General features: G+C 36.6%; 10 protein-coding genes across 14 annotated transcripts; 5 read left to right on the top strand and 5 right to left on the bottom strand.

The window, feature by feature from the left end:
* Positions 1 to 1,257: 1,257 nt before the first annotated feature.
* On the top strand, positions 1,258 to 3,329 carry LOC137739841 (formin-like protein 14). The gene has a single exon (XM_068479563.1). It carries the CDS (start codon positions 1,313 to 1,315, stop codon positions 3,095 to 3,097), a length of 1,785 nt encoding a protein of 594 aa, XP_068335664.1. The 5' UTR covers positions 1,258 to 1,312; the 3' UTR covers positions 3,098 to 3,329.
* Positions 3,330 to 6,513: 3,184 nt separating this feature from the next.
* LOC137739840 (aminopeptidase M1-like) lies at positions 6,514 to 11,908 on the bottom strand. Its single transcript, XM_068479562.1, has 19 exons — positions 11,567 to 11,908; positions 11,342 to 11,487; positions 11,146 to 11,248; positions 10,878 to 11,064; positions 10,710 to 10,803; positions 10,482 to 10,635; positions 10,268 to 10,371; positions 10,047 to 10,164; positions 9,456 to 9,569; positions 8,872 to 9,054; positions 8,498 to 8,804; positions 8,277 to 8,398; positions 8,087 to 8,184; positions 7,659 to 7,836; positions 7,459 to 7,573; positions 7,287 to 7,354; positions 7,120 to 7,197; positions 6,925 to 7,002; positions 6,514 to 6,809 (listed from the first exon to the last, which is right to left on the bottom strand). Exons 1-19 carry the CDS (start codon positions 11,792 to 11,794, stop codon positions 6,627 to 6,629), a joined length of 2,658 nt encoding a protein of 885 aa, XP_068335663.1. The 5' UTR covers positions 11,795 to 11,908; the 3' UTR covers positions 6,514 to 6,626.
* Positions 11,909 to 14,059: 2,151 nt separating this feature from the next.
* On the bottom strand, positions 14,060 to 15,769 carry LOC137740178 (threonine synthase, chloroplastic-like). Its single transcript, XM_068480000.1, has one exon. The coding sequence runs from the start codon at positions 15,709 to 15,711 to the stop codon at positions 14,146 to 14,148; it is 1,566 nt and encodes a 521-aa protein (XP_068336101.1). The 5' UTR covers positions 15,712 to 15,769; the 3' UTR covers positions 14,060 to 14,145.
* Positions 15,770 to 20,699: 4,930 nt separating this feature from the next.
* Positions 20,700 to 22,493, top strand: LOC137739710 (uncharacterized). Its single transcript, XM_068479391.1, has one exon. It carries the CDS (start codon positions 21,278 to 21,280, stop codon positions 22,322 to 22,324), a length of 1,047 nt encoding a protein of 348 aa, XP_068335492.1. The 5' UTR covers positions 20,700 to 21,277; the 3' UTR covers positions 22,325 to 22,493.
* A 4,539-nt stretch (positions 22,494 to 27,032) lies between these two features.
* LOC137739898 (PHD finger protein ALFIN-LIKE 4-like) lies at positions 27,033 to 31,863 on the bottom strand. 2 transcript variants are annotated; one of them, XM_068479639.1, is made up of 5 exons: positions 31,700 to 31,863; positions 29,537 to 29,569; positions 28,343 to 28,571; positions 27,817 to 27,949; positions 27,033 to 27,527 (listed from the first exon to the last, which is right to left on the bottom strand). In XM_068479639.1, the coding sequence occupies exons 1-5, from the start codon at positions 31,800 to 31,802 to the stop codon at positions 27,252 to 27,254; spliced, it is 774 nt and encodes a 257-aa protein (XP_068335740.1). In that variant the 5' UTR covers positions 31,803 to 31,863; the 3' UTR covers positions 27,033 to 27,251. The 2 variants fall into 2 exon arrangements, with proteins under 2 accessions (XP_068335740.1, XP_068335741.1); XM_068479640.1 differs by having other exon boundaries at positions 27,033 to 27,524.
* Positions 31,864 to 36,011: 4,148 nt separating this feature from the next.
* Positions 36,012 to 40,997, bottom strand: LOC137739479 (nuclear transcription factor Y subunit A-3-like). Of its 3 annotated transcripts, none has more exons than XM_068479055.1 (7): positions 40,664 to 40,997; positions 39,443 to 39,502; positions 39,056 to 39,362; positions 38,471 to 38,580; positions 38,320 to 38,394; positions 37,085 to 37,255; positions 36,012 to 36,963 (listed from the first exon to the last, which is right to left on the bottom strand). In XM_068479055.1, exons 3-7 carry the CDS (start codon positions 39,357 to 39,359, stop codon positions 36,586 to 36,588), a joined length of 1,038 nt encoding a protein of 345 aa, XP_068335156.1. In that variant the 5' UTR covers positions 39,360 to 39,362; positions 39,443 to 39,502; positions 40,664 to 40,997; the 3' UTR covers positions 36,012 to 36,585. The 3 variants fall into 3 exon arrangements, with proteins under 3 accessions (XP_068335156.1, XP_068335157.1, XP_068335155.1); XM_068479056.1 differs by having other exon boundaries at positions 39,056 to 39,353; positions 40,664 to 40,996; XM_068479054.1 differs by having other exon boundaries at positions 39,056 to 39,502.
* An 8,024-nt stretch (positions 40,998 to 49,021) lies between these two features.
* On the bottom strand, positions 49,022 to 56,613 carry LOC137739993 (polyadenylate-binding protein-interacting protein 3-like). 2 transcript variants are annotated; one of them, XM_068479769.1, is made up of 15 exons: positions 56,323 to 56,613; positions 55,228 to 55,380; positions 54,999 to 55,148; positions 54,457 to 54,593; positions 53,902 to 54,092; positions 52,806 to 52,983; positions 52,490 to 52,717; positions 51,795 to 51,922; positions 51,646 to 51,694; positions 51,501 to 51,534; positions 50,951 to 51,261; positions 50,588 to 50,734; positions 49,899 to 49,982; positions 49,728 to 49,787; positions 49,022 to 49,468 (listed from the first exon to the last, which is right to left on the bottom strand). In XM_068479769.1, the coding sequence occupies exons 2-15, from the start codon at positions 55,358 to 55,360 to the stop codon at positions 49,439 to 49,441; spliced, it is 1,860 nt and encodes a 619-aa protein (XP_068335870.1). In that variant the 5' UTR covers positions 55,361 to 55,380; positions 56,323 to 56,613; the 3' UTR covers positions 49,022 to 49,438. The 2 variants fall into 2 exon arrangements, with proteins under 2 accessions (XP_068335870.1, XP_068335871.1); XM_068479770.1 differs by having other exon boundaries at positions 51,652 to 51,694.
* A 12,265-nt stretch (positions 56,614 to 68,878) lies between these two features.
* Positions 68,879 to 72,600, top strand: LOC137740143 (protein Brevis radix-like 3). Its single transcript, XM_068479956.1, has 5 exons — positions 68,879 to 69,256; positions 69,624 to 70,000; positions 71,138 to 71,273; positions 71,731 to 72,119; positions 72,236 to 72,600. The coding sequence occupies exons 1-5, from the start codon at positions 69,131 to 69,133 to the stop codon at positions 72,312 to 72,314; spliced, it is 1,107 nt and encodes a 368-aa protein (XP_068336057.1). The 5' UTR covers positions 68,879 to 69,130; the 3' UTR covers positions 72,315 to 72,600.
* Positions 72,601 to 73,430: 830 nt separating this feature from the next.
* On the top strand, positions 73,431 to 82,138 carry LOC137739444 (uncharacterized). Its single transcript, XM_068479013.1, has 10 exons — positions 73,431 to 73,885; positions 74,573 to 74,628; positions 75,396 to 75,672; positions 77,468 to 77,603; positions 78,255 to 78,829; positions 79,363 to 79,699; positions 79,838 to 80,105; positions 80,346 to 80,435; positions 80,955 to 81,404; positions 81,635 to 82,138. Exons 1-10 carry the CDS (start codon positions 73,711 to 73,713, stop codon positions 81,971 to 81,973), a joined length of 2,703 nt encoding a protein of 900 aa, XP_068335114.1. The 5' UTR covers positions 73,431 to 73,710; the 3' UTR covers positions 81,974 to 82,138.
* Positions 82,139 to 109,059: 26,921 nt separating this feature from the next.
* On the top strand, positions 109,060 to 111,144 carry LOC137739470 (protein BIG GRAIN 1-like A). Its single transcript, XM_068479044.1, has one exon. It carries the CDS (start codon positions 109,499 to 109,501, stop codon positions 110,861 to 110,863), a length of 1,365 nt encoding a protein of 454 aa, XP_068335145.1. The 5' UTR covers positions 109,060 to 109,498; the 3' UTR covers positions 110,864 to 111,144.
* The last annotated feature ends 5,496 nt before the right edge of the window (positions 111,145 to 116,640 follow it).

Below are 116,640 nucleotides of genomic sequence, written 5' to 3'. Positions count from 1 at the left end.
TACCTCCTATACTAAATTGCAATAAGCACATGTATCATGGCGAGCGTTCATTATTCAAAATATATGGTATTTATTGAGACAAAACTGTAATATTTGGTTTCGACGTACTTTTAAGGAAGCAAACATGACAATAGACACTTTCGCAAACTTATGACATAAGTATTATCACCCTTGTATTTGATTTTGGGGTGAATTGTCAATTTAGTTTTTGGATTTTTTTTTGAACGTTTTTATGTTTTTAGAAAAGAAAAAAGAAAGGTGAAGCAAATGGCACCAATGACATTCTTTTGTGTGACAGTTTACACCAGTGGCAAATTTAGTAAAAATTATTTTTGGGTGGTTGGAGGGGGAGGGGGCTCAGTAAAATAGCACGCATCGTGCAAAATATTATGGACAAAATAGCATGCAAATTTTTCAATGAGCCATTTTATAAAGCACTTGGTGGGCATGAGGTCATTTTTCCAAGAAATATTGCAAACGCTGTTAGCAAATGTTAACAATTTCCAAGCAAGTATGTCGATTGATGTTAATAGATTTTGAAAGGCATGTCAACATATGCCGACATATGAAGAGTGAGTCTATCGACAAATGGCCGTAGCAACGCATGCAAGATGAGGACGGTGGTTACGTTCAAAAAAACTTTAGTTTTAATGAAAAATGACAAATAAATGTGTAGTGAATAATCCAGGAAAAGGTAAAAATATGGTTTTTCATTAAAAGTCAACAGTACCAGAAGTGTTTCGTTAAAACTCTTTTTTTATTTTTGGGGGGGGGGGGGGGGTGAGGGTTCATCTGACCATAGCTACGCGATGTTACTAACTAACATGTTAAAACATAAATGAACAGCATGATCAATATTTTATAAACGTGATGTATACTATTTATATATCGATACAGGTCTTATAATTTAGAACATCAATTGATTAGTAATACCATCGCGTAAACGCCAGACTGAAAACTTCTCAGCTTCAACAACTAAAGCGTACAAATTAGTACACGTCTGTTTTTTTATGTAGGTTTCATTAAAATAGAATTATATATGTGAATATGATTATCATACGCGGATTGTGTGAGTATGACCATGACCAATTTGAAAGAAAAATGCCTAAAAGCACATGGTTTACTCTCAAATTTTTAATCATCATCTAACACTCATTTAGCTGTCAAATGACAGCCAACACTGCAACACGACACTATATCAATGTGCTTTCCTTCTGGTTCTACCCCTTATATAAGCAAAAGCACCCACCAAAAAGCACAAGCAAAAACCAAAAGCCAAAACAAAAGCAAAAGTTTCCCACCCCTAAACACAATGGATGAAGAGGAAAACGTGTCGCCGCCCTTTTGGCTCCAAGCCTCCGACTCTTTCCGGCAATCCAACCATCGCCGCCGCCTCGGCCGCTCCTCCTCGTCTGTCTTCTTCAGCTCCGGCGCTTTCATTTTCGCCTTGCTTGCTGTAGCTGTTGTGTTTATTTTCTTCATAATCCCATCAATTTTGTCCTTCACTTCTCAAATTTTCAGACCGCATTTGGTGAAAAAAAGTTGGGATTCTCTCAATCTCGTCCTCGTACTCTTCGCAATTGTTTGCGGATTTCTGAGCAGAGGCATCGGCAACGACAACAACGTTAGCAGTCCCACGTCGTACGATGCTTCTTCTTCACAAAAATTTGAGAAGTTAAACCCATCAACCCCACGTCAGTGGTACGATCAGTATTCCGATCGGATGGCCTATAGTGAAACCACTGGTGCTAGTACGATGAACAGACGAGTGAGGACCAGCAGCTCGTACCCGGATCTACGCCAACAGGAATCTTCGTGGAATGTGGTTAGGGATGAACGGTGGCGATCCTACGACGATACCCATGTGGCCGGTTATCGGGTTTCGGATTCAGATCAGCAGCATCAGGTCCACCGCCGTCACCGGTCGTGGCATGAAGAACCGGCACAGTTTCTAGCACAAGAACAAGTAGGACGTGTACCACGGACCAAGAACATACCAGTGGACACTTTTGTGATCCGTACAGAGCAAGTTAGTTCTTCACACGCACAAATTCCGGCTAATCAATCCGATCCTCAGCCGCCATCTCCGCCGCGGACACAATCTCCGCCCCCTCCTCTGCTGCCGCGCAAGACAAAGAGGACGTACCAGGCTATTGGAGAGAGAGAAAAATCGAATGCTAGTGACAATTTGGAAGTGAAGAAAAATTTGCCCCCACCGCCTGCTCCGCCGTTACCTCCACCATCACCACCGCTGTGGATGTCGAAGGAGGTTGAGAACAAGAAAACGTCAGCCGGGAAATATTCGAAGAAGAAGGGAGTTGCTACCACTAAAGAATTCTTGATCACGTCATTAAGGAGGAATAAGAAGAAGCAGAGACAAAAGAGCGTCGAAAATTTTGAGACTCTCCTCGCTGCTGCTTCTTTGGCTCCTTTGTCCTTACTTCCGGCGCCCTCACCGCCTCCTCCTCCGCCACCGCTACCGCCGCCTTCTGTTTTTCACAACTTGTTTTCTTCAAAGAAATCCAACAAACCCAAGAAAATTATTCAATCAATTCCACAACCGCCATCGCCACCGCCGCTGCGGCGGATCACTTCCACCGCGCGTTTATCGAAAACCAAAGCCCAAGTTTGGCCCACGACGACGACCCAAAAACCACCACAGCCAGTCAAGGTTAGTAGGTTCAGCAATGCGGATGATGAAAATGGTAATAGTGGTGGGGAGTCGCCATTGATTGGAATACCACCGCCGCCGCCGCTACCGCCATTTAGAATGCCGGTTACGAAATACAAGGTGCACGGGGACTTTATTATGATCAAAAGCAACGGCAGTTCACGCAGCGGCTCGCCGGATTTGGACGATAGTGATCAGGATTCAGTTCCATCACCGACCACGGAAGCTGCTAGTAGAACTCCACTGGAGAGCGGAGAGTCGCCGACGAAAGCTATGTTCTGTCCGAGCCCGGACGTAAACACCAAAGCTGATACCTTCATTGCAAGGTTCAGAGCTGGTTTGAAGTTGGAGAAGATGAATTCTGTGAGGGCAAGGTCCAATCTAGGCCCACATTCAAGTGAAGGAGAAGAAGGCCCAAGTTACTAAAACTGATTGCATGCAATTGGGATGTCAGGTGATGTGAAAGTCATGCGAAAAAGTTAAAATACATACAAGTTGGAATTGGTTAAGTATACTGTGATGTAGCAGTAACCTAAACCAATCATCTATAGACGTTACTTACGAACGCGTGAGAAAGTTAAAATACAAAACAATGTGAGATTGGCCGAAGACGTTGTGGTTGAGGATTGTAGAGATAGAAACGTTGATTTGAGTTGTTTATGAGTTTTTTTCTGACATATACATTGAGGAATTATACAGAGGTGTATAGGATTTATTTATAATGGTTGGTGGTTAGAAATTTTCTTTTATTTAATTTTCTTAATTAATACGTAGTAGGGGACTAAGTGGAGTGCGTTGTTCATCAGATCAGGGTGTGTGTGTGTGAGTATTGGAATTTGGATTTCATGTAATTGCCAGAATTTTAATGGGATTCAAGATTTGATACCAATTTTTATACTATTTTTTTTTTCTGAATTAATTCGCTGTTTCCCATACAATTTGTGTGGTTTTGTCGTGTACGTGCATGCCTGTACGTTTGTAACTCTGAAGTTGCCAACCTCATCTAATTAGATACAAATATTGATTCTTAATTTTGAGAAAAACTTGCATACAATAGGGTATTGTTGATCTTAAAAACTATTAAGTTTAAGTGCCGCACATATCAAGTAATTAAGAGCTAATTACGTCTTTTTGGATGAGGATTCTTTCCGGATCCTCTTTGTGAGGATCCTCACATCCTGTTCACTGTATATCGTCTGGTTAGTTTTCGTTAGGTACTATTTGTGTTTAATTTATAAAAAAATTCAAATGATTTCTAGTCGCACAATATACAATGAACAGATAAAATGTGAGGATCCCTAGAATCTTCACAAATTAAATCCAGATGAGATCCAAATCCATCTGTTTATTGGTGGATGCAGGTGTGCATGGATGGAGCCAAAAACGATTTCAGTGGGGGCAATTTTAAATGATGAAATTAAAAATTGAAATTCGATACAATGTTATGAACTTATTATCTAACTACGTACATGTTTTGCGTAACTGGTGTTTAGAACATTAATGAAAAAAGTTATATGACTAGAAATGGTGAAAGAGTAGAAAAAGTATAGAACGTGAGAGTGTAATTTATATTTTTAGTTGGAGTCATTTTTCATCGCAAAAGAAGTTGATTGGGAGCAATTGCCCCGAGTAGGCATATGCTGCATCCGTCCATGCAGGCGCGTCAACTTGCCACTCAGGTAAATCGGGCGAATCGAAACGATTGATTAGTTAAACCATAACTGATAGTGAAATCAATCCAAATCGGGCCACGTATTTTCTCTAAGTTGAATTCGACATATTGTGTTCGATCTAATATACTTCGTAATAGTTTAAACTCGTAGAACTAATGGAATTTGGAAATTGGAAATTGGAAACCAACAAACTTCATATGGATTCCATTGGCACTGGACATCTGGATGACAAAACTAATTGTGGATGCTTTCTGAATGAGGACTAACGCTCCCATGATTTGAGGCGTAGTTTAGGAAAAAAAAATAGTATACATTATTGAATAGATAACCAGTTTACGTGTTATACATAACAGACGACAAATTTATATAATAAAAAAATATCAAATTCATATTGTAACATTGGTTATACCACGTGATACCGCATTCTACAACAATTTTACGGGTTTTAAATATAAAATTAAGTACACTAAGAAATGTTCAAGCATATGCACTATGAATATGCTATTGATGTACAGATTTGATGTCAATGACGAAGATGGTAACTTGCAGAGGTGGTTTGTAGGGAGGGCGGCTATAAGTCATCTATTTCCTAGTTTTCAGTATAATTTTCTTGCTTTTTAAAGAAGAAACAATGCAAATTGTGGTTTTTAAAGCAAGAAAAATTACCACCGAAATTAGACACATATTTTGTTCTAGAGAAAATTGGTCAACAAATGCATGCATAGCAAGTTGCATCTATATGTACATACGTATGTATATTATTTTTATATGTATATATAATTATAAAAAAGTAGTAAGCTCCAAGTGAAAGAAAGTTAGAAATTCAACAACAAAATCTTTTGTTTTTTGGTTTGATTGCAATATCTTAGTCTTGACCCAAAAAAGAGGAACCTGTTCAAGGTATTACATAGCAAGTTGACATTTTCCTTTTTATACAACGATATTGGAGGTGAGGATTTGGGCTAACCACAAAATGGCTTATTATAATTTAGTATTGAATTAATCATTCTTGAGAGTCGGATTCAAGACTTCACATTAACAAGTAGAAGGAAATGTCACTAGACTGTAGTGCTAGTCAGTGACGGATCACGGATCTAGGAAATAATATTAGGGGGGTAGAAATAGCATGCATATCGTCATTTTATCGAGTCTTGGTAGGCCTGAAGTCATTTGGAAATGTATATTGCACACTTGTTAATGCCTCATTTGCGTGGGTTACTAACATGTTCCAAGGCTGCTTCCATATGAATGCTTAACAAACAAACACACTTATCTTGAACACATTTACAATGTTTGATATCATTTCATCCCATTAATATGTTTGTCCAAGAATGATATTCACCGAGATCACCATTTCATTCACTCTTCTTTCAGACATTTTATCAAATAGTTAGAGGGTATGTATGAAGCTAATTCTAATATTCAAAAGGGTAGCACCCACGGTATCTATGGACATTCACTAAAATTCGAAGGGTCAGCTAACCCCCTGCCCCTCAATGCATCTGCCACTGGTGCTAGTTGCTAACAAGTTTGTAAAAGGGGCAAGGAGTTAGTCGAGCTGCAAGTAAGGGCCTAGTGCCTATGCATCTAAGAGGGGCCTAGGCGGTTTTTTAAATTCTAATTTGATTTATTATATAAACACATAAATAAATGCCAACATATAAAACAAGGGAACTGTTATTAGCACTCCACAAATCTCATACACTCCTCAAATGTATTTTTCTTTCTAATTATAGAAAATTTAGAGTGCAAAAATGAGATTTTTGGAGTGCCACTAACAATTCCCTAAAACAAATACATAATTGTATTGTGATAGATAAATTGGAAAACAGAATGACACATAGATTATAAAGTATTTGAATATATTGAAAACATGGGGAACAAACATATAATGATTAATGAATGTTTATCTAAGTATTCCAGTCTCTTATAATTCATTAAAAAAATAAAATGTAAAATGAAAGTTATTGTTTCTATCTAAGTAAGAGTCACAACCTAGACAAGTGCCTAGGTGGGTAGGCAGGCACCTAGGTAGGTTTATGCACTCTTTCTTAATTTTCAAATGCTTGGAGTTTAATCAGAGTGATGGTCGGCCGCCTAGAGCCTAAGCAGCGTTAGGCGCGAATTTTAGAACAGTGGTTGCTAACGAGTTAGCAACTTTAAAGGCAATTAAATTCTCAAGCAGTGCATATTATTGTTAAACAAGTTGTACCAATATCTGATCAAAAGAAATGTTTCCAATTTGACATATTTAAGATACAAATTACACAAGTGACAAACAATCATTTCTTGCCTGCTAGTTCTCCGACTTGCCCTTTAAGGGATTGCTCCTGCCTCGTGTGTTCAACCCACCTCGCCTTGATTCGGACTTGCGCAATGCTTTGCTCCAAAGTCAAGGAAATTGCAGGATGCGCCCTGCTAGCGAAAAATTCTTCGACCTCATCAGCCTTTTCGTTGCTGCAAAGCTGTCAACGAAGATTTGATAAGTAACACAAAGCGGTCGTTAAAAGCAGCAAGTGTACCGTGTTCTACAAGGCATAATTGCCTACCAGTTTTAAGGACAGAAATCATTCTATTTACCGGTGTCACAATGTCTCTTACGAAATGGGTGAGCAGCATCCCAGCGCCATATTTGGTCAGGATCAGGTCCCAATTCTCCTGCATTCATAACCAAAAAGAGTTAAACTCTCCAATTCCACGTGACTTTCACAATGCCAATTATACCGATTCCATGTTCACCTAAATCGTGTTTCCGAGAATTAATGGAACCCGTACCTTTAACCACTTCCACGCTGTTTTGCAGCATTCTAAACTTATACCAAAAAGTCCATATATAATGTCTTGATCTCGAACCTGAAAATAAAATTTGAGATGAAGTAGGTGTAAACTGGCAATGGAAGTGCAGCTGCTGTAGACCACAATTTAGTACTGCGAATAAATACCTCTTCGGATAAAAAAAAGTTCAGAACCTCCACAACCGTATCTGGGTCTGGAGAAGATGCAAAAAAACCTGTACAGGGTTAAATTGTAAAGGAAAGATTCCAAGTTACTTTCGCTTAGACAATAGACGGAAAATAGGAGAATGCCAGAAAATGAAACGCATTTCAATCTTACGTAGAATCCTTTCCTTCTCTTGCACTGTATTTGCTTCTCTGTAAACATTTAGCAGGGACTCAAAACCTTCTCTATTGGAGCTGCTAGCATTCCTCATCACGGCAATGTAAGCAGCCTGCAGGACAGTGTTCACACTTCTGCCTGTAAGCTTTGAAACTTAATAAGGATGAGGAAGCGATACACATGGTAAGATTTATTACCCCTCTCGTATCAGCTGAAAGAAGTGGAGTGTTTCTATCGTTCAATAATGTCTGAAATCGGTCTAATGCTTCTTTTTGAGTTTTGTCATGGCCAAACGTAACCAAAGCTTGCAAGATTTCTGCTCTCAGAAGTGCACTGAAGTGACTCTCTCCTGGTACCGAATCCCAACCAAGTTTTCTGTATGAATATATTCAAATATATTATGTTAGCGTTAAACTCTTCTTTGCAATCCTAAGTAAAGTATTACTGCATGATCGCGAGGAGACTGCAAAACATCACAACATACAATGTTCCTTTTAGGAAAGGAAAAAAGAGAGAGAAACCAATTTTATTGGTATCGGAATCACAATCGCAGGCCAAAGTACAACTCATTCAATAAGGTAAAAGGAAAAAAATGTATTCCCATACTAATAATGAGTGTTCTTACTCTGCTGGAAACAGGAGGAGACTAATGAAAAACTTTTTCAACTCATTTGCCGAATCTGGGATGGCCTCACTTGAAATATTAACGACATTATAACAAACCTGCAGTTGCATATACAACGCAAAAGGTAGTGCCACGATAAATAGTTGGTGGTGCTACTGATATTCACCAAGACAAAAGTTTATGTGCTTACATCTATCAATTTTGTTACGACAATATACTCTTCTTCTTTGCTGTATGCATCCATCAAGGAAAGCAAAGATGAAAGTGATTGTTCACAAGCTTCACAAAGAGCATATGCATCGTCCAGAATGCCTGAAATATGAGACTTGGAGTTATATATCGTTGAATTATGAGTGGTTTATAATGGCCCAAAATCAAGTAAACAATCTGAAAGTGATAAATGGAACACACCGAATTTGTCTGTTGCTTCTAAGCTCTTATGCTTAATAGCCTTCCTAAGCCGAGCTGCAAGCTTATCTTCATAATTGACCCTATAGAAACCGCTCTGCTCGATGTTAATCTTGATCCACAGTTGTTCATCATATTTCTCTTTATTCTTTAAATCATTATCAGAGGAATCGACAAGATCTGATATGTTCAATTCTCTGGACTTTGTTTCCAAAAGGAAATTCTCGCGCCTCTCATACGAACCAACTGAAAAAGTTATTGGAACGATCCATTTCCCACCACCATGCAAACCGGATGACAGGAACTGTGTCTGCAAAACAAAAACTTCATTAGATTTCTGCAGATAACATGATTTTGGCGTTGAGTATTAGTAGTACCTGCTCAAATTCCAAAATATTCTCTTTGGATTTTACTGAGATAACAGGATATCCTTTTTTCTTTGTCCAACCATCCATCATTTCACTGACTTTGACACCAGATTCCTCCGAAAGAACACTCCATAAATCTTCTGTCTTCGCATTTTTGCCAGAATATCTTTTCATGTAGGAACTTAATGATTTCTGATTGGATAATGAAGCGCCACAGTACATAAACAAACTGAAATATGTTAACAAATTCGCTGATTGCAGAGAGTAAATTGAAAATGAACTGCAAACTAGAATGTCTTCATAACAAGAACTATTCCATTTCTTGTCTTTGCCTTTCAGTCTTTTTTGTTCAAAACACTATATATTGTAGTTTTCATATGTTTATTTTTATCTTGAGAGAACAAAATTGTTTGGTACTGGGATTTGGATTGCGCATGGAATTGCAGAAAACCATCTAGGATTGCAAGGCTTAATTTCAAGCGGTGCATTTGGTGATAAGATTAAGAAGAGTACTTCCGCATATGGTATTGACTGTGAAAACTTGGGGTACAGTATGAAAGGTAATCTCACTGGGGGGGACATCAGTTTTGTACCTGGAATATGTCATCCCCGAGATAAACCTGCAGCATTCGGATAACAGCAGATCCCTTTTTATAGCTGATATCATCAAAGACTTCAAGAATTGAGCGAGCATGTCCTATCTCCACCTGAAATTATGCCAACCAGCAGATAAATATGCTGCATAGAGCAGTTTATGTGATCTCTCCCCCACCATCCACTCCACCCCCCCCCCCCCCCCCCCCCCCCAACAAAAACAAAAATCAGAATTGTTAAAATGTATATTGATTTTGCTCCTTGAGCGAGCATGTTCTGTAGCTGATATCATTGCTCATTGACTTCCTTGGTTCCTCCTGCTCCATATACATTGACACACATGTTTGAACTTCACTTGACGGAGTCCAGTGCATTTTTCACAAACTCTAACCACATTATTGTTTATACTTTTGTTCAGTTGTCACACTACTGATTTAATTATCTCAGGTGCCTGCAAAGATGCTCCGTTCTTTGGTTGATGCTACAGATGATACAGGAGAAAGCTTTTTATGGCGGTTCTTACTTTTAATGACCGCCATATCTCTGATTAAGCAGTTTTCACCTGAGCAATAGTATCAAATGATGTTTACCTGAATTGGATGTGACTGCTCCAGTGCATCCTTAACTAGGCCGCCAGTAGTTTGTTGAAGAAATTGAGCCCATATTTTCCACTCGGGAAATAAAATATCTGTGGCCATATAACTTACCTGGAAATATAAGAACAAACAGGCACACAAAAATCAGATAATTATCTCTGGTGTAATGCCACCATGTTGGAAAGGTATAGAGAGCTGAATGGCCGGAAATTATCCATGTCGCAAAACCCTCATTAAGCCACAAATCGGACCACCATTCCATTGTCACCAGGTTGCCAAACCACTGATGTGCTACTTCGTGCGCTACAACAATTGCCATCTAACAGAATAAGAAAAGGGTTACAGATATTTCATCAGACTTTTCAGAGGAGCATTTTACAACTGCAAAAGTGAGACAAAGCTTAAAGCAGAACTAGAAATTAGACTTACACTCTGCTTCCTTGCTGTTGTGGAATGCAAAGGATCGTAAAGCAGTTCATTTTCACGGTACGTGATCAAACCATAATTCTCCATTGCCCCACCAGAAAATTCAGGAACTGCAACCATATCGAGTTTGGGGAGAGGGTACGGCGTTGAAAAGTATCTAGATGTAACGATCACAAGGTTAAATAAAATTAGCACAACAGAAAAACAGAAAAAAAATAATACACAACTTACTTGGAGAAAAGATCGAGCGTCTTAACAGCGACATTTAGAGCAAACTCTCCTTTGTCACTCTTCCCAACAGGGCAATATGCACGAACCAGTACCCCTGCAGACGAAATTTAAGTAATCTCTAAAACGAATTCTGTTGCATAATCGAACAAAGTCTTCGCCTTTGCATACCATCGGATGTTGTGTCTTCAATATAATCGAATACGCCAACAACAACAGCCACTAAATAAGTTGACATGATAGGAGACTCCTCAAAATAAACAGTCTTAACATTTGCATCAAGCTTCTCATTGATAATTGGCATATTGGACAAAGCTGTCAGCTCCGGCGGTACATCTACTGCTATCTTGAAGGTGGCCTGACTCAAAACAACAAAGAAGAGTTTTCGGGTTTAAGCAAAATGTATACGTGACTGTTTTATCAAGGAGTTTATGCGTACCTTGAGGGCAGGTTCGTCCCAACAAGGAAAGCACCGCCGTGCATCCACAGGTTCGAATTGAGTAACTGCCATATTCTTCTTCTCTCCTCCATCCATATAAGTGCTGGGAAAAGTGTCAGATTCTTCATTAAAATCCTTGTTTGGTGACAATGAAAAGTTCTTATAAGTTATCTACAACTGATTTAAATTTTCTTACCATTTATAGAACCCTTTCAAGTGCACGTTAAGGACTGCAGAAAACTCAATCCCCAAAACTCCTTCACCAACACCAAGTGCTTGATCAAACACCAGAACAAGAGATTCATCATCACCGTCCAAAACAACATCACACGGGCGGTAAAGCTGCAAATGAAGATACTAAAAAACCCAACAAAACGAAAATCCAATAAAATCAGATCATTGTCGATCAAGAATTAGTTACTTGGCCATGAGAGCTGGTGAACAGAACTTCATGAACATCAAGTTCAAGAGCGTTCAAGAGAAGAAACTTGGTCTCCTCCACTATGCTAACGTGAATCTCCACAACGCCGGAGAAGGCGCATGCTGACGAGAGATCAAGCTTGAGATGAAGATCGTAGCGTTTCGGAATTGCAAAATTTGGCAACCTTGCGTGGCCCTTGAATCCTTGAATGCTTTGCTTCTGCTCCATCTCAGTGCGTAGTGAAGTGAAGTGTTTACCAAGGGAGGAGTTGGAGATATACTTCGAGTGGTGATCGGAGAAAAACGTTCAGTACACGTTTCCTTGCATTTGTCTTGAATCCAGCCGATAATGAAAGGTACTTGCTGTGCTGATCCTCTTTGTGGAATCCGAATGATCAATTATAATAATATGTTCGTTCTATGATCAGAAATCATTCAAAATTTAAAATTAAATATAAATAGTACCTAAAAAACTGATCATACAATATACAATAAACGAACATAATTGATTGATCTTCCAGATCTAGGATCCAGAGAAAATCATTTTCCCTTTTAGCCAACTCCTTGTCATGAATGGGCTAAAGTGACGGACATTATTGTCTTCTTGTATATAATATGATAGTCTAAGGAAAAAAAGCCATTATTTAAATAATAAGAGTTGTTATTCCCACCTCAATTTATCTTTCCATTCATTTTTTAATGAATTTTTTAATTACAAATTTATCTATTTGTAAAATGACTAATAAGGATCTTAGTTATCCTGTTTTGTGTTTTTTTTTTTTTTTTTTTGTGAAAAAAGAAAAGTTTGGGTTAAATAACTCTCGTGTTCTATTTAGACGATTTGTCTCTCTTAAACCCTAACTTCTCATCTCATCTCCTTTCATTCAGAGAAAGCAAAAAGAATGAACTTAGAAGATGACGTGTCTATGGCAGAAGTATAGGATTATGTTTCCATCAAAAATGTAGAAGAATAATTTTATGTGTGAGTAATTTTAATTTGTCGCCATCGTACAATTGAATTTGCATAGCTCTGTGGTTTTTTATTTGAATTTTCATACCTTTATTGCTATGATTTTATATTTAACTTTTGCGTACATTATTATGATTAGTATTAGGGTAGGGTGCAATTTGTTTCACGTTTCATATGCGTATTCTTAGATATGGTTTTCTTGAGTAAGCTCGATTTTCAATCCTGACCAAACCTGTTTTTATTGGATTGCTTACAACTTACAAGGGTTCTAAGAAATTAAAAGATAATAGGTAAACCATCTTATAAACGGCTCAATCTAAATCTAGCATTTTCCAAGTGGTTGGCAGCTCAAGGTTGATCAAATTACACACCACCAGAACATAGGTAGGCCACATTTGCGGAGGCCAAGGGTTCGGGTTCGAGAGAGAGCTCCAGAGTTTTGGAAGCAAATGGAAGACTCCGATTTTTCCCTTCCCATGGTGAACAACAGGTGTACATCAGGCTGAAGATTGGAAGACTCCGGTTTTTTATTTCTGCTGGCTTTTAGAAGAGTAATATTATTTGTTTATATTCTTTTTTTAAGAGATAAGTTATAATTATATATATATATATATATATAATTATTAAGAGTACCCTCCTTGTCAAAATTTTGCCACTTTTTTTCCAATTTTGCCCTCACTTTTGATACACAATACTTACATAAAGAGGGCAAAATAGTAATTTTGTATCTTTGGCCCATTTTCCCTATTTTGCCCTCACTTTTGATACACAATACTTACATAAGGAGGGTAAAATAGTAATTTTATATATTTTGAAAAAATAACAATCATATTCTTATTTTTCCTATTTTACCCTCATTTTTTATACACAATATTTACATAAGGAGGACAAAACAGTAATTATGTAATATTAAGATAAAATATGCATTTATTAAGATAAATTGTCCCACAATATTTTTTTCATACTCTTTTTAAAATTTTAAAAACTAATCACACTCCTTAATAAATAAATAAAATGAAATTGTTCACACACACACAGAGTGTATGCTCATCAGCTAGTATGTATATGTATATGTGTGTGTGTTATTTTAGGAATAATAATGGGTGGGGAAATAAGATAACGAGGTGGGTCTAGCAGCTCTCTAAATAATCCATATAACATTTATATATAACATAATATATAGATATATATTTATTTATTTATCTCCCCAACTGACTTACAACCATTGAGACACAGCAAAAAAATGTTTATTTATTTATTTATTAATGGAATTATTAACCATTAGATTTCGTTCACCCTTCGTTTAAAATCAACTCTCTGAGACTCTCTCTTCTTCTTGTTTTTTTTCTTTTTTTTTTTCTTTTTTTTGAAAAACACCATGCCAAAACATGGTCAAACATTTATTGCAACAGCACAAACTTACAACCAAGGCCCAAAACAAATACACAAAGCAAAACGGGGGCCAACCAAACACACCAAAATAGTTGCTCAACCTAAAACCGTTGAGGAACCGAACAAAAAAAGTGAACACAAAGACTCAACCAACTCCTATTAACCAAATAACAATAACATAAGACTACATGATTACTTGAGCAGATCACACTCAGCAACTAATTCTTCGGCGCCTTGCTCAACAAGTACTTCTTCAAAACATCCATCACAGACCCAAAATCCGCCTTCACTTGCACCGGCGGGTTAGCATACTTGCAAGCCAAATCCTTGATATCATTTGAATGATAATCAATCTTCGACTGCGTGAATTTCAGCCCGTGAGCCGTGCTCACCACCACAGTCCGGTCGTTAGTGCCTATGATCCCTTGGTTCCGAAGCTTAATCAATGCAGCCAATGCCACACCAGTGTGAGGGCATATGAACATGCCAGTGGAGTCTGCTTGAGCCATGGCATCCATCAACTCCTGCTCAGTGGCTTCCTCCACAATCCCATTCGACTTCTTCAGCGCATACACGGCTCTGTCTATCGAAACAGGATCGCCTATTTGAATTGCGGATGCAAACGTGGTGTTCGCTTTCACGGGCTTGAACTCTTGATCCCACCCTGACTTGTAATGCAAGTACAGCGGGTTCGCATTTGCAGCTTGGGCACAAACGAGCCTAGGAATCCTATCGACTAGTCCCAACTCTTTGCACATATGAAATCCCTTGTAGAAAGCATATATGTTACCCAAATTTCCCCCCGGAACTATGACCCAATCCGGCACTTCCCAATCAAACTGCTGTAAAATCTCAATTGCAGCGGTTTTCTGACCCTCTAATCTCAAACTGTTCAAAGAATTAGCCAAATAAATCGGCAGCTCCGCTGTGACTTCTCGAATCAACTGCATACACCCATCGAAATCAGTATCTATGCTCAGCACAAAGGCCCCATTGGCAATGGGCTGAACCAGCTGAGCCAGAGATATCCGATTCGCTGGTAGAAACACAATCGATGGTATCCCAGCTGCGGCGCAGTAGGCTGATAAGGCGGCGGATGTGTCTCCAGTGGAGGCACAGCCCACGCCGACCACTGGGCGGTTCATTTTCCTCAGCCGGTTCACTTGGCTGACCAAAACAGTCATACCCAAGTCCTTAAAACTTCCAGTGTGGCTGTTTCCACAGTGTTTGACCCACAAATCGTTCATGGCCAGAATCTGTTTGCCATAACGCTCAGCCCAGAAGAGATTGGAGTTACCTTCAAAAGCGGAGACAATGTCGTCGCTGTCGATCTCGGGTAGGACCCACTCCTTCTTGCTCCAAACGCCGGAGCCGTAGGGCCAGGTGGTCTTGCCGACACGGGAGTCGAAGAGGTCGCGCCAGTACTTGCCGTCGTAGTTTTTGAGGGCGGCCATGTCGTGCTGGACGTCAAGGAGGCCGCCGGAGTTGGATCGGTAGACGATCTCGTCGAGGGAGTAGGACTCGGCGGCGGCGGCGGAAGATGGGTCGGCGTTGAAGGGAACGTAACGGGCGGAGAAGTGGTGGGAGTGGGTGGTGTTGTGGCGGCGAGCCTCGTCGCGAATGTTGTGGTGAGGGTGCTCGGAGGAGGAGGAGGGAGGAGGGGTGGAGGTGGAGACGCATTTGATGGTGGTGGCGAAATGGGGTTTGGTTGGAGGGTGGCGGGAAGCGGGGTTTTGGGGTTTGAGGGAGAGAGGGGGAGATTGGAAGAGAGAGGAAGATGCCATTGTTGAAGAATGTGAGAGAGAGTATGTGTGGAAATGGGAGTGGGGGCTTCGGTGGCTGGTTGGTTTGTTTTATATAACTGGGTCAGGACTCGGGACTCGGGACTCGGGACTCGGGACTCGGGACTCGGGAGATTATCGTTTTAAATGGGGAAGGTTTAAAAGAAAGAAAAAAAATCTAACTACATTTTGCAGAAATTAATACAAATGTTATCATACTCCTTATGATTTGAATTTCATGGCAATGTTTATCATACTCCTTAAATTAGAAAATATAATTTGAATTTCACCCAAAAAGAAAGTATGATTTAAATAACTTTTTTCTTTCTAAAAAGCTCCTCCCAAGTCAAATCTCAAGTAGAATGTCATGCAATTTCAAAGATGGAGAAACTTCAATCGATGTCTCAATTCTACGTGGATAGACATGAACTTTTTGCTGTCAAATTTGACATATGAGAAAAGATGTTATCATGCTCCGACCTTGAGATACATCCAGAATCAACACATGATGTCGAGACGTAGCAGACAAGTACCAACAATCAATTAGATTCCGTACTTCAATAATATACATATATAAGCACTTGTAAACCAATTCAGTAGTCTCACAAAGTGAAGTAGCAGTAACAACCTATAGTCCAATAGCATAGTATCTTTTCGTTTACTTTATGGCTGCATCTAATCTTTGTGTTAGACTGTCTATGTATCCTATCACAAAATCAAACCATCCATAGTTCACCTTTTTGTTAAACTCCGACATTTCTCATAAACTTACAGCCGAAAAACAAAGGTTCCAAAATCACTCAATGGACTTTACGAGCAAGACTCACTAGATTTTATACTACTTAACGAACCATATAATAACTAAGACTGTCATTTTGTTTTTCACATCTCACAATGTTTTCCAACCACAGTTTCACATTCACAACAAGTAATCGATTCCATGAATCAAAGATGCATCATATTAACATTTAACTACATTAATTAACTGACAAGATCAATTATCACTTCACTAATTTTAAGAAAGACAACCTCCATAAAGTTTGTCATATTTCCTTATCTGAAATCCAAAGCAATAACATTGTAACCCTAAGTTACAAACACAAACATAAACTTAAGCAACTTCTATGCACAATAATCTATGGTTCTGGATCTCTTAACGAAACTGAAATAGGAAAGGAATTTCGGACCACTCAACGGAATCTGACGAAGATAAGGTTCAGACCACTCAACGGAATCTAACAAAGTTAAGGTTTCAGACCACTCAACCGAATGAAATAGAGATAGTTCTAGACCACTCAACAGAATCCATCTCTAGAATGCTGATTAACCAGGCAGGACCACGTATAACATAATTTGACCAAGTAGGCAGTGACCCGCCAATGTAGATTAACTAGGCAGAGTCACCCTAGAATGTGTATGGTCCCCCAATGCAGATTAACCAGACATAACCACCTATGGAAGTAAGTAACTGAGTAGGTAGTGATCCCCAATGCGGATTAACCAGGCGTAGTCCTAGAATGTGTATTGGTAGGCATGCCTCCAATAGTGTGGTTCCCCAATGAGGATTAATTAGGCGAAACTATCTATGAAAATAATGTAACCAACTAGAGAGGTAGTGACCCCCAATGTGGATTAACCAGGCAAAGTCACCCCTAAAATGCATATAATCCCCAAGGATTAACCAGGCAGAGTCACCCCTAAAATGCATATAGTCCACAATCGGGATTAACCAGGCAAAGCCATAAGCATGCACCTATATAATAGTATTGTCCCCCGATGCAAATTAACCAGGCAGGACCATCCATAAAAAGAGGATTAAATGACCATTTTGCCCTTAAGTTTAGTGCCTCGTAAAACGCTTGTTACAACTCCATTTCTCAACCAACTTTTGCCTACATGTTCGTGATGTCGAGCTCTATCTAAACATACTTGGTGTGATTCCAAAAGGTCTACCGACCCTTAATGACTAATTACATGAAATCAAACTTTGTAACTAGTCAACTAAGATTCTAAAATTACGAAAAATAATAACAATTTCCCGAAAATACGAAGTACCAAAAATTGAACAGTGAAATTCAACAATAGTATTTCATAGGTGCTATCAATTATTTTATTGGGTGGGTCCAATTAATGCACCAATTATAAATCTTGAAGAAATTTTTTTTTTTAAAAGGGCTTTTTTTACTAGCACCCCACATAATGTGAGTGCCTTAACCTCGCACACACCTTCAAGGTAATAGGAATGGTGAAATTATAAGACTTTTCATTATTGCCTCTTGACTCAGATAACATGTTATACAAGGTATCTTCCCATCGATTATCTCTACAATAGCTACAAAGCGTGTCATTTGAGAGAGAGAGACAGTTAAGTGAGGTGTTTCGTCAAACACCTTGTAGGTATGACTGAGTGACTCATATGATTTATAAGTGTGCCTATTGATCTCTATTCCTCACTCAACATTACATTAAAATACCTCTTAGTAATCGTATACTGGCTATGACGCATAATGACCTTATATAGAGCCTCTAAAACTTGAAACTTCTCTGCACACCCAATTAGTTAATATTGTCAAATAACCTAATAGACTCTTGAACAATGACAGCCTTACCGTAGCCCTCCTTAACGACTATGTTCTATGTTTTTTTATCCTAGGACCAAAACAATGTCGTTTCGGTCTAGTTATTTTAAGAATAAAACATAGAAGAAGTAGTGAAGCATAAAACACAGAAGCAGCAGAGTAGCGCAGCAGAATTCGACGACAGTTTAAAGGACCATAGAGGCGAAATCCTCACTCTCAGTGACGATTTTTGACGACTGAAGGGGTGGCCATCCTTCCTTGTCCCCATATAACTACGCCCATGTTAACATGAGGTAAGAGTTCATATTTTTCATTGTTTTAGTGATTTCAACGATATTGGCATGCTTATAGATGCATTATAAGTGATATCCCTTAAAAAATATGGTTGATGATGAGGATCACACACGTACTAAACCCTTGGCATATTTATTTAAAGAAGAGAAACAGATTTCTCTTCTTTAAAAGTGAGAAATCCAAAGCCTTGATAATGTATCTTGTTCTCCATTTGAGCTAAAATGACTATGGCATCTTTCACCGGCCTAAATTCTTTTTCGAAAAACTTGCCCAACGAATATGCTTCACAAAGTAACATATGAAAATTACGTCATCTAGAGAAATAGAGTTAAACATATATGTAAACAAATCGTTGTAAATTCTTGAGTATTCATAATTCATACAACTTAAATCCTTTTGTATGAAAGTTTCTTAGAGTGGTGAGATTAACCAGAGTCCACTGAAGGAGGAAGTCCTCCCACGAAGATGCGGTTGAGTGCTAATGCTTTAGCAACAGGAGAATGATTCTGGGCTGCTCCCTGCTTCACTTTCAAATGCTCATCCACACACTGTGCATAAAACACTTATATTGCATGGTTAGAAGTGCTTCGCAGGTGCTTGAGAAAGCCTTATTGAACTCTTCAACAAGCATGGCATTCATGTTGATCGGTGTCTGTAATATCGGATTGTAGTTCCTTTCGGTTGATCTAATAATTCAAAACCCAGCATCATCCTCTTCTGAGCAAAAATCATATTCCTCATCTACTGACGCCGAATACTCACAGCGTTCCATCTCTTTCCATGGAACAAATAGGATCAAACAATTGAAGGGATGGAGAAATATAATGTGATGGAGAAATATGATGGGATAAACACATGCAAATAGGAACAAACAATTGTTGGCATCACATCGTCCAGATATTGAGTGATGTAGGACGGTAGCATTTAGGACAATATGCAAGGATAGAGGAATAGAAGAGATCCAGACTCACTCCGGCCTTTGGCATCCATCAGACCAAAGTTGTATTAGAATCACTCCAATAGAGAAATTAGAAAAATTCTGCACCGAAGGTGCCTTGGATGACTTTATGTATTTGCACACATAAGTGTGAAGAGTGTGAAGTGTTTGTAGAAAATGTGGTGTGTATTAGAAAATGTAAGGTGTACGGTGAGAGTGTGTTGTATGAGGGTATTATGAGAAAGTATGTAAAAAATGCGGAATGTAATTAGAAATTGTAACTAAGGTGTATGGTGAGAACGTGTAATATGAAAGTATTATTGAAAATTACGTGGGGGTGTCCCTTTGTCAAAATGGCCCCGACTGATAAGGTGAACTCCTCGACAACGGAAGCGTCGAATTCAGTAAGCTTGGCTGCCCTTCTCATACTTGGCCTTTGCCCCTTGGGATGAACACGTGAATAGCCTAACATGTAAATAGCCTACTCTGAGACTATCATAGTGGTAGCACGGCTAAACTTCTCCGACTAGCATTTTTTACCTAAGAAAACACTTCTACAAGTGGTAAATAAATTGTCGGCTAGCATTTTTTTTTTAACCAAAGAAAACACTTACACATGGACCATATCTTACTAGAGTTTTGTAATCCCGCCTACTATTTTTACATAAAGAGACATGAGATAGACGAGCATTATCATCCTTATGAGCCGCAGGCCTTGCTTGGTATGTCAGTATGAGGCCATGGATTGTCATTTTCTAGTTGGATAAATTCATAAATTAGCAAATATTCATCTTTCATATCGTTAAAATATATTACGAAATAAGTTTTATAAAAATTTGTGTCAAAAGTTGGGTAGAAAAAGTGATGTGATGAATCTGACTTCATTCACAGATGATCTAGACCGTTGAAATTTGATTCAACGGCTACAAACAAAGGGTCACTCTAAAAATTATAATAATTGTAGTCATTAGATCAAATTTTAACGATTCGGATTATTTGATTCTTAAACGTAGATTTTTTTAGATTCGGAGAGGATCTGGATTCAAGAAAAAGCTAACCGCCAAACTTTAATTTAAGCTAATAAATATTAGGGGAGTGTGGGAGGGGGACCCACCAACGCTCATAAAATAGGTTTTTCTTCTTTTGTTCTTTTCTTTTTCTGAAACGGATAGGATCGCACAAATTACCGATTCTTAACCCTCCGCCTAAAATAAAACCCGCCATATTACCGGTCACCAATTCTCTATTTCTCCATTTCTCTTTCTCTCTGTTTTCTCTCACTGACTGCCTCTCCTCTTCTGTTTGGTGCCCATCGGAACCCTAGCTTGCTCCGGCGAGCTTCTCCGGCTACCGATGATCTCTCTTCCGGTAAGGTTCTCCGATAAGCTTCGCTCTTTTTTTATCTGAAAATGTTGGATGCATTCGGAGCGGTTCTTGTCCGATCCAAGACCTGGTTTCACAGGAGGAAAAAAACCCTGATCCGTTGAAATTCGATCCACCTTTTCATCATGAAATTTATCGAATCTGTATCATATTTGAAGGCTTCGTCTTTGTAAAGCTCGCAAAATTAGTTTTTTTTTTTTTTTTTTTTTTTGGTTTCGATTTGTAAATTTGTGTACATATAGGGTTTGTAGTTGAAACTGAGGAACTTCGTGCGAGATTGGAGGAGATTAGGGATTTGAGTGGTGAAATTTGGGGGTGATTGGGGTCTGGGTTTGATCAATTTTGGGGAATTTGAGTCGTAGAGAAGGTGGCTAAGATGAATTTGAGCTCCGCCGAGGAAGAATCGGCGCATGAAGTTCGTATTCCTGCAGAAATTGATTGGCAGATGCTTGATAAATCCAAGTTCTTCGTCCTTGGCGCCGCGCTGTTTTCCGGCGTTTCAGCGTCTCTTTACCCTGTTGTGGTGTTGAAAACCCGGCAACAAGTAGCTCAATCCCAAGTCTCGTGCATCAAGACCGCTCTTTCAATTGTTAGGCATGATGGAATTAGGGCGTTGTATAGAGGATTTGGGACATCTTTGATGGGTACAATACCTGCCCGGGCGCTTTACATGGCGGCGCTTGAGGTCACTAAGAGTAAAGTCGGAACTGCCACAATTAGGTTAGGGTTCTCGGAGTCCGCTGCTGCCACCATTGCCAATGCCACTGCAGGGTTGAGTGCATCAATGGCTTCACAGCTTGTGTGGACTCCAATTGATGTTGTGAGTCAGAGATTGATGGTGCAAGGTGGTGTGAAGTCAAATCCCAAAGTTCCTAGTGCATCTGATTGTAAATATGTTAACGGGATCGATGCATTTAGGAAAATCATGAAGACGGATGGGCCAAGGGGACTGTATAGAGGGTTTGGGCTATCGATTGTGACATATGCACCGTCAAGTGCAATTTGGTGGGCATCTTACTCTGTTGCTCAAAGAACAGTTTGGGATGGAGTTGGGTATTACCTTTGTAAAAAAGGTGATTTGAGCAATGAGAATGGAGTCAACACATATACACCAGGTTCGAAAACAGTCATGGCAGTTCAGGGAGTCAGTGCAGCCATGGCGGGTGGCATGTCAGCCCTGATCACAATGCCCTTCGATACAGTTAAGACAAGGCTGCAAGTTTTGGATGGGGAGGAAAACGGGCGCCGTGGACCAACAATTGGACAGACTATTCGGAATCTGGTTAAGGAGGGTGGGTGGACGGCTTGTTACAGAGGATTGGGGCCGCGTTGGGCTTCAATGTCAATCTCTGCAACAACAATGATCACCACCTACGAGTTTCTGAAACGGTTCTCCACGAAGAATCAAGAGGTATTGACATGATAAAATCAGCAGAGAAACAGATGTTTGATCGATCATAGGTCTAATTCTATTTAATTTTATCTTAAGTTGTTTCTGTTTTTCCTTTATATTATTAACCTGCACACTTGGTTGATCAAATGTAATACAATGCAGGCTTTCCTGTATACGTTAAATATCTTATTTCAATCAATAGTGTGTCGTTCACCAGCGAAAATATGGATGCTAATGTGCCTTATTGATCTCTTAATTTATGCTATGAGATTCAACGCTTAGTCAAGTTGGTTAGGGCTAAGCTGGTTAGTACCCTTATCTAAGTTTGAATCTCTTCGTTCTTATAAAAAAAATTTAAAAAAAAAAAATTATACGTATGGTGTTTTCAAGATTGCTTGGATTCAAAAATTGAGTAGAAGTCATCAACTAATTTATTATTTCCGGTTGAGATTAGAAGATTAGGTAAAGTAGGAGCCAATCCGCGAATTTGGATCCTCCTAAGCTTAACGGCCATGAAACTCGAGCTTTTGTTTTATCTAAAGAGAGATCAGAATCTTTGATTTGTGTGAGATGTGTTAGTGAAATGAGTTAATGAGGATTGTCGAATTTAATTTGATTGGTTTGGATTGCTAATCTTTAGATTCTGAAAAGTGAGATCTGAAGAATATCTCTGTACAGAATCCGCACCCTTATGTTAATAATTGTTCGATTGATGTTATATCTCGACCATATCCCCCTAGCGATCTCTGTTTTCTTTTCTTAATATTTGTAAATAATTAAAAGCACATGCTAGTTAGTGGAGGAAAGTAGAGACACTAATTTTGGAATTTTGGATGTGATTAGTTTTGGATAAAGGCTAAATATATAAAATGATGGGGCTACACACCTAACTTTTGAATTGATGTGGGATCATGGGGGAGTACAATTCAAGGTTTTAACTAATCTGTGGACCCTTGTATCTATAATCCCTTTTTACTTAAGCACAACGATACATATACAATAAGAGTGAAATTTAAACAATTATTATCGACTTGTCATAACTTTTATATTTATTGATTTGAGACACTACTTAACTTCTTACTTTTAACAAGCAATTCCTCTTTACGTAACGATGTGATATCATTTTGCTGAACAAACGTCAAAATTCAAACATTCATTCTCTTCATCATCATCTAATGTTCACTTTTAAAAAATCTCTTTGAATTTTGAGATTGCTTAGTTCTTTATATGAGTGAAACGATTTGATGACTAATCATTAACCTCAATAACTCCTTACACTGTTATTGTAAATGTCTATTTGTTCGACAATATGAATTGTTAAGCGGCCTCTTTGAATTAACAATTTTTTTTTTCTAGAGAATTAAATATGATATTTGAACAAAATTAAAGAAAATAAATAATTCTAATTATAATAATTATATGCTGAAGTAATATCACGTGAATATAAAAAGAAATGACTCCTCACATTGTAAAATGTAAACGTATTATTATCACTTAGTAGGAAGAGATTTTGACATGAGCACAAACAAAGTGAGACGGCCAACTTGGTTTTAGCCTTGTTTATATCAACATTCGGATTTGGACGGATCTTTTCAAACGTGGACCAACTTGGTTTAACCTGTAACCTAATTTTAAATCAATATCCGGATTCGAATGGTTATGCGGACCCACGTGGCTGCTGGATTTCCTAGTTGTTGAGGTTTATGATTTCATTTGGAGATTTATGCTTTTGGCAAGTGGTAGTTTTATATATATCACAAATCAAACATCATTATAGTTGGGACGCCTTTGTGTAAGGGGGTACTATTACATATCTTTTTTTATTTTTTTATTTTTTACATTTTTTTTTTAATTTTATGTCGTCAGATCGGATAAATTGAAAATAATTAAATGACATAAATTAACATAGGGGGTGTGGATAGCATCATCCTTGTACAATGTTCATAATCTATTTTGCATGATATGTAAAGAATTCTATTGGTAGTTTGAGTGAGCTATATATAGGATCAAGCAGCCTGAATCTAGTAACTATATATAACATGATTTGATAAAATGTGTAGAGTATGAGTAATATGATTGATTGGTTCGTTTGAGACCAAGATTTTAAAAACGTTAGATGCTAGTCGGGTAATAAGCTGGGGTCTAAGCGGGATTTAAATAAATATATTTTATAATTAAATCATATAAATAAATGCATATTTACAAATTACGTATATATTTGTATTGAGAATAAAATAAAGATAAAATGCAATAAAAGCCAATAAGCTCAGTAAGAAAAATTAACAAATTACAAATATAAAAACAATATTAACAACTGATTTAATTTAACAAATTCCTTAGGGTAGGCAATGCGTTACCCAATTTTACTTACTTACTTAATTAAAAAAAAAAATTGAACCATCTAGGTCACCTAGATTGCCTTAACCCCTTCCTGCATTTAGTGATCATTTTGCCTAAAATCACCACGCCACTCAGTGTCAAGACGCGGCCTAGGCTGATTTTTAGAATACGGGGACCCTTTGCTTGATTTTGAGTACTTATATTTATGGAGTTCGTATAAGCCATGTCAAACTCTGCTCATTGATTGTTGTTTTTCTTTGTGAAAGTATTGTCAAACTTTCTTTGATATTACAATAAAATATCTCTATAATGATATCTATATAGGAATAACCTTCTTCTGGTCTGCTTTCAAAATATTTCATCTAGTCGTAAAAAATTTCAGTCCCAACTTGGGCCAATTATATAGAGGAATAAATATCACATTGTAATTAGTTATAATTTTTCTAGTTCTCGTCTTAAGAAATTTGTCTCCATACAATAATAATTGTCAATAAATTCAAAATTATGCAATGTCACAAATAAAAATTGAAGACAAAATAAAACATTTCTCTAAAATTTAAGACAAAATAAATCATTATCTAGGATAATGATTTATTCTTTGAAGTTGATATTATGTCTTTGAGCATGTAGGTACATAATAATCATCAACATGACATTGTGTTCTTAAACCTAAAATGTTTGTAACTTCTCAACCATGTTTACAGCTTATTAGCATATTTTAGGCATTAAATTGTTTGTAACAACACCTCTATTAAGTAATAGACTTCTTGTTATGGCTTATTTAATTTGACAAGAAAGAGAGGAGAGGCGCAACATGTGTTATTCCTCTTACGCAGTGTATTTATTTATAGTCACCAATAAATACAAGTCCTAGTATGGAAGAATAACTAGTATAAAATCTAATCTAAGATTTACATAACGCCACTTTAATACAATGTTTATAACACTCCCCTTTTAGTGTGTAAATACTCAAGTAGATTCAACATCATGTAGAGTTGAGGAAGTTGACTTGTCGGCACTGATTCTGGGAACACGCTAGTCTCAACAAAGAAGGAACTTGCATATGGAACTAAGTCTCACAAACAACCCAATGACTATGGTAAAACCCAAGTAGGGACAAAACCCATAGTCTAAGGAAAAGTACATGAGAAATACAAAGTCAAATAAAATGTCTACGGGACATCATCAGAGATATGATCAACCCAAGGTGGGTGTCTCGTTAAAACCTCGTTAGGTAGCAAAAACCCAAAGGAAAAAAAATGCTCCTAATCGTAGGAAAAAAGAAGACATTAAGATCAAGCAAGTATACTTCAGGATACTCCCCTTAAGTTTGACATAATTCCAAAGAGAACTAACAATGTTACAACTTAGAAAGTTTACGAATACCTATTACTTGAACAAGTTTCTGAAACATCACATTCGGTAGTGATTTGGTGAAAAGGTCTGCCAGGTTGTCTTGTGAACGAATTTGCGTGACTTCAATCTTCTAATGCTCATTTTGTAGATGTGACAAGAACTTCGGCGTAATGTTCTTGGTGTTGTTTCCTTTGATGTGACCGTTCTTGAGCTGTTTGATGTATGTTGCGTTATCTTCATAGATCGTCGTGAGGATATCAACGACGGGGTAAAGATTGCAAGAGCTTTGAATATGGCCCACAACTGCTCTTAGCCAGAAGCATTCCCGAGTAATTTCACGTAAAACGAGTATTTCAGTTAGACGAAGCGGCAACTAAGGTATTTTTGGTTAACCTCCAAGATATTACAGTGCCTCCAACGGTAAAGACGTAACCCGTTTGTGAGCACACTTTGTGCGGGTCAGATAAGTAACCTGCGTTGGCATAACCAACAAGGCAGGAATCAACTCAAGAACCAAAGGAGTTGATGCATCACTTGAGGATCCGTAGGGATAGAACATGCACAGATCTGTCTTACTCTTAAGATAACGAAAGATGTCTTTAACATTAGTCCAGTGTTTGTGTGTCGGTATATTATTGTATCTTACCAAAAGATTAACAGTGAAGGAGATTATGATTGCTTTTAACACTCCATTCCAGCCAACAATTTTTCTGAAGTAATGTATAACCATATTGAAGCATCCATAGTCTCTTCTCACACTATAACCACATCCAAGGCCATACACTACAAGAGCAAGTACGAGTACATTGACATCATAACGCCTCCATAACGCCTCATGTCAATAGTGTAACGTCATATAAGGAAAAACTTACAAGTGTCGATCATTGGCAAAGGATCTGTGTATCTTTGCCATGAAAATCCTCCATACACCGGACTTGCTGAGATTCACATCAGGACGTGATGCTCCCCTCGATTCCGTACTACATGTGGATTAATAACACACTTGCGACGTAACGTAATGCAGTAAGTGATGTAAATAAAGTATTCAAAACACTAAAATTACTTGGATAAATATATGAAAAGAGTGACAAATGTTTCATAGCAACAAACAAATCAAAAATCTATCGCTAAAGTAGTAGCCTGGAATGGAAAGCACGTTTAGGAAGAGAGCCAGTAGCAGCAAACTATGACAGCAGCGTTACAACAAACAGTCTTAAACAGATCGGATTTTCGAGAATAAAACCATCGGGAGCGTTTAAAATTAATCAGGCCGGGCTCTCTTGTTGCTGCATGAAGGGCATTTGTACTGCTTAATCTGTTTTGCCCTTGCGGGGGTCATCTTCACGCACTTCATGTGGAACCACGTCTCACAAAAATCACAGAAAATCCAGGGTTCGTCCAGTGAGGACGGTCCTCCTCCACCACATGCCCCACATGTCTCTTCACGTTCATCTTCCTCCTCTTCGTCCAAGCCCTCATCTTCGTCCTTTGGCTGCACTACTTCTGAATGTCTTCCGTGCAATTCTGATCCTCGCTGCTTGTTTGCCACAAAAATAAATAATATAATTGTTTCATGTCCGTTAACTATGCTTAAAGTGTGACAACGGAGAATCTATAAAAAAAGGCCAATTACATAAACTACATCATCATCTCATATGAAAACCACGGTGACTGATCACGCCACTGATCACATAGTTAACGTGACCTACCCTAAGGGGCACGCCAACATATAGACAGTAGCCATAAATCTAAACTCCACGTAAATATAGCACCCATTATATGTAATTTTCTTGAAACAGAAGTACACATGGAATGTAACTTTTTACCGCTTTGGAGCTTGACTTGGATTTGTTGCTGCCATGATTTGAAGATGACTTCTCCTTTACTTGTTTTTTGGCTGTACCAGTCACAACTTCAAATATAGTTGGCAGTTCATTAATCATATTAAAAAGTCGCTTCCTGCAGCGAAAACCAAGATACAATACATTGAATAGAAGCTCAGAACCACAAAAAAGCATTGAAAAGAATCAACTTTGACAAAAAAACAAAAAACAAAAACAAAAAGTTAAAGCAAACATAAGGAGTTTGGTTGTGTACCTAGATTATTATTTATCACATGACTAATACTTATTAGTTATTAGCAGCCACCGTCAACCAAACAAAAAAATAATAAATAAATAAATTTAACTGAAAACTACCAATTTAGCGTTCAATGCACTAAAAAAGATACACCGATGTTTATCTATCAATACTTCTACCAGAAAAAAACATTTACTTACAAAAAATGAACTTTATTCACAATCATGCAGCGTCTGATCAAGAGAAATTGTATACAGAGTGGTTGCAACTTACCTGTCAGCCTTATCGAACCCAAATCTGGCACCAAAGTAGAACGCAACAGAAACTAGCCAGGCATCACTATGAACAGCAACCAAAGATAGCCAGTCTTTTTCTGCCATACCATCTCGTGCAAAGTTGATACCCAGTGCAGGCTCTGGCAGCTCTGGAGGCACTTCTTCAGCAGGTAGGTTGACTTCCCACTGCTCACTAGGATATCCATATAAGGAAAGATTCTCCTTCTCTGTAAGTAGAAAATATTTCATAAAGATGGTTGAAACAGACAGCATAAACATAGCCACAAATAGGAAGTAACAACCAAAAATGATAATTGATGAGGAAACCCAATTAAATACGGCTTTAATTTCCAAAAAAAAATCTGAACATAAAGTATCACAGACCAAATTTCACAAGGCCTTGAACATATCTGAAGGTACAACAGTGCAAGGCAACGAAATACCAGTGATTCATGGAAACCATACAAAACCATTAAAACAATAATGCACAGAGACCGACAAAAATTACAGGAACGCTATATCATAACAAAAATAATCATCACTGCCATCTCTATATCACAAAAGCCTTGTCCAGGATGCAACATATTTAAAACACTGTAAACGGCAGTTAATTCTCCTTGGACTACAGCTCTTAAGAAAATTAAATATAACTCATAACACAACACAAGCATGCATGTCACAAATTTCAATTGAATCGATCCCTTGGACAAAGCACAGCATGTACATTGTACATATACGTGCACACAAAGAAAAGAAAGGAGTTTCTTCCTAATTCTCTCTAAAATCTTTAATTAGCTGTTTCCCTTTAGACATTATTTACCTATTAGAATGGAACAACATGAATCAATCGTATATTCCAAAATTCAAATTATTGACCAAAAATGTTCCTGCAATATGCTAAACTCAGTTGAACTTTTTCCAATGAGTAACAGCCTGAGCATTGAGCAACTCCATTAACTTGTTTGAACAAAGGTTTCCATGTAGAGCTTTGTTGCAAACAGCTAATTAGATGACCAATACAATAGATTCCTGAAAGTAACGGGAAAGATGTAATGACAACCTACTTAAGTTCCAAATTTGTTACAGATATCCATTTACAACTCCAAGAAACAAAGGAACAGTTCATACATAGCTCACATGTTAAATAGATGCCACATTTATGCTATAAATTTATAAAGCATAGAAAACTTACCAGGATCACACATCTGAAAGAATTTTTCAACATCTGCAACAAAGAATCGAAATCATATATATCAATCTACAGTCAAACAACAAAAAAACAAAGTTCTTAACGCAAACTACTACAGGTCCAACAAAATTTTCAAAATCCTTTAAAACATAAAACTGTAATGGTCCATTACGATGAAAAAAATTACATAATTCAAAACAAACAAAACTCATGCAAAACGGGATTTTCTTTTGTCATGGCTCTCCATTCAACAAATCACAAGATGTTCATCTGATACGATAGTACTCAAATCTAGTTTCTCACATTTTGGTTTTTTGTATCCCTATGTTTCTTCACTTCCAAATAGAGGTTCATTTCTATAAATAAAAACAAACAAAAAATATTCATTCACTGGTTCATGAGTTCTTTATTGAAGCCCGTAAAGGCGAAGTCATCCTCCAACAAATTAAGGAACAAATAAATGCTCCAGTTAAGAAAGCTTCCAGCGTAAAGCGTAGTGTGGGAAATTTCCCCATGCAATCTCACGCTATGTAGTGGTTTCGTGTAAGCTATTCAAGACTTGCATAGCGCAAATTAGTATTGAATAAACATATAATAAACTTGCACCAAAAAATATATATAATTTAAGATAAGTTACAATTTGCACCCTCAAGTTTGGAGCAAATACAATCTCAACTCATTTTTTTATACATTGTCATATCATAAACAAAATTGTGTTTCAGTAGCAATGTCATACATCCTTATCAAATTTAAACTATCCAATAGAACAGGTTTAAATATTTAACAATGTAAAAAGTCAGAATAATCATTATAAAATATCCAAATCCATTATTAATCAATTTAAAAACTTCATAAAATAATCTCATCTTCTTTTCCTAGAACCATTTCCCGCAACTTCTCCTTCCCACACATCCCAGCAACTCCTCCTTCCCACAAATCCCAGCAACTCCTCCCACCAATCGCAACTACCTGGCTATCTTCCACCCCCACCCCAACCTGCGTCTACCCGACCAGCCTTCCACCTCCACCCCACAACCCCACACCTACCACCAACCATAACCCTTGACTGTGACCCCACCACAACTCTGGTTCTTGAAGAATCGCCATAAATGGCGTCGGCCAATAGTAGATCTCGGTTCAGAATCGAAAATACTGGCCATATCTGGCTGTTTTGAAATATATAGTCCACAGAATTCGGGGTTGGTGCGGGCAAAAGAGAAATCTCGTTATATTTTTGCGCTACATCACAAAAACCACTCCGCAACAAGAGATATATTGTGCAATATCACCCGTTTTTTCAAACCTTAGTTTCTAATCCGTTATCTGCTTTCTCACAGAAGCTAAACATTTTTCCCCTTTACAAGACAAAGTAAAACGTCAAATTCAGAAACTTATTCTTCCAGTATCCCTCTCTTCACTCCCAATACAAAAAACACTAAATACACTGTAGAGACAAATGTGTTAAGAGGAGAAAACGTAAAATACGAACTAAAAGCATACATGAAATCACGTTTTAGCTTCTCTCAAGCACTAAAGCCAAAAAACAAAGTAGAATTCCAAAATCAAAATAATTGATTTTACCATCCTCAATGAGCTTGAAACCTAAAAGCACATAGCAGAAATGAAAGCAAAGGGAATAACTTCAACCATAAATGAACTTAAAGCAGTCAATTCAGTGAATTCATCAATCTTCTATCCTTTCATTTCCTCGATTTTCTTGGAAACTGAACAGAATTTGAGAAATGAGCTAAACCCTATTCAGAAGGGGGGAAATGAGAATTCCCTATCACTCAAATTCTAATTTGAAACAAAACAAATTAATCCAAACCCAAAACTACATTAAATGTAAATATTCAAAATTTACTTCCATTTAGTTTTCTGGATTTATTCTCAAACCAAACACAGAAGCTAAACACAGTAGAAAAATATCCATTTTTTAAACCCACTTGTCAAGTCAACAGAAAAAAACAAGGAGACGACGAAACAGAAGACTAATTTCCAAATCCCAAATCAAATAATCTCACTAATCAGTGAAAAAAACACCAATTTCCCTTCTGGGTTTCCTCCAAAACCAATACAACTTCAATTAGTAACTTAAAAAGTTCAAAAAAAAAAAAAAAAAAAATGAAAGATTCGAAGCAAAGTTAAAAACAAAGACGAAATTACCTGAAGTGAGAGCCTTGATCATTCCAGTTCTGCGGCCCTTGAAATCTCTGAAAACCTCCTCGACCGTTCGAGGGTTGTAGAGCGCGGCATCAGCTCCCTTCATTGCTCTCTCTCTCTCTCTCCCTCTCTTTTTCTCTCTCTCTCAGAAAAACCAAGTCAAAAACTTATGAGAGAGAGGGAGAGTTTGCCAATGGTGTTAACGCGGGAGGAATTGCAATTTTGGGCCTAGAGTTTGTGTTAATTTCAACTTTAGTGCTTGATATTTGCAGTTACATCCTTTAGGGTTAAAAACTTCATTTTCACTCGTTTGTGTCACTATTATTTACAATTTGGTCTTTGTGTTTTCAAATTTGAAATTTGAACTTGCTTTAATGAATAAGATTTCAACCTCGAACTTATTTTAAAGTTTGGAAGACAGTATCACTAAATTAAGATGTAGTTGCAATTGATACTAAAAGAGAAACTTGAATCAGAACCAAAATAGTAGGATAAATTACATTTTACCCCCTCAGGTTTCGGTGTAATTATAACCTCATACAACATCTTTAAAACATTTCAATATCATACATTTAGTATTATTTTTTTTCAATTTCATACAACCGTTAAAAAATTTATTAAGTTAACCGTTAAGTGATGATGTTGACAAATATAGGATTTCCATTTGTAATGACGTGATTGCTACATTTATGCCACGTCGCTAAACATTTAATAAAAATTTTAAAATATTAAAATAATGAATTAAAGAAAAGTAAAAATAAAAAACATAAAAAATAAATTAAAAAACCCAAATTCCCCTTCGTCTTAGAGCAGAGGGAGGAGATTGCGAACCAATTCGAGGAGGCGGTGAAGGAGAGGGACAGTTTGAGGGCTGAGATTGGGAATTCGACTCATATGCTCATGTCCGGAATGGACAAGATATCGGGGAAGTTAGCAATTTCAAGAATTTTGGGGGTAGGGGATTGCCAAGGTCGCAGAAGTACACCAGATTTTTGGCGCTACGGAGTGATTAATGGGGGAAAGGTTGGGTGATGGTGGATGGGAGAGGAGGAGGAGGAGGAGGGGGGGGGGCGGGGGGGGGCTCGGGTGGGGAAGATGAAGGGGATTTTGGGTTTTTCAAATTTTTTTTTTTTTTTAACTTTTCTTTAATTAGTTTTTTTAATTTTTTTTTATTAAGTATTTACCTACGCGGCACAAATGTGGCATCCACGTTAGTACAAATGGAGACCTCATATTTGCCACATCATCACTTAACGGTTAACCTAATAGATTTTTTAACGGTTGTATGAAATTAAAAAAATAATAATAATATTTAATGTATGAGATTGAAATGTTTTTAAAATATTGTATAAGGTTGTAATTGCATCGAAATCTAAAAAGGTAAAATGTGATTTACCCAAAATATTATCTTGGACAAAAATTAGATTTGGAACATGAACCGATGATAAAACTCGTACAAATCTGGATACTAATACCAAACAAGTAATGAAATTGGTATATGATATGATACTAAATTGATACAAATGCGAGAAATGAAATGGAATCACAACTTAGATATGAAAACAGTGAGTGGTGACCGACCATGATGATCTACTATAATGGGCGGGTCAAATGATGTTGGCTCTAAATTTGTACTTAGGCTCTACACCAGCAAATTATAAAGTTACGACTAGTTAGTCCAAATGATCATTTACTTATTTGTCTATGTATATACAAAAGAATATTGTGATTGCGGTCAAAATATTATTTTCTGCTTCAATGAGAGCTCAATCAGCGAAGAGAAAATTTATCAATCTCAAGTGATATTCAAGAGAGAGGGAATCGAATTCTAGACCTCAAGTACAAGGTTGAATGCTCTTAACTAAAACCATCTCCAACCAAAGGGTCCAAAAAGTGAGAGGGCTGAAAAACGCTCGAAAATCATCTCCAACCGAGGGCTAGGCCAGATGGCTCGTGGGTCCCACGAAATCTAAAAGTGCCAAAGGGTTGGCCCGAAATGTGAACATTCCTGTCGGATATAACCGACAGGAATATACAGGAATGCTAGGCCAAAATTTCAAATGCAACGGCTAGCTGACATCAGCTAGCAGTTATTTTGTAATTTTGTTTTTTATAGTTTTTTTTTTTATTTAGAAATTTTTTTTCATATAACTTCTATTTTTAAATTCTATTTTTTTCCATAACTTCCTATAACTTCTATTTTACAAAATTTGTTTCATATTTTTTTTAAATTTTAATTTTTTCCTATAACTTCCTAAGCCATTATACAACATTAAATTAAATTAAGTAACATTAAATAACATTAAATTTAAATAATAAATTAGGTTTGGCCCTATGGCCCTTGGTTGGAGATGGTTTTTTGTGACAGGGCTAAAACGAGTCTTATGGCCCTTTGGCTCTCGGTTGGAGATGGAGGCAAATATGGTCATGTACTATTTATTAAAATATTAATATCTTGGAGGCCAAAGGGCTAAAACGAGCTATGTAGCCAGCCCTCGGTTGAAGATGGCCTAAGTCGAGCTATAAGCCACCTTAATTGAAGATGAAAATTATTTCCATTGACCTCTGTCAAAAATGAAGTTTTCATCAACCTATTGCTGAAATGTTAAGTTTTCGAAATAACCCATACTTAAAAAAAATTAAATAAATAAATAAATAAAATAAAAATAAAAATTCAATACACCAACTTCAAAATGTAGGGACGAATATGCAAAACAAAGAATTTAAATCTTTAAGAAAACCATATTATTGCTAGTCCATTGTGAGACTATGTTCACCCCTTCCCCTTAGACCAACTCCAACCCTTGGAGTAAGTCCTATAATTTCCTTTCTATTCCTTCCACCCCCCCCCCCCCCCCAAAAAAAAAAAATTCATTCCAATCCTAGTTCTAATTTGAAGTTAAGTGCTAAAACCGAAAAGAAGGCCAAATTCCGGCCAAGAAATAGGCCAAAGAAACATGTGGGGCCCACCAATGAGAGTGGAAGTGGGCGCATGAAGGCCAGACACCTCTAACAAACGAGCCCACGCGAGCGACGCGCCAAGCTCAGACAACGGCATGGCCCCACCCACTTAGGCATGTCGGCCACTTGTGTCCGATATTAATAAGCCATAATGGCTAGTTTTATGATCCAATGGCTTAAATCAACTAGGCCGTTGGTTGATCCAACAGCCTACATTCAATTTTTTATTTTTTATTTTTATATTTATATATTTATTGAATCTAATAGCTGAGATCGAATATAATCAAATATAACGGTAAAATATATATATATATATATATATATCTAACGGCCCAAATTTAAATCCAACGGCTAAAATAATTAAAAAAAAATATTTAACTCAAAAACACTATGGCTAGTGGAAGGAGCTCCACATAAGTTGTGATTGGTGAATATGTTGTGTGATGTTGAGGAAACAAAAACACTATGAAAGTTGGATGATTGGTGAATATGTTGTGTGATGGTTAGATATTCATCCTATGCTTATATAGAGGATGATTGAAGGTTTGCGTTTCATGTGTGTAGGTTTGTGTTTCATGCGTTTCATGTGTTTTGTATGTATTTGGTATGTGTTTTGTGTGTGTCATGCGTTTCACATGTTTGGTGTGTTATACATCTTTATCATGTGTTTTGTATGTGCCTTATATGTGTTTTGTGTCTTGTGTGTTTCATGTACTTTGTGTTTATACATCTCTATCATGTATTTCATATTCTTCCATAGTGTTTCATGTGTCGATTTAGTGATTTTTCAATATTTATCGGAATTTGAATCTTTTTAGGTTAAAATGTTCATAAAATTAATTTAGGATAGTCTACATATTAAAAAAAAAAAAAAAAAAAAAAAAAAAAAAAAAAAAAAAAAAAAAAAAAGCCTAAATTCATTCTTTAATAATCTGGGCCTAAAATTTTAGGTCAGAAGGGTTTGAACACAAAAACTGTTTCTGAGTTAAAATCTAAACTATCGTTTGTTCAAAAAAAAAAAAAAAAAAAGCACTAAAGAAAATAAAAGCCTGAACTTATACATAGAACAATTTTGTCAGTGTAGCTTAGGTTGTTTTTTCTTTTGGTCCCAAATTCATTGCACTTGCATTTTCAAAAAGTCATGATAGTGCAATGAGTCCACAATATTTACTTTCCATGACCAAATTTGACCATGGCAAGACCATAACTTGGTTTTCCATAAACGCTTTTAACTACTTGAACTACAAGTTCCTTAACTTAGTATTGTGTTTCTGGTTGACCATAACGGCGGCCGCAACCAGTACACGGAATGGCAAGAGATCTATAGTAGTGATCAAGAAAGTAAAACTGGGTGTGCTTTTACCATTTGTATTGGTAATTTAATAGAAAACCTCTGGTTTTGGCCAAAAGATGGATAGAAAAGAGAACACAAATTTACAAACCTGTATGCTCTTTCAACAGAACTTCTAAAACCAACAGGTCAATGCACACACACTTTATTTTTCATAAAATGCAGAAGACCTTCAAAGCCAAAGGTCAGCTGTCTGCACAAATACGCAGATTATTCATCACACACGAGAATTATGTTCTTTTCGCCAACCATGTGTACCAATTTAATCATACTTCATCCGGCATGCTTTGTATTTGCCCGAAAACTAAATGGGAAATAGACGGATTAAGGTTAACTGCAGGATGTAAGGGTTAACAATGACGATAGAGGAACACCAGGAAAGGAAACTGCGCCGAGGATGACTTCCCAAAGGAATTAAAGCCGAGAATGACTTCCAAAAGGAATTAGAAAGGTAACTTTAACAATGCCGAAGGAATTCGAAAGGAAACTTCAACTAAGCCAAGGATGACTTCCCGAGGGAACGGTAGCAGCTGTGTTCTCCAACAGAACCCTGAACACAGACTGCTATGATGATTGTTCACCGGAGGATGGAATGATGGTGCTGGTTCCCACCGCCACGCACATCAACAAAGGGAACTTGCATGGTCCCACCAATGTGAGAGGGGTAGGAAGAGAGCCTCAAATCTTGCCGCGGAAATACGTCATCACTGTTGGAAGTGCTTGTGACTTCATAGCAAGAGGTAGTGGAAGCACCATCTCTATAGTTGTCAGGTTCGTGAACTTCAGATTCTGACATATTTCCGATCAAATGTAGCTGAGCAGTGCCTGAAGCATTCACTCTGAGGTGTGTAGTATTTGGCTTGGAATCTTGGACCTTCTTCACGTTGAGAAAGCGCCCACCAGTTCCTCTAGCCCTCTTCAATGCATGAACATGCCGAGATTCATGAAGATACGGCTGCACATATTTCAGAAAGGTCTTCCTTAGCAAAACCAGTGAAAAAAAAAAAAAAAGTACAAATCTCCATGGCAAAAATCAGAGACGGGCATTTACAAATCAAATTCAAACCTTCCCACACCTTACGAACTTTGACGAGTTTGTTCTGAGCTTCAAGCTTAGAACGAAATTGCCTCCTCCGGAGAATTGCACGGTACTGTTTCGCGTTTACATAAATAGGTTCATCTTCTGTAAGATCGAGAGGCAAGGGAACCCTACCAGGAGTTATCCCCACCACCTGAGGATGATGAATCTGGAGACATTGAAATAGTAAATACCTCATAATATCGCAACAAAAGAGGAACATTCTTATGCAAAAACAGCCACAAGTGGTGTATTTTATAGAACTTCAAGTCATGGTTTGACACTAAAGGAAAAAAAGAATCAGAATCTATATCAAAACCACTAAGCTGTATATTATATCTTCTAACTTTTGTATTTTGACCCTCACAAGAATATATCTTCAAGATTAACCCCACTTATTTTTTGCATCTATGCCTTGAAGGTTCAACTTCATAAAGATATATTCTAGGGTTAACAGGTAAGCAAGAGGAAACTTTAGGTACTATAAAGAGATCAGAATAAAGAATAAGAGCAAAGGAGATAAAGAGAAACAGAGAATCCTGAAATTTATAAGATACATTGGAACCCCACTTTAAGAATATCAAACTAGCTGTTACGTTGGCTTTAAACAATTTGCACGACAGGATGCTACATGGCTAAAGCCTAAAAAGATTGTATAGGTCCAACCATCGATAACATTTCTGATGAGTTTATATGGATCAGTTCTCCTACCCAAAAAAAAGACATATATAGCCAACTCACTGTGAAAAGAGAAACAAGAGTTTGAAGTGCAATGTGCACGAACATTGTCGAACATAACATTCCAAAGTGTCTTTTGTGTTCATTTTGGCAGTATTGAGGTTGCATTGGTCATAGTGAAAGAAGAGTTCATTATTAATTTATCCTCAAAGTTGGTTAAAAGAACCTACAGTTATAGCATCTGCAGCATAATTGGAAAGCTCTTGAAAAATTGAAGTAATCTATTATATGTGCTTTCCGGTTAAAGGCACGCCCTTTGTGATTACTTCTATTAGTTACCTTAAATAAATAGTATAATGCTAAAAGCACCATTTAGTGTTCATCATATTGTGCAATCACATTGAAAGAAATAAACAAGCCTTATGTCACTACTCACAGGATTAGCAGGTTCTACAAACCAACCAACCTCAAGGGGCTCTACTGCTATAATTAAGTTGGCAAAACAAAAACACCTGAGAAAAGAGGACCTATTGGTATTTACTTTGAAGCACTTACCGTAGCTTGTGGCCCACAAGCAGTAGCCAGTAAGCTTCCAAAGTATGGTTCAGCATAGTGGAAAGGAATATGACCCTGAATTAGTAACCAGAAAATTATAAGATTCCCACATCCATTGTGACCAGAAAAAACACAGGCGGGTAAAACTTACAATTGAACGGTTAAAATCAATTTGTGAAGGGAAGATAAAGCTCTGATTTTCCATTGGTGATAGTGATTTCATGTGGGCCCCAACAGGCTTCCCTTGTGTTTCATTATATCCTGTACCAAGAACAAGGGTAAACCAAATTAGATATACGGATCTGGCCTGGTAACAAAGAAATCAATGTGAAGAACCAAATACTTAATAGGGGAAGTTCTCCTAGTGGTATTGTGGTATGCGAAGGGAGATGTATACAAGTTTTGGCAAATTGATAAGGAGCATAATATTAACTTATAACGAGGAGTGCAATGACCAATCACGGGTAAGAGGCATGTGCAATTCCTGACCGTAGCGAAGGCCTACTAGTGTTGTCCAACCGTCCAAATCATAATTGACGAACATTACTCCAAGTGGTAACTTAAAATCAATTTATCCTTTTACAGATATTTTGTTTCTTATTAGAGAATAAAAACAAACATTGATAGAATAACGCCAACATGCAGAATTAAGAAGCAAAAAGTTCCGTTGAAACATCAATTGAAGGTGAAAGAAACAAGGGAACAAAAATATGGGGCGACAAACAAATACATCAACCTGATTGTGCTGAAACTATGCCTTGCCCAAAGGGGTTGCCTTCTTTCATACTATCAACTTCAGAGAGAGATTGACCTGTCGACAGAGTTGAGGATGAATCCTGATCTTGAAAGTTAATTCGAGATTGCTTGCTGTTATGATAATTATGTAGTGGCACACCCATGTTCAAGATTAAGCTATTGGAGGAAGATGAGTGTTGGACATGTGTCTCAGTAGAATTCTCCCATGATGAAGATCCAACAACGAATGGAAATGTTAGGTGGGCAGAACCAAAACCAGAGTTTTTCCTATCCAAATTCTGCATTTTCTAAAACAACTATTCAGGCTCGTCTACAAAAATATGGCGTTGAAACTTTATAGATCTTCAAATATGTTCAATAGAAAAACCTGAAGGTTCACTTAAATCACCGACTCATCAGCAACCAAGAAGTGCAACCAGTCGAAATGCTGCCCAAATAAAAAAGAACAGCACCAAACTTTAGTAACTATTTTACTTCATACGCACTGAACAAACTATAATGAAATCAATTCAAGAGGAACGAAGGACAACATAAAACTAGTTGAGTGAACAAAGGTACTGATAGTAAGCATATGCATAACTAAAGACATATCACTTTCACTGTACCGAAAGGGGCACACCGACAAGAATTGATGCAGCACATATTATTACACAGAATGCACCAACTAAAAGTGTCCACGATCCTAAGTGCCGGATATAAAACTCCAGTAAGAATCATGAATGGAAATAGAGGAAAATTATCTAGGGGACGATATAAACGTATAGGGAAAGGCAACGCCCTCGACCACTGTAGTCACATTCATCATCTAGTTTCAAACCAACTGATCCTCAGCATTGCATATCAGCTAGGAAAACCTCAGTTCATCAATTAGAACTCGCTACAAGGGCCAAATAGTTATCACGCCTACTGATTCTGCGGTGTATGAATATCTCTAAACCACAGTACTAATTCGGATCAACACAGAAACTCAAAATACATGCGGCAATCAAATCACTACTTAATCAGACTTCTGTTGATTCTATAAATTAAATAATCCAATCACACAATTACATTAACTATGAAATGAAAAGCACCACAAAGATGGAAAAGGCCGGGCCGAAAATGTTGAGTTCCATGATTTTTTGAACATCCCATCCTCAAATTGGAAACAATTAAACCCAGAACAGGAATTGTTTAAACTTTTTATTTTTATATATATCCAAGAACAGGAATAAGTCTAAAATCAGCAAAACATGACTAAAATTATTACCCAAAATAATTATCAAAAGAAAAAAGATTTAAAAGATAAGTGTTACCCAAATAAGAAATCAATCACCTCAACCCAATAAAACCACTACAAGATCAACCTCACCATCTTAATCTCCACATGCAACCAAACCAGAGGCTTACTACCATACAGTAAAATTTACCATTGGAATTCCCTTTTATTTTGTTATGAAAAAAAAAAAAAAAAAAAACAGAAACATAATAAATTGTAAAAAGAAGTTCAGACAAAATAAAGGAAAATAAAACAAACCCATTTCAAGAAACTACAAAAGGCATGAAATTTACAGCAGAAAGAGTGAAAGAGTGAGTGAAAAGGAAACACCTTTGAGATTAAGTATGGTGAAGGTGATTGGAAACTAATAAATGGGTTTTGCTGTAAGCTTTGAATTCTGCATGCCTTCTTCTTCTTTTCCTTCCTTTAACCCACAGAACTCTCTCTCCCTCTCTCTCTCTCTCTCTCTCTACTCAAAAACTTACTCTCAATTGGATCGGCTTATTTGGTGCAAAGGCTCCATCTTTCTTCGTCGCCTTAAACGACAAATTTCCTTGCATTAAACGCACTCACAATTCAATCTCTCTCTTCTTTCACACCACCTTCCCACCATCCTCACTTCCCTGCTCTCTCCCTCTCCCTCTCTCTCTCCTCTCTCTCTCTCCCCCCATCCCTCCCCCACTTCTCCTCTGAAATAAAGTAAAATGTTCCACGTGTCCATTAATTAATTAAACTTGTAATAATAATTTATTGCCTTAAAGGTTTCTTTATTGTTTGGATAATATATTTTTTGTGGTTTGGTACTTCGTCTGTTTCCTTAGCAGGTCGCTGCTTTTTGTCGTCTTCTGCTGGTGCTAGTGTTTTTCTTGTTTTGAAAATGACATTTCAAAATTTTTTTTTTTTAAATTAGTGTTCAGCTAGTCAATAATATTGGTATGTTGGAAATTGGTACTATCAAATTCGAGTTGGAAATAGGTGAATGGGGTGTTGACCTAAGACCCTCTCCAAATAAAACGTTAAATTATATAACTTTCAAATTACAATTGATTGAAGTAACATTTTGAAGTTTTACGTCAAATTGTATACTTCTTCAATCGAATTGTCAAATGTTATTTTGCTAATTAATATAGAGCTTTAAATGATTGTATTTATTTCAAAAAATTTAATTATTAAAACAAAATTTTTATTGATTGAAATGTTAATAGAGTAAGGGACCTACCATTAAAATTATTATAAATGAATTTAACGTTAATGTCAAATTTGACTCTATTCACAAAGGCTTCAAATCCAATCAGCAAACAACACTTCAGTTGAAATGATTTTCTATGTCAAATATGCACAGCATCTCCACCTAGGATTTGACATCTCATTTGGAAATGTTCTAAGTTGACGATAAGTCATTCTACATGCAGAAAGATTTTTTTTGTACGACTAAGCACAGGGCGAACACCACATGTTATTATACAATTTGCGGAAATGATTTTTTTCAAGTGTCCGAACAATGCTAACATTTCCAACCAACAGACCACGGAGTTCATATGCCATTTGAATGAATAGTAGGCGTCATTTCGTCCAATTGTATAATGACATATGTATTCCGTCCTGTGTCCAATAACATTGAAAATTTTCTCGTACATTTGGTTATGCTTCAAAATTTAATTGTCTACTTCTTGTAAGATTATTTTTCTTTTTAATTATATTAATTTGGATTGGACAATTAAATTTTTAAAAAGTCAATAATAATTCTCTTTATATATATAGGATCGTTTTTATACAAGTGTAAGGCTATTAGTTTTGTAGTTAAAAGTTACATTTAACTCTAAACCGACTTAATACCTCTCCAATGCGTCAAAAAAGTAGGAGTCATATATGACGCTATATACAAAATCATGTCCGACCTTAGATAAATCTACAGTTAAAAGTAGGACCCTTTAACTTTAGAAGATACAAAAAAGCTATATTTAAAATTACTTAATCCTTTTGTGATGCATAAAAGTTAAAAAAAAAAAAAATTAACTCTACCTGCATTGGAGATATTATAACTTACACCACCGCATTTAGAGTCAAATATGACTATATGACTTTCTGACTTTTCCGTTTTGGATTAGAGAAAGCCAAAAGAACTATACATGTCACATCCTAGCCCGGGTCCTTACCACATCCCGAGCTCGACTCTACCGTAGTACGATATTGTCCGCTTTGAGCCCCGACCACGCTCTCACGGTTTTGTTTCTAGGAACTCACACGAGTGCAGAAGGTGAACGATCACGTGAAGGCTAGCCTTGACCTCGGGCGGAGCACTAACACTGGGGCACAGGATAGTGAGTATCAATTGCATCCAAGCATATCCATATACATCATAACCACTAACATCATAATGTACTCAACTGTAGCTTACCTAGGCTCTGCAGCATCATGCAACATTATGCAAAGCTATACTAATGCATAGGCTAAAATGTAAAGTAACCATGACATGGCATTTTAAATGAAATTCCACTTAAAACCATTTCTAGGAAAAATGCAAAACATATATACGTATATATAGAAAACCGAAAAGCCCACTCACCCTTGTTTTTGTTCCCTTCCAGATTTTAGCTGTTGGATGTTCGTATCGACGAGGATTTGTGACGAATCTCAGTATAGGTGGCTACCTCTAAGGGTATGATCCTCACCCCACACTATTGTACTTTACTTATGCTCTGACGTTGCGTGTGAAACGGGCGCGTTCCTGCTCGCAGTGCACTCTGGTCCTTAGGCACTTTAAGGTTTAAATTTAACCATATTTTCCACATCACCATACTTTATGGCTTCGTCATCTTTCAGGTGTCGCCTAGCACAGCTCGATTCGGAGTCCTAGTGGATATTCCGAATCAGGGTATGTCAATACTTATAAGAATCAACGCGAAATTCGTATATTAAAATCAACTATTAGACTTGTAAATGTGGAACTCAAATTTTTCAGCCTAGTATGTGAGCTAAGTGTCTAGGAATCGAGCTCAAAATTTCGGGATTGTGAAAGGTTTGGGATAACATGTTTAGGCTATGTTGAAAAGTAAATATCTAAATAAACCCGGGTGATAAGAAAATAATTATCGACCTACTCAAATGCTCAAAATAAATCAATAAAAATAAAATACATGAATACGTAGACATTCACTACTTGGGCATGCAGATGATTAGCTAGTAGCCACCCTTGGTTGGATCTGCATTTGCTTTTCCCACGCACCGTTGGTGCTCGTGAAATATAGACCAGAGTTATTTTGTCCAATTGTATAATGGCATGTGTATTCCGTCCTAGTGGATATTCCGAATCAGGGTATGTCAATACTTATAAGAATCAACGCGAAATTCGTATATTAAAATCAACTATTAGACTTGTAAATGTGGAACTCAAATTTTTCAGCCTAGTATGTGAGCTAAGTGTCTAGGAATCGAGCTCAAAATTTCGGGATTGTGAAAGGTTTGGGATAACATGTTTAGGCTATGTTGAAAAGTAAATATCTAAATAAACCCGGGTGATAAGAAAATAATTATCGACCTACTCAAATGCTCAAAATAAATCAATAAAAATAAAATACATGAATACGTAGACATTCACTACTTGGGCATGCAGATGATTAGCTAGTAGCCACCCTTGGTTGGATCTGCATTTGCTTTTCCCACGCACCGTTGGTGCTCGTGAAATATAGACCAGAGTTATTTTGTCCAATTGTATAATGGCATGTGTATTCCGTCATGTGCCTAAGCACACTGAAAAACCTCTCATACATTTGATTCTATGTCAAAATTTAATTGTCTACCTCTTGTAAGATTATTTTTCATTTTAATCATAATAAGTTTGGAAAACACAACTAAAGTTTTAAGGAGCCAATAATAATTCTCTTTACATGCATAGAAATCGTTTTTATAGTGGCGTAAGGCTATTAGTTTTGTAGCTAAAAGTTATATTTAACTCTAAATTGACTTAATACCTCGCCAATGCGTAAGAAAAGTAGGAGTCATGTATGTCACTATATACAAAATCATATTTAACTTTGGATAAATCTATAGTTAAAAGTAGGAACCTTAACTGTAGAAGCTATAAAAGTTATATTAAATATAAAATTACTTAATCCTGTTGTGATGCATAAAAGTTAAAAATCAAATTAACTCTACCTGAATTGGAGATAATATAATTTATAGCAGCACATTTAGAGTTAAATATGACTTTATACTTTTTGACATTTTTGCTTTGGATTAGAGATAGACAAAGGAACTATACTTCAAAAAATCAAAACGATATTCGCAATTAGACTTGTAAATGTAGAACTCAAATTTATATGTCTACAATGTGAGTCGAGCGTCAACAAATCGAGCTCAAAACTACGGATTGTGAAAGATTTGGGACAACATATTTAAGCTACGTTGAAAATTAAATGTCTAAATACACCGGGGTGATATAAAAATAATTATCGACCTACTCAATTGTTCTAAATAAATAAATAAAAACATAATACATCAAAACGTAGACATTCACCACGTGGCCAGGCAGCGACTAGCCACCCTTGGTTGGATCTGCAGCTGCTTTTCCCACGCGCTGCTGGTGCGCGTAAAATGTAGACCAGATTCCTGGTCAACGGCTGGATTTTCCTCGGCTGTCCGACTGTCCGAGTGCTCCGGCTATCAAGGAGCCGTTTGTTGTCCACACCATCCAACGGTCATATCTTCCTCATATGTACCACGTGTCAGAATCCATTGCCGTCTTTGTATGACATGTTTCCTAGGCTAAATCTACCACGTCCTGTGTTACGGAATAGGGAACATTTTCTCAATAATCTTAGGACGTGAGAATGGTGGTAATGAATCATCATATGAGGGGCCAAAATCGTAATATTATATGTTTTTATTTCTTTTCTACAATGGGATTCTAGTATTTTTTTTCTCTAGGAAAAAACCTTTATTAGCACGTGATATTTTCTTGAAAATCATTTTAAAAATAGTTCTAGTTCTATGGCATTCTTAAATTAGATCTTCGTAATCCAGATATCGAAGCTCGTTTCAATCAATTCAAGACTTGAAACTCCGAGCCTCATACTCTGAACTCAATAATACAAAACTCGAGGCTCGTTTCATAGTTAAATTAAAGGGTTAAATATCAAAATGGTCCATGCGTTCTAATCATATGGCCAATTTAGTCGCCGTGTTTTCAATTTGGCTAATTTAGTCATTGTGTTTGTCTCTGTTAACCAATTAAGGACATTTCATTCAATCTCTTTTAAAAGATTCATAAGAAAAATCATATGAGAAATAATTACCCTTTCTCTTTACAAAAAAATACAAATTAATGAGAAATAACATATTTAAGAAATATAACTTCCAATCTGAAAAACGATTAAGGTTGTGACATAAAAAGGAGAGGGGGTAATGTTAAGGAGGAGGTCAAAGAGTTGGAGGAGAATAATTTTTATTTTAATTTTTAATTTGATTTCCTTTTAAATATTTTGATTTAAAATAAATTTATACTTCTATAAATTCTTATTTATAAAATTATAAAAAAATTTACAGAAATTAGATGGAAATGTCCTTAATTGGCTAACGGAGATAAACATAAGGATCAAATCAGCCAAATTGAAAACATAGGTACTAAATTGACCTAATGACTAAGGGATCGTTTGAATGTGCTTTTAAAAAGACTGAAAGTGTTTTTAGAGAAAATATTTTTAAGTTTTAAAAGCACTTTAAGTGATTTCTGCGAGAAACACTTTAAGTGTTTTTTCAAGGATTTCCTTGCATCTTTACTAATGATTGGTTTTAAAAACATTATCACCATAAACATTTTCAGTCATTTCAAAAACACATCCAAACGGGCTCTAAAACACATAAACTATTTTAATATTTAAGCCTAAATTAAAATCAAACGATAAGCGATCATGATTTCGTTAAATCATGTAGTTTCATAGAATTATAGAAACTGAATAAAGGTTAATAGTTCATTTTCATCTATGAAGATGCGAGACTTCCAACTCCTAAACTTGCTTACACAAAAATTTCACAAAGACATTGATACGCGCTTGGAAAGAGAGTTGAGCAATTTTTGAGTTATTTTTTTCCATCACCTTTAAAGAAAAGTGATTAAAAGCTAAAGCACTTAACCAAAAGATAAGGATAAAGTAGCTGCATTGCCCATCCGCATTTCACATGATCGCAAAACAAAACACATATTGTCATCTACCATGGCTTCCATTATTAAACCAAGTTTAATCGATGTCAAGTCTTAGTTTAATTTTGTAATTAAGGAATATTATCCTTGATAAAACAACTCATATAGCTTTCCAAAAGCTCCAAGGGTTTCACTAATTAACTTCATTACATACATCCCATGATTGTTTTTAACTTTTTTTGGCTTGTAATTTTTTGGTTATCCGAGGGCATGGTTCAACTGGATTTTCTAATATACTTCGGTGTATATGATTCAATCTAAACTATTTCATCAACAGTTTAATACTAATAATAATTTTTTCATGAAAAAATTGAGCATTTAAATAATTTTTTTGTTTTTTTATTCCTTGAATTTTTATCTAGTCATTAAAAAAGATCTACACGAGTGACATTTACGAGTATTTTCATCTAATTACAAGAAGAGATTGACAACATATCTCTGAATTCTACTTCTCTTGCCTCTTCAAAAATATCTAAATCTAACATTTGAATTGTTATCTAGTCACACTACACTTTAATTAACACTTACTGAAATGTAAAAGACTAGAGTGCAAAACTAATTTCATAAAAATAAAGAATATTAGAGGAACTACATGCCTCACAATGTGCATGTCTATTAGAGCCTATCCCCTTTCATCGATCCGTATGTTGATTTTAAATTGCAATTTGGAGGGAGGGTGCTTCGAACTATAGACTTTGAGTGCAAGACAAAATGCTCTTAACCATTTAAAGTGAGTCTTTTACAATTAGACCATTATATTAAATAAATTTAATCCAGTTTTATTATGAGAATTGGGAAGAAAAAGGAGGAAATGGTAAAAATCGCCATATGTATCCTTTTTTTTTTTATTTTAATTTTTTGTTATATATCCTTTTTTAGTGACTGAAATTCCAATCTAACGTGTAATATGGATATAACTTTTATCTTCAACCCACTATGCTCTGGATTCGGACTCCCTCCTTTTTCATTGTTTAGATAAATTTAGCATAAATTATTTATCATTTTGTCAAAAGTCAATTACCAAGGCCATGATTGTCATTTTGTTATTTATTGATTAGTTTACCTTTTCCTCCTTCGTAGTAGGAGAATTAATTATACTATATATAAAGTGAACATGGTTTGATACAAGAGATATTTGAGGAGGAGTGATTCAAACTCGAAAAGTGTAAGGGAGAATGATCTTTGTCAACTTGAGCTACAAACCTCTTAACTCGATTTAGTACTTACTTAGCCTGACAATTTCATTACATAACTTGTCCAAACATTGCTCTCTACATACAAAATACAAAAGAGACGAGAACAAAATTTTGAATGATAGAAACACATTTCTTTATACAACGATACAATTACGCTAAATGAAAGGTAAGGGAATAAATTGGTATTAAATCATTATTTGCAAAATTTAAATTTAAGACGTTTTCGCTTATAAGCGTAAAAGAATTTCCCTAACTATAATACTTAGTGATGAACAATAGAACATTAATTTAATAAAAAATGCTAGGGAATCTGCATAAAACAAACAAGATAAAATATTTTAAACCAAAATAATAAACAAAAGAGAAATATTTGTCAAACAAATTCGTTTTAATATTTAAGGGTTATCGGGCCATCTGTCATTTAGACAACTAATCATCTCCGGATCTTTTTGGTGAGAATTCTGGAGATACGTGTATCGTATTCGTTCATCATACATTGTGCGGTCAATATTTGTCAGATACTGTTTATGTTTATTTTTAAATAAAAATATTTAAAATAATTTATAATCACACAATGCTTGATAAACAGACAAGATTCACAGATCACAGAAATTTTCACAAAGAAAATCTGACGAGCATCCTGTTGGATCTTTCTCAACTTGAATTTAGTAAAACCTCAATTATTCGGATTTCACTATTGAATAAGATGTTAGAAAGTCAAGCCTTAATAAATAAATAAAAAGGGATACTGTTGTTCTGTCTATGCCATATAATTTCGAACCGTTTTAGGTTGAATACATCGTATGACTCCGATAATATCAGCGGTCAAAGTCACGTCTCACGATTTTTCCACAACCCATTAGCTTGATATAAAAATAACACGTTTTGAGTGAAAGCTTAACGGTTGAATCGCTATCAAATTAATTGTTAAAATAATGATTTAACACGAACACGACAAACATGATTATTTTCATTAACAAGTCTAGCCATAGTGTCGGCCAATATATCATTTTATTTTCGTTCACTTTGTTAGGTTTTTAGTAGATAAAACTCTGTTTAGGTGATAAACAAAATATTAAGAAATGATGATGACGAATATAGAATACGACATACATGTCAAACTATTTTGTCTGCCCACTTGTGTAATAGGAAAGTCTTAAGTTCGACTTTCATGAATGAATAATTTGCTACCAATTATTGCTAGCACATTGTGTAACTTTTAAGTCTAACTCACCAACTTATTGTATAAAAACAAAAAGCTCATTTCAGCATTGTTGAAACCAATCTGATTGCTCCAATTATTCCGACCCTTTTGTGTATAAAACACGACATTAGTGCATCAAATAAGGCATCAACCAAATAAACGACCCACACAGTCCAACATTTGAGACATTAACACAGACAGGAAGCTCCACAAAATATAAATGTTTGCATAAATTAAAAGAAAAACAAGTGACAACAAGGATGTGCTGTACGAAGTTTGAGAAAATCCAGTATCAAATTGTACGGTACGGGTTAAAGCGCAGGTCACGACGGTATATCGGGAACGAATAAACTTTCCCTTGCACACACAAGATTCAAGAACTGTATAGGACCTTTTTGGACTGGAGGACTCTGCTCCTTCAAAAAATTGTTCCAACAAGTCTCCAAGGAGTTATTCTTTAGGTGCGGCAGACCAAAACAACCACAATGAGTTCGCCCAACCAATGGCTAATAATCTCGTCCTTTGTACGGCATTTCCTGTATGACAAATCCAAAACAGAATACATGAACATCTTCATACCCAGTTTGACGCAAAAAGAAATAAATGAAAATCTCATCGACTATATATCCTCCAATGGACTCCAAAGAGAAGTTATAGGAAGAACTTTCACGCATGTAACTAAAGTTATAATTTCTTTCCTTTTGTTCATTATATTGGAGTGACTGAAATTATAATTAAAGAGAAATTCTAGATCGATCAAGATACGTAATTTCAGAACATCATGAAATTGCTTACAGGTTGGTAGTTTGGCATGTATACTAGCCTAGGATGGCCAAGAAGCATCTGTTGCCCATACTGCAATTAAAGGAAGATATGTAATTAATAGCATGAATTAGCATTGTGCTGTTATTAATGTAATGTAAACGAAATTTCACAACCCCGAAAAATAAATTAAAAGAATCACACCTGGGGCCCATTTGGATGAAAATAGGGTTGGGGTCCTTGCTGTGGATTAAACATAACGGGTTGGTGTCCGAAAGAGGGCCCAACCTACAAATATCAAGGGCATTAATGAAAAATGAGCTGAAATCATTTATTAAACAAAACAAAAAAACATAAAGTGAATTCAAAGTCACAAAATCATCCTAAAAGTGCTGGATAAAAGAGGAGCGCTTTCATCATGATCTATACAGCAAGTGATGAGGGAGCGTGGGGTAATGGATTACGATTAAGATAAGTCCACGGTTCATTTCCCTCCAATGCAACAAAACAATAAATTGTAATCCATATATTTATGTAATCTCTTTAAAAAAGAGCACAAGTTTGAAAAATAAAAAAAACAATAAGAACTCAAGAACATTGGGAACTAACTATAACTTCCAAATAATTTGAATCATTACATTAGAAAATGCAGTCTAATTTTTGAGCTGATGGTAGATGGTATTTGCATTCCATATAAAGGCTTATGTGAGCAACAGTGTCTTCAGTCATGATAAACCAAGATTTCAGTCTACAGCGGTATCACAACAAACATTTATTATCTGGAAAAATGAAAAATAAACAGTTGAATTGACAGTTGCCTCTTATGGGCCAACATCTACGTGAGAACCTAAAAGTCGGGGAGAAAAGGCAAAAGAATATGTTTTAGTGCTTACTCCAATGCCAACAGGCATGCCTGGCATATGTGGTACAGCAGGTGCATTAGTTGGATAATAGAAGGAGCCATCAGACACTGGGGATGGAGGCCTAACAGGCGCTTGAGATGGAACAAAACTCTTTGCATGCGGATTGAGTTTGAATTCCTGATAACAATATTTAAGGTAAGAGAGGAGAAAGCAAAAAGAAGAGCTGGATGCATCAGCTATCCACTAGACAAAAGTACCTAGTAGCATGGAAGCATATCTATGATAGTGATAATTGTTGGAACTTAAGGCATATTCAAAGATAAGATTGCATTTATGTCGGAGTCTGTGTTAAACGTGTGATCACGGAAAACATAAAAGTATATCAGTCAACACCTTTGCATGGGGATTCAATGTTGACTTTTCAGAGGACAACGAACCCAGAGATGAGCTTGGTGATAAACCAGGTCCACCAGAAACTGAGGCAGCAGCTGGGAATTCTGAATTGGAAGATGCAGAACTACCAGGTCGTCCATGAGAATTTACTGTCTGTGTTTGAACATGTGATTTGCCAGTCACTGGGTCACTATAACCCGTCTTCTCATGACCTTTTGATGAAGCCTGACCAGGAGCATAAGAGGTGGCACTGGAGGATAAACCACCTTTCTCAAATGCATCTTCCTTCCCATTCAATAATGGCTGTGAATCTACATCCCATAATCAACAATATAACTTCACAACTACTGTAAAGACAAATATTAAAATAATGCTAAAATGGCAATAAAACAAGCTTCTCATTCATATGGGAAGAGAGGGAACAAGATAGGACAAGCTTTGCCGTTACTACCAAACCCACATCTAATAGTAACTACCCTATTAAGTCCAAGGAACCAAGAAACAAATAATGTAGGGTAAAGTAAACAGAAAGATAAAATATGGCACTCACCGTCTGGTTTTGATGTTTGATTGTCTTCAGCTAGCTGCATTGACAATAACATAGAACATAAGCAATAACTTTAGAGGCCAATGGCAGTGAATCACAAATAATTATACAAGATTGTGAACATCACAAATAAGGAACTCTCACTCACCTTCACCTTTACAACAGACCCAGCAGCACTATCCACCTCGCCATGTTCACTGAATAATATAGCACATTGTTTAATGAAAAAAAAAATTGTGTAATCACAATAAAACTTATTTGCAATTATTATTTAGAGTTGGAAAAGAAATAAAAGACCTGCTTTCACCATCTGTACTGGGGAAGCTCTTGAAAAGTGTTTCTGACGCCAGATGTCTAGCATGGTCATAGGATCCAGAGCGACATAAATCTGGGGCAACATTTGACTCAGAAGATTGTGAGTAATCCTGCATAAAAATTAAAACATATATTGTCAGCATTTAATCAGGAAATTGTTATCAAAGCACGTCATAAAACTCACAAATAAGCACAAAAGAGAAAATCAACTCACAATCCCCAAAGTTGTATCAAACTTTGGACCAAACTAATGAGTTAAAAGTAAACTATGAGGGGATTATAATCAGGGAGAGCTTACTCATGCTTGTCAAAATAGATTCTCAGTTGCTTACAAACAAATGGAACAACTAAGAATGCTCAAAATAATGAATTTGTTCAGATTTACAATAACCAAGAAGAACTAGAGGGTGAAAAATATTTGGCCTCCATTTATGAACAGGAAAAGATAAGAATATACCTACTTTCTCATGACAATTGGAAGTAAAGAAAAACGGAATGAAAGAGAACATGAGTAGACCCCCTACTGTAACAAAACACTTTATTTACAGCGCATGTGAAAAATTCCAACTGGATGGCACATCAAGTTCAACAAAATAATCCGTAAATAGGTCAGAAACTAATGCCCCCAGAGCTAAATATGCTGACTATATTATGCATAAGATTAGTGAGGGAACTACCACAAATGAAGAGCTTGATGGCGCCCTATTGTTGCTTTTTCCAGTGGTCCAGTCCATTGAACTCTTCCTTAAAGAACCAGTAGAATCTCCAAAGGTTTCGGTATTACGTGTATCCAACAAAATGTCCTCATCTTCATCATATCCACTATCATCAACTACTTCCCCCCGATAAACAGAGGAGAATCTTGTCTCCTCGTCAATATCCACATGGAGGTGAATGCCTCTTTCCTGTATCAACAAATCAACATGCAAAACATAAGGGACCTCGACATCAAATGAATTTTCAAAAGCACAAAATTATCCAACAAAGCCTCACCTCTGCCATATGCAGATCAGGTGTATCCTCACCCTCAATTTCTCTTGCTATTCTTAAAGCTTCCCTTTCCAACTCTTTTGTTTGAGGGCCTTTCGCAAGTTTAGTTGTGTAAAGGTCCGCATCAAATGTGCTTTTTACCCCAAATAATGTTTCATTTGTTTCAAATTGATCCCATTTCCTGAAAGGAAAAGAATATAAGGAAAATGTTGATCAACATAATATTTCTTTATAAGAGAAAATACAAGCAAACATTAATTAACATGAATTCTTAGAGAGTTGAGCACAGGTCAATTAAATTCCAGAAACAACCAATAAGCCAAAAGGCAACCACTGAAATTTGGATAAAAAAAATCCTCTAATCCCATATTACTCTAAGGCCATTACATTCCTTAAATCCATGTCTAACTTGCATCGCCTCAAGCAATATTTTGATACCATTAAGGCATGTATTAGAACCATACAGCTAACTGTAACTAGTGAATTGATTGGAATCTTGGTCCACCTTTCTCCGACGTCATCCCCTTTTTCAGTAAACTACATCGTATGAAGAATTTTGGCAACATACAAAAGCAGAGGGATATGGCCCCTTAAGGACCGACCCTGTCAAAGAAGTTCAACATCATGCAGGCAGAGAAAGCATCATCTCTTCAAAACATGTAAAATGAAAGGCCTACATTACAAATAATGCTATCCCTCACAGAGATTGTTATCTCCAATGACTGGATTCCACCACCAGATATTTTAATCAATCAACAAGAGCATCTGCCTTTAAATTAAGTTAATAACATTTTAAGGTTCACTTGCTGGTAATAACTCCAAAGAAATGACAACTCAAGAGACCACAATGTTACTCAAAGCACCTTGACAAGAAAACTTAACAAGAATAAACCAGATAGGATTATAGAATTATAATCTTAGATAGTTAAAGCAGAACATGACAGTTTAATATGAAACCTGAAATAGTAATGTTTAGAAAATAAAAGTCAGGTCCCTAGTATATTTAATAGTGTTCCAGATGGCACATATTCAAGTAGAGGCTATCTGACCAGTAGAACAGTTACCCAGATATTTAGGGAAAGAAAATTACTATAACAACCTATTCCATTGTCCATCAAATATATTTTCCAATTCAGGACGTTGTGGATCATCTTCATCAGGCACCCACGGTTCCAGCTCTCTCTCCAACTCACCGCGGCGGGATTGTGATATAAAGGAATCTATCATAAGTTCCTGATGTTTTTCATGCTGAACCTCATTTAACAATCCATCCCTTGTTATTGAGACATCCTGTCATCAATCATTTAAAAATACAATTAGATCAAGGGAGACCAGAGAAACAAAATATAGAAATAGCTGCTTATTCTAGGTCAACATCTTACTGCTTGTTATTACTTTTATAGACAATAACTACGTGCCTGAGCAAGTGAATCAAATTAAGAAGAAAAAGACGGCCATCATATACCTGCCCGTCCGCCCCCATACCCCCCCCCCCACCTTTTTTTCCTTCTACTCCTCCCAAAACCACAAAAAGAAAAGAAAATTTCAACCCCTTGAAAACTCGGCAGAACAAATGATGGTAATCTGAGATTCTTAAAGCTATTAAGAATAATTTACTTGGGTCAGCGAATAGCAATAAGAAATGAAGCAGAACCTTTGCGATAACTTGTACAAGTTCTTTGGCAGGTATAATTAAAGTCTTTGACGGAGCCTTGCTAAGTGACTCTGTCGTAGACTTTTGTCCGCATACTAAACCATCCTTTATCATTCGTGCCATTTTCAAGATGATTCCTGAAAGTGACAGGTAAAATAATGTTGGCAAATGCAAACAACCACATATAAAACTGCATGGAGCTGTGCAAAACTAATGGCATTTGGCAACACTATTGATGTTATACAAAATCTGATTATAACACTGGTGATGAATACATTACCTCTCACCAAAATAAAACTTATGTTAGTGCAAAAGAAATAGCGCAAAGTGACCGTCAATGAATGTTGATGGGTGCACTTAATTGCACAGAAAAAATAAATAAAGACAAACACCAATTTAGAGCACTAGTGACAAATTCATGATATCCAAATGATCCAAAACAGATGCTAATGTAAATGATAGTCTCATAAGACAACCGCAATCAATACAAACAGGAAGACAAACAAAAACTGTAAATAAAAACCAAAAGCAAATGAGCATACCAAAGTCTTTTTCAGCGTTTGTTGCATGAAATATTCCATAATATACAGATCCATTTTTCACCTGGACTTCCACATTATGCCCAATAAGACATGTAGTCATATATACTAATCGATCGCGTGAAGGACTCTCAGAGTTCCCAGATTTGCTGCCTGTTTCAGCACATATAAAGTTAATGGGCAAGTCAACATAATATCAAGAAAAAATTTTATATATAAATTTCACCAGTACTTGTTAATCTGCTGTGGTTTTCTGCTCCAGACTTTGACCTATTCTCGACCCTAGGCCCCCCTTCTCTCTCACCTCTTCGACGGCCAAAACCATTAGCAGAAGATTTATGATGGGGAGCTTGTTGTGCATTCATCCTCAGTAGCAGCCTCTGATCTATTAAAAAGAAATCGAAAGCTGATTAAATCATATTGTTATTATTAAGGATATCAGATGAGTGGTATATCTTCCAAAAAGTAAACACGGTGCTAAAGGGAATGTAGATATTTAAATACAGGAAGCAAGAAGCAAGGATGCTATATGAAGATTAGCGCACATATATACAGACAGTCCCATGTGCATTGCTCTTCGTGGAAAATGAAAAGAAATGTTATTACTCAAGCGCATACGGCGACAATCAGATCAGCATGCACACACTCAAATACAGACATCTGCATGCACAAACAATCACAGGCATGCAACATAAAACCAACAACCAAATAAACTAAAATACACACATTTATTTTTCTTTAAACTAACGCACACCAAGGATGCAGCATTAAATTGAACAAATTACCATTACTGATACGTCTCAGAAAATTCTCAACTTGTGCACGCTTTTATAAACAAATCTCTACCCGCAAACTACCGGCAAAAATCTCTAAATTTCCAGGCAAAACTATGTTCCAACAACACCAACATTTAAGCTTCCATATTTAAGCCTTTTCATATTTAAGCTTCCAACAAGGCGGGGAAGTGTGCAAATTACTAATCTGACGGAGCGCAAATAGGAATAAAAGTCTTTCTATGTTTTCGAATTTTTTGGCACCACAAAGGAACCGATTTGACGCAATGCAACACATCAATAATTTGATTCATTAGCTATGTCATTGAGTGTAGAGACGGTAAGAACATGACAGGCAATACAACAAGCTCTAATCTTGGAATTTTCATCGAGCAAAAACCCAAAATTTACTGTAACTAAACATAATTAAGTCGCAATACAAAAATTTTCTCTCATCTTCTTCCATATTCCTCCGGTTTCTCGACAACCAAACGCAATATAAAATACAACAAAAATGCTATTTGGGATGCGAAATTAGAAAATACGATCCTTACCTTAATAAACTTAATCAAGCCTATAATTACTCCGAGGCTGCTTCCAAGCTGGAGGAGAAGATGCTGGGAGGCGCCGAACCCAGTGCGTTAGGGTTTGTTCAAATTAGGGCTCCCTTACGGTTTCGAAAGCGCGAAGATGGTGCCGGAGCCCGAATCACGAGCCTGCTTAGAGAGAGAAAGAGCGGCGGAGGGAGAGAGAGAGATGGAGGGTCGGTCGGTCGGTCGGTCGGTCGGTCTCGGCGTGATCGCAAGCGAGAGGATGAAGAAGAAATACAAGAGCTCGATATTTTGAAGGTGGTGTGATGAAATAGAAACGAAAATACCGCTGTACAATGCGTGCGTAGGAAAGTGTGAGTTTTCCCCTGTGGTCGGGTCTATGATAAATAAATGGACTTCATCGCTCCTAGTCCATAACTTTCTGACAACTTGGCAACCTTTTAAAAACTTGTTTTTTTGTGACATAAGGGGTTTAGATTACCCAAAATTAACCCAATAAATTATTACAAGCAATTCGAGTTCTAGAGAAGAGAATTGGACATGAGTGTAATGAAAAATGCGGAAAAAAAAAACCCCTTATGTGTATGATCATATTTTTTTAGAAAATGAGAGAGAGAGAGAGGTTTTTGTTTTTTGTTTTTTGTTTTTTGTTTTATTAATTTTCTAATTTTAAATATTAGAGATATTTTAACATCATTTGTAGGCAGGTTTCAATAAAAAATAGTAAAATTCGGACTTATGAAATTACATTATTACCCATCAATTTTGTTTTTGTAATAGAAGACTAAATTGTATTTTCATCCTCTTTTGGTTGACAAAAAGAGTTTCATTAATTAATAGAGATAATTAATAGAGATAAAGAGACAAATCTTTTTTATGCGAAACGGTGGTAGTACAAAAATTAGAAAACTGTTAAGGAAACTCTCTCAAAGTGAGACTCTTCATGGACTCTCTACCACCTCACAGTGTAACGTTAATTCCCGTGTCAATATCATAAAATATTATGCAAAAAACTTAAGATAACAGAGAGTCTATTAAGAATTCCACTTTTAAAAGAGTCTCTTCAGCATTTTTCAAAAAATTAACGAGTGTTGAGAAAATAAGTATTTTACCACTAATGTTAGAAGCCTAGAAATTTACATGCGTCGGAGAAAGTAATGATGTAACTCTTGATAATAAAAAAAAAAAAAGTAAGGAAACAGAGTTTGTCAATCTCTAAATTCTTCATTTTTACTTTCGTGATACATTGCAGTTTCAAAAATACCAAGGAAAGGAAGGCATAAAAGTGAAGCATGCTGCTAGAAAATAAATAGATATACCAATTAAACTTATATCTTTACTTCCATCCCTAGTATTTATTTTAAATTTTTAATCAAGATTTGGCTCAAAAATTTGGTGTAAACGTGAAAGACATCTGTCGCGGCCCTTATGTTACCAGAATTTTCTCAAGCAAGATGTAAGGTTTTTGAGGTATTTCATAACCCAAGAGACAAATTAATAGTTTGGTGACTAAATCCGCTCTTGCACGCATTTTCTTTCTAACCCAGTTAAGATTGTTGGTTTTATGGCTCGTTTACTAATCCATAATCAGAACGAAAGGAATTGAATTGAAGAGGAATGGAAATGAGAAGATGTCATAATCGAATTCCTATCAAAATTGTTTACTATAATGTTCTGGAATCGGAGTTGGAATGATATAAACTGTTTACTAATTCACTTGAATCAGAATAAAAATTTGTATGTTTACTAAAATATCCTTAATTTATAATAGACAAATTTTAAATTTTTTAAAACAATTTTACACTAGTATATATGTTTTAATTTACTTAAAATTTTAACCCTCATATGTTTATTTTTAATAGAACTTGAATTCTTTTTATTTTTTAAAGAGTAAAAACTCAACAGAAAATAAAAAACAAGGTGAGTTTCTGGAACCTCCATGGCTCCATCAGAACCCTCTATACTCTCCCTCTACATCCTCCTCAATTTGTTTCTCCGACCATCCCCAAACGCCAACTCTTGCTACTCCCAACGCATCAACCTCCCTTAGCATCTCTCTCTCTCTCTCTCTCTCTCTCTCTCTCTCTCTCTCTCTCTCTCTCTCTCTCTCTCTCTCTCTCAGGTTTGGATTGGGTTTGTTGGGTAGAATTTTTGGGGTGGGTTGGTGATGGGTATTGGCAGTTTGGGAGGTGATGTGGTGGTATGTGTTGGTTCATGGGTGGGGATGGGTGCACTTTGGGTGTTGAATCGCGGGAGGCAGATGGAAAGGGGTTGAATCTGAAAAGGTAGTTTTGGTCAAAAATTTCTTTCGGAATTCAAATACCTCGTCTAAGTCGGTAATTCAATTCCAAGAATATCAAGGGTTTGATTCTTGATTTTGGGTGGAGCCCACTAATATTTTGCATTCCCAAAATTTGGTAAACGCCAAAATCACCCACGCAAGAATTTGATTCCCTTTTTTCTACCTCCATTCCAGATACGTGAACACGCTATTAAAGTGTTTTAAGAGAAGTTCTATATGCAATTCGGCAACAACTGCTTAATTTAGTGGCACATAAATTTCACTTTGTTGGAAGAGATCCTAAATTCAAATCTCATATACAACAGTCATGAATTAATAGAAGAAAAAAAAATTGTATGCAACTGCGACAGAGAATTGGCCACATCGAACAGTATCTCGATTTACAAATTGTAACAAAAAAAATGGTGACAAAAGGCTGGTGTGATGATATCCAACATCCAATTTTCACAGCCTCTCACCAAGTGTCCCCTGCAGGGACATGAGCAGCAAGAACTCACCACATTGTTCATACCAAATTAGTCCTACACTAAGAAAGTCTGACATCCTCATCCCGCGTGGATAATGTGTGAGCCCTTGAAACAAAAATGCCAAGTAATAAAAGATCAAAATATCGGATTTGGATCCTTTCGTGAGCTAATGGAGAGGATCTTCCTAACCCATCATTGTGGATCGTAGGATTTTTATTTAACGGCTACAATTATTATAACTTTAAAGGGACCTCCCTATTTGTAGCCATTGGATGAAAATCCAATAGAGGATCCTCTCCATTAGCTCAGGAGAGGAACCAAATCCCAAAATATCAACCCAAAGAAGTACTGCTTTGCATCTTGACCTTTTTGCAAAGGTACCCAGAGTTAGTGAGAGTCTTGTAGCTCATGTAGTTAAGGCCACCTTTGGTTGGAGAGGGTTTAAAGAGCGTGGTAGACTATATATTCGTTGTCATTTTTTTTTTTTTTTAATGTGTAGTTTCGGTTATAAATTTTTGTCTCTAGTAGTACATGACTATGCCATAATAGTTTATTGTATTTAGAGAGGGAATTGTTATTGACATTCCAAAATTCTCAATCTACACTCCAAACTTTCTATATTTAGAAAGAAAAATACACATGTGAGGAGTGTAGAATGAGATTTTTGAAGTGTCAAAAACACTTCCCTTTAGAGAAAGAAAGATTGAGAAAAAATAGATACAAGCCTACATGGACTCCAATAAAAGCTTTGTTGGAGAGCTAAATGTGGCCATTTCGAGGGTTACAAGTAGCCAACCCTATTTACTAACTAGGATATAATCTCTTTTTAGAGACAAACTCTCCACACTTTCGATTTAAAAGTCGTCTACAACTTTTGGGCGGAGATGGTCTAAAGCAATTATCTTGTAGTTAAAGCTTGCTGCTCACGTCGTTCAATTTCTCCCTCCACCAATATCGTTATTCATTAGCATTGAAAAAATAAAAAATAATGAGATAGGGATGAACAATGCGGTGATAAAATGTAGGCATTAATTTGCATATATGAACATGTGTTCCATAATTTTTTACATGGTTTTTAATCAAACAACTAGTAGTCTTACCTGAAAGTCCATTCCTTCAAACTCACATGAATGTGACACTTTTTGAAAATGACGCAAAATTGGAATCGTTGTTTATTCTTGTTTAGACCATTTTCAATTCTTGGTTTAAAACTTAAAATTTTTAACTCAGAAAATTTAAGTTTTAACCTAAAAACAGTTTTTCTCCTCCAACCTTTATGGGTTAAATTTTTAGTCTAAGATTATTAAATAATGAATTTAGAATAATTTTTTCTTAAAGTAACTTTTTTAAAAATAAAAAATTATGTAGACTATCCCAATTTAATTTTATGAACATTTTAACCTAAAAATATTTACTATTGAAAAATCACTAATCCGACACCATGAAACTCGTGGAACACTACGAAAGAATATGAAACACATAAAATCATTTTTTTTTAATTACTTTAGCCGTTGAATTTAAATTTGGACCATTAGATTTTTTTTAACCGTTGGATTTGATCAAATTAATCTTAACCGTTGGATTCAATGAATTTATAAATATAAAACTAAAAAAAAATATACATATATGGTGGGTCAGTCCCACTAACCCAGGGGGAATTCTTGGCTAAATTTACCCCATAAATGAGTTTTGAGTTTTAACTCATATTTGCTCTAAAGGTTTGAGCAAGTTAAGATAAGTTTAGAACCTAAAATTTGAGTTTTACTCCAAAAATTAGAGTAGCTCTTTTACCCACCATTTGTAGCAACTAGTAATTCCACAACTTCCTTATAAGCTACTTTTTCAAAATTAAAGAGTGAAATAACATAAATGAACCACATCAAATGATCTAGTGGTAAGGGCGCGGACTGTGGCTCCTCAATAAACAAAAAATGTGGAAGGTCTCGAGTTCGATGCTCCGAGCTGGTGAGTTTGCTTTACTGTGGCCACTGGCAGAATGAAATCCCCATAACCGCTCCCGGCCAAGAATGAGTGGATAATCGTAGCTTGCCACTAGTTGTCCTCCTTTTAAAATGGATTCTCTTCGGATCCCTTCCTCCTAATCTACCAAGTTAGGGGATCCAGGCCGTTACAATTTAATCCAACGGCTACAAACAGGAACCCACTTAAAAGTTATAATAACCTTAGTTGTTGGATCAAATTTTAAAGACCCGGATCCTGAACTTGATGGATTAGGAGGAAGATATCTGGAGAGGATCTCTTTCCGATGATGAATGCAAAACACATTTTATTGCGAAGTAAGAAACTGAACTTACTTTGGGCTTTCAATGGATGGGCCGTGATCACCATAGATTGGACACTATATCTAATCTACTTTCACACTCTGGGCTCTTTAGTGGATTGGCCCAATCATCATTTTCTGAAGACACTGGATTACCTTCACATTGGTTGAGGAATTGATCAAATATTGGCCATCCAGATTCAAGAGTACCATGCTATTTAATTTTTCTTCTATCGTACTTACCCTTAAGCGGTCCAAAAAGTCAACGATTAGATCTTGCACATGACAACATAATGAATCTTTACAAAAATTAGATTTTGCGTAAAATTCATACCACTAACTGGTATACACCACTATAGCTGGACCTCCATTCAACCATTGTGAATCTCGAATTTGGTTCTATGTTGTGGCACATGCTTCATTGATATAGCTTAAAAAGTATGTTTTGCCCGGGTTTTTTACGCGCCAGAGAAAATACAGTTTGTCAGCCGATCACTCATATCTCGCATCTATTCCACAAGATTAATCCAGAATTAGAGACTTTCTGTTGCTTGACCCACACTTATAAATTAAATCATGCAAAACAAACATTGTTACTTGTATTAGAATAGAGAGAGAGATTTTCTACCTGGAACAAAAGCCAGTGCACCACATGTTACAATACAAGTGGAGAGACACTAAAATTATATATTATTTCTCTACTTGTATTATGACACGCAATGTATTGATTTGTGTTTCGGATATATTAAAAATTGTGTTGGATGATGAAGCTTTTTATTGGTTACAGTAGTAATTTGGAAGTGGCGCGAAAAAGAAACGAATGCTACAAACTAGAAAGCCCTCTGCTGGGCTTCTTTATGGTAAATTAGAGTTTGTGAATGCAAAAGCTAAAAGCACTTGTTCTTTTGCTTTTTAGGACTAGGTTTTGTATTACCACTAAGGCAGGGTGTTTGGAACCCCACGTTTGATTTGTAAGGGGTCATTGGTATTGGTAAAAAAAAGCGAACTCAACTCAACAAGGCTCTCCGCTTTGTAAGGGTCGGGCAAAGGAGGGAACATCTATCATACAAAGTCTTACCTTATTTTTGTAAAAATGGTGTTTCCACAATTTGAACCTGTGACATTTCGGTCATAAAAGAGCAACATTTCTGTGCTCTAAGGATTAGGCTGCGACAATGTCGAGGCCTTAAGTAAGATGTCATGCTCATTTGACAATTTGAATGACTTAATTAAGAAGAATTTCGACATATTTGTTGTGAACACGGATTCATGAAATTCACGGCCGAACTCATTGTCCGACATTACTGCACAAAGAGATTACGCACGGTGACAGGCATGATGAGTGAGAAACTCGGTATGTCATTCTATGCACGACATAAGGGCAGCCTTTTATGTACACTATGATCTCATCTCACGCAATGCAAGCAAAGCATATGAAAGTTTCATAATTTAAATGTGCAAAAAAGTGCTACCCACCACAAAGCACAAACACGAAAAGGAAAAGTTATAGGCCCCTGCACGATATAATTATCTCTCCCATTCGAACAAAATCCAAAACTTAGTATGCAAGGAGGCAGAAAGGTGCTCTAACTATAGACTTAGTTGGAAAACTACACATTATACTCTAAGAAAATGAGAATCTAAAAAGGAAGCACATTTGGTTTGGTTTGTTGTCACCCTAAAGAACAGCGTAACACAAATCATGGAGCTTTATCTGCACTAAGTGCCATAGACTTTGATAGGTCTCTATGCATCTACTCCACAAATGTTTGCTGGTTATGAATTTTTTTTGCATGTGAGATCAACGTTGTAGTACTTTTTATATTGCCAATTTGTTAACTTTTTCATAGTATCGTAATAGGTTATTTCGTGTGTGACAGCCGCAGATGTTCTTGTTGAAATCCCACATCAGCTAGAGAAATAAAGCAAGAAAAGTTTAAATATCATAACCCCACTCCAACTAATATCGATGCCTTTTGTGATAAAACCTCACACCTGACGATTGTGCATGCAGTAATTACCAAGTTGGAGACGATATCGATATTGTTGGAAGTGGATCTTCAGCACATCTCTCTGATTGTTGGAAGTTAGACTTGAAAATTTATCGAGCGTAAATAATGTGTTAAGAGTTTATATGAATTTCACATCGGGGAAATAAAAGTACCTTGTTATGCTTATAAGTCGTTAAATTACTTTCAAATTACCAGTTAATTTGAGGATGCAATCTCAACTTCTTCACGATTCTTAAAAAAAAATTCTCCAAGTTGAACAATCATACTTCTCTATTCCTTTAATGCAAATACACATTGTTGTCCACGTTTAACAATCATACTTCTCTATTCCTATAGTATGCATGATATTTTAACTGTGAATCTTGAGTTAACCACCAGCATATAGAATATTGTGAGCAAAGCAGTCGTGTCGTTCTCCCAGTCCAAGGCTACAAACAATATCATAGCTGAGCTTTCCCGATTCCCACGATTTTTGTTCATCCTACATGTGGCCTAATCAATACCGTCAATTTATATGGTAATGTTAGAGAGACTAATTATTTAGATGAAATTTTAAAAATAATATAGCGTGGTGGTTTAATGACACATTTCGATTCAGAATGTCTATTAGGACTCCGAATCAAGCTGTGCTGGCTTCATCACTCGGCCGGGATGTGACACTTAATCAATACCGCTAATGATTTGTGTGTTATGTAGATGGCAATACTAGAGAGACTAATTTTTTAGATTAAACTTTATAAATAATACAACGTGATTGTTGATAAATTATATTTTGCACTCAAGGTTCGAGGGTGTTTAAAAAAAAAAACACCAGCACAAGGTTTAATTTAGTCAATTTACACCATGGTGTTTTAGCATTGCGCTTTACTTAGACTAACTAATAAAAAGCCTAGAGCCAGAAGCAATCTTAGAAACCAATCACGCTCCAGAATAAAATCTCATTTCACTACTAAACATTTTGTTTACCCATTAGGTCAGGTTTTTAAATTGATGGTGTGGCAACTGAGAAACTCGTTTTTATGCTCATGTGTTTGAAAGAAACCATCCTCTGACTCCTGACTCCTGGCCCCTTCACCATACCAACCTTCCCATATTGGGTTGGGTGAATTATAACATGCAACTAGTTGTATACCTCCTTCTATCTCCACACTTAAAATTAAAATCTCGTAGCTCATTTTTAATATAACATCCAACCTTTAAGAGATAAAATGTAGTAATCTTTTATACTTTGCACTCAAAATTGGTGTATTGATGAAATGAAGATGCTAAGAGCCACTAGCGAAGCCACATAGGGGCAAGGAGCGGCGGTCGCCCTTCGCTCGTCGGAGATCCTTCCTACAACTCAAGTTTCCACCCCTCTCCTCTGGTCTTGTTGATTTGGTGCTCAGGTGCTACGTTGCTTTTCTGCAGCGAGGCTGCTGCGTTATAATTTTTTTTTTATTATTATTTTCTTTAAAAAAACCCATGCCGAACGACATCCTTTTGGCTGAGGAAAAAAACAAAAAATTTAAAAGAAAATGGGTAAACGACGTCGTTTCGTTTCGAAAAGAATAAATTAAAAAACTAAATAGCAAGGGACGACTCGTGCCTAGTGTACACATAGCTACACATAAGGAGATATTGAATGGGGAATGGGCTGCCGTGGGTGGACCAAGTTCTGTAGATTTTGTAGATGAGACTCTATTTTGTAGTTTTAACAATTAAAATTCCATTTTAATTGTAGAATTTCTAACAAAAAAAAAAAAAAAAGAGATGGTCAAGAAAGATAAAGCATCTGGGCAAGGAAGTAAGGTTGTGAATGGTAGTTTAAAGGCACTTTTTCTGGCTTCTGAGTTCTTCCTAATTCGGGTAGTGGAGAGGATGAGGGAGGGCGAGGCATACAAATAATTATTATATTTTTAAAGTTCTTGTGTGCCCAAAACTACAATGTTAATGGTAAGAAGCAAGGACTACAAGTGTTAAGTGAGTCGATCTCCTTAACATTCTTTTGCATAAGTTTTTTTGTTTTAACTCTAAATTCTGTTATGCTTGAACTCACACGTTTGTGGTGACGAATACCATAAGATTATGGCAAGAAAGGAGACCAAATACGAAGTAAGTTCAAATGTCCATGTAGGATTCCACTTAGTCCAATAAGGGTACTTTGCACTCGAAAAATCAAAGTGCAAAACTCCAAGACTCACAAACTTCCGCTCATTCACTTGACAATTCCTGGCTTCGTCACTGCTAAGGAGGCCAATCTTTTATATCATATTTTATAAAACACATGATGTGTTGGTTGTTTGGAATTGTATTTTTAATGATTTAAATAAGAAGTTTACCTATCAACCACCACATGATGCAGTCTACAAAATATAGACATCAAAAAAATAAAAAGCGATGAAATGGAAGCTAGCGACCAAATATCATTGCAAAGGACAAAAGCAAATTTGAATTTCGGCTGGTCAATACGCAGCACGCTTATAGAGACGAACACAGAGAGTCCTTGCAAATAATTTAGCCAAGATTCATCATAACCCACATATTACAATTTACAACTACAATATCACGTGTGAGGTTAACACTTTCTTATTTAAGAACATAATTAGTAAAATACAAAACAAGTATAATACGTAAAAAATGCATATATTATCAGGCAACTTTGTTAAAAAGACTAGAATTTGGCCTTTTTAAATTCATTTTAATATATATTTTTTCAATAATATGTTAAAAATACATATTTAAAGTGTATTACTCGAAAAATATGTCTAAATAAATTGTATTAAACTGGAAAAGTACGTGTATAAGATGTTAGAGTTTAAAAAAAACGTGCAATTTAACAAATGATCAAGACGTATACAAGCAAACGAAAATATTTTTTGGAAATACGCATGTTCAAGTCTTACCTTGTGACATTTTGGGAGGAGTTCTCATGCGTGTCTTAATGCTTAAGCAAATTTAGAGTATAAGGGGGCGTTTGTTGCGCCGGACTATCTCGGACTGGATTAGCTTCAAGGACTAAGCTGGACTGGCTTAGACTAGACTAAGCTGGACTAACTTAGTGAAGTGTATGGTGCAGTATTGGACTAAGAAGCTGGTTAATAACAAATTCTAATATTATATTATTTAATATATAAATTATTAATATTTTATTATGATCCTATCTTTTTCTCCATCTTTTCCTACCATTTCCGTCCCACTCTTTTCCTCTTCTCTCATCGTCCCACCCTCTCCCTCTTTTTTTCCTCTTAGACCTCTCAATTCATGTCTCTTTCTCATTCCTAGTCAAACTCCTTATTGATTCAAGTCTCTATTTCTCTGTCCTCCCTCCCTCTCTAGCTATGCGTTGTTCGAACGGAACCTCACGGCTTCAATTTTCCCGACGAGTTGCAGGTTTCCCGATGTGTTTTCCGGCCAACCCTCATTAAATTGGATGAAGTTAGCACCGCCAAAAAATTCATCACCATCCCTGGACCGAGATCTTAGCTTTGAATGCTCGAATCTGTCATGGATTTGAAGAAGCCCAAATAGGGCGAGACTTCCAGGCCATTTTCCGGCCACATTCGACCACATTTTAGCCTCGATTCAGGTAAAATCGTAATCTTGTCACTCCCAGCTTCAATTTGGTATATTTTATATGAAAGTTGGTTGCGAAATGGATCTGAAAGAGAGTCGGAAAGTTAATGATTGATCTAGGTGACCGGAGATGACGAGGAGTCTGTTGGGAGTGGTTGTTGAGAATGACGAGGACGAGAAAGAGAGGATAGTTTTAGCTAGTCCCATGGTTATTGGGGGGTCTCGCTAAGACCTCTTAGTGAAGGGTTTTGTCCATGCTAGTCCCCTTTAGTCTCATTAATGTTAGTCCCAGCATGGAACAAACACAGTATTGGACTAATAGCTAGTCCAGTCCAACTTAATGAGGGTAAACAAACGCCCCCTAAAGTTATAAACAAAGGTTTTGAAGTAAACTGATTCGATATTATTCTTTAAACCTTCCCTTCTCTATTGGAACGAGTCTATGATTTGAAATCTATAAGATCCAACTTTTTTCTTTATTTCTTTTGATTGTCATTTCATGCTTTAGTTTTCTCTTTTTGTACTCATCTCTTTTTCTTCTAACTTATTTAATTGAATGGTTGAAAAAGAAAAGGGACGTTCATAAAGGAAAAATACAAGTGTGAAAATCACTATAAGTTTGAATTTGTTAACGATCAACTAACCAAACAATTGTACAACCAATTACAGATCAAGTCGGGCTCCAACCTGACTCGAATCACATCACACCTAACCCTACTTATCGAGAATTTTTTATTATTATGCCTAGAACATAGATGATGCATCACTTGTTATTATATAAGTAATGAGAAATTTTATTTTATTATTCTTTTAACACAAATATCTTATTAATTATATAATGACACCTAATGTAACTCTCTTGTTTTGAACATCTTGAAAATCTTATCTTCTACATGAGTAATTGTTTACTTACACGCTTACGATTATTTTGTTTTTGAAGGGTTAATTACAACGTCTCTAACTTTTATATGACAAAAAAAATGAAAAAGTTGAACGAATGTCAAAAACCAAAAGGAGTGACACACGCACACGCTAACACACAAGATACGAGAACAGTGTAATGTCACTGCACTAGCTTCTGGTTTCCACCTTTTTAGGGTGGCGCTGCCTCCCTGGTGCCCTTCGCATGACGCTGACCCACACACCCCCAGATGGTGGCCCACATCCATTCACTCTCATTAATAAATACATTTAATTATATTTATTTCATACCATATAGTATTACGGTCTAATAATTTATCTTATCATTTGTAAATAAGAAGTTTTAGATTTGTTTCTCGTCGAAAGTGAATTTAAAAATTCACGTGTTATCTCGTCTCTTAATGTAAATAATATCGTTTGTTAAAACAAAAAATTATAATTATTTTATATGCCCCAGTCACAGTGTCCCACCACTATTTTTGCAATTTGCAAGTGCCCAAATCTCAATGTCCCCCACGAGCCCCTTGGCCCCAGCATCAAGCAAACTCAAAGAGAGAGAGAGAGAGAGAGTGACAATGGATAAATTAGTCTTAACTGGGATTTGTTTTATTTTATTGTCTATTTGTTTTTAGGGAAAAACCCCAAAGAAATATTAATGAGAATGAGGTTTTTGTTGCATAGGTCAATTTTTGAAAATATTTTTAAAATGATTAAAATTGTTTTTAATGAAAATATTTTTAAAATTAATATTTAGTAAAAATTCAAATAGATTTTTTTTTTAAAGAAAAATTTAAGTAGATCTTGAAACAACATTCCTGCAAAAAGCACATATTTAATCAATTTTTTTTTCATAAAACAATTAAAATGATTTTAAAATTTAAAACTATTTTTACCAAAAATGATTCCTAATATTTTTAAAAAACTTTCCAAACGAGCCGATTTAGGTTTAAATGTCATTCGGATCCAAGACGCCCTTGCAAATAGCCACAAAGTTACGAACATGACCCTTGGCTAGTTGGCTTGGCGTTTTACCATCATTAACGGTCACCTGACCTGACGAGCCCCTCTCTCCTCTCTCTATCTGTCTGTCTCTCTGTGAGTGTACCCACCGGACCCCATTTACCATTTTCCATGTCGAGGTTCTCTGAGAACGAGATCTTCAGCTTACTGGGCTGGCTGTGACTGTGATTGCTAAGCGGGGACTAGCTTCGCCACAACTGGCGGAGACGCTCTGATCTGAAATCTCGTTCAATTTTGCGTTCGGGAATCGGTGATGCGGAAGTGTATACCCTGCTCCAAGCAGCTCAACAATGGATCTCTCCACCACCAAGACGACGACGACGACGCTGTCGCCGGGACTCCCAGGACCAAGCAAGCCATCAAGGCCCTCACTGCCCAGGTAACCAATCGTAAGATTCGTAACTGATGCGTTTTTTGAGAGATTCTGTTTGGTACCCGAGAAAATGTAGAGAGAAAAAACAGGAGTTCGGTGTATGCTAATTGGCCTTTTAGGTGGAATGAGGGAATGGTACCTGTGAAAATGACAGACCCAGAACCTGTTTTCTCTGATTCTCCCTTCATTTTCTCGGGAACCAAACAGCGGGTAATGTTTTGTTCTCCGTTCTCAGTCTTGTTAGATGGAACAGTGGTGGTGTGAAAGATTTAATTCAGCTGAAACTTCACAGTTTTGGGAACAAATCAATGGAATAAGGAAAACCCAGATTTTGTTTTCCTGGGTGTTCAATGGAACAGTTGTGTTTTTGCAGATCAAGGATATGGCATTGAAGGCCTCGGGAGCCTACAAAAACTGCAAGCCCTGTTCACGGTCCTGCACTGACAACCGTCACCAAAACTATGCCGACTCCGATGCCAACTCGGAGTCGGCGAGTTTCCATGGCTCGTACAGGCGGGCGGGGAGATCCAATTCGACCCCGAGGCTATGGGGGAAGGAGATGGACAGTAGACTAAAGGCGCTTTCGAGTGGGGAAGGGACGCCGGCATCAGTGAGCGGAAGGACGGAGTCCGTTGTGTTAGTGGAGGAAGATGAGCCTAAAGAATGGGTGGCACAAGTGGAACCTGGTGTGATCATCACTTTTGTTTCTTTGCCCCAAGGAGGAAATGATCTCAAACGTATTCGATTCAGGTACTTTCAGAATCTGAATTTCAGTGGAGTGTGATGAATGTGTGATCACATGCTATTGCTTTTGAACAACTGTGTCTTTGTCACTTTGTGTGTTGATATTTTTCTGTTTATTCTTGATCTGGAAGCATATAGTTTCTGATTCATTCGTGTTTGATTAGTTGTTTTAAACGTCGGATTGTTGATTGGGGTTGAAGTATTGTGACATTGTCCTTTGTGTTTGGACTTTAACAATATAGTTTGATTGGGAGGGTGTAGCAGTTAAATAGCATGTGAACTGTTATTTTCTCACAATCTTTTGTGTGGTAGGTGGTCCTATGCTAAGAACCAGCCATTAGTCTTCACAGGCTTGAGGTGTCAAACAGTCAGAGATTTAATTATTTCATTATTAGGATCATAACATTCTACTATGTTCCCGAAACTTGATGGCCTTGTCGGGTCCACCCTATCAACACTGACCTAGTGACGCCTCTCTTCTTTTGGTGACTTCACTTGCCTACTAGTATTCAGTGACTTCACTCACGTATTAGTAGTCCATTCTCTAGATATTCCGTTACTAACTTGAGTGTTGGATGTGGTGTCAAAGGAGACGAAGACTTGATTATTTAGCCTTTGAAACTATGACACACTCTAAACGGGTCTTAGATATCTCACTTTTAACCAGAAATATAACTGGAAAATAATATAAAAGAAACAATAATATCCCCTCTTACGGAATTTGATTGAAGATTTTTGAAGCCATGATGTTAGGATATTTGTCGGTACCATTGCTATAGGGGATAAACTTACATTTTGACAATATGCTATTATATTAACTGGTTGTTAGGCCATAAGTAAGAGTTGTAGATCACCACATATAAAAAAGAGAGTTATAAATCAACAAAAGAGTAGTCCCAGTTGCCTGTTGAAAGCATTACAAGTCTTGTTGCAGAGTCATAATTAGCAGGACTTGGTGCTTCGCAGAGTTCTGTTTTCTTGAATGAATTCTTGTTCATCCTGTAATCTCTTCACTGAAACACTAACCTATTGCCGGGTTTAGCGGTAACTTTGTTGTTACTTGTTTATCTTGTTGTCGATCATGTTATGATAGCTTGATTCAGAGACTAAATCTACTAATGACTCTGTTGTAAACTTAATCAGCCGTGAGTTATTTAACAAATGGCAAGCTCAAAGGTGGTGGGCAGAGAATTATGACAAGGTCATGGAATTATACAATGTCCAAAGGTTCAATCATCAAGCAGTCCCCCTTCCAACCCCGCCTAGATCTGAAGACGAGGTGAGATTACCCCCAATGCATTATGCAAATACTTTCTTGTTGGTGACCTAAGGTAAGTAAGGGTCAAATAAATTTCCTTTAGGAGTTATTCATTATTGTTACTAAACAGTCACCTGCAGAACTCCATCTGTCATAATCTGGGTATGAGATTGAGACTTTCCATTACCTGTCAAAGTCATAATATGGACAAATTTACAAATTCATTTGTTCTCTGTTGAATTTCAGATCGTCTAATTTTATTCAGAATATGTTGGCTACCTCCCCGTGTTGCTTCTCTCTAAGTTTACTTGTATTTACTTGCTATCTTAAACCTCAACTGTGGTTATCTATTGAATGATTGGATGCATTGGTTTCTACAAATTGTATAAGGGGCGCGGCTAGAATCACCTTCTATTGTTGATGGTGTGCATTTCTAATGTTTAAGAAATACCTTTTTCTTCCTCTCCCCCAATTGCAGAGCTCAAAGGTCGAATCTGCTAGGGACAGTCCTATGACTCCCCCATTGAGCAAAGAGCGCCTACCCCGTAACTTCCACCGGCCAATAGGTATGGGGTACTCTTCGTCAGATTCACTTGACCAGCATCATATGCAATCACGTCAGTACTGTGAAACCAGTGGTCTAGCTTCAACACCTAAACTTTCCAGCATCAGTGGGGTGAAAACTGAGACATCATCTATAGATGGTTCTGTAAGGACTAGTTCAGAGGCAGATCGCTCAGGAGAGTTTTCAATTAGCAACGCCAGTGATATGGAGACCGAATGGGTTGAACAGGATGAACCGGGAGTGTACATCACTATCAGAGCATTGCCAGGTGGCGCTAGGGAGCTTAGACGTGTCCGATTCAGGTAATTTGGTTTCTATATCGTGGATAGTTAAACAATTTAAATTCATTATTACAGTAACATATATGATCAAATTGGCTTGAATATGAATTCATTTCCGGCATCCTTCTCTTATGCAGCCGAGAAAAGTTTGGCGAAATGCATGCAAGATTGTGGTGGGAAGAGAACAGGGCCAGGATCCAAGAGCAGTACTTATGACTTAGAAGTTAGCACAGCTTCGAGGTGGTGGCTCTTCTATTAAACAGCAGTATGTTCATAGGCGCAATCTGGTCAACAAAGCTTTCGTTTATCAACTATGACCCCAGTTACATGACTTCAGTTAAACATATCTATGTGAACTGTGGAATTTCTTTTTTCTTTTACGGATGGATAATGTTATTGGTTATTCGTGGGAATTCGGTGAAAGGGTGCAAAAAATGGGGGTGACGAAAAATGTTTACGGGGAATGAAATTTGATCTATAAAGGCATATACTTTTCATCAGACTCTTACTGTAAACTGGTTTCAGTTTCTTCATCTGAAAGACAATGTTGTTTTCTCAAAGTTACATGTTCTTGTATCTTTTTTTTTGCCTCAGATTTAGAATGATATCAACTGGGCCTAAGGCCCTAAAGTGAATTGGGCAAAGATCACTGTAGGCAGTACCTGGATTTAGCGTAAGGCCCAAACTAGTGTTTTTTGGTGTAGTTGGCCTTTTGGGGGGTTTAATTGGAAAAAGCCCAGTTCGAAATAGTATTTCTTATGAGTAGACATTGATGGCAAATAGGAGTGTGCCACGTGTAATTCGAATATATTCCTAGACAATGGACAAATTTAAAACGTGGAGACCATACCTAAAACAAATAAACCAGAATTTATAACTTGATCACCCAGCAATAATAGTGAATAAGGGGTCGCTAATAACTATTTTGTTTTTAATTTTTATTTTTCGAAAACTGAAATTTGGATTCTTATTTAGTAATTACCTTCTATTTTTAAGTAAGTGGAAACTGAAATATTATTTTGTCCTACTTTTAGTTTTAAAAAAACAAAATAAAATTGATTAAATTTTCAAAATATAACGGTTGAATTTTGAAGTTTTGTCTGAAAATTAAAAACAAAATGATCATTGAATGCCTCTAATTTTTTTAATTAGTATTGAAATTTTATTTAAAAAAACATAAAATAAAAAGTAATTACGAAACAAAATTTCAATTTGATAACAAAATAAAAAATAAAAACAAATAGTTATCAACGTGGAAAAAAGGTTTCAAAATTGGTTCTCACTGGGGCACTGGTGAACTTTAGAAAGAAAACTAGGGTTTAAATCCCAAATCACCTCTACGTACAGCGGCAGTCCCGCATAATAACACAAACACCAAGGGCAGATAATTCCCCCAATTCTCAGAATTTCAGGATTTTGCCCCTGTCAACTCTTTGAGTAGTAAAACGATTTCAAAACCCTCTCGCATATTTCTCTCATCGGATTAGGGTTTTGTTTCCGCCATATATGTTGCCCTAGACCGTATATCTGTCGTACAGTATTTGGGTTTTCCGTTTTTCCTTTGTTTTTTTTTTTTTGAAATTTTGAATTCGGGACGGAGGTAGAGTGAGAGATGGTCGCCGGGTCGCGAATCGAAGGTGGGACTCAGATAATCTCAGCAGGAGTGAGAAAAACGATTCAATCAATCAAAGAAATAGTGGGTAATTACTCGGATATTGATATCTATTGGGCTCTCAAAGAAACCGACATGGATCCTAATGAAACTGCCCAGAAATTGCTCAACCAAGGTCTCTGCTTTTGACTCTGTTTTGCCTAGATCTGTGGTACTATTGCTCTGTGTAGTGATTTTTTATTTGCTCTTCTGTTTTGGGTAATGAAATTCTGTTTTTCGATTGGGGTTACTTTCCTGCTTACTGAGTCCGTTGTTCGGTGTAATACTTGTTATCGGGTTTGGTTATTCTAATTATTGATTTTAGGGTTGTTTTGTGGAATGTGGCACTTGTGCTTTTGTTATTGAGGTTTTGCCATTGTAAAAATTCTGCCTTTACTTCATTTATGAGCTAATTGATTGAACTTGTTTTCGGGTGAGTTTAGTGACAGTCAGTGGTAAACCAAGTTCGATTGTATTAAAGTAGTATTTACGGTTGCCTTGGCGATTATTACCTCGTTGTACTAGTACCTCTAACTAGTTAAACTTTTGGGAGTCGCTAGATTGAGAGTTTTGATTTTTGGTGACCTCTTTTTTGTGTATCTCCTTCTGTTATAGTTTCTTTTTAAGCTATATTTTCACATATGTACTTATTACATGCTTCCGTTGAACTTTTGAAGCTGTATTAGAGGAATCGTATTTGCTTTATTTTCTTGAGACCCATCAACACAATTTCTCATTGTTGATTGTGTAATACCATTATCTTGCATTTTTCATGTACTGGTTCAGTGTCTTAGTTTGAATATTTTCGTTTGGTTTTACCCAGACCCATTTCATGTTGTGAAGAGAAAAAGAGACAAAAGGAAGGAGGTATCCTCTAATGTAAGTTTTGGTTGGCTTTGAGTTACTGTTCATTTTTCTTGTGGTTTCATTTTCTCACCTTTAGCTTTATATATTTTAGCATGGTACACGTAAGACTACGGGAACAGTAGTTGATATGCAGAATTTACGTTCTGCATGAAGATCTTAACTCTTTTCAGAACTGGTGTAAAGATACATGGTTAAATACTGTTGAGTTGTGGCTTCCTGTACTATACAATTCATCAGTCAATACTTAATAGTGATAGGCATACGTTAGTGTACCGCTAATCTACTGGCTCGTTTGACTAATCAAATTCATGATCTTTTTGGCGAAGTGATCCCTGGAAAAGCAGTAATTAACATTATGCTGTTACCAAGGTTTTTATGTTTTTGCCAAATGAATGCCTCCCAAGAAAAAGAATACTGCTATCATTTAGTCTAGTGAGATATAAAAGGTCTTTGGCAATCAATTAATGCACTGCGGAGTAATTCTATGTCATGTGTTTCATTTCATCAAGAATTGGTGGTTCTCCTAATTAAGCTTATTAGTTGACTTATGTCAAACTTGAAGGCATTATAACCACTTTCAAATGACCACATTGTGAAACTGTTATTATTATTTTTTACTGGTTAGTTGTTTGGGAGATAGTCGTGGTTTTGCGGGACTCACTAAGTTTTTATTTTTAATTACCATAATCGTATTATTTTTTTATGTTGATTCAAATAGTCCTAAAGGGAACCTATTGCAAAGCAAAAGTTTTACTGGTTTACTGTACTTGTGGCTTTAGAGTAATGGGCACAAGGTTCCTGCGGATGCAAGGAGACATTTTGAGAGTGCAGGCCAAGGACCCAAACCAAATACATCCTCTGATCATCCCTCTTCTCAGAATACAACTTCTGATCATCCCTTTTCTCAGAATACAACTTCTGATCGTCCTTCATCTCACAATACATTTTCTGATCGCCCTTCATCTCACAATACATTTTCTGATCGTCCCTCATCTCGCAATACATTTTCTGATCGTAATGTTAGAAGAGGAGGTTATGCTCGTGGCGGTTCAACTGGTAATTCATTTATGTCGTGATTTATTACAAGCTTTTTAATTCTTCTTCCGGCATATTTTATTTTATTTTTGGTTATTTACTGTAAACAAAACCTCATGGTTATTAGTTAGTGTCTTTTTTCAACTAGCTCTTTTTATTCACATGCCTAGTTGAAATCATAAAAGAAATAGAGGTTTTTGAATTGGCTCTGATCAATACATTATTCCTTCTTAGTGTTAACTGCTCTGATTGCATTGAAAAAGATATATGTAGGCTTATGCTTCATTGTTGATTGAGAAAAGTTGTCGTTGAGGGTAGTGGGAGTTTGTTGTATTGGTTACTTGATTTGCTAATATGCTCTATTTGGATATTTGTCTTGTTAACCACTGCATCACTTTTATTGTATATTTAAGTATTTTTGAAAATGGATGCGTTATAGACGAGTGGTATATGCTTTGAAACAGTGTGATTTAACCAATGTGACATAAAAGGCTCTTTACATGGAAATCAGTATCTAGATTTAGGAACCTCGGGGAATATTTCGCTTGGGTTTATGCTTCTTTGTTACCAAAGTTAAGGGATGGGGGAAATGCTACTTCTTACCACCTACTTGTACCACAATACTATTACCACCTTATGTGGCAGTTGAGGTGGTCATCCACATCAATTAAAATGTTTTAAATTTGTAATCAATTTATACGATTAAAAGTACCAAAAATAACACTAATCCTGAAAACTTCTCCCACTGCTTCTACCTCTCTCCTCCAACCAACCCACCTACGTGAGAAATCTTCCATCCCTCCCTCGAAACAACCCATCTCATAACATTGAAGGGAAATAAGTTTCATGTGCCTTTTGATAGCTTCAAGTCATAATTTGACAATACGATTGAAAATAGACTAGTAAAAGAGGTACTGTTCCTTCCTGGGAGCAGTGGTGAGTGGTCAGAAAACTTAGTAGCTTCGAAACTAATGAATGATATCCTCAGCCAGTGAATGTAATACATTATGACAATCTCAGGCTAACATATTCAAAGATATCACCAGGAAAAGAAGGTAAACTAACAAAATGTGGAGAACTATTGTGCTTTCTCCTATTCAACGATTGCTATAATGAGGAACCTGCTATAACGATTGCTATAAAGTCCAACTTTGTAATCCTTGCTGCACCTCAAGGAGTTGTTGCAAGAAAAAGCGCTTTGTCTTTCAGGGAAAAGCATTTGAAATGCTACTTTAGGCACTTGCATGATGGTGCAAATTGGATATTTAGGCCTAGAGGTTGAAAGGCAATTAGAGGGCCAATCTGAAACTGATTTTGGTTTCAAGTCAATGACAAGGGCAAGACTATGTCTTTTGTCAACCTGGCCGCTGTTTTGTTAATATACTATCATATAAAAAAGATTCTGAAAATAGCTTCTAATAGAACCCATTGAACTAGCGTTTTGGTAATATAATATAAAAGCTACTGAAAATAAAGCAGTGGTTGAGAGTTAGGTAAATTATATAGTTTTGTGGTTTTTATGATAGAAGTGTTGCCAAATTAACAAAGGTAATTTAGAAATGGAAGATGATTATTTTGGTACATGGTAACAATGTTGTGGGTAAATGTCCAATAAAAGACCAAAACCATCAGTCTCCCAGGCCTAAATCTACTGATCGTGGCTTTGTATGGCCATGTTGTACTGTCATTTTCATTTAAATAACCTTTTGCAACTTTTGTTTCCAAAGAAGTTTTGCCGCAGTGTTTCCGTGTTTCTGGATACTTTACCCTCTGTAATATTCCTTTGAATTACTAGCTAATGATAGACTCTTCCTAGGTACAAAAATCAGCAGGGAATTCCGTGTTGTGAGAGACAACCGAATTAACGGTAATGTCAATAAAGAAATGAAGCCTGCTTCACCAAAATGTACAACTTCCACCGATGAGCAAGCGTCAAATAATTCTGGAAAGGGGTATGTTCTCTATCCTTATTATCGCGTGTGTCTTTATGTGTGTAGCGTAGCTACATATTATTCTTGGCTATATGTCAATGCGTTGCCATAGAATATCACAATTTATCTTCTATATATATAAAGTGAGAAGGATTAAAAGGTGAAACATTCAAAATACCAAAAATTGTCCTTCAAGAATTCTTAAAATTACAATTGAACCATAAGAATTTAAAGTAATTCACCACATTTTAATTTTGAATGAATTTTAAATTTAAAACTTTAATTAAAAAAAAAAACTCCCATGTTAGTGGGCGGTTTCATGGTTTTGCTTCATTTTTTTTTATGAATAATTTTTTAATAAAAATATAAAATAGTTATTTAAAAAAAAAATTAAAAGACATAATCTAATATAAAAAGGCCAATTGCCACACACGTATGCGTGTGGCAAGAGGCTAGTTGTTGTATAAACCTAGAGGAGACTGAGTTTTGTTTGTAACATTTGAGTTGCTGTTTCTGAAGACCCTTAGTTTCAGGGGTTATTTGTATTTAGGACTTTTGGTATTTATACAAATTTTCCTGCTTTTATTTGTCCATAGTGTTAAAAAATATGTATTTGTATTTTCTGTGTTATTACTGCATTAACTTATGATGATTGTTTTAATGGGCTTTCAGCCCAACAGGAAGTTCAAATAGTCAAAAGCCATCTAGCAGACAAAATTCGTCTCATGGATTGAATGGGCAAACTCAAATTAGAAGCAGTGGTGCTAATTCAACTGGTACTGTTAGAAAAGAGACATCAGTGGAGAAGCGAGTTACTCTTCCAAATGTAGCTTCACGGGGGCAAGGAGGGAAGCCAAACAATTCCCAACCGCACTCTCCAATGGTGATATCGAGCAACTCTGTTGTTGGGGTGTATTCATCTTCCACAGATCCTGTTCATGTGCCATCTCCTGATTCCAGATCAGCTGCTTCTGTTGGTGCTATTAAACGGGAAGTTGGTGTTAGGAGACAAGCTTCTGACAACTCCAAGTCATCTGCTCCAAGTAGATCTGTGACTTCTGTCTCAAATTCACTTTTGGGAAAAGAGGATTCTACCGAGTCATTTCGACCTTTTACTGGAATCTCTAAAACTGATCAAGTGAGCCAAACTTCTGAATCTGTGATACCTAGCATGTCGGGCAGCAGACCGTTGTTAAGTAATCAGCACAATGTCAGGCCACACCAACCACCTGTGGGACATCAGAAAGGTAATACTTGCTTTAATTATGGACTTTAAATTCATTCCTCTTGACATGAATTCGTCTACATACGAAAACTATAATAACAGAATTAAAGCATAAAATGTTTGTTCGTGTCAGAAAACCTCACCATTAACCTATATTTGGTTTAAATTTTATTTGGTGGTGTGAATATTAACTTTTTCCTTTGCCAAAGCGGAAAACATCTGTAAGATGTCATAAAATATCAACAGTAGCTATTGTCAGCATTGAATAAATTAAACAAGATCTATTTAATTTTTTTGGTTTAACATTTAGATATTTTTCTTTATCAGAAATTAGACGGAATTGGAATGCTGCTGTTAGTTGGTTTTGTGGAGTTTTGTTGTTGTTGGACTTCTTGTCCACCCTTGTATTTTTATTGTTCTGTGCAATAAAATTTCTTAAAAAAAAAAAAAAAAAAAAAAAGCTTTTGTTTGAAAGGTTTGTCTTCACTTTTGAAGCCTTTGAGTCATGTCTTAATGGACGTGTTGCAAGAGTATTAATCATGTTTCCGGGTGCAGCTTCCCAGCCTAATAAGGAGTGGAAACCTAAGTCAAGCCAAAAGGCAAGTTCTAATAGTCTTGGAGTCATTGGAACGCCAACAAAATCTGTTTCACCTGCTTCTGGTGATCCTCAGGTTTCAGAGTCAGAAGCGGCTAAATTGCAAGATAAGCTCGCACTAGTAAATATATATGATAACTGTAACGTTGTCATAGCACATAGTATTAGGGTCCCAGACAGTGATCGTTTTCAGTTAACGTTTGGAAGCTTGGGGACAGAGCCTGATTCAACAGGGAACATAGTTAATGGATATCAAGTGGGAGCTTCAGAGGAGTCAAACAGGGAAGCTACAGCAAGGTAGGTGTTATCTAATTATAGCAAATGATGAGTTAACTTTGCTGTGACCTGTCCATGTAGTTTTTGAGAAATTTGTTTGCAGTTAACATCTGTTGGCATCCTATGCACGTTTGACTTATAAATGATTCTATTGCACAGTTTGTCAGTATCAGCTGCAGAGTCTTGCAGTGATGAGGCTTCTGGCATCAATCCGGTGGATTTATTAGATCACCAAGTTAGAAGTTCTAGATCTGATTCCCCTGCATCAGGTGCAGTTGCTGAACATCAGTTGCCTGAGAATAAAGAGACTTCGAGTCCTCAGAATTTGGGCAATTATGCAGATATTGGTTTGGTTCAAGACAACTGTTCATCCTATGCACCTTCTGACTCACAGCAGCAAGATCCACCAGAGTTACAAGGTTTTTCGGTGAGTACACTGGTCAGACTAGTGTCTCCTTTGTTGTTTGTATAGGTATAAGATTAGGGTCAGCTTTGCAATTTCATTGTCCAACCATTGTTTCTGATAGTTGTTGGATGTGATTAATGGTGTTTTCTGGACCTTTAGTTTTTGATCTACTAGTAAAAGGCCTTCATTTGGAAGAAGTATTTGCATATTGTGACATATTATTCGTGTTTATTCATTCTGACATTTTCTGTTTGGAAGCAGGCATTTGATCCTCAGACTGGTTATGACATGCCTTATTTCAGACCAAATATGGAGGAAAATCATGGACAGGGTCTACCTCCTCCTCAAGAGGTAAAGTTTAAGTGCTTGCAGTATGATGATGTGCTCCAGTTACTGTATCCATATTTAGGCATGCCATAGGATGCATAGAACTGCTGCTTGGTAATGTTGTGTTATGCTTGTGTCCCTTTGGAAGAACTAAACCTGCTTCTTGATACCTCTGTGAGCGTTTTGTGTGCACAATCTATCTACGTTTTGTAAGAACTCCACAATTTAAAAATGATGTTCCTGGCATTTTTAAGCCAATACTGCAGGGAAAAATACTTTTTCTTCTCCATAACCGGCATCTTTAGAACTTTTATACATCAATCAGGTCATCAGTTTTTGCTTTCATAAACTGCTTTAAAAATATTCCGCGTTAGACATTGTGGGTGTAATGAGCGTTTTGATGATGGACAGACACCATCTCTCTCCCTCCCTCTCTCTCTCTCTCTCTCTCTCTCTCTCTCTCTCTTAATTTTACATTATGTTCTACCTTAACCAAACCATAGTGAATTGGATTTAAACAGATGCTATTTCCTCTGGTTACAGGCCTTGAGCTCACATACTATCAACAGCATGGCTGCATCAACAGTTGCCATGGTACAACAGCAACCACCACCAGTGGCGCAGATGTACCCACAAGTTCATGTTTCACATTATGCTAATCTTATGCCATATCGCCAATTTCTCTCACCAGTTTATGTTCCACCAATGGCTGTGCCTGGCTATTCCAACAACCCTGCGTATCCTCACCTGTCTAATGGCAGTAGCTACTTGCTGATGCCTGGAGGCGGTTCACACCTAAATGCAAACAGCCTCAAGTACGGAGTGCAGCAGTTTAAGCCTGCCCCTGCTGGAAGTCCCACAGGGTTTGGGAATTTTACAAATCCTAACGGGTATGCAATGAATGCCCCTGGTGTTGTTGGAGGGGCCACTGGGCTAGAAGATTCATCTCGAATCAAGTACAAAGATGGCAATCTATACATCCCAAATCCTCAGGTAAAGTTTACCATTTTATGTAGGTTCTTGCAATGAATGCTAAAATTAGAATGCTGTCCGGTGGGCTATTTTTTGATAAAGAAAATGATTTTAATTGTTGAAAACGAATCGCCTTCCATGAAGTCTATATGGGAGAGCCGGACAGGCTTTGATGATATCTCGTTTTTACTGTCCACTGTTAATTACAATAACACGTGGTGTTGATAATGTTTTAACGTTTGACATGGCAGGCCGAGACATCAGAGATTTGGATTCAGAACGCAAGGGAGCACCCGGGCATGCAATCCACTCCGTACTACAACATGCCTGCACAATCGCCTCACGGTGCTTACATGCCATCTCACGCTGCTCATGCCTCCTTCAATGCAGCTGCGGCCCAATCTTCTCACATGCAGTTCCCAGGTTTGTACCATCCTCCTCAGCCTGCTGCAATTCCCAACGCGCACCATATGGGTCCTGCTATGGGCGCTAATGTCGGTGTTGGGGTGGCTGCAGCGTCTCCTGGGGCACAAGTTGGTGCGTATCAGCAACCCCAACTGAACCATATGAATTGGCAATCGAACTTCTGAATAAAAGAAAAGGGAAAAAGAAAAATGTGAATCTAACTCCGCGGTTGTAAGGGGTGAAGAAGTAGAGGGTATAGAGAAGGGTTTTTCTTTCTGTCAAATGAAATATAACCCATAATCCTTTCTTATTTAATTAATCAAAAGCTTCATGTGGTGTTCCGTTTTCAATTTTTCATGTGCCAACCCGAAGAGCACGCAACAATTACGTTAATGTGGCAGTATCTTAAGTCTATCTCGTGCCACCATCCATGTCTTTTGGTATGATATGCCGTCACCTTTGTGTCTCAGTTGCACAAGATCTTCTCTAACTGGAAGGTGCTTCCTATTCTTAAAAGTAACTTACAATGTGGCGAGTTTTCTAGATTTGAGTTTGAAAAACCGATTCCAGAAGTACAAGCCAAAGTAAACCACCCGTTGTAACTTTCTTTAAACGGTAAAATAAAACAAAACGGAAAAAGGAGAATGGTGCCTTTTCTTTTTCTGAAAAATGATTTCTACACTCGTACAAACCAGAATAAATGAAGTTTTCCAAAAAAAAAAACTACTAGTTAACAATTGAATTGAACAAATCGGAGAAATAATCAATCAATGCTCAAAATTAAGAGGTGCAAAATGTGGGAATTATTGTGCACAAACCCTTTTATTTTCTATTTTTCTTTACAAGAAGAAAAAATTAATGCAGGTGGTGGATCGCCGTCTCTCTGTTGGTAGCGTTATCTTTAAACTGGTACGTTCTGATTTCAAATCCTCCTTCTGCCTCTTTAGTAAAAATTAGTATAAAATATCGTTTGTATTAATTAATATATATATATTTTCTTAACGAGAGATAGAAGAGGGAGAGATGATGTGTGGGGTTTTATGAAAAGAAAGAAGAGGAAGGAGCGTGGCTTTATTTATGCTTTGTGTCATTCTTTACGTTAAAGATGTAATAACAAACTAAATGTTCTCATTCCCTCGGGATTGCCGAACACTGCCCTTCCTCTTCCTTTTCCTTTTTGTTTATATATCCATTCCTTCTGTTGCACATGAAACACACCAACTAGAACCCCACCTTCCAAATTTTCAGAAGAGCTTTGAGTTTCCCATGATGCATCCATTGGCTATGGCCTGTGATTGTTACTTTACCTAACATTTGGAAATTCAGTTGTCTTGTCTATGTTAAGCTTTTTAACTCGCTATCACTTAATATTATGGTCTAACTACTTCTTTATATTTACAAGTAAAAAGATTTTAAGTTCGAATCACGTGGATGACAAGTTCGATATCAAATTATTCTCCACTCATCATTATGACTCAACTTGTTTATAATCTTATGATATTACCATACTCACGACCTTTGAATTCTAGCAAGTAATGATACTTGTCTTTTTAATATCGAGAAACGTTCAAGTTCGAATCTTCACTCCTGCAATAGTAATCTCATAACTATTGTAGAGGGGAAGAGATGTTCAAGTTCAAATCTCCACTCCTACAATAATAATCTCATAACTAAAGTAGAGGGCGTGAATCCAAAGCTCAAATTCTTTAGTTAGTAGTTAATTATAGTTAAATTGTTTTAGATTTGTAGGTTAGGTTCTCTTCTATTCTGTATAATGTTTATAGCCTTTTTAGGTAATATTCCATCCACTTCAAAATTGTACTTAAGAAATAATGTGCGTGTAGGCCCCTGACAGATTATTTGCAATCGCTGGTGGTCCAAACTGAAAGGTTCCTCGTCGGATTTTTTTTTTGGGATTTTAGAGATTTCGTGATCGTTCATCGTGCGATCAGAAATCAATTCAAAATTTAAAATTAAATATAAATAATATCTAATTAAAATTGATCACATGATATACGATGAATAATTACTATTACAGGATCTCTAGGATTCCCAAGAAAAGGATTCGGTCCAAACTTAAAGAGCATCTCCAACAATTTCCAATTGCCCTTACAATTGGGTGAAACTGCCCTCTTGCCCATAAAAACTTGCTCCACCGGTGAAAAAACGAGAGGGCAATTGGGAGAAAGGCAGCAGACAAACGTGGGCCGCCCACGTGGTGCACAAAAGAGCCACATAGCTCATTCCTGATCATTTGGATCCGTTGGATTTCTAACGATCCTTTCATCTGGACTGTTGGTTTTTGAAGGAAAAAAAATTTGCCCTTTCTGATCAGCTGCCACGTGGCACAATCCTAACTTTCGAATAGTTAGAATTTTGAAAATCAACGGCCAAGAGTATTCCAATGGTAAAAAAATCAAAAAATTAAAAAATTCCAAAAAATACCAAAAAATATCCAACCATAGTCTTCATTCTTCACACCACAACTCAATATTTATTTTTACTACAATCTCCTATATTTGTTCTTTACGTCCCAAATATTTATGGGAATTAAACTTTATTTGAGCAATAATGATATGTGGAAAATAAAGCCAAGAAACATAATTAGAAAAAATAAAAAATATATTTGTGACCAGTAATCGCTTTTACCTTTGCCCTTGCCCTTCCTCCTTTCAAACGGATGAACTTGCACAAAGACAATTACTGTGAAGACTTATACGTCTTTGATGTACGGAAATGATGTCATTCTCTGATTAAAGATTACTTAGCAATTTGTATAAGAGAAAATTAAATGGAGGTTTTTTGTGATGACAATTTTAATCATGATAATACCAGTACATAAACATAATTAACTAGGACCCAAATCTTTTTAAGAAAGGAAAACTAACGAAACGTCAAAAAAAAACTATAGTTTTTTAAAGAAAAATGACAAATAAAGGTGTAGTGAATAGTATTAAGGATAGGTAAAAATGTGGTTTTTCGTTAAAAGTGAACAGTACAGGTAGTGTTTTGTTAAAACTCTTTTTTATAAAAAAGTACAAATAAAGGTGTAGTGAATAGTGCAAAGGATAGGTAAAAATGTGGTTTTTCGTTAAAAGTGAACAGTACAGGTAGTGTTTTGTTAAAACTTTTTTTTTATAAAAAAGTACAAATAAAGGTGTAGTGAATAGTGCAAAGGAAAGGTAAAAATGTGATTTTTCGTTAAAAGTGAACTGTACATGGAGTGTTTTGTTAAAACTCTATTTTAAGAAAGATTTATGCACTGTTATAAGGATTTGAATCATGAGCAATAGTGCAGGCGAGGAATTTTATATGTAAAGTTGTGCGTTTGTTTTTGCAGTTGTGAGTTGTATTACTTGGCTTTACAATGCCATGATCCAGAAGGGGGGCCAAGCAATCTAAGGTTTTAATAGGAGCTATATAATTAGGGTTTGGGTGATCTATGCAAGGTGAGAGACTTTTCAATATGCCTGGAATACAGAACGGAACATCACATGTTATTATGCAATGCCATGATCGAGAAGGGGGCTAAGTAATCTAAGGTTTTAATAGGTGCTATATAATTAGGGTTTGGGTGACCCATGCAAGGTGAGAAATTTTTCAGTGTGCCCGGAATACAGAACGGAATATCGCATGTCATTATATAATTGGAGGGACACTTGAAAAACAAAACTTTCTTATTGTATAATGACATGTAATATTTAGTTTCGTGTTCCAGTCACATTAAAAATTTTCTCATGCAAGGTTGAAAACAAGATTGAGAGGAATGATGGAAGCATGGACAAATTAATAAAAATTTCCAACCATCCCTTCCGGGAGAGGATCCTCTCCGGACCCAAACTCTCCGGATCCTTCTTCTTTAAAGGCCGCGTTGGCATCGTGGCTTCCCCGGAATCTGCGTCGTGCTTTTTGAAGTCAGCGTCGTGACTTCTCCGGAGTTAGTTTCCGACAACATCGTAATAATCGTCGACGATCGCGATTCTATATAAAACTGACCATGTAGAAGTTTCCTATAAACATAATAAAAAAACGAAAGTGAAGAAAAAGACTCGGGAGTATAGGAGAAGGATTATTGAAGGATAAGAATTGAAGAAGCAGCAGCAGCAGAAGCAAAACTGCAGAAAAGAAAGAAGAAGAAGGAGGATCTAGAGGATCCGGAGAGGATCCTCTCCATCCTTTCCAAGCACGCAGGATGGATGGTGGTGTAGCATCGAGGTGTTAACATCATTTTTTTCTTCAAATTACCATGATTAGCGGTAAATAAAAAGGGAAAAAGAAAACAAGGAAAAGTCTAATTTGGTCGATTGTCTAGTCTATTGTGGATCCACTAAGACACCACTTGGGTTACACCAGTTGCATATGCATGTAAATCAAGATGTCAAAATATCAAATCAAGGAATATATGCTCATAATTTAAGTGCGCAATGTTCCTTATCGATGAGTATAATTCCAATATATAGTTTTATGCTTGTATGCAAGTTTGTAGGACAAAATTAATTAAAGTGGTATATATCAAACAGAAGACAAGCAGAAATCTTTAAATCATCACATATATATCTACTCTAAAGTTCGTTGTTGTTATTAATTTCACTTATGTGCTACAAAACAAATTGATCTTTTGCTTCCCAAATCTGAAAAATTAACTAGGTTGTTAGTTTCCACTTGTATTATTTAGGGATGAAAATATATGCTAACTGGTACCTACAATTTCATAACTTAATTAGTTGACATTCAGAAAAAGTATCTAATGAATTATGAGTTCAATACATCCTGCAATTAATTAGTCGAATGTATCAACAGAATCATTTGATTATTTCCTCTAATGGTTAAACAACATTGATTAAGTGAAGTTTTCTGATTTTATAGTATCTATATCTTTTTTCTTCATTTAGGGTAATAATCGAATCGCGCAGTGGATGTGAAGACTTAGAAGCTCTCACGTTGTGATAATTTTGATCAAACACTTCAACCTTAATCTTTTTTATTCAATTCAAAAATCATAAGAATGAAATTTTACTCTGTATATAAGGATGAATATTTTACTCTTAGAGTTAAAAACTATGGCGTTACGATTAAGAACATGAGTTATTTTGATTAATAACTAATTATTTAATGAGATACATGCATGCCATGAGATGTGATGTGTCTTAAGTGATCGATTCAATTGGAGTGGACGGTGGTGGAAACTGAAGTCTACATCCACCAAGTCCAAGAGTATGGTTTCAATACGTACATAATGATGGTGGTGGAAATATTATTGCGGTACAGAGATAACTTTTTTCCAGATTAGGGCATGCCAATGTAACATTGAACTGGTTTTGGGTCACCAAACTGGGCCATTCCATGACCTGAATGGAATCTTCATCTACTATCATATTTCTCACGTAGCAATCCCCTTACGCCGGCCGTGACATGAACGGAATCTCAAACCTTATCATTATACCCCTACTCTATATATTGTACCTCCTCATAGATCAAGATAGGTGTTCCACCAAGGCATGCACCACCAACTTGTGGTGCAATTGCATGTGATAGACTTTGGAAGCTCAAAATTTATATATTAATAGTTTGGCCTTTAGCAGCAATAATTATTTTTGTAAAAAGTTGCTCTTTTGATCAAATTTGTTTGTGAAAAATTCATATTGCCCTTCATTAATCAGAAAGGGGGCAAAAACGCAGTAACGCCCTAATGAAACCCAACGACACTCCCCTTTTCAATGTTAAACCACCACTTAGATAACAGCACCACAACTCCACAACTACAATCCAATGATTTTATAAACAACCAAAAACTCATTTCAAAGAACCCCATTTAACGAAAAATGACTTACATTTCAACCAAAATTATTACGGTTTTGAACCACCACAACAACAACAACAATCTGATGACGCCACAACGACACTTGAACTATACTTCCCTTTTATGATTTTGAACCAACACAAACATAACAATAATCCGATGATGCCTCAACGACACTCCAACAATGCCCCCTTTTTAGGATTTTAAACCAGCACAACCACAATAAGAATTTGATGACGCCCCAACAATACTTCAACGATACACACCCATTTTTAGATTTCAAACCACCATAACCACAATAATTCATTCGAACCCTTCTCCATTCCACAACACCACAACCAACTTTCAAATTGGAAAAGTTGAATAATTAAGCTAAAGCAAGATGAGAGAGAGAGAGAGAGAGAGAGAGAGAGAGAGAGAGAGAGAGAGAGAGAGAGAGAGAGAAGAAGAAGAAGGGACCTGAGGGGTGGAGCAATTAGAAGCTTAGGCCATCTCCAACCAATCCGGGCGGGAGGCCGAAAATAGCCCGAAATGACACGAAAACCGTCTCTAACCGAAGGCTAGGCCAAATGGATGCATCGAGCTAACCGGTTGGCCCAAACCAGCTAGCCAGCCAGCCCGGGACGGTCCAGAAATTTGAAGCCTAACGGCTACTAGCTAACGTCATGCTGATGTCAACTAGTCGTTGAATTTTTTTTTTCTTACAAAATTAAAAAAAAATTAAAAATTTTAATTTTTTCCTATAACTATCTAAGCCATTAAACAACATTAAATAACATTAAGTAACATTAACAATATTAAACAACATTAAAAAAACATTTAACAACATAAAACTTAAATGCCTACTCCATGCTTCTTTTGGGCCAAAAATGTGTAACAAGATCTTGTTATAGGTACTTGTTTGTGGCACGCGAACGTATCATCCTATTGTGCCTTATGTACTCGTTTAATGAGATATTACCAGTTCTTGGATCGAAAGGTAAATTAGGCCCGTCATATATTTTTGTACGAGCCCTCCTTGACCTATTTGGATCATCTTGGTCATCATCAGATTCTCCATTAATATAGCCATCGCGCTCATCCTCCACAATCATGTTGTGTAATATGATGCACGATATCATGATGGAGTTCAATTTACTTCGACTTCACCCTCTTGCCGGTTCCTTGATGATCTTCCACCGTGTTTGTAGGATATCAAAAGCTCTCTTAACATCTTTCCATTATGCCTCTTGGTGTAAGGTAAACCATCCTTGGGTGTCATCCATAGGGTTTGGAATTGCTTGGACAAGTGTCGCCCACTTTGGGTAGATGCCATCTACCAAGTAATACCCCATATTGTATTGACGGCCGTTGATATAATAGTCAAGTTGAGGTGATTTACTCTCCATTAGGTTATTGAAGAGGGGTGAACGCCCAACATTTTGATATCCAGGGACTCCATATAAAGCATGTCAGATCCATGTGTCAAATGAGGCAACTGCCTTTAATACAATAGTTGACTTTCTCGACCTTCTGCTAAAGCCTCATTGCCATCCGGTGGGACAGTTCTTCCACTGCCAATGCATGCAATCTAATGACCCTATCATGCTCGAAAAGCCACGGTCTTTAGCTTTGCAAATGAGCCGATCCAAATCTTCTTGATTTGGTTCACAGAGGTACTCCTCTTTGTAAAGGTGAACAATTGTGTCATAGAATTCAACAAGAGTATCAAGGCATGTAGACTTAGACATACCATATGTATCATCCATCGCATCAGCTGAGGAGGCATAGGCTAGCATTCAGAGTGCAATAGTAACCTTCCTTATTGACCAAAAATCTGCTAAGTTACTCACTTATCAACACGTGTCACTCGAAATCTCAGACGTAAAATTATTGAGATTCCATATCGACAAGAAATCTGCAAAGTTACTCACTTATCGACACGTGTCACTCGAAATCCTATCCGAAAAATTATTGAGGTAGTTTAATTTAAGTAACCATATTAATTCAATTAAAATAATAAATTATATTTAGCCTATGGCCCCTTGGCCCTTTGGCCCCCTTGGTTGGAGATGGTTTTTTGTCACAGGGCTATTTTGGCCTATGGCTCTTTGGCCCCTCGATTGGAGATGGTAAGAAATATGGTCTAGAACTATTCATTAAAATATTAAATTCTTGGAGGGCTATAGGGCTAAAACGAGCCCTCTGACCCTCATTCGGTTGGAGATGGCCTTACTAGCTACTTCCACGATGTCTCAGATGTTTTTATTTACCTCTCCAAATTTGATTAGTCAAGGCGGAGCAACCAAGGGAATGGATATAAGAATGGATCTAAAAATTGATTTGAGAGTGACGTTGGGTGTCGTTAGAGTGTTGCTGCTTTTTTGGTAGTTTTTTTATTAATGAAGGACATGTTGACCAACAAAACGATGAATAAAGGGCAATATGGACTTTTAACACGAAAATTTGATCAACAGAACAATTGTTTAAAAGCGGGATTAAAAGTGCAACCATTGTCCAAAAAGGAATTATTACTGCTAAAAGCCCTTATAATTTTATGTGATGAGCATTGATCAAACCTTATCACTTCAGCTAGTTTCAATGGATCATTTTCCTATTGTTTGGCCGAAATGAAGTTATCAATCTCAGTGACTCAATATACCCTACAGTAGATCCTCAAATTTATAACAAAGAGTTCGACTTTTTTTTTCCATAAAAGTGTTTCAACTAACCCGTAAAAAAAAAAGGAAGTTTGAAAAAATAACTAAATTTTGGATTTCATATAGAATTATAGTCACCACTTTAATTTTATTATAATTATAACCAAAACTTAATGTACATATAGTAATGTACCTTTAATATCAGGATTTCTCACAACCACCAAAACACAACCTATAATACTACAGATATGAATATAGATGGAGAGAGTTTTCTGAATTCCCACATTACATTTGGCAAATTGGCGCCAATTTGAGAATTAGTGTCACATCTCGGCCTAGGCCCCATCACATCCCGGATTCGACTCCACGCACGATAATGTTCGCTTTGGGCCCCGACCACACCCTCACGGTTTTGTTTCTGGGAACTCACGAGTAACTTCCCAGTGGGTCACCCATCCTGGGATTTCTCCAGCCCAAACTTGCTTAACTTCGGAGTTCCTACAGAACCCGAAGCCAGTGAGCTCCCAAAATAACTCGTGCTAGGTAGAGATAGGAATATACATATAAGGCTTACAGGATCCACTCCCTTGGGTGATGTGGAATGTTACAATTAGTCTATATTAATTTTTGTTTTCATTATTGTATGTAACCTTTAAACTACTTTCAAATGTCTACAACCTGTAACTACACCTTTGAATGTCTGCAACCTTTAAACTAGAATAAAAGCACGAATTAAAAACAAAAACAAAAAATAAAAAACAAAGCCTTCGAGATTAAATTGTTAAGCATCTTGGTACTTCTAATAAAATTCTGAAATTGATATGTGATTGAAAAATGGAAGTGCAGCCAAAGGTAAAAATACGACTATTGTATCCTTTTGGAAAAATCCAGAAGGTTGCAAAAAGTAGTTCAAAAGTTACAGAGAATAATGAAAACAAAAAAGTGATGGAGATTAATTCATCATTTTGAGGTAGTTTAAGGGTTGTGTTTTGGTTATTGTGAGAATCCCTAATATTAAGGGTATGTTAGTACATTTACATTAAGTTTTGGTTAAGTTTACCATAAAATTAAAATGATGGCTTTAATTCTATATAGGATCTAAAGTTTATTTATTTTTTCAAATTTCTCCAAAAAAAATCCAAATTAGATATAATTTTTGGTGACTTTAGATGTGGTTCCTATTTATCAACGTTCTTTAACTAAAACCTTGTTGATTTTCAGTTTTTAATTGAAGTCTTTGAAATTAATGTAATAATGCACTTTTCTATGTAGGTTGTTATAATTTTTTAAATTAAAATTTGATATTTGTATTTATTTATATTAATGAGATTTTAAATAAAATTCATGATTTGTGGGAATGAAAATATTAAAAAAATTATACTTAAATAAAACCCATGAGTTGGAATTACTTATATTAATGACATTTTACATACAAAAAATTGGTAATTTTTATACGGTACATTTTACATACAAAAAGTTAGTACATTTTATACAAAAATGATGATATGTTTTATATTAAAAAAAATGGGTACATTTTATATAAAAGGTACATTTTACATAAAAAAACAATGGGTATTTTGGATTAAAAAAATAAATACGTCTTACATTAAAAAATGAGTACATTTTACATAAATGGGTCTTACAAAAAACAAATCGGTACATTTTACATATAATAAAGTGGTACATTTTTAAAGACAAATGGGTAAATTATTAATAAATTATGGGTACAAATAAAAGGTTAAAAAAATATGAGTACAAATAAAAGTTTGAAAAATATGGACACAACCAGAAATTAATATATGGGTAAAAACTAAAACTGAAAATAAAATTGGTACAATTTAAAAAAAGAGGGGGTTGCAAATTAAAATGGGTACAAACTAAAAATAAAAATATATGATACACAATTTAGCCATAAATATAAATATATCAAATATAACATTTCTAACACTAAATGAATATATTTAAAAATAAAATTTAATTATCTTGACATGTAAACAATTAATTTTAATATTAAAATAATTAATGACGTTTATTAAAACCAAGGGACCTTAATAAAAAATTAAAAAGGTATAAGATTTCAATCAATGGAGTTGAAACAAGAGAGATGTGAACCTAATTTCTCCTATAATTTTTGCATAGTTGTTGCATCTTGAGCCTAGACCTCTATCTCGGAAGAAATCCTAGCCACTCATGCCTTCTCTCTCGCACAGACTTCATCTTGTCGCCAACCCTTTTTTTTCGGTTTTTCTTGCTTTTTGATACGCTTCTCCTCCTTTCTAGTAGCTTAACTTTGTTTTCTCGGCCTTCTTTGTCTTATTTTCGACGTTGTATGCTGAAAAATCGAGCTAAGCGTACTGCGACTTTGCTCAAAGCGAGGGTGTTTCAGATGGCCCCGTAGCCTCATCCCCGTCCCATTTTTTGTTTTGTTTTTGGTTGTACGTGCAGGGGCATGTGATGGTGGCTTAGACCCGTTGGCTCTCTTCTAGTATGGTGATTTTAGTGCCAAAATATGGTTGGGCGTTCTTCCTTATTGCGGGTTCATAATTTTTGTGCTGCGATCCTTCCGTTGAATTCAAAGTGGAGTTAGTTTTCTTAGTGCTGCTATCCTTCTGGCTGCTGGCGAGGTGGTAGCGGTGGCGGCTACAACTCCTTTATGTGTTTGTAGGATAAAGATTAGGGTTTTTCATTTTTATTTTTTATATTTATGCTGAATGGGCTTTTGGCTATCCCCAATTTTTATTGAACTTGCTAGTTGTAACTTGTATTGAGTCTTTTCTTCGAAAAGGCCAAAAAAAAAAAAAAAAAAAGTTAAACCCTCGTCTCTAACTTAATGGAAGCAGAGGTCTTAGGTTTGAATCTTATGGATGACGAATTCGATATCAAATTAGGCTGCCTATTGTGTGGCTTAGCCGAACTCCCCCTCCCCTTAGTGTAAAAATATCGATATACTAAAAAAAATAAAAAATAAAAAATAATGCAAGCAGAAGATCAAGATAAGAAAAGAAATGGATAATTTTGGTCACATTTTTTTTTTATGTTAGTCTGGTGTGTACATCCTTGCCCACCATTTTCTTTTTGTTCATGTATACGTTCAAACTTCAAACTCGACAGCCACCATATTAATAGTTGATTAATTTACTTTTAACTTTTGGCATGGATGATGGAACTTGCCAACTAAATGGGATTTCATGACTGCATAGCATGATTAGTTTTAGTAAAGTAGTAGGGTTTTGTGGATTATAAAAATACGTGAAGTACAGAATATATTATACAATGATGGGGAATTTTCTTGAGCTTGAAAGGAATACATGTGAGGAAAGGGAAGGGAAGAAGAGCCGACGGCACACACCCACATTGCTTTATTAGGAGGCAATGTTTGTTTAGTGTATTAGCTTAATCTTACTTTTGCTCTGTTCTCTACACACACACATTCTCTCTTTATCCCTATCCTTTGATAAATTATTCAAATCTCATCTAACTAGCTTTGGTGTTTCAAGCTTCGTTATTCGTTTTGGTATTTTAGATCTCTATCTCGAGCTCACCACTTTGGCCAAAAGGAGCCACGAGTGCAATCATTGTGCAAATAAACATCCACTAAGAACTCTCTCTCTCTCTCTCTCTCTCTCTCTCTCTCTCTCTCTCTCTCTCTCTCTCTCTCTCTCTCTCTCTCTCTCTCTCTCTCTCTCTCTCTCTCTCTCTCAGTTAAAACGCATGCAGCTAGACACAGGTTTTAACGACTTAAGTGAAGGCTCCACTCAAAATTCCATTCTTTGTAAATTAGATCTTTATGACATGAATATATTGCAACAAGTTTCATGGATTCACACACGAATATTGGCAACCATAATTTTTGTTGAATTATAAGTGTTGAGTTGAAAAGTTTAGAATAAGATGTCTTAAATTGGTGTATCCAATTGTGCAAAATGATGCAAAGTGTAAAGTTCTATTTTGTAAAAGGCCATGAGTGCCATGTGTTGGTTGATCCATGTAATTAGATAGATGAGTGACTAAGATGAAATGTAGTGTATGTGTGGTCCCAAGTTAAGGCCAACAGTTATGTAAGAGCAGGTTGTGTGCTCTCTTTCGAAATATATAGAGAAATAAATCCTCTCTGCAACTTTAGCAAGAGTGAAAAGAAAAAACCATTCAGTTTCCACTTTGTTCATTTTTGTTCTCTATCTAGCTCTCTCTCTCTAGATCTAAACCCAGTGAATTCATCTACACTAACATGGCCTCAGAGCCAGGTTGGATTTAACAATCTGGGCGTAAATCTGTGAAGTTATCGAGCTCAATCGAAGCTCTCTTGAAGCTCCATAAAGTTTGTCGATTCAGATCAAGAACATGTCTGGATCTGGAGGCTCGGAAGTGAGGACTCCAATTTTCTCCAGTGAGAACTACGAGTTCTGGAGAATTAAAATGGCAACAATATTCAAATCTCTTGGGTTATGGAATCTGGTAGAGAAGGGGATTACAACCTCTAATCCGAAGAAGAAGGAAGCTGGAGAAACATCGGAGGATGATGAAGAAATGGTAGTTGTTTTGATGAAAGATGCAAAGGCTTTGGGAATCATTCAGAATGCAGTCTCGGATCAAATCTTCCCACGAATCGCCAATGTCGAGTCAGCTAAGATGACATAGGATTTGTTGTACGGAGAATATCATGGTGGTGATCAGGTACGATATGTGAAATTGCAGAATCTTAGAAGAGAATTTGAATATGCTAGGATGCGAGATGATGAGTCTTTATCTAGCTATCTTACACGGTTGAATGAACTAATTAATCAGATGAGAACATTTGGTGAATCTCTGTCGAATGAGAGACTTGTGGAGAAGGTTCTGATTAGTCTTAGTAAACCTTATGATTCTATCTGTTTGGTTATAGAAAATACAAAGTGTCTAGAGACTGTAGAATTGCAGGAAGTAGTTGCAATCTTAAAGAGTCAAGAACAACGGTTTGATTTGCATACTGTTGATACTACTGGGAAAGCATTCTCATCTTTCTCAGTGAGTCCAAAGGAGCAAAATAGGGGCGAAGGTCAATCTGGTTCATCTCAGTTCCAGAAGAATTGGAATAATAAGGGCAAGAAATGGGGTTCAAAACCCAAGTTTCAGCAGAAATTTCCTGCTAATTCTGCACATAATGCACAGTCAATGGGTCAGACAGTTACAAAACCACAGTGCAGGGTATGCCCTAAGTTTCACTTTGAAGAATGTAGGTATAAAGGGAAACCTAAATGTTATAACTGTGAAAAGTTTGGACACTGGGCTAGAGAGTGCACAGTAGGCAAATCAGTGCAAAAGGCAAACAATGCTAATCAAGTAGAGGTGACAGGGAATCTGTTTTATGCAAATAGCCCAATCACTGAATCAAAAGTGAATGGAGAATGGTATGTTGACAGTGGTTGTAGCAACCATATGACATGGGATTCAAAGTTGTTGATAGACATAAAGACAAATGTGGTTGGCAAAGTTCAAATGCCCACAGGAGAACTCATGAATGTGGCAGGTTTTGGTACACTTGTGATAGACACAAGCAAAGGCAGAAAATATGTCAAAGAAGTAATGTACTTACCTGGTTTAAAGGAAAACTTGTTAAGTGTAGGTCAGATGGATGAACACGGTTACTACCTGGTATTTAGGGAAAAATGTGTAGTATCTTTGATGGTCCTTCATTGGATTGTCTGGTACTCAAAGTTGAAATGAAAAAGAACAGGTGTTATCCTTTGACATTGATACCAAATGATCAGGTTGTACTAAGAGCAAGAATTTCAAAGTCTACTTGGATATGGCATAAGAGACTAGGCCATCTGCATTTTAGAGGTCTTCAACAGCTTAAGAACAAAGAAATGGTGCATGGTCTTCCAGTTTTAGAATAAGTGGATGAAGTTTGTGAAGGTTGTCAGTTTGGGAAACAACATAGAGAGTGGTTTCCAAAGAATCAGGCATGGAGAGCAAGCAAACCTCTAGAGCTGGTGCATGTAGATCTTTGTGGTCCTATGCAAAATGACTCTCTTGCGGGCAACAAATATTTTATGCTTCTTGTAGATGACAGTACAAGAATGATGTGGGTTTATTTTCTGAAATACAAGTTAGATGCATTGATCTGTTTTAGAAAATTCAAATCCATGGTGGAGTTTCAAAGTGGTTTTAAAGTAAAATGTCTAAGAAGTGACAGAGAAGGTGAATTCACATCTTGTGAATTCAACAAAATGTGTGAAGATGCAGGGATTCAAAGACAGTTTTCTATGGCTTATACTCCACAACAGAATGGAGTGGTAGAAAGGAAGAACAGAGTTGTAGTTGAAATGGCAAAAGCTATGCTTCATGACAAAGGACTACCTTACTATTTATGGGCAGAATCTGTACTCACAGCTGTCTATATACTGAATAGGTGTCCTACAAGAGCTCTTGGAGAAGTAACTCCATTTAAAGCATTCAGTGGTCGAAAACCTGGAATTGCACATCTTAGAATCTTTGGTTGTTTGTGTTATGTACACACACCAAGTGAGTTGAGGCAGAAACTAGATGCAAAGAGTGTCAAGGGCATATTTGTAGGTTATGCAACTTGTGAAAAGGGGTACATAGTGTATGATCCCCTTAGTAAAAAGCTTATACTCTCAAGGGATGTAGTGTTTGATGAAAATGCAGCCTGGGAATGGAAGAAAGCTTCTGAGAATTATGTAACTGTGTTGAATCATAATGAGTTATCTGAGATGCCTAAATGTATTTCATCAGGGACAACTCCAGAAGGTAATGACTATGCTTTGTCACCAAGTCTGGTATCTTCTCATGAATCTGTAAGTGATGTGAATAGCAGCATGAGAAAGACTCAAGACTTTGATCACACTCCATTGAGATGGAGGAATCTAGATGATGTTCTAGCATAATGCAATCTTTGCATTATGGAACCTGAGAAGTTTGAAGAGGCAGTTAAAGATGAATCATGGATGAAGGCTATGAAGGATGAATTGTCAATGATCGAGAAGAATGCAACATAGGATCTAGTGAACATACCAAGTGATAAACCTATAATTGGGGTTAAGTGGGTGTTCAAGACCAAGCTTAATCTTGATGGGACAGTGCAGAAGCATAAGGCAAGGTTGGTAGCCAAGGGATATGCTCAGAAACCAGGTGTTGATTACAATAAAACGTTTGCACCTGTTGCTAGACTTGATACAATTTGAACTCTAATTGCCTTGGCAGCTCAGAAAAGTTGGAAATTATACCAACTAGATGTGAAATCTGCTTTTCTGAATGGAGTACTCGAAAAAGAGGTTTATGTAGAACAACCAGATGGGTTTATGATCAAGGGGAGTGAAGACAAGGTGTACAAACTTCATAAAGCTTTGTATGGTCTAAAACAGGCACCAAGGGCCTGGTATAGTGAAATTGATACCTACTTTGCTCACTGTGGGTTTGTGAAAAGTCAAAGTGAAGCTACTCTTTACATCAAAGCAAGGGGAGGAGAAATTATAATTGTTTCAATCTATGTGGATGACATAGTGTATACTGGAAATAGCAATGAGATGTTGAAGGAGTTCAAGGAAGACATTATGATAAAATATGAGATGACAGATTTGGGACTTCTTCACCATTTTCTTGGTATAGGAGTTATTCAAACTCACACAAGCATATTTATCCATCAAAGAAAGTATACTGCTTCCTTGTTAGATAAGTTTGGTTTGAATGAGTGTAAATCTATGTTCACACCTCTTGTTTCATCAGAGAAGCTATGCAAAGATGATGGTAGTGGTTCAGCAAGTGAGGAACAGTATCGAAGAATTGTGGGAAGTTTGTTGTATCTCACAGCTACTCGACCAGATATAATGTACTGCCCTACAAACAAACATTTTGGAACAGCCAAAAGAGTGCTTAGATACATCAAGGGAACATTAGATTATGGTTTATAGTATGTAAAAGGAAAGAATGCAATGCTAATCGGATTCTGTGATAGTGATTGGGGAGGATCTGTTGATAATAGCAAAAACACTTCTGGTTATGCATTTTCTTTTGGCAGTGGAGTGTTCTCGTGGGCCTCTGTGAAGTAGAATTGTGTAGTACTCTCTACTGCAGAAGCAGAGTACGTCAGTGCCTCTGAATCAACTGCTTAAGCCATTTGGCTTAGATTTGTACTTGAAGACTTTGGTGAGATGCAAACTGAAGCAACTCCAGTGCACTGTGACAATACAGCTGCAATTGCAATCACTAAAAATCCAGTTTTTCATCAGAAAACCAAGCACATTGACAGAAGGTATCATTTCATCAAGAATGCACTCCAGGAAGGGATAATTGATTTAGTGTACTGTCCAACAAATGAGCAGGTGGCAGACATATTCACTAAGGCTTTAACAAAGGATCGGTTCAACTATCTCAGGGATATGCTTGGTGTGAAATCAGCTCAAAACTTAAAGGGGAGTGTTGAATTATAAGTGTTGAGCTGAAAAGTTTAGAATAAGATGTCTTAAATTGGTGTATCCACTTGTGCAAAATGATGCAAAGTGTAAAGTTCTATTTTGTAAAAGGCCATGAGTGCCATGTGTTGGTTGATCCATGTAATTAGATAGATGAGTGACTAAGATGAAATGTAGTGTATGTGTGGTCCCAAGTTAAGGCCAACAGTTATGTAAGAGCAGGTTGTGTGCTCTCTTTCGAAATATATAGAGAAAGAGAGATTTGCAACTTTAGCAAGAGTGAAAAGAAAAAACCATTCAGTTTCCACTTTGTTCATTTTTGTTCTCTGTCTAGCTCTCTCTCTCTAGATCTAAACCCAGTGAATTCATCTACACTAACAGTTTTATCCCCAGTTGTCCCTTTTTTTTAAAGAAAAAAACAGAGAAGGTTCAATTAACATCAGATTTCAACAAATCATATTTCAAGTTTCACTTAATATATTATCTTTACAACATAATACCCAAGTCAGAATTGATTGATCGATGAGACATCTAATTGTAACCAAAAGAACCACTGAACATAGTACTCTAAGAAATATTAAAAGTTCACGATGAGAATTAAATGGCCGGGTAATAGTTTCTGATTGAAATGAATTTTCAAAGATTATACATGATGAGAATAGTTGGGTAAAGAATTTTATTTGAGAGAACCTTCAGAGGTCCGTCTTGAATTTTAATTCAACGATCCAAAACTATTTTAGTTCTTCATTTAAATTATACTAGCAAAAAATGAGACAAATCCAAAACTACTAAAAATATGTACTTGCAATAAAAAAAGTAGAATAGCATTGTACTTTAAAGAACACACCAAGAAGATAAGAACAAGGGGACATTAACGTATGTGGTAGGTTTTTTAAGTGCAAATAGAGAAGGATTAGGGGCAACGATAACCGTTCCCCACCCCCCCGGCGGCGGGAAGAAAAAGTAAAAGCCAAAACCCGCTAAAAAACAGTTCACGAAAATGATATCTAGTGCAACAAGAAAGATTTCGACCATTCATCTAACGAAGACGCCATAAGCTATTATTCCAATCAATCAACAAAACCAAGGCACAAAGTAGTGAGTGGAGATTCCCCTGCGGAGAGCCGAACGAGGGGGAGACCTCCACGTCCAGACTCGCGGATAGCGTTCAAAAGTGGAAACTGTTCCAATGCAAAAGGTGTTTCCAGTCATGAATCAAAGCCACCCGAACTACCTCAATAACAGCTAAATTTTTTGTAGCAACTGAACTCACAAGAACCTTTAATATTTACTTCAATAAAAGCTCTCCAAAACCAGCTCGTCCATTGTTACAAGAGCCATTAACATTAACTTGAATGTACCCTGTTTGCGAAAGCTGTCAGTAAACTGGAATTAAGAAGGTGCCGTAGCCAGAAGTGGAGAAATTTCTAGCAACAAATAAATAGGTAAGGAAGCCGAGATAGATCACTTACCAGTTCACCTGATATCCAACATGGTCGTGTTCTAATATATAAGGTTGAACCACACACAAAAATTATTGTGATATGCATGGCTAGCTGGTTTCGATGGTAGTTGAGGAGTAATTTACCTGCATGCATGCATACAAAATATAAGGTTAACCCTTACATATCATTTTGTTGGTAAGTATGCGTTTATGTTTTGTGATTTTTCCAGTTTGGAATTGGATTGAGGATGGCCAGACCATCTTGGCTTAATGACGAACTTATTTCCAGTATAAGCTACGAAATCCTAATTGAATAAAAATATTCATCAATTTATATAAAAAATACAACAGCTTTGATAAAATTAAATGGTTTAATTGTTTATCAAAAAAAGTAAAGAAATTGGTTAACTATTATGTTCTTGGAAGTTTATATAGTTGTCGGAGAGCCGCATTAGTTGACTGTTGAAGGCCAAGCATGCAAAACAGCTAGGGCACGACAATATTAATACTCTCTCATACTACTCTACTGATTAGTGCTTGATGATATTCCTGTTCACGCCCAATTCCACCTTCCAAACCCTCATCATCTTCCTCCAAGCACACAACTCCCAACCCTAGCCACCTGTGTGTTTTCACTCGACACTAAATTAGTAAGTTTAAAGATAAATGTGGCAATTATAGTTTTTTAAAACGAGCCCTTAGTTTAGAGATATTATTCATTCTAATGTCGGAATATGATACAAGTTCGAATCTCCTATCTTTACAGTTTCAAATTTGAGAAAAGGTAATTAATTTCTTAAGCTATTTGCTTCGTGCGGATTTTGGTAGAAAAAAAAAATTTGTATATTGATCATGTGAGTAAGATTTTACAATGGACAAGAATATATAGATGGAAGGTAAGAGAGATAAACAACTACAACAATCCTCTCCATACTTTAAGCAATACTTAACATCACTATGAGTGATTGAAAGAAAAACAGCTATTGGTAACCACAACCCTAACAACTAGGTAATAAGATAGCAGCTACAACCATACGTAATCTTCCAAATCTCCAGTTGGATCAAGGATATATATCAATTGATCCAAGCTTGGAAAGTAGATGTTGAAACTGAGGAAATGCTAAGGCCTTAGAAAAGATGTCAGCGATCTGATCATGGCTACAAGAGTAAGTCATTTAAATCATCTTGGATTGAACTTGCTCACAAACATAATGACAGTCCACTTCAATGTGCTTTGTTCTTTCATGAAACATTGGAATGAAGGCAATGTGTATAACTACTTCATTGTCACAAAAAAGAGACATAGGTTGGCTGCTTGGAAACCTTTAGTTCGAGAAGAGACCCTTGGCCCTATACTCAACTTCTGCACTAGAACGAGCAATTACATTTTGCTTTCTGCTCTTCCAAGTCACTAAATTTCCTCCAACAAATGTGATTTCCTATCAAGAGCATTGTTTACCCAATCAACATCTGTTATCCTATGATCTGTGTAATACCTTTGTTCTTCATGAGAATTCCTTGACCAATAAAAACCCTTGAGATACCGAAGAATTCTTTTGACAACATCTAAATGTGTCAAGTTGGAGCATGCATGGATTGACTCACTAAGTAGACTACATAAGTGATCTCATGTCTTGTGATAGTAGCTATATTTTTTAGTTGTTCTCATTCCACATCCAACTTCAGTTTGCTATCAAGAGAAGAACATACTTTCTTTGATTTAAAAATAGCCCATTGTGAAAGGTAGTCATTTCAATGCCAAGAAAATATTTTAACACTCCTAAGTCTTTAGTTGCAAATTTTTGACGAAAAGAATGCTTAAGAGTGTTAATCTCATCAATGTTATCACATGTGACGATAATATAATCAACATAGATGAGAATTATTAACCTTCCAATTGATTCAATTCGAAGAGAATTATTAACCTTCCAATTGATTCAATTCGAACAAAAAGAGATGAATTACTTTTCTTGAATCTAACAACTTCAAGTATTGAGCTCAAATTGGCATACCAGACATGAGAAGATTGCTTCAATTCATAAATGGCTTGTGAAGTTTGCAAACCATATTAAAAACATGAGCTTGTGGTTGACTAGGAGGCAATTGTATGTAAACTTCATCTTCAAGGTCTCCATGCAAGAATGTATTTTTCACATCCATTTGTTATAATGGCCACTCATGATTAATTGCAACGAATAATAAAATCCTTGCATCATGAGCAAAAGTTTCTTTATAATCAACTCCAGTTTGAGTAAAATTACCTCAAACCTCCAATCTGGCATTGTGCCCTTCATTGGAAACATTAGAAAAAAATTCTTATAATTCACCTGCTGACTATGAACTTTTTTTCCTTAGGAAGTTAAACAACATTCCATGTTTTATTATTGTTTAAATCTTGCAATTCTTCTTTCATCACTTGCCTCCACACAACTTGAAGATTAGCCTTTTGAAAAATTCTTGGTTCATTCTCACTAGATATCTTACTGAGAAAAACAACATGAACAAATAAGACCTTGTGATAATTGATGAAGTTGTGGACCAGATACCTTACAGTATAAGTAGCATAGTCATGTACTCTTGGTGGTGGATGACTATACTGAGAGGGATTTCTCCTAGGTGACATTGAAGTCAACAATATAAAATAAGATATTGGTGTTCATTCGAACCTCAAAAAATTCAACTTCATCTTCAATAATCACATTGTCATTTTCAATAACTAACATATCGATACTAAAGGAGTACAATCAGTGCTTGTAGAGGGATTTAGCAAGGAAAAGAAATCAAGTAAATTCTCCCCTTGACTAGATCTCTTTGACGACTTGCTAAAATAGAGTTTTGTTTCATCAAACTTAATATATCTAGACACAAGATGTTTCTTAGTGCTAGGATGATAACATTTGTATTCTTTTTTTTTGTAGAAGAGTACCCCAAGAAAACAAATTTCACAACCCTTGGACCTAGCTTATCTTGATGAAGTGATTGTGTTGACTGACACATGTTACATCCAAACACTGTCAAGTGTGACAAACCAATTTTCGACCTTTCATAACTTCATAAGGTGATTTTAAGTGTAAAACCCCACTAGCCAACCTGTTAATAAGATAGGTGGCAGCAAGCACCCTTGGGACCAAAATTTCTTGATTTTTGGTCCTAATGCTCTTGTTTTTCAAGTAAATCTTGATTTTTGCCTTCACCTAGCTACCATTTTTTGTTGAGGTGCACCGACACAACTTGTTTGATGCATAACGTCATGTGTGCTCAAGTATTGTGACATGGTAGTGGATATGTTCTTAGTGCCGTTATCTAATAGTAGTATTTGAATTTGTGAGAAAAACTGATTTATAACAAGATTATGGAAGTCTTTGAAAGCATTCATAACTTTACTTTTAAATTTCAAAAGATAGTAAGTGATTATGGAGAAATAAAAAAAAAGTAACAAAATATTTATAACCATCAAAATATTCAAGGAAAGCTAGACTTCAAACATCAAAGTGCACAATTTCAAAAAGTTTAATAGCTCTATACTTGGAGGAATTTGAAGGCAATCTAGAAAATTCAGAGATGTGACATGTAACATCCCGTCCCGAAACTAACGAAACGTACATTTGAAATTACAATTTTACCCCTAATCTATTCGTTTACGCTTAGTGTTATGTTGTGTGGGTTGTGGGACCACACACACTCATACATTTTCTTTTTCTTCCCGGGATTCCCTCCCTCATTCCCTCACTTTTGTCACTCTGTCTCTCTGTCTCTCTGTCTCTTCCTCCCCGAGCTCATCTTCTTCTTCTTCTTCATTCTACATACGGTTATACACACAAACACACTCAAACCTTCACCAATCAAGGAACCAATTACACCATTGAACTCGTGAGGTTGTGAGGAGCACAACCATACCAATTCCAGGTAAGAATTCGAACGTTTTCACGTCGTTTCAACAATGGCCGAATTATGTACTGTTCATGCAACCCTTAAACTAGCTTGTTTTTGCAATTTTGAAGCTTGTAGTTGTGTTTGTGAGGTCCCAAGGAGCCTCGGAGTGGTTCGTTGGGTGAATTTGGACGTCGGGAAGGCTAGGTTCGAAGTTGGCCGAACTTTGATCGTTGTCGCAGGTATGATCTAGTGAGTTTTAGCTTGTAAAAGTGGTCTAACGTTGTTCTACTAGTCCTAAGCTTCATTTTGGTATAAAGATCGTGAAAAATGGTTGAAAAACGAAGGAGAAAACTAAGTTGGAAAATTTCCCAGTTTTCCGGCGCCGTCGCCGGCGCCGGAGAAGAAATGGGAATATTCCGTTAAGTCTAACGGAATATTCCTAACGGCAGTGACGGAATCTGGTTAGATTTAACGGAATATTCCGTTAGTTGACGGAATATTCCTGACGGCGTCTGTTGACACCGTCAGTGTGCATGGCACGTGGCCGCGCGTGGGGGGCGCGTGGGGGCGCGTGCGGGGTCCAAAAATTATTCTAAAAATATGGGTGTGATCCTGAGGTTGTGTAGATCACGTTGGTATATTCATTTGTCCAAATTGAGCAATGTATGAGAAGTTATTACGAGAAGTTGCTTAGGTGCTTTTAAATTAACGTTTTCGTAACTTTGTCGCGTTTAGGTGATTCGTACTCCGAGGACGAGCGTACACACTCGAGGCAGGGGGGCTACGACCCTTCTAATTATCAGTGAGTGGGCTTTTGTTTTCCGTATATACCTATATACATATTAATTCCCAGAAATTAAATAGAAAAGGTTATTTGTTTTATGCCATGCATCATACGAATGTTGTTTACGCATCATTGCATGTATTAGTAGTGGCATACATATATATATGTGTATTTGGTGCTGTGGACGCACAGGTAAGTGCCAGGTAAGCGGTATTCATGTTGTTATGCAATGGTAGTTTGAGATGTTTAGAGAGCTCATAATCTGCACCCCCGGTGTTAGTGCTCCCGCCCGAGGCCAGGGCACAGCCTTCACGTGTATGTTCACCAGCATCGCATGCTCGCCTTAGATCCAAGATAGGTGCAAGCCTGTCGTACAGACCACAATAGGTGGTTCCGACTTGTAGGTGACCCGCGATTTATCGCACAGCTTCACGTGATCGTAGCACTAGAGCATACATATATATATTACACCCAGCCTATCGTACAGACCACGTTAGGTGGTTCCGACTCGTGTGCAGATTCAGTTATTGAGTTGAGAGTGGAGCTCTAGATGCAGCCGTACAGGTCACGTTAGGTGACTCCCGGCTGCTAGATTATATGTTATTGATGTGAATTACGCTTGAGCATTTATATTTGATTATGAGATTCTGAATGGCATATTGTGAGCATGAATGGCATATTGTGGAGCATGATTAGCATACCTATACATACGTATATATGTTCATTTTCTGGGAAGTATACAGATTTTACGGCGAGGGGTTAGAATGTATTTTGCTAAAGAGTTTTCAAAGAACTTTGTTTTTGCCCACTCACGCTTTTGTTTTGCGCCCCTCCAGGTTCTAGTGGTCTAGCAAGTTCGGTGGTTTATCCCAGAGGGCGTCCCGGCATTTCTGACAGACACTCACCATTGTAGGGTCACCTTCGGGTGTAATTATGTCGTATTTTTTCCTTTTGGACTGTTGTAGACTTGCTCTGAATTGTGTCTCACATACACTAGTACTTTGTATGCTAATAGGTTTTTAATTATTCGTACTTTTATATTACTATCTTAATACCTTCCGCACGCGCACATGGCTACGTCACCTTCGTGTGACGGCCAGCATGCCCTGATCTCGGTCGGGGTGTGTCATGACAGGTTTCACTGATAGGTGTTTCACATAAACTAGAAAACAAGGTGGACAAAACAAATTTTGAGGGATGGGCTAGATGTTGATCCCACAAATAATAGTCTTGAGCTAGGCTGGAACTAGCTTGGATCCCTTTGAAATTTTAAAATCCTTTGACATATAATACAATCCATTGAAGTATAGCCCTTCACCAATCGACTTCTTGGTAACTAGATCCTGAAAAATAACATTTTGAGGGGGGAGATTGCAAGGCAGTTTAGACAGTCGATAATTTTTACAACAGACAACAGTTGGAAAGGAAAGGATGGAATGTATAAATCTATGGACTAAACATTGTCTAAGATTGATTTTATCTTCCTTCAACCCAAAACTGCATAAGCTTTACCCTTTGAAACATACACTTGAGAAGGTTTGGACAATTTCTCAAAATCATACAAATTTTTAGTTTGACATGTCATGTGAACAATGACACCTGAATCTATTATCCAAAAAGCATGTACAAGACAAACATTTAAAATAGTTCAGAAAACATTTAAGATACTTGAATTTATTCATGAGATAAACCATCAGCAAGAAATCCAGGAAAGTTACCAAGTAGTGCAATTGGACTATCATTCTCAACACCTGATATGCCATCACTTATGACGCCATAACTCTCACCACTCATTTTCCTATTGAAGATAATCTGCAAATTCATTAATAGTAGGGCAGCTAGATTTGTAGTGAAATTCAACAACCCTTTAGTAGAGACAGTAGCTCCATTGTTTGCAGCAGCTATATAGTTTGATTTGTGATAAGGATTCTATGGATCTTTCTGAAAAATCTTGTGCTCTTTCGAAAAATGTGGTTTCAATTTAGGATGTAAGATTTAGCAACGAACTCTAAAATGCCACAAATTGTTGCAATAAGTGCATTTCATTTTCTGACCTCTTGCTTTTGTATGTTTTCTCTCTAGCCTGCTTATGGTTGGACACATAAGCTCTTAGATTTAGACATACTTGCCCTTGTCTCCACATTTATTGCCCTTGTAAGAACTTCTTCTCGTTGAATAGTGGCACAAACATTTGTAAAACAGGGAAGCTTTGTATTCATTATGATGTGATTAAGTAGATCTTCATATTCTAAACCTAGGCTTGCCAACAACTGAAAAAATCTTGTCTTCTTCAACTATTTTTTACAGCATGGGAACATCAATATGTGGGATATACAACTAGCTCATCCCATATACTTTTCATGCTACCTAGATGTTGAACAAAATGCTTACCTTCTTGTTGTAGACCAACAATATCTTTCTTGAGTTGAAAGATACGAGCAACATTATTTTGGTTGCCATATATTGCTTTGATTGCATTCGATAGATACAAGGAAGACTTAGAGAAGCTAAAGATTTTAGCAATATTCTACTCCATATAATTGAATAGCCATGACATAACCAGTAGATCCTTGCGCAATCAAACTTCATATATAGGAGATGAGATTTCAGGAACTTGTATGCTCCCATTGATATATCCAAGGTTGGAGCGTGATGTGGCTTAACCGCTATTGGCTTTCTCAGCCTTTGTTTCAGCGGATTCTGATGCTTCAGCCTCTTCTTTAGATTTGGAAATTCTCTTTCTAGCCAACCTCCCTGGATCTTAGGATTCGGGGTGAGAAGGTGATTCTCACTGGGTTTCAGAAGTTCTTTCTCTAAATCGGGCCCGGGACATTCGACGAAAAAGGATGACCCGATGAAAAGCCCCTTTTCCCCCCAAAAAGGCCCGGATCTCTAAGAACAAGTGTAACAACTCTTGGCCAAGGAAGATAATTGAATTCATTCAACAATACAAAACAAAGCTATTAATTTGGATTTACATCAACCTTGGAAAAACTTGAAGAAAGAGAAGCAAGTGAGCTCTCAGCCTCCAAACCAAAAGGACTGTCTTTTGCCATTCTTGTATAGAATGTAAGAAGACAAAGATGAAAAAATACAGAGACATGACAATTAAGGTTTCACTCTGATACCCGTGTAGATTTTGGTAAGATAAAGTTGTATATTGATCTTGTGAGTAAGATTTATGGAGTAGGTTTGTCTCCCCTCCTATTCTCATCCCCTTCCCTCCCCTCCTCTCACACTTTGTTTTTTTGTCTCATTGTCTTTTTAAAAAAAAATGAACATAAGATATTGACATGGCTTATTTGTGACCGTTCAAGTAGGAAGGAAGGGAAAGGGAGAGAGATTAGGAGGGAAGACAATCCTCCTCCAAGATTTACAATGGACAAGAATATATAGATGAAAGAAAGTACGAGAGAAAACAACTGCAACCAACCTTTCCATACTTTAAGTCATATCTAGCATCATTATGAGTGATTGAAAGGTAAAACAACTATTACAATCTTTAGGTAAGGTCGTAACCACAACCCTAACAACTAGGCAAGGTGGTAGCTACAACCATATGTAATCTTCCAATACTTCGGCATGCACCTTTGAATTGAGAATGAGTTTGCTGAAAATTTGATTTTGAGCATTGTGCAGGGGGATTGCAACTCCTGCGATAGTAGGTCTTTAGTTGCATACCTTCCGTCAAAGTTTGAATCTCCTTTCTCATTTCTTTTCATTTGATACTCTCCCAGAAAGAGAGAAAACCTTATCTTATGAATTTACATAATATTGCTTGGAAGACCTCATATGGATTAAAATAATTATGAAACGAATACACAACAACCGTAACACATGATATAAAATAATTGGCATGAAGTGATCTATTAGTATTGTATTGCGTCATATAAGTTATTCTTTCTCAATTATGACAAACTTAAAATGTCTTCGAGAAAATAATCAAAAACCTTGTAGTATGGTATCAATTAAAGTTAATTAGGATCAACATTCTTTTGTTTTTAAATTTTTTATGGATGAATTAAAAGCAAATGTTGGGGTCACCTTTAACTGAATTCAGCAGCTTCTGGCAAACTGTGTGCATGTCTATGTAGCCGCAGCACCCAAATCCAATCATGTCAAAAATTATAAGAGTTCTTCAAATTAATAATTAATTTTAATTAACAATATTCCAGGTCATCATTGTCAAGGTGGCCCCCATTCCAGCTTGGACTTTGCATGCACGCGCTATCCTTCCCTCCCCTTGTCCCTTATAAGACTGAAAAAAGGGTATGGACTCACTCACTCACTCTCTCTCCTCTCTCTCTCTCTCTCTCTCTCTCTCTCTCTCTCTCTCTCTCCTCTCATCTTTTTGCTTTGTTTTGTGCTCTGTTTTCTCTGTTTCTAGCAGCAGGCGTGGCCTCTGGTTTTCATTACTCTCTCTCTCTCTCTCTCTCTCCCCGTCCCTCCTCTCTTTCTCTCTCTAAAATCCATCAAGAACCCATCAAAACTCATGCTTTGTTTCTTTCTTCTTTAATCCTTACACATACACAGACACAGAGACACAGTGATCATCACCATCATGAGAGAGCAAAAGCAGACCGAAGCTCGACTCTTTGTCTTCTAATTCTCCTCCCATTGATCATATCAATTCTCTCTCTCTCCCTCTCTCTCGACCCAGCAGACAGAACAGAGAGATCTCCATAATTGAATATCATTGAAAACCCAGTACAACTGTTTCCCAATTTCGTACTTTGAACCACTACAAAACCAGACAAAAATGGAGAGGTGGGATATCAAATCACTCCAAAAAAACCGAGGACCCAGCTCCAACCGACAGAGCAGAGACAACCCATCTTTCTCCTCCTCCCTCCTCGACTCCATTTACCGTTCCATCGACGAGACCACTGCCGGCAGCGAAGGAGTAGCTTCGAGGAGCGAACAACACCAACGCCTCATCTTCTACAAAGAAACCATGAAGAAAAAACAGAGCACCGCCGCCGCCGTCACTACCAGCGGCCGACATGGCCATGCACGCTCTAAAGAAGACCAGGAGCACGAAATCATGAGTCTCCGACGAGCCTGCTTGGTGGAGAAGTGGATGGAGAAGAAGGACGCTGAGAAGTCCGTACCTGTTCGACGAAATTCCATTGCGGATTTCGAGACGAAAAAGTCGAGATACAGTCACCAGAACGAGTTCCTGACGAATTCTAGTTCCAGTTCTTCGGATTCGAGTGGTGGGTTTTCTTCCTCGGAGTCGGACTCCATGTACGGAACAAAGTCGAGGTCCTCCTCGTCATGCTACAGCATGCACAGGCCGAAGCCAATTCGAACCAGCATTTCTTCTGAAAAGGTTCTGTTTGATGATCACCAGAGAAATCACCATCACAATTCACAGAAGAAGAAGCACGAGAATGGCTTCATGAAGACGAAATCGAAAGCGCTGAAGATTTACGGCGATTTGAAGAAGGTGAAGCAGCCGATTTCGCCAGGTGGTCGACTGACCAGTTTTCTCAACTCTCTGTTCAATGCAGGGCACGTGAAGAAGTCCAAAATTGATGATCTGGGTGCGGATAGAAAATCGTCATCAAAGTCTGGACAAATGGGGTACTCAAACCCGAGTAGTACTTGTTCGTCAGCCTCTTCGTTTTCGAGGTCTTGCTTGCGAAAAGCGCCTCTTTCGAGAAGTGAGTCGAGTGGCATCAGCAGCAATGTTGATGCCGCGAAGAGGTCAGTGAGGTTTTGTCCTGTGAGTGTGATTGTGGATGAGGATTGCCGCCCGTGCGGACAAAAGACTCTGCTTAAAGAGGAGTTGGATTTAATGGCCGTGGCTAGAGCTGCTGCGGCCATTAAACCTCCAACAAATGAAGATGTTGGGGTTGAGCGTTGTGTGATGGATGTTGATGAGGATGATGATCATCGACGTCGAATTGAGGAAGTTGCCAGAGATTACTTGATGAAGAATTATCAGAAGAAGCACGACGAAGATGATGAGGATGATGATGATGCAGAGAGCTATGCAAGTTCTGATCTCTTCGAGTTGGATACTGCTGGGGTTGAAGAAAGGTACCGTGAAGAACTGCCTGTGTATGAGACTACCTTTTTCGACAGAAATCGAGCCATTGCTAATGGTTTGATTTTGTAATTTCCATGGGGGGAATAGTTTGGAGAAAATTTTATTAGGTTTTTAAAGTATATGGTTTGGGGGTTTACATGAGAAAATAATATAAATCAATTTCTCTCTTTCTTGTGGTAATTCTTTTATTGATCTCTTGGCTTTTTCCGTTTTTCATTTTGTTTCATGTTTTCCAATGAACGGTAGAAAGTATATGATTAATAGTGTATGAGCGCAATCGAGAAATTTGGTTACAGCTTATAGTTTCAGTAACAGAACACCTTGTTAGTTCAACTTGAAATACTAATGAAGATTGAAAGATGTTGATCGTTCATACCATAAACTTTAAAATAAATAAAGAGATTTAGATGAGGTACTTAAAGGTGAGGGCAGATTTTCTACCCATTTAACATGTGGACCTCCCTTGTATACTTCAACGTAACACTATCTTTCATGCACTACATAGATATACGATATGATCTATGAAGGACTAATAGTCAAAAAGCTTGATCTTGTTAATCACCTTTTTATCATTTATTCTACATTTTATATAAATAAAACATGATTCTAATTTATTTAGCTATAATTTTGAATAAAGTTACCGATCGGAGAGTGGTTCTCATTGGCGGCGTGGATTTACCGGCAGTAAAAAAGAGGTGAATGATGAGTTTAAGGGAAAGAAAAAAGAGAGATAAATGTATGGTCTCCAAAGCTGTGGACAAAGGATCTAAGTTTTCTTATCTGGCCGATCTCTATCCCTTGATGTCAAACTCGGTTGCCTTCGAACCTAAGCGATTTTCTTTATATCTGAAACGCTGCTCATAAACTTCACTGTCAAACCAACTTGAAATATATCAGCCTAAAGCCATATATTTTGTGTGGTATCTCTCGAAATTTGCTTTTTAGTTTTCGCAAAAAATATATGAAAACAAAGGCAAGAGTTCAAACCTACATGGCTTTTGTGATTTTGAATACAATCATGTAGCATAACCAATTAATGCACGTACATATCAAATAATTACTAATAATATAACATATGAATTTATTGTGTTGCATACATGACCGCGTTCTAATACCACTAAGTAATTAATCATATTTACAAACTTTTAAGATGAATACCCTCACACAACATAGATTGAGGTTATAAAAACAGAAACTATCCTTCTTACACAAGAAGTAATTATATATAGCCATTAGGGTTAATGAGTTTACCATGTACAAGATTTCGTATGTTCGTATTTTAGATTAACACATGATGCATTATTTTGGTTTTAGTGAATACAATGTATTGAAATTAAAAAGCGTTATTTTAGTTTCGACAGATGAAGTTTTGTCCAATGGTGGGTCATATGATTGCTTCCAAAAAAAAAAAAATGGTGGGTCATATGATCACATCAAAATAATGACGCAGTACGATATATAACCAAGGTTTTTTCTCTTTTGCTTTCAGCATTTTCAGAGCACGCTATTGAAGCTTAATTTGATTTTAGTTTAGTGAGGTGAGGAAAGGGAAAATGATGTTTTTATATTAATTTGGTAAGAAGAAAAGATTGAAGAATTTGAGGTTTTATCATAAGATTAATTGTCAATTTGGGGAGCAATTCTATTACTTGTAAGTACATGTAAGGTCCTTCATTTCACTAATGTGGTACTAATACTCTCAACATGCCTCTTCACCTATGACAAACCTTTAAGCCTAGCATGTGAACAATACAAATTGGGTGATGTAGAGCACGTGTAGCCGTTAGGATTCACAAATGAGACAACTTGCTATAATACCATGAAGATTTTGAGGTTCCACCATAAAATTAATTGGCAATATGAGAAGTAGCCTAATTACTTATAAACACATGCAAGGTCTTTCTTTTTACTGATGTGTGATTAATAATCTCAACACAAGACACGCATATTGCTTGATTTTATTTCATTTTTGTGTTAGTTTTATATATACAATAGTTGGCATATTGTCTCTCCATGATTGGCGCTTAGAAGCGCGGCAAGTGCTTCAGATCAAAATGCAAATTGTCCAAAGACACACAAGCTTTAACAGTTGTGTTTCGAACCAGTTACTTCATTTGAACACAAGGTGTGGTTTGAGGAAAAAGTTTGGAGAGGGACACATCTTTAGAGGTTGCCACAACTTTGTTTGAATTGAATATCCACACACATGGGAAATTTTTTGGAAGATGTGAGAATTTGGTTGCTGAGAGTTTTTGGGAAGGAATTAACAATTAAATTAACATATAGTTTTATTTTATGCATATATTCTAAGAGACTTGTGAGGACCACAAAATCATAACAGTGTGATATGCTAAATAAATTATCATGGCATCATTCTTAACTAAATTGTTTAAGTTTAAAACTAGCTTGGACTGTAGGAAAAGAAAAGACTAATCTCTGGTCAAAAGCGGCATAGGATGAAATGGCTATAAATAGATTGGAAAATTGGTTTTTTATAATTGATATTATAAATTGTGTTAGTGCTTGTTGATACAAGTGTATGGAATATAAATTTAACATTATTTTATACTTCCTTATAATTCAATTGGTTAAGAATATCGAAATTTGTACTGTTTGTGATCTCAAATTTATCAATGATTACGTGAACAACAAACACTTCTAATTAAGATAATTAATTTTGTAAATAGGTAATATAATTTAAGCTAGTCAGCACTATATCACTAAAGATTAAAGAAATATATTTTGTCATGAAATATAACATTAATTTTAGTTTGTTTTTCTTTGTTTTTTAATGGAACCGGATCTGTGACACCACTTTTTGCACAATTTTGGACACACGTTTTTGTAGGGCTCACTCTGTAATATATTTTAAGGATCCGAATTGTCTATATTTTAGGTTTTTCCCCAAATATCATGTCTATAAAAAATCACCAAGAAACCATATGATTGTTGGATTAAGTGATTAGAGTTTTTTTGTAGAACCGTATTCGTCCATTTCACTACAAATGAATGTCTTAGTAGTTTTGGGTTTGTCTAATTTTTTACAAGGATGATCTATGAATGATACCTTAAAAGATAGACGGATCGGACCAGTAAAATACATTACGGAATGAACCCTACAAAAACGTGTCCAAAAAACTGTGTAAAAAAATTTAGTACCAAGAATTTACCCCTTTTTTTAATACATACGATATTTATTTACACTAAAAAGATATAGTTTATTTCTCTTATTTGGAATATGGAGATCAAGATGACAGTTGATTTTTGGGCTGCATGTGTCTGTGGGAATAAGTGCTTTATTTTGTACGTAATAAGATACCATTTGGTAATTTTGCATCTATTGTTGGTGAAGTGGGAGAAGTTGCTTTCAGAAGTGGGAAAGGTAGTCCATTGAAAATAAATGAATGGGAAGCTAGGAAATGTGAAAGGAAAAGATAGATAGCATCCCCTAAGAATGATAGTGGGCTATGAGACCACCTACGCAATCCATGCGTTGACCAGTTTGTTGGATATTAAGCTATTAACCCTAATCATGTTTGTAAATCGCATAGCCCCCCTTAATTAGTGGTATATAAGCAATGTATAAGGAATATTTAAGGGTTAGTAGAAATTCTTCTTCAAAAAATTTCATGGCCAATTCACAATATCAAAACTGGTTATATTATAAATCACTATGTGAAAATCATCACTGTAGAAAATTAACTAAAACTAAGATTGCTTGGTTAATCAATTGTAGCAAATAGAATCAGCATTACAAACTACAATTGAGATTGGGGAGAGTATAACTTGAAATAAAGAAAGATCTAACTGCTTGGACCACATCAGCACTAATATAAAATCATATATGATGCTAATTATAGCAAATAGATAGCTTGTTCATTTAGTCAATCAACTGTAGTATTTCAAACCATCTATCTATTTACTACAGTTGATTGATTCACATGACAATATTTAATATATTGGTTTATAATATGATCGCTTTCGACCATTAGCCCGAAATTCTATGAATCAATTATAAAGAGATTTGGGTGGGAATATTCCTACTCATCAATGCTTTAGTAGCTAAGTATTGTTCCATATATAAACCATGGTTTTGGCTGGCTGCAATTTTTTTTTAAGCATACATCGTCAATAAGCAAGCCATAATATGTTTTACAGATTGCTAGGTATGAAAAAAGTTATAATATGTGGAGGCAAATTTCCGCCAAGGATAGATTGACACTATTAGGCAATAGACGAACACTCAATAAAAAGGGGGAGGGTGTCCACCAAAAGGCCTTCGATGCCTATGTCATAAATAGTATAAGAGAAACTAAACAAAGAGAATTCTGAGTAGTAAGTGACGATTATCTTTTCCCAATTTATCTTGATTATTTATAAGAGAGACTCCTCGTAAGCATCCTGGAAGTAAGGTTGCAGATCATGCTAGGCGGACCTCTATGTTCTGCTAGCGATATACAAACTACACTAGACTAGTGGGGCATTCTCTGATGGTAGGCTCGATCATTGGCAGATGAGTTTGCAGGAGCAGAAGGAGAAGAGTTGACGCCTGCCTTCTTGGGTCGGGAAGGCACGGTGGAGGGAATGGGAATATGAATATCATGGGCCCGAAGGACAGCTTAATATGTATATGAGCCCGAAGACCTATAGGACAGTCAAATGCTTAGCTCATTATTGTCTGGTATGTGGTATGCTCACGACATTAAGGATAAATCCGTCATATTGAGTTAATAGTCCACATGTCGTTCTTCTATTAATTGTGATTAAATTAGGTATGTACATAATAACTTTCAACAGAGAAAAAAAAAGTTGGAAAAGAGAGTATATGCTGCTTAAGAAAAGAAAGAATGAGTAAATAATAAAAGGAAATTAGCCAATGGAAAATTACTATGGGATATATGTAGTGTACTACAATCTAATATCATATAATATGAAATATCCTATAATATGATGAGTGATGTGATTATTCTTGCGAGTTCTTACTGTGTCATTCTTGCACGCAAATAAATCTACCACAAAAATTACTTAAAGCTATATAGTTAAGCATATTGAACATCCCACTGTCTTTATTGTCATTCAAAACCTTTTATAATGTTGAAAATCGTTCACAGCACACGGAAACCTTTTATAACGTTGAAAATCGTTCACAGTACACGGAATTAATTCTTACCATCATTTTTACGGATTGAAAAGAAGCAATTAATTATTAGTTGAACTATTTCCATGATCGGGAGTTCAGATCTTGATTTGTTGATATTTGCTGAGTTAGGGTTAATAGTGTATATATATATACACACACACACACACACTTAACGTTGCTCTGGACGTAAGCAAAACATCAACAGATGCATGCAAGATAAGAAAAAGACTTACCCAAACTATAATCTAAGAACTCAGGTCTAGCTAAGAGAATCGATCTCATCGATTAATGGTCACCTGCAACCACCCAATTAATGGGTCTCAATCGATTAATCCATTAGTTGAATCTTAACTGTCGTTTTAGCAGCGTCCATAAGGTAACATATACCGACCTTCTAATAAAAACGACGAGTTGTTGCCATCATTATTCATGCAAGCACTAGGGTTACGCATTTGTGGGCAAGCTTTTGCATGGAAAAGTCACTTACCAACCATGCACAAGTCACTTGCACAATTAATTCAAATGAATCAATAAGCAAAATTTTGATCAATCGATTTATGTCGCTCTTACCAATTTGGTTAGGATCCAAGCATATACGACAAATGACTTGATCTCTAAGCTTTGCCATATCCATATACAACGGTGAATGGTGGGGTCACTGAAATTAGACAACTCTATGATCTAGGCAACACTGTGTCCCCAAGTG

Source organism: Pyrus communis, chromosome 7, assembly GCF_963583255.1.
Source record: "Pyrus communis chromosome 7, drPyrComm1.1, whole genome shotgun sequence".
Lineage (NCBI taxonomy): Eukaryota > Viridiplantae > Streptophyta > Magnoliopsida > Rosales > Rosaceae > Pyrus > Pyrus communis.
The sequence above is the reverse complement of the archived record's forward strand: the minus strand, read 5'-3'. Positions and strand labels throughout refer to the sequence as shown.

Coding starts and splice junctions, on each gene's coding strand:
- LOC137739841 (XM_068479563.1), top strand. CDS start 1,313: ATGGATGAAGAGGAAAACGTGTCGCCGCCCTTTTGGCTCCAAGCCTCC.
- LOC137739840 (XM_068479562.1), bottom strand. CDS start 11,794: ATGGAGCAGAAGCAAAGCATTCAAGGATTCAAGGGCCACGCAAGGTTG. Junction 11,249..11,341: donor TTGAAAGGGTTCTATAAATG/GTAAGAAAATTT, acceptor CACTTTTCCCAG/CACTTATATGGATGGAGGAG. Junction 8,185..8,276: donor TCGTAACAAAATTGATAGAT/GTAAGCACATAA, acceptor ATGCAACTGCAG/GTTTGTTATAATGTCGTTAA.
- LOC137740178 (XM_068480000.1), bottom strand. CDS start 15,711: ATGGCATCTTCCTCTCTCTTCCAATCTCCCCCTCTCTCCCTCAAACCC.
- LOC137739710 (XM_068479391.1), top strand. CDS start 21,278: ATGAATTTGAGCTCCGCCGAGGAAGAATCGGCGCATGAAGTTCGTATT.
- LOC137739898 (XM_068479639.1), bottom strand. CDS start 31,802: ATGAAGGGAGCTGATGCCGCGCTCTACAACCCTCGAACGGTCGAGGAG. Junction 28,572..29,536: donor CTTTCAGATGTGTGATCCTG/GTAAGTTTTCTA, acceptor TTCTACTTACAG/AGAAGGAGAATCTTTCCTTA. Junction 27,950..28,342: donor GGGTTCGATAAGGCTGACAG/GTAAGTTGCAAC, acceptor TTTTCGCTGCAG/GAAGCGACTTTTTAATATGA.
- LOC137739479 (XM_068479054.1), bottom strand. CDS start 39,359: ATGCAGAATTTGGATAGGAAAAACTCTGGTTTTGGTTCTGCCCACCTA. Junction 38,395..38,470: donor TTGATTTTAACCGTTCAATT/GTAAGTTTTACC, acceptor TTACTAATTCAG/GGTCATATTCCTTTCCACTA. Junction 36,964..37,084: donor AACTCGTCAAAGTTCGTAAG/GTGTGGGAAGGT, acceptor AAATATGTGCAG/CCGTATCTTCATGAATCTCG.
- LOC137739993 (XM_068479769.1), bottom strand. CDS start 55,360: ATGAATGCACAACAAGCTCCCCATCATAAATCTTCTGCTAATGGTTTT. Junction 52,984..53,901: donor TTTGATGGACAATGGAATAG/GTTGTTATAGTA, acceptor TTTTCCTTTCAG/GAAATGGGATCAATTTGAAA. Junction 49,788..49,898: donor TTCATCCAAATGGGCCCCAG/GTGTGATTCTTT, acceptor CTTTAATTGCAG/TATGGGCAACAGATGCTTCT.
- LOC137740143 (XM_068479956.1), top strand. CDS start 69,131: ATGCGGAAGTGTATACCCTGCTCCAAGCAGCTCAACAATGGATCTCTC. Junction 69,257..69,623: donor TCAAGGCCCTCACTGCCCAG/GTAACCAATCGT, acceptor GTGTTTTTGCAG/ATCAAGGATATGGCATTGAA. Junction 70,001..71,137: donor CTCAAACGTATTCGATTCAG/GTACTTTCAGAA, acceptor AAACTTAATCAG/CCGTGAGTTATTTAACAAAT.
- LOC137739444 (XM_068479013.1), top strand. CDS start 73,711: ATGGTCGCCGGGTCGCGAATCGAAGGTGGGACTCAGATAATCTCAGCA. Junction 75,673..77,467: donor TGCTCGTGGCGGTTCAACTG/GTAATTCATTTA, acceptor GACTCTTCCTAG/GTACAAAAATCAGCAGGGAA. Junction 79,700..79,837: donor AACAGGGAAGCTACAGCAAG/GTAGGTGTTATC, acceptor TCTATTGCACAG/TTTGTCAGTATCAGCTGCAG.
- LOC137739470 (XM_068479044.1), top strand. CDS start 109,499: ATGGAGAGGTGGGATATCAAATCACTCCAAAAAAACCGAGGACCCAGC.